A 144,179-nucleotide genomic window follows, 5' to 3' on the forward strand; every position below is an offset into this window, starting at 1 on the left:
TCAAAGAACAACAGTTATGGAAGGTTAGTAACTGTTTTTTCTTCTTCGAGTGCTTGCTCATGTCCATTCCAATTTAGTATCAGAGGGGTAGCCGTGTTAGTCTGGATCTGTAAAAAGCAACAAAGAGTCCTGTGGCACCTTAAAGACTAACAGATGTATTGGAGCATAAGCTTTCATGGGTGAATACCCACTTCGTCAGACGCATGACTTCCACCTACATTGGAATGGACATTAGCAAGCACTTGAAGAAGCAGAGTTTATGCTACTGTACAATTTGATTTTATGTTCAATGATGTATTTCCTGTGTTTTACAGATCAGACTAGACGATCACAATGGGGCCTCTTCTGGCTTTATAACCTATAAAAAAATCTGATCTAGTTGGTTACAAAATAACTTTTCCTACAATTTGTATGTTAAAGAAATGAAAATTATTAAAGTTTTAAAATATTTAAGGCAAAATATTGTAAATAAAAGGAATGCTCTGGTGTTAGTTATTAATGAGGAAAGACAGCATGCTCATCAACTTTACCAACCAACCATGATCTTACTATAGTGCAGAATGAGATCAGAAGCACAAGGCAAATTGTGAAGTTAAATAGTAAAGATTAAAGACCAGAACAGAGATGGGGAAGAGAAAAAAAACCCAGTATCAGTGGGAGAACAAAACGGGGGCGAGGACAATAGATAGAACTGGCACAACTAGAGCCCCGGCTTGGGGCAGGCAGCCAACTAGCTACATGATTAAGAAGTGGAGTGTTTTTACAATGGATAACAATGGTTAGCAGAAGAAGGTGCCTTTGTAGATCAAACATAGGTAAAAAAAAAAATTAATTTATATACATTTTAAACCAAGAATAATATAAGGTTTGTGCTTATCAGGGCCGGCTCTAGGATTTTTGCCGCCCAAAGCAAAAGCAATTTTGGCCGCCCCCCCCGTTTTTTAATTACCCCACCCCCGCCCCACCTCAACTCCGCCCCTTCCCCAAATCCCCAGCCCTGCCTCCTCACCCCAGGCTCTCAAGCCTAGGAGGGAGGGGGAGAAGCGGCGCCCGCGCCACGGCCGCTCGGGATCTCCCCCTCCCTCCCAGGTTTGAGAGCCTGGGAGGGAGGGGGAGACTCCGAGTGGCCATGGCGCGGGCGCCGCTTCTCCCCCTCCCTCCCAGGCTCTCAAGTCTGGGAGGGAGGGGGAACAGCGGCGCGCGAAACGGCCACTCGGGATCTCCCCCTCCCTCCCAGGTTTGAGAGCCTGGGAGGGAGGGGAAGACCCCGAGCGGCTGCGGTGCGCGAAACAGCTGATTCGCGCGCCGCTGCCCCCCCTCCCTCCCAGGCTTGAGAGCCTGGGAGGGAGAGCGAGTAGCGGCGCGCGAATCAGCTGTTTCGCGCGCCGTGGCAGCAGCAGCGGAGGTGAGCTAGGGCGGCCGGGGCACATTTTTAGGGGCGGCATTCTGGCGCCGGCCATGCTGCCCCTAAAAATGTGCCGCCCCAAGCACCAGCTTGTTTTGCTGGTGCCTAGAGCCGGCCCTGGTGCTTATAGCCTTTTAACGACACACTATTTTAGGGGCTTAAAGGAGTATGAAGATGTTGCTTATTATTACTGAACTATGTTTGTCTACAAGCTAACTGACTTAACAGGTGTTTTAGGCACCAAGTGGTTTTATGGCCAGTTACTTTACTGCTGTTTTATCAAACTGGCCCCAAGACATCTGGAAGCTGAGTAGACTTATTTTTAGATTATCATTTCTATTTTTAGGATTGTGGGTAAATGACACTTTTTTTTTGTATTTAAAAAATACAAATGGATCTTAAATTCTTCTTCTTTATTGTAAGTCCAAATTTCTCAGTGTAAAACCCAATTCTTGACAACCTGTTAAGTTCCCTTTTAATTAACTTTTCTATGATATAGTTTAGATTTCATTATTTTAAATTAATGTTTGATATACAATTGGTATAAAATGTAAATAAATGAGATGGAAAGGGGATTTAAGAGCTGGTCTACACTACTGCAGCAAGTTGACCCAAGTTACGCTAGTTCAGTTATGTGAATAACTTAACTGAAGTCGACGTAGCTTAGGTCAACTTACCCCGGTGTCTACACCGTGCTGGGTCGACAGGAGACGCTCTCCCGACTACTTCCTTCTCTTTTCTCAGGGAGGTGGAGTACTGGAATCGACTGGAGAGTGCTCTGCGATCGATTTAGCGGGTCTTCAACAGACCGCTAGATCGACACCGCTTTCGATTGCAGCAGAGTCCAATCTACTGATAAGTGTGGACATGGCCTAAGTATTTTCAGGAAATACTTTTCCCCTGCCCCCAATTGTTTTTTAAAGAGCTACTCAAATTGGGATCTTAAATCAGGTTGTTGTTTTTTTGAAGTCCTAAATCCATATACATATTCTTCTAGCAATGGGACTACAGTTTGGGCTCTCTTGTCACTGCTCTGATCAAAAAAGCATCCTCTCACAGCTTCGAGGCAAGCTCTTGGCGTATAAAATCCATGAGCACTTGATCACCCTTTCTGTATTTTACTTACATATTATGCTTCCAGTTCTCCCCGCCTGCCATTTCTTTCTCAAAGCACAAGCCTGTCACCATTACATCCTTAAATATACACAATAGTTAGGTTATTCTCAGGTGTTAGGATAATGTTAGATATTTTTTAAATGCTTCCAAACCCCATTAGCCTCTTGCACAGCAGCACTTTATATTACAAACCCGGCTATTACTAAGTGTTTTTCATTCTTTAAGCAACCCACGTATGTATTCTGTAGCTATCAATAATTCTAATGAAAATCTAGGACTAGCATGTGGGTTCCTAGTGAAATGGAAATTAATTTGAAAGCCTCTTTATTCAGGCAGGTATCAGGAAATCAAATCACACTCCTAACTGGACTTTTGCCCATTGCAGACATTTGGACATATTCGCTTTGAAAAACTGAACTTAATTTCAAACTAGCTCTTAAATTTCTCCTTTCTGTAATAAATCTCAGTGCACAATTATACTTGATTGTATTTTGTCTAGAGCTAAATGGAAACAAAGTGTTCCACCAATGCAAACAACAATATTAACTTGATAAGGTCATCTCTCCTCTTTGGTGAAAAATAATTTAATTCTAAATAAAGTTTAGCAATTACGCCTTTAGCTCACACATTTTAATAGGGTTTTTTAATGTTACTGTAACTATTAGACTCACCCACACACACATCCACGCTCCAATTTGCAAATTATCTTGACCTATTCATTCTGCAGACTAGAAACTGTTGGGTTACTGGATTTAAGACTAAAGAACGTATGCTCTATGCTCCCAACCTTAGGGTTCAGAACCATAAGCTAAAAGAGAATGAGGTGAGTGGCAATACGTCTTCCAGACTTGTGGGACTTCAGCATGTACGCTAATACCGACCTTGTCAGTGTTAAACTTTCAGCTGTCCCTCTCTGTACTCTGGAAATCTTCAAGGGGAGGTTTAGGCGACAGCAGCCCCTCTGCGTTGCCTCCTGGCTCCTGCCAGAGGTAAGGCCTTTGCAGATCTCAATCAATCTGCTATTGGGGAAAAAGGACTCCTCTCTCTACCACTTCCATGGAAGGAAGGCACAAACCCTACTCATCCACTAATGGAAACATTTGGGGAGGCAGCCCACATAGGGGACAATATAGTCCTATCAGTACAAACAAAACCAGTCAGAATGTAAAATTGTACCCTATTAGTATCTTTCAGTAGAGAGTAATGTAAGTACTTAGGAGCATATTCCATACTCCATCTTTTCAATAATGGAGAGGATATGACTAGAAGTGGTACACAATTCTAACAGATGTACTTAATGTCCTATTGACTGTACTGAATGTTTACCTTCACTCTGCTTATCTAGTTCAAGGATTTAGGTTTTCAACTGGGCTTATTTCAGTGATTCAGTATTAGTGTAATTCTCCACTGTTAATCTGTCAGTACGGTCATTAGTCCAATCAAATCCTTTTAATTATCATAGGTTTGTGCAAAATTGCATAAGGTCATTTCACATTTTCTAAGTACACACCTTCCTAATTTTCCAATCCATGTAATATTTATACTAAAACACTAGACTCTTATTACTTCCCAATAAGAAACTGTACTTACAACACCTACCCAGTTTTCATTAACATTTCTGGCTCAGCAGTAAACATTTTTATTAAATATTCAACTATTGTGATTTAGAAAAAATTACTATATTAAAACAAAAAACCCACCAGTGCCTTTATTTGAAATAACTAACAACGTCTTGATCGAGTATATTCCCCACGTTCTTTGTACCTCTTTTGCAGGAGGCTTGAAAATGTCAGGGAATTTCTCACTCCAAAAGGATAGGTTACAAGGAGAAAAACAAGATGGGGGAGCTGCCTCTTGAAATTCCTTTTACAAAGAAAGCAATGGAGTTGCTTCTGGATGTGGTCACCTGAAAAAACTGTTAGTAGCCTCGCATTTTGAAAACTTTATTCTACTACCCTTGATTAACTGCAACAAGTTCCATTCACTTTGACTGAAAGGCACTACTCCGTTACCACCAGTTCTTCAAATGATATAATTTTAAACAACAGCTCAAGTGCTGTCCGTGTAAAATTCATGACAGAGTGGGATTCTTCACTGTTCTGATTAATCCTCGAAGTAGGGCATAAATGGGTAGTATGACACCTTGAACATCAGTCTGACTAACTGAGGCAGTAAGCCTTGGGCATGCAGTCACCCATCTGATATTTTAAATATTGTCAGAGTCTAAAATCTCCATCCTACAAACACTAACTTTAAACTTATTTTCTTTATACTTTAAACATATTGAATAATGAGATATCAAGAGTTTATCCATTGTTCAAATGTGAACACCTGCTTTACATCTCAAAGCACATTTTCAGCACAGCAACAGAAGTGTGATATATTATTTACTATAATTAGGTTATTTTATAACTACAATCTTTTTCAAACAAACACCAAATTACTCTTTTAAAATAACCACAGCTAGCAGGACTAGGGTGACCAGATGTCCTGATTTTATAGGGACAGTCCCGATTTTTGGGTCTTTTTCTTATATAGGCTCCTATTACCCCCACCTCCATCCCGATTTTTCACATTTGCTGTCTGGTCACCCTAAGCAGGACACTGTGACAGCCACATGCATACAATTTAGGGAAAGATGTAAAGTATTACTAAAAAACCTTAAAGATAAAACTTGTGTTCTTAATCTGTGACATTTTGAAAAAGACCTTTTGATATTATATAATCGCATTACTATCAATACCTGCTCTAAAACAGAGTCAAGAAGTTATCTGTAGACATAACTTTCTCCCCTATGCCTTTTGGCCTCTTCTTTCTTTATTGTCATACAGAAGATTAAAACTCTCATTTCCAATACATTGCTAAACAAGTAAGATTTTGAGTGTGAAGAGGGCAGCTGTATAATGCAGAAAGATCATTGTAAGAATGCCACTATGAAGTAGAAGTAGTTTTGAAAATAGATTACGGATTTAATTTCTTTTTAAAAATCAGAAAAATAAAGTTAAGCTTTAAGCAGATTAAATGCCATGACGTGCTCTGCTTTTTTAGGATAAGATTTCTTCAAAAGAATGAGCAGATAATACAGAAATTAACAGCTAATTTTTTTCTGGTTATGATGACCGAAACTTAAGAGTTACACTAATTCAGATGCATTTGTTAATCTTCCTCATCAAAAAAGCACTTGAAACTTCAGCAAGCTATTACTTTGGAGGATGGGACTTCATTTTATGGACTTCAGGGATCCTTTCTTTTGCTAAAAAGAGTTTATACAGATTTCTTACAAAGCATACAAATTCCACAATAGTGCTGCTGAAATTGCAATGTACAAAAACTGCCTTTCAATTTACCAAAAACGTTACACATTTTATTTTAGAAGATCCAGATAGTAATCTGTTCAGAAAAAGTCTGATTATCACAATTTAATCACATATTTCCACTTTCACTTTGTCAGTATAAAATTTGACAAGTAACTTTTACACTCCATCACAGTTACATGGTCTAGTGCACTCCAGAAAATAATTTCTCTTTTATAGATTTGAAACGCAACAATGAAAATGGTTGAATCTTATTCTTTTCAAATACAAAGATTAAAAAACAAAATTTGAGTAAACTGCTGTTAAACGAACACTATTTAAAAACATTACCACCATTTCCCTTTCCTGCCCCCACTCCCAATACTAGCAGTAACTCATCAATTTATTATTGAAGACAAAGGCATTGTACAGTGACAGAAAACCTTAGTATTGTTCAACTATTATAAATGAAATTAAATCAAACTGTGTAGCAACGTTTAGAAGGCTTTCCCATTGTTATTTTTAAACTATGTGCAACAAAAAAAAGTAATAACTCATCTGCTTTTCTCTTTACAAAAAGGTATCATTCTGATATGCGCATCATGTGCCATATTTTAGTATAGTACATTTGGCTGGGAGTTTTCAGGGCAGAGTCTCTTGCCAGCAATGGACCCACTGTGAATAGCAGGTGCTCACAGATTAAATCAAATCCAAAGTGAAGTTGCGAATGACATCTAGAGCTCCTGTGTCAAAGCCACATATATCCAACATCCCTCTATCATCTGGGTCTGCTATGGTAAAGCCATTTGATGTCATTCCACAAACGATCAGTTTAGCTGGAATACCCATTTTCTAGAAGTAGGAAGGAAAGCAAATAAAGCATTTTCAGTACACCAGAAAATACACACAACAATTTATAAATCATCTAGGGCCTAATCCTGCAGTCCTTACTCAGGTACTCACTCCATAGTGTACTGATTCAGTGATGATGGCAGCAGGAGATTTCATGAGTAAGGATTGCAAAATCTAGCTGTTAATATTTTTTTAAACCATTTAAAAGTCTCAGTTTGATTTATGTGAAAATGAAATAAATGCAATCAGTTGCTTTTACACACCACCAAAGCCTATGGACAGGAATACACAGTTAACCCACTTTTCAGCACAGACTATTTCAAATGGAAACATTTAAATTTTCTATGGACTACATTTTATATGACTGTTGTCAGTAATGGCCATCCAATCATCTAATAGGAGGAACAGCTGCATTTATGGATAAAGCATAGCTCTTGCAGTCAGATCAGGTCTCAGCTCTGCCAGAGACTTCTTGGTGACCCTTGGCCTAGTCATTCAACATCTCTGCCTCAATTTTACCCAACTGCAGAACAGAGGTAACACTTACCTACCTCACAAGGGTGCTGTGGTGATTAACTAAGTCTTTAGTGTTTGTGAAGAACTCTGAGGTCCTCACATGAGTTATATAAAGTAAAAGGTATAATATGAATATAAATTAAATCTCTTTCCTACTGAGGATGTCAAAGATCTATTATGTTCAGAATTTGAACAACATTTTATTACAGTGGAACATGTTTATAGTGAAGTAATTTTTCTGCAGTTTGACATCATTATAAGTGAAGTTTCATTTCAAATCGACTTATAGGGAGAAAGCTTACAGAGCTTACAAGATCAACACAAGAAAAGCTACTGGAGGCTAGCAGCCTGCAGAGCTAATAACTTCAGTAGCTTTCCTCCTGAAAAGATAATAAGCAACATAAGCTCTGCTTTCAGTGGCTTTTTCACTCCTGTTGATCTGCCTTCTTTGCAGGCTCCCATAACCTCATACTGGCAGCTATTTCTATACAAGTTTTTACTTCATTACTGAAAACAACTCTATCACAAAGCACTGAGGAATATCAGAACTTCAGTGAAATTCTACTTGTACAAAAAAAAAAGTGATTTACCAATCATATATCCAATAGAAAAGTTCAAAAATTCACTAAGCATGTCAAATTTTGTTACAGAAACTTAAACACAGGATGTAAATATTGGGCCAATAATTAATGAGAAATTTTTATCTGAAAATTCCTGTTTTTCCCCCCCAAGATTTATCTGCAACGAATACCATTCATTTCTCCCTGAGTGTACAAAGATTCGAAGAATGAACCTTTTTTCTGTAATACAAAAGCATACATTTATTGCATTAAACCACAAATGCTTTCGTCTCTAAAAGAAATTTCTGAACAATTTAATTTTTTCCCACTATTGTATGAGAGAACAATGATACTGTATTATCAGAAGGTTATTTACCTCCCTGTACTCCTTCAGAGCAACTGCAGGATGAATATTTCCAGCAAAGGTCTCATTATCAGTGAACACAATAAAGACATCAGCAGCTGTGTGTGTTTTTTGAGCCCATATCATTGGAAGAGAACAATCAGTGCCACCCATTGGAATCTAAAAATACATAAGAATATTATTAAGAAACTGTATAGGGCTCTTCACCATAAAATTCTGAAAGTATTACAGTGATATCTTATAAATATTATCATTTCATATTAACAGCTACGATTAACTATCCAACACCAATGTGGCCCTGAATTGGATAGTACAAAGGAGGACATGAGAAAGTTAACAGCTTTCCTTCTTCTATCTACAATGTAGCATTCAATGGGTTACTCTTTCTTTGACATTAATTGCATTAGAAACATTGAACATAAAATGTATCAAAGTATATTTAAAAACAATGATGTTTATTTATAGAGCTGGTTGAAAATATTTCAGTGATACAGGGTTTTGTTAGAAAATGCAGATTTATCAACTTGAAGTGTTTTGTTGAAAGATATTGGGTTTGAGGAACTTTTGATGAACTACAGGTAGGATTCCAACAGTGAAACTAACCAGAATAATGTCAAGTTTAGTCAGTAGCTACTGGGACCCAAATAGCATATTTCCTCTTGGAATCACAATGTGTTGTTTCCAAAACAAATTTTTTTTTCCAGAATTTTCAGTTTGTGAGAAATTTCTAAAAATTGGGTTTCATTGCTACCCGAAATGAAACCAAATTTCAAAATACTGAAATTTCTATATACAAATTTCAAATGTCAAAATATTGAAAGTTCCCACAAACTGGAAATTTCAAGTTTCAGCCAGCTCTAGATATTTAGAAAGTAGTCAAAAAGAATTTGTGAGCAATTATGGATAAACTAAATGTAAATTTCTCTGAGGATGGTTCTTTTTAAGGGGGAGGGGGGGAAACTTAACCAAAATGATAAGGGACTCAAGTATAGCTTACAAGCAACTCAATACATTCAATTTAGCTTTAAAAAACTATGTTTAACTTAAGTGGGTTTGAGATGGATGTAGAGGAAATATGATACCTCAAGAATATGAAGCAGTCTTTACCCTTCAACAAAATTGGCCAGTGCCAACAAAATTGAAAACATACAGAAAAATAAGGAGTAGCAACATAAAGGGAAAATTAATAAGTTTAGTAATTAAGAAAAGTCTTTCTGATGGCAGACAGACAGTGAAGTTTTTTTCCTTACAACCTAGTTATGACGACTAACTCAGCAGGCCCCATCCTGCAATGCAACATGCATGTCCACTGAAATCAGTGGAGTTCCAAATGGGTGCACAAGTCTACCTGTGCTCATCAAATTGTAGGACTGGGCCCTGGATTTTGGCCTTTTTTACTCAATACTGTAATTGGAGGCTAACCTAATCACTGATGTCAACTGGAGTCTTATCCAACTGCAATGGGCTTTGGATACGTCACCAGAGGAGTTTATTTCCCAGAAACTGATACATTTTATGGCACGTGCTGTTGTAAAGCACAACTTAACAGCACTGAAAAATATGAATTAGAACATTGCAGTGACTATGCAGAATTGAAGATATAAAGATGACTGTTTATACAGTTGCTTTGAAAATGTAAAGTACTTTATGTACTATATGCAGAAGCTTTTTTGGTAATATTACAAAAAAAAATTACACCATTTTGCCTTACAGAATTTATTGTTATCCATTTTTTTAAGTTTATGAGATTATGTGCCAATACCACTTCTCTAAAATGAAGTGTAGAACTATTCAGATAATAAAGTAATATGATTTACTTGACATAGCTTTTCAGTAGCAATCAGATATATTAAGAAAGGAAAAACAAGAAGAGTATTTTACTAAAATGTAGAATAAATTCACTACTAGGATTAATTAGAAAGCACAAATTAGAATGCAAATACTAAATCACTCAAATTATGTCTTAATTTTTGGCAATAGATTTATCAGAATTATACAGTAACTACAGTACAACAAAACTAAAAGTGTTTGCATACTTCAGACATTTTCAGTAATACTTGAGGTAATGTCATGTCTTTTGTCACTGGACAGGAGACCATTTCATGCGAAAAGGCAACAATATTGGAATCTTTCTCTGTGCGTGCAACAACCTGGGAGAAAAACAAGGTTTTGGGGAATTAGGTCAAGTATTTTAATTATATCACTTTGTAATTATCTGCAGTTTGTTTGTTTTGTGATAATTCAACATATTTTCTACTAAAAACGCAAAGCACCAAATTAAAATAATACAGATATGACTGACCCCCAAAAAAGTGAAGTTAATGTTTCAACTCTACCCTTAATTTGCACTGATATCTTAGAGTGCCTAAATATTGCAGCAATCCAAGATGAACTGATGGACCTAATCACTATAACAAAAAAAAAAAACACCTTAATTTTTAGTTTCTAATTAGTTACAAAGTTAGAATTTTTTCTGTTCTCTCTCTCTTTCCTTTCTGTTATAGGAAACTGACTACATTTGAACATGGTACATTTCTATTTTTCTATATTCCTGAAATTTAAAAAAAGCACAAGTAATTTCATTTTAAAGTTTAAGTTTTAAAAACAAATTGACTGCTATTTGAAAAGTGCACTGGAGTATTTTTCTATATTACTAATCTCCAGCAAAGTAATTTTAAAACATAAAAAGGAAAAAAAGTATGTATTTTCCTCACCATTTAAAATATTATCATCCTTTCTAAATTAACATTCCATATGTGTGAATACATTCCTCAAAGCATGGCTTGATGAGATGGATTCATGCATAAACATTTTCCCAAATCACTTTCAATTCAGTCTGCATTGTGCTGCAAGGAAAGTGATTTTAAGACAAAAGCAGCCTGAAGACTCCTCTAATATATGCTGGGTACCAGCCTAGTTAGTATTTAGGGTGCTCTTATTGATTCTGGTTACCAACAGTCTTCAAGGGCCTTTCTAGCAACCATGCATAAGGGTGTCCTGGCCATATCTTCTATGCCAGAAGCCAGGAGGGGGTTGGCACAGAAGCTACTTTTGGTGGCCCTATGCCACTCACAGATTTCCACCATGCTTAAGGAATCCTCTAGTGGCATCTTGAAGACATCTTTGTGCCAGAAGAGCAGTACAATACTGACTCACTGTTCTAAATAATCAAGCCTAAAGAATTCTGGATGGCTACAAGAAGAGATCCATTTCTTACCATACACATTGCTGCAGCAACTGTACTAGCATTGAGCACACTGCCCAAAACTCTTTGTGTCATGGAAGCACTGACATCAACTGCAAGCAAGAAACGCTTCCCTGTTGGTTCCACTGTCTAAACAATGACAGAAAAAAACATATATATAAAAATCTCAAAATACTGATTTATTTTCAACTCTCCCCCTCTCTCCCTTTTCTATTCCAGGAGAGTACATTTTAAAGCAGCTAAACAAATCAAGTGAATGCCCCTTCTCTTTTGACACAATATTAAAATTACTAAACCTTTGCTACAAAAATTCAATACTATGTTACATGTTACATTTACATAATGCCTCTCATGCTAAAGATTTCTAAAATTATTTGCAGAACCTTTTATAAAAATAGATAACTTTATCTAGCTCTGAAATACAGAGCCAATCCTACACAAGTAAAAACTACACAATAAATTTTAAGAGGAAAAGAGCAACTTGAGCTGTTCAAAGTAAATGGGAATTTAGCTTGGCAGGAGGAAGTTACCCATGTTTAAATCTTGCCAAAAAGGAGATTAAATAATAACCCTGGCTCTGGTAAAAAAATGTCTTGAAATCTTCATTGATGACACGTGGTCAGGACCCCCATTTTTCATTTTATTTGAAAGAGTGCCCATGGAATCATGCTGGGGTATTGATTCATTACAGAAATTTGTCAGAAAAGTACCTCCCTCTAAATCACCAAATCCACATAAAGTTCTCTCAAGAAACAAATGAAACTAACCATACTACCAGCAGCTGAATTCAATTTAGCCAAACAATTATTTAGGATTGTTTAAATGCAAAAGTACTATGACTTCAAAATATTAGTGACAGAACTTACAACGCAATGTAACCTTTTAAGAATTACACCCAGCTTACTTCAACATTTACCAGCATTTTTTTCCATGAACAGTAGATTAGTAACTAGTGTAATTATAGAACTAATTAACTGGTGCATAATATCTGAAAGTCAATGGACATAAAAATGTGGCAATAAAATGCAGTCTTGACTTCATAATATTCTGTTTCCAGGAAAGGCCCTGACACCCAAGGGAAAAACCAACCAACCAAAACCAAAAACTAACTAGGTAACCGAGTGTTTTGGTTAACTCATCAAAGTTATCACTTTATAGCTTAGCTTCATTGTTCATATATTCCTCAACTGAAACTGTTGGTTATCTGAAAACATTATCATACTGTGTTTTACAAAGTGGAATGCTATCAGCTGATGAAAGAACTTTATTACATAATAATTTGATAACATGATTTAGTAATATATTTTTATTTTGTGCCAATGCTTTTGAACAAAGATGGATAGCTACAAAAGTTAAAAGGACACTATAGTTTAAGGTGCCTAAATAAATGTGGGGAAAATTCAATTATGGGGAGAATACTTCTCTCCTAAACACTTCAGATATTAATCATGCTTATCAGAAAGGCATATTTATATCACAGATCATAAAGTTCTTTAAAGCTGACTGCATCTCATGATCAGACATGGCTAACAAAATGACAGCAAAAAATCTGCCCCTCAATTTAAAATAAACAACCTCCCACACAACATTAAGCTATGCTTAAACAAAAAACAAAACCACCACCCATTTTGGGCCATCTAAGTTAAAAAAACCCACTAACAATGCACTGGATAGCTGGAAACAGATCCACTTGCACTATAAGAAAAAGAATTAAGGCAGGAGGCAAAATGTCCTTTAATAGTCTTGATGTAATGGGATCAGCACCCACCTCTCGCAAGTGCCCCTTTCTGGTTGGGGTGTCTGTGTCCCTTCAGTTTTGGTGACCCCTTTCAGGGTTCTTAGGTAGTTTTTCCAGTGACTCAGCCCTCTCACCGAGTCTCACACACTAACTGCATGTGAACCAGAACAAACCCCTTCCGGGGTATACAGTCCGCCAGGGTCTATCTCAATACCCCACTGGTGGTGTTTCTCTAGCCCTCTCTGGGCTCAGTCTTTAAGTAATCCCGGCCCTGATATGGGACCATATCCCCAGGGCTTCCTCCCTGGATCTTCCTGCAGCCCTCCCCAGGTTCACTCCCTACTCAGTAGCAGCCAGCCAAGAGCTCCTTCATTGCTCCCCCGGCCCCTGCTAGCAAACTGTCTTTGGCTCAGTCTTAGCAGCCAGCCAGAAGCCTCTCACTCCCCTGGTCCCTGCCAGCAGACTGTCTGTGGTCCTGCTGCTCTTCCCGCCAGGCATGCAGTCCTTTCTTCTCCAGCACCAAGTACCAACTAACTATTGCTTTGGTCTACAGTTCCTTTTTTATGGCCCTTCTGGCTCCTGATTGGCTGTTCCAGCAGCCTCTCTGATTGGCTGCTTCCTCGCAACCACTCTAGACCTCTTGGAGGACCTCTCTACTGCTCCTTTCCAGGAATGGGTATAGCAGAATCCTGAGGCCTCCAGTAGGGGGCCTTTGGGCCTAGTCCACCCCATCATACTTGGAGAGAATTTTAGGACCAATCTCAGTAAGTAAGAATACTTGTGTATCTTATTGCTTACTCTGCTTTAAAACACTCCAGATATTTGCAAAGCCAGGCTTATGACTTCTCTAGCAGGGATCTACAATATGATAGTTAAACAGACCATTACCTTGAATGTTTTGTAAAAAGAGACATCAAGAGCTTCTAAAATGTCTTTATCAGGAAGCCACCGAAGTTTTCCCCGGTTTCCATGTCCTGCTTTGTAGGTTTCTAATGCAACCAAAACATGGAATGGATGTATTCGAGCCTATAAACAAAACATTCTTTAAAAATATATTTAAAGTACAAAGTTCAATTATTGCAGAAAATATTAACTACAATTGCATTCTCTCTCTACAGCTGCAATTATCTGCCTTATTTTATTGTTTCTTCAAATTTTTAAAATACAATTATAGGCTCTCTCTGTGCACTTATTTCGTAAATTAAAAATCACAACAAAATAGAAACAAATGTGGCTATGCACAAATATATCCACTTTAGTCCTTACATCCCTTAAAACAATATACTTAAAGAGAGAAAAAAAGGTTATGCAGCTGCTTGCACCTCTGTCCCCTTTCTGGTCTCCTCAGCTGTTTGGCCTCATACCTTTACTTGACTCAGGGTGGAACTTTGCAATTCTCCCACTCTTAGACCTGGACCTGGACACAATTACCCTTCAAAAACCAGTGATATGCAGTGACCAACCACCTTCTTAAAAACAAAAGTATTTGTTATTTAGCAGTAGGAACAAAGCTTTAGAGAAAAATGATTTTAAAGCGAACAGTCTACACGCATGTCTATCTTAACTAAATTTCCATCATTTCACGATGGTGACCTATGTAAGCCTTCTCCAGACACCCCAGCAGGTTCCTGTGTCTGAGGCTAGTTTAAGTCTGGTTACTTGCTTAGGTCTCCTTTTTAAAACAGTCCTTTTAAAAACCTTCTAGAGTTCTTTGTTCTCCTGTGCTTGGAAAGTCTGAGCCATTCCTGTTAAAACCAGTTTCACAGGCTGGCCATAGGCCAGAGACAGAATAATTAAGTCCAATAGTTTTGGCATTGTCCCTTACCAACTCTTAAGTGTTTGCTGATAAATGGCTATACTGAGCGATTCTTCTCCTTCTGACCTATATTGCAAACTACTCAATTGAGTTAAACCAATTTTGTCATACAGCAAACACTATCCCAACAACCAGGCCAATACAGAACATAACTTATTACAGGGCACCCCCAGAAATTTCACAATGAGCTTTACAGTATGCCCAAAGGTTAACAAGTTTGGGCTCTGGCAAACCAGGGAGGAGGGTGAAGCAACTTAAAAAAAATTCAAATTACCACAGAAATTTTTTTCCCAGTAGCTCTCTCTCATTTATGTTGAGAGAACTCCAGATCCACTGCTTCTGCTAATCTCAACTGTGGCAGTATACCATGGCATGAATCACTCAGCTAATCAGGTACCCATACATTTAAGGCTTTATAGTTATAATCAACACTTTGAATTCCACCCAGAAGCTTACTGGAATCAGTGCAGATCACACAGCACTGGTCTAACGTGCTCCCAAAGTGCAACTCCACTTAATAAGCAGACTGCAGCATTCACACTACCTTCAGCTTCCAAACAGTCCTAATGTGTACCCTGTGCACAGTGCATTGCAGCAGTCTAATCTTGAGAGTTAACAAAAGCATGGATAATTGTGTCACCAAGGTCCTCTCTCTCACAAAACATACATAAAATTGCACTCTTTTGATCAGGCACAGATGGAAAATCTCCACTAAGGGACCCAGGCGCATCCCAGGATCTAACAATACCATCATATTGTGCACTGTTTTACAAACTGCAGTGACGCTCCCTCTGTGAGGGGCACGGGTATGAGGGTGCCCACCAACATAAACTCAATTTTCTCTGGATTGCTTTGCAGCCACCTAGCTCTCATCCATGCCCTAAGTTCATCAAGGCATTAGGCAAGTTGTTCCATTTCTCCAGCTAGGTCAGATGCAATGGAGATGTAGAGCTGTGTGTCATCAACCTACTGACTGAATTGCAGCCTGTCTCTTCACTAACCCTCCTAGTGATCATATACACCTTAATCAAAGAAGTGACAATATCAATCCCTGCAGCACCCTACATGAGTGCTTGGGACAGAGTTGAAGCTGCCCATAAACATCTTTTGAATTTGTTTTGAAAGAACAGAATCAAATAGCAGCAGCTCCACCCATTCAAACTTGTTCGCAAACAAGCCAACAAAAATCTCATGGTCAACTGAATGACAGATCAAAAAAAAAAAATCAACAGGCATACTTTTAGACCAATCTAGTATAAGATGAAAACATCAACAACAACAAAAACAAAAAACAAAAAAAAACCACCTGCGGGGCGGCCAGAGCGGCAGAGCAAAAAAAACCTGTGCAGGGCGGCCAGAGCGCGGGTGCTGGGGGGCTCCCGGCGCTGCAGACATGCCCTGGGCAGCAGGGGGGAGAGGGAGGGAGCAGGGGGGGGGAGAGAAGGGGGGCGGCCAGGGCTTCCTTCAGCGGGGCGCTCGCCACTGAGCCCCTCCCGCCGCGCCGCCTTCTGGGAGGGCTCCGCGCTGCTCCGGTCAGTGGGCAGGGAAGGACGTGGGCTGCCCTGCCAGGCTTGCTACAGACCTGGCACCAGCTGGGGCAGATGGAGCGCGCAGCCCGCTCCCAGTAGGGGGCTCCCCTCCTCCGCACTGCCGCCCCCTACAGGGCGGCCGGAGCGGCGAACCAAAAAGAAAAAAGAAAAAAACCTGCTGGGCAGCCGAAGCGGCGAAGCAAAAAAAAAATAAATAAATAAAAGGATTCGAGGGAATGCCACCCCTTAGAATCTGCCACCCCAAGCACGAGCTTGCTGGGCTGGTGCCTGGAGCTGGCCCTGCTGTGAATCTTCTAGCTTGGAAGATTTGAGGGACAGAATACAACCCTGTTAAGCATTCTCCATCTTAATAACTGAAAGAGATTTCTTTTAAGTTGATCTACTGTAGCACTTAAATAGGGTTTCATCTCAGAGCTAAGTGGAAAAAAAGAAATCCTTTTTCAAAATAGAAAAGTTGTCATTTTTATGTATTAAATATGAAAGTACGCTGCCAAATTCAGTTATTTGAAACTGACTTTTTTGGAAAAGTACTATGCTAGCCTATTGGAGTGGTCCCCAAACTTTTCAGGGTCATTCCCCTCCTTGTCCATGTCCATACCCATGCCTCCTGAAGCAACATTCAGGCTATGCGGACAGGGGTAAGGGGGCTGAGGCTGGGACCACAGCTGGGGGTAGGGTTGGGAGCAGAGCTGCGGCTGGGTTGCGGTACAGGCTGGCAGCTGGGTCTGCGGCTGGGTGTGGAGCTGTGGCTGAGAGCCAAGGCTGAGGATGGGAGCAGGGGCCATGGCTGGGGGCAGGGCCGGAGCAAAGCTGGGGCCAAAGCAGGGCTGGGTGGCGCTCCCTCCCTGCCCCCTGTGGGGGCTGGCCTGGGCCCCGATGTGCCTGCCTGAATGTTCCTCTGTGTCCCCCTACGGGTTACGCCCCACAGTTTGGGGACCAACCAGTCTATTGTCTCTTACGTATTTTAGCCACTGTTTTTTTATTTTGCTTTACTAATTTATTTTTTCCCTCATTTTGTTCTCCTTTAGTGGTGTTTATGTAGCTTGCTTGTGCCAGCAGGAAAATGTGAAGGTCCAACAGATCTAAACATGTACACACCTTCTCCCCTCTTTCGTAATAGCTACTCCCCTCTTTTGGTCACTCCTTTCCCTGCCAGTTCTGATGCTATAAGCTTTTTGGAGGGCTCTAGGAAAGAGGAGACCCTTTCTTCTGACAGGCTTCTGCTCTTCTGTGGGCCTCTTGGAGAGGATCCTGGAAAATGAAGATTTCCTGACTGCAGTCTTCTCTGCATCATCCCCAGTCCATGGAAGGCCCAGGGAAGGAGCCATGTCCTGAAGTCCAAGTGTCTCATCCATCACTGTCGCAAGGACCAACCCACTTTCTTCCTTCATTTTCTCACCAAGTGCCTCAAAAGGCTCAGATAGTAAAGGGGGGTGGGGGGAAGAGTGTCTCTCCCCCACTTATCATGCTTTGTCTTCCTGTCTTGGCTCTATGCACTTCTCCTCCACTTGCTTTCCTAGTTTCCTCAGGGATCCTTAGGAGTGAGGAGATACCCTCACAACCTCACTTCTGCTCCTTCTCCTTGTGCAGGGGCCTGAAAATGGAACGTATACCAGGCTGCTCTTCCACTCCATTCCCAGGCTTCTGCTAGACTTTTCCATTAACAATATTAAAATTTCAGAAATTCATAAATTTAAAGTATTTCTAATTATGTATTTCAAACTCTGAAATAGCAACTGCTGCACTTTTACCCCACTATTGGAGTAGCTTCAGAAGACCACGTACAATTGATTACTAAAGCAGTACATAAGAATGCTTAAGTTATAACATTAATGCATGAGACCAGCAAATGAAATTCTCCATGGCTCCAACTCAGAAAAACACTTAGTCAAATACTTAAAGTTAAGTACATGCTTAAGTGCTTTCCTGAATCCAGGTTCATAAGCAAAGTGAAGTCAACTGCAGACTAGTAAAAAAATAACAACTTTCACATAAAAAGGTTATCTTTGATTAGCAATTATTATATGTAATTGGATCTATGTCAAAACATACCTAAACATTTCCCATCAATACATACACTTCTGAAGTTTTTAAGAAATGCAATTTAGGAAGACAATCATACCAGAAGTAAAAGCACTGAGTAGTGAAAACAGTTCTTACCTTTTTTAACAGTTTCTCATTTCTCAGTCTTTCACACACTATTGCTACTTCTGGGCTTGCTGGTTCAAGTACTGAATTTGCAGTCATCTTTCCTAGATTCCTCAACATTGCTGTAATGGGCATCTCCTGCAACAATGCCTTCCACACCTGTTACAGTAATATACAGAAGAGAGGTGGAGGGGGGGAGACAACATTTTAATTTGATGAGAGACTCTGTCTGGTGTATACACAAAACATCAAGCAAAATATGCAATGTATTTTAAAATGTCAGAATTATACAAAGAGCTTCATCATGTTAAATTAACTTATTTTTTTTTTTAAAAAGCTTTAAGAGTTCCATTTGGATAAAAATATATTTTCAGCAATCCAAAATTGTCAAGATAAACAAGACAACAAATTTTAAAAGGGCACTAGTTATTTGATGCAAGATGTTAATATTTACATACACATACCCACCTCTTTAGATTTCAAATGGTTTGTCTGGAGATGCTCCCTAACTAACCTATACTCTTCTATCAAATGAGTAACTTCCAATTCATCTTTCGTATGTTTCACTTTCTCCACAGCCTCCAGATATTTTAACAATTTTTCAGTCTCAGAAGAAAATTCCTTGTCTTTATATGCCTCTTGGACTTCCTTCCACCCCTTGGTGATATACTTAGTAACTACAGCAAGTCCTATTGAAAGACAAAAATATTTTCCATTCAGGATTATGACCCAGATATCAGAGAGTTTAGTAAGTCTGGCAGGAGAGTTGGTTAGAAGGATGCTTTTAACTATGGTTGCATACCCAGAACTGCTAGCCAGCTATCAATAGAGTGGGTCTAAGTTAGAACACTACAGTCAAATACATTAGGATGCACAATTCAGAATACTTTCCAAGATTTATTTTATTTACTGTATCATCTCCCTTTGGAAGGATGAAACTTAATACAAGTCGTCTTCTTTACAATGTTTTGTCCCCTACCTTACGCCACAGCAAGCACAGTGTTGTGAAAAATAAGGGGATAAAACTAGTCAGAACATACAATGAAAAGATGACTGTCAATCTGCTATGTATAAATATTTCAGTTACCCCAACACACTACAAAGCATTAAAGCATTTTGAAGTAATCTGCATTTTTTAACATATAAAAATAAATTATATCTGAGGAGAAACATAAAACTGTGACCAAAGGTCAAAAATAAATAATGAGGAAACAACAGATCTGGTTGAATAATGAAAAAATAAATGTATATGCCAACTGATGGGGGGGAAAAATCAACTCAATGATTTGTAAGAATTATTCAGCCATCTCTTGACAGCAGTCACAAAAAATAATGAAAGACACATTTATTCTTAAAGAGTCAAGATAGCTAGAAAATATGGTCTGTTTATCAGCTTCTGTATTATTTCTAAAGTTTAACCTGAAGGATACATGGATGCTGAGAGACCACTATTCCATCAAGACCTTTAGACTTCTAGGACAGACATAGGCTAGAAATGAAAGGCTTAATGTAGTATCTGATATAGCATATTTTCTTAACTAATCCAGTCTCAAGGTCAATAAAACATTAGTTACCTTCACTGGCAGGTTTTAGGTGGGACAACCTCAGTAGATCTTTATGAGACCAACCATTTCTTTGTTTATATTTTGTAACCGCTAAAGCAACCGCCAGGCCATTCTTTCCATTGTACCAGTCTGCAACAGCTTTTCTCAGGGCACGGCCCCACATGCCACACTTCATGCCCTCCTTCAGATCCTTTTTAAACTGGATGAAAGTAAACAGATGAGTTGGTATGCGGCAGACTTCAGAAACAGCCTTAAATGCTGCTTGTTTTGTTTTTGCATCAGAGCACTGTGAACAAATTGCAAGAGCAAAAAGCATGGGCTCCTGTTTTGCTGCCCTGCCTTCCTGGCTGAATGTCTTTATTTCCTGTACCACATCACAACCTTTACCATCTTCAATCAGTCTTATTAAAACTTCAGCATTTTCAAAGCCCAGTTTCTGCTCCTTGATGTAGTATGTACCACCTTCTGAACCAAAACATAAGAAACGGTGGAGTCGATTTATATCGGTGACCTGCCATACATATCCACCTTCAGAGTTCGGCACCTGCTTGTCATTCAAGGGCTGCATTTGATTTGCGTCTTCATCCATTGCTTAGAGTTTCAGGAAGCCTGTTAAAAAAAGAGAGTACAACTTTACTACAAATAAACGTTGAACTATGTTGGATTTTTTGGCTCGTAACATTTCCTCCTCTTACATCTGTAGCCAAATGAGTACATCATATCTGTAATGCCTGCTCCCCTTGCCTCTTCTAGATTTATATTAAACATACTCCAGAACAGCAATAACATAGTCCAGTAAATGTGTAAGTTACTAAAGAGCATCTTCAAAGAATATATTTAAAAATTGGGTTTATGCCCTTTTTGGCTTTGTTATAACATATAAATAAGTTGTGAAAAGGGTTTGCTTTAAGCAGGGATATCAAGTTTGGTTTTAATTTCCCCTGAATTTTCTGGTGGTCTCAAAGGATTTTTATTGTTAGCTCTAACAGCTTAATTGAAGGGGTAGAGGTACTCAATATTTAAATACATCCTTTATCCAAAATGTTAGTCACTGAAGTTAAGTAAGTGTTGATTAAAAAAAAAAAAAAATAAAAAAAATAAAAAAAAAAAAAAAAAAGCAGTCGAACTAAAAATCCTTTTCTGAGTGATATCTAGTTCTCCAGGCAGGTAAGTCTTCCAGGGCAGTTAGGTCCTGAATTTCTGTGGGACAGATTGTACCTAAGACTAGCAAAATGATACTAAACTTTATGAAGGGGAATTTTTTAAATTCAAGCTAATTAAGAAGAGCCTTAATCCCAAAGATGAAAAAGTAAATTCCTTAGAACCAGCATACAGGCTAGTTAAAGGTGACCTGCCAAGGGAAGGATGGTGTTTGTGCTCTGTCTGATGTTATAAACATTATTATAAAGATTTTTTTTTTTAAATTAAAATTTATCAGATCTTGTCCCTCCCATTTTTTGCTGGAGGGCTGGATGACAACAATGCATTTGATAAAGGTAAGAGACCTGAGCAACTCAGAATGCAAGAGAGTCCTAGACTTAAAAACAAAAACCAAAACAAAACAAAAAAATTGTATTTTGTTTGTTTTGGTTATCATTTATTTAAATGAAACACCTGACAAATAACGAAGAAAAATGCCATCGTTAATAAAGATTCAAACACACTTGTCCTTTCAAATGAGAACTGAGAAAGCTCACAAGCAAAGAGAGAAAGAGAAACAAAATACATCCCAAACCTTTCAGGTCTTGTTTACACACTGCTAGACAGAGAACTAACATAATATCATCTGTAGGCATACCATATTTTATTCCTATCCAAAATAGGACGCAAGGCCACAAAATTTATATGATTAAAAGGTAAAAAGTTATTTTTTGAGAAGTAAAAATCCAGTTGTAGTGTAACCAAAAGAAAGAATCATACATCATAACAAATGAAACATAAGCTGGAAATTAGAAGGCCTAAGAGGAAATTTGAAGATATAGACCTTGCATGTTTTTATGTTTTGGGCTACTAAGTATCAGAAAGAACAATCCTTTGAGTGTCAGATGATCTTCTAGATTACTAGGGAGTAAAAGGAGCAACAGAAAATAATAAGTACATTAGCTTCTTTGCAAAGTACTTTGCTGCATCAATTTTAAGTACAGAAGATCACAGACCTATTCTTTTAGGAGTAAAAAAGATGAGGCACTGTCACATCCTGATCATGACTAGCTCACACATTTTTACAGGTGTTAAACTGTATTACTGTTTAAAAGCATTTTAATTAAAAACATAATCAACATTTTTATTTATTAATTCTATTCCTACTTTGGATACAGACATCTCACAGATTGAAGAGAGTCAGTATTCTACCCCCTACATGTGATGAGATATACACACCCTATCCAGGAATTACAAGGGAAAGAATTAAACATTAGTTGTCTCATTGTATCCCTACTCGGCTAGATTTTTTTTTTTTCTTGAAGCAGTGAGGTGCCAGCAACTGGATTCGGAATGCTAATTTTATTCATCTTTTATTTTCAAGTAAAATTTCCAAGAAGTATTTCTCACTGTGAGTTTTCAAAGCAAGTATGTGCAACTTTCTTTTAAAGGTCAACAGCTCTCCATTCAAAAACTGCTTGCAGCCAAACTCTAATTTTAAAACACACACTGACTTCTGAGACACGCCAGATACCCTGAAAATAACAAGTGTTAGCTAAAAGGGGTGCATCTAAGGTATATATGCAACAAAAAGTGTTTTGATATCTGAAACACATGATATTCCAACATGTATGAAGTCATATGCTTTGCCAAATTGCAGCTATAGTTACATCATACTTTCAAAATACTGAGCTAAATTAATCTTTAAAGTCAAGTGTTACACAAGAGATTAATTTAGTCAATTAACTAACTACAAAGATTTTCTTCCATATGTAGAAAAATGTTGGTATAGAACACTAACCTGAACATCTCAGTAATAATACAAGTGGGATGTGCAACTGATTGTGACTCTCAGGAATCAGAATTCTGTGTGTGAAATCTATGGAGTGATTTTACCCTGTAAGTACCTGCACTTCTGTAATTCTGTACTGTGACAGGTTGGACCCCTTGGGAAGCCACCTTATGTGCTGAGATACCACTGAGTCTACCTGTTCTGCAGCATAGGCCCCCTTGAACTTGTCTTGCTGAGCCAGGCTATTAAAGCCTTCTCTAACACACACAAAGACAGGGCCAAACCCAGCTGCAGATCAGCTCTGGGAAGACTCGGTTTAACGGACTTGCTCCAGCACTCAGATGTCCACCTCCCTTGGAGTGCAGACCTATAGCTATATTATGAAATTCGCCCCGTCCCTCAATGTGGAGAGAGGTGTGCATGCTTCTTGCCCCTCCCAGTTAGAAATTACAGAAACTGGGTTTAATAATAAACAAAACAAATGTTATTAACTATAAAAAGCAGATTTTAAGTGGTAACAGGGGTAACCAACACAACAAAGCAGATTACTAAGCAAATGAAATCAAACACGCAAACTAAGCTAGTTTCACCAAATAAATTGGTTATAAATAGTATTTTTCACCCTAGATATTGTTGCAGGCAGGTTGCAAAGTTTCTGTGGTTCAGAGTTCCAGTTATATTCCTTTTCAGACTGCACCCCCATCTCAGGCTGGACTCCACCCCCCCCCCCCACCTTCCCTTCAGGTGGCCTTTGCAGATTTTCTTCTTGGGCAGGTTTCAGAGGGGTAGCCCTGTTAGTCTGTATCAGCAAAGACAACGAGGAGTCCTTGTGGTACCTTGGAGACTAACAAATTTATTTAGGCATAAGCTTTTGTGGGCTAAAACCCACTTCATTTTTCACTCCATGCATCTGATGAAGTGGGTTTTAGCCCACGAAAGCTTATGCCCAAATAAATTTGTTAGTCTCTAAGGCCTGGTCCACACTAACCCCCCACTTCGGACTAAGGTACGCAAATTCAGCTACATTAATAACATAGCTGAATTCGAAGTACCTTAGTCTGAACTTACCGCGGGTCCAGACGCGGCAGGCAGGCTCCCCCGTCGATGCTGCGTACTCCTCTCGCCGAGCTGGAGTACCGGCGTCGACGGCGAGCACTTCCGGGATCGATCCCAGAAGATCGATTGCCTGCCGCCGAACCAGGAAGTAAGTGTAGACGTACCCTAAGGTGCCACAAGGACTCCTCCTTGTTTCTTCTTGGGCAGACAGCCATGGAGAGGAGGAGTCCTGTTTGCCTTCTTCCTCACGCTTAAACAGGATTTACATAAGGCAGGAATGCTTTGTTTCCCAACTTTGAACCCCCTTCCCTTCGGTGGAAAGTTACAAGACACCCCAGGTAATGTTTTAGTATCAGGTGACAAGACCACCTGACCCTGTAATATCACAGCATCCATGAGTCAGTGGCAGTATGGAGTGTCCACAGGAAGGCCAAGCTTTTCACAGTCCATTGTCCTCGCTGATGGGCCATCCGCTCTGTCTGGCTTTTCCATTGTTGTACCTGAAGTGTTAGCAGTGGGCGTCACCCAGAGTAGCATAGTTGAAATACAGATACATAGTCAATATTCCTTACTTCAGATACAGAAATGATACAGGCATACAAATTGGATAATCGCATTCACTAAATCATAACCTTTCCAATGATATCTCACAAGGCCCATCTTGCATAAAGTATACCTCAGTTATGTCATATTCATAGCATAAGCATATTTTCATAAGGAATATGGACATATGTGGCCCTCCCAGTGTGTGTATTAGAGGAGGCTTTAATAGCCTGGTTCAGCAAGACAGGTTTGTGATGGGTTGGATCACAGAAACCTCTTTGGGACTGCCACCTGATGTGCTGAGACTACCTCTGAGCCCATTTTCCCTGGCAGCTTGGGACCCTGCCTGGTTGTGCTAGACACACTAGCCTGCTACAAACACAGACCCGGGTCTGAACCACATCCCCCCCAAGCTGCAGGCTTAACTGAAAACAGCTTAAGAAGTGTTCCTGTCTCTAACACTCAGCTCCCAATGGGATCCAAATAAATCCATTTTACCCTGTATAAAGCTTACAAAGGGTAAACTCATAAATTGTTCGCCCTCTATAACACTGATAGAGAGGTATGCACAGCTGTCCTCCCCAGGTATTAATGCATACTCTGGGTTAATTAATAAGTAAAAAGTGATTTTATTAAATACAAAAAGTAGGATTTAAGCGGTTCCAAGTAATAACAGACAGAACAAAGTGAATTACTGAGCAAAATAAAATAAAATATGCAACTCTAAGCCTAATACAGGAAGAAAGCTGAATACAGATAAAATCTCACCCTCAGAGATGTTTCAATACGCTTCTTTTACAGACTGGACACCTTCCTAGTCCGGGCCCAATCCTTTCCCCTGGTACAGTCCTTGTTCCAGCTCAGGTGATAGCTAGGGGATTTCTCATGACTGCAGCCCCCTTTGTTCTGTTCCACCCCCTTATATATCTTTTGCACAAGGCGGGAATCCTTTGTCCCTCTCTGGGTTCCCACCCCTCCTTCTAAATGGAAAAGCACCAGGTTAAAGATGGATTCCAGTTCAGGTGACATGATCACATGGCACTGTAAGACTTCATTACCCACTTGCCAGCACACAGGTATACAGGAAGACTTACAAGTAAACAGAGCCATCTACAGTCAGTTGTCCTGGTTAATGGGGGCCATCAAAATTCCAAGCGACCATTAATGGCCCATGCTTTGCATAATTACAATAGGACCTCAGAGTTATATTTCTAGTTTCAGATACAAAAATGATACATTCATACAAATAGGATGAACACACTCAGTAGATTATAAGCTTTGTAATGATACCTTACAAGAGACCTTTTGCATGAAGCATATTCCAGTTTCATTATATTCACTCTCATTAGCATATTTTCATAAATCATATAGAGTGCAACGTCACAAGGTTAAAGGGGGCCTATGCTGCAGAACAGGTAGACTCTGGTATCTCAGCACATCAGGTGGCTTCCCAAGGGGTCCAACCCCTCACAACTATCACTGTCCAATTAGGCTGAGGGGAAAAAAATTCTTGTCACTTGTCCATGGACTGCTAAGATTTAAATTTTAATTGTCTGAGAAGAAAACATGGTCATCCAAATGTTCAGGCTATGGTCGCATTCTCTCAAATTAAGGAGAAATATTGTTACCGCTGTGATTATCTAGAGGCATTTCTACTATGTTCTGCTTTTTCTTGTTTCAACTACTATGCCAACTTCTTCTTTTAGTTCTCTTGTTTTCAGTGCACCTATTTCTCCTGGTCTTAAATGTTCTGTTTTGTTTTCACTTTAATATAAATTAAATGTCACAGCCCCCAACAGTTTGAGACCACAAGTCAGAATAGACTATTTAATCATTTATTTTAAATTCATTCCAATAGCTTAACAATATTATGGATAATGCCCATCTAGTCTGAAATGAAGATCTGGATTCTAGAGAATAGAATTACTGTAGTCTAAATCTCCACTAAAACAGCTTGCTGTTGCTAGTGAATACACTCTGCCTTTGTATTCACAAATGTGATTTATCCTACTCAAACCTTCATTTCAACAGAGAACAGCCTGGTGGTAATGGAAACTATCTATCCCTGAGCCATTCACTTGCACCTGCATCAAGTCCTTGGAGTCCGTGCTCTGCTGCATATACTTGCATGACTTGTTTTAATTAAATTTACAGTGGAAAACGTACATTCCATTACAACAGTGCTGTCCAACAAAAGCAATATATCTACCAAGAGCCATATATCCTGAAAGAAAAATAGCCTGGTGGTAAAAAGAGTTGTCATATGTCGTATGTAGGGTTCTGTGTCTGCCGCGGAAGTCACAGATTCTGTGACTTCCTGTAACCTCTGTGACTTCTGCAGCGACCAGTGTGGCTGACTCCAGGGTCACCCAAGCAGCTGACCCCGGAGGCAGCTGCCCAGGCAGCCCCGGGGACAGTCACACCAGCCGCTGCTAGAGCAGCTCTGCAGCCAGCCGCCTGGGCGGTCTCGCAGCCAGTGTCACCGGCTGCTGCTCTGGCGGCCCCGGGGACCACCCAAGCAGTTGCCGATACGGCTGGACCCAGGGCTCCCCCCTCCCGGCAGCGGGGACCCCCAGGGCTCCCCCTCCCAGCGGGGGCCAGAGCAGCAGCAGGCCCTCTGGGGTTCCTCCACCACAGCGGGTCCCGTCTCCCCTCCCCCCCATTCAATTTTGAGTATTTTTAGTAAAAGTCATGGACAGGCCATGGAGCCATGATTATTTGTTTTTTGCCCATGACCTGTCCATGACTTTTACTAAATATACTCATGATTAAATCGTAGCCTTAATCATATGCAGTGTCATTGTTATATTTTTATAGTAATAAGGTGTAATTTTAGAGGTACAACTGATGTAGGGCTCTCTCCCTCACTCCTTTTTACTCAATATCTCTATAAAGTGGTCTAGCACAGTGGTTCTCAATCAGTGGTCTGAGGTCTCCTGGGGGGCTGCAAGCAGGTTTCAAGGGGTCTGCCAAAATAAACCAGAGAGCAGGGCCAGTGTTAGACTCATTGGGGCCCAAAGCAGAAAGCTGAATCCCGAGCCCTTCCTCCCCAGGCTGAAGCCAAAGCCCAAGCAACTTAGCTTCACGGGACCCCCTGTGGTGTGAGGCCCTGGGCAATTGCTCTGCTTGCTACCCCCTAATGCCAGCCCTGGCTTTTAATCTACTGAAAAACAGTTGTTGTTGCACAGGTGGGCCGTGGAATTTTTATAGCATGTTGGGGGGCCCTTAGTAGGAAAAAGGTTGAGAATCCCGGTCTAGCAGATTGCTAATTTGTGCACTGCAATAATGGATTTTTTTTTTTTTTTTAAATCACTAGGCCACTATGGAGTCAAAGCATTGAAACCACATGTGTGTCAGTTACTGTAGGCTGATGAATCTGATATCTGTATGTTTAATGTCAGCTTCAAGCTTACAGATTTGATTTTTCTGCAGCTTTGGCTCTGAAGACCCAGACCTATTGACTTCTTCAAATCTGCCATAAAGATATATTTTTTCCATGTAACAACCAAGATTGTATTTCACTACTGCAAATTCTAGCTGTTGCAAAGCCTCAATCAACAAACTCCTAGAAAAGAGACTTCAATCAGATGGTAATTAACACCATCATGAAATACAACATGCCCACAAATTTGCTTATCTGATCTTCTTAAGAACGCCCTTAACTTGGGCAAGGTCAGCCCTGACTCAGTTTCTACAATATATTTCAAATAGGAATCGGCCAAATATTTTTTTTTATTGCCTTCACAGCTGTGGCTTGACTAGCAACCCAGTGGATACCTCGGAAATAGTTCACAGTTACCTCAACAGCTTGAAGTTGATGTAATCTTTTGGGCCTTAAATACAAAGGAAAAAGGTGGTTCAAAATAAATTCACACTTTTTAAGATAAGGATAATCTTTGAGATCAAGACTACCAAGCTCAAGGTAGCCACTCATGTACTGCACAACATGAGAAACATCTTCTATAAACTTCATCTTAGCGTATGTGCAACGTGCCTCAGGTGGCACGTGATGAGGATTCATCAGTGAATTTGGTCCGCAGATTGGATCATCAGCTGCCCTGGCCAGGCACTGACAGGGAGTGTGACATGAACACTGATCCATCACATCAGTTGAAAAGTTCATATTCACTGCTGTATCATATAAACCTGAGTCGATCATTTCTGACTTGAGCTCTTCTCTGTTGATCTCCCAACTCCTAAATCTGAATTCTCCCATGTGATATCTTCGGTCCTCCCAGATTCCAAGACTACTATGTTAGCAATGTTTTCTACTTAGCACCGATGAGATATATACCTTCTACTATCCAACGTTCAGCAGTACCAAACTCTGAACTTCAAATTAACTTGCTCTATTATGATCTGAAGTTCCTCTCTTTAGCAGCATAAGCAGCAGCAACAACAAAAGGGCAATAATCATTCTACTGGTTATTGTCAAGCTGTACAAATAATGTTACCCAGTAATATACTGGATTATTTTATATTAAAAAAAAAAAATAGGTATGTGTGTGTGTCTAAAGTGCAGAATGGAAAAAAACATCTCTTTTTATGTGACTACAAACTTTCATGGCTTTATGACACAGACAGTAGGTTTGTTTTTTCCTGAATGCAGAAAACTTGCAGAATTTGAGAAATACTTTAGAGCCAAAATTCTTGTGGGACTTGTTCCCTACATCCTCGCTATTTTGCACACTTTTTTTCTCCTTTATATATTTGATTATTTAAAAATAAAATATAAAATGGCTGGTCATAATTTAACTTGAGGACCTAAGGAAAAAAGCATACATCTTTGAATGCTGAAAATACTGACGTGAACACAAATTTTACCTGCTACCTGAACTGTTCCCTAAGAATGAGTATGCTCAATATACTCCTGGGGGAATTCTGCACCAATGCACACATGCAGAATTTATGTCCCCTGAAGGATTTCCCCCTCCCTTCCTCCCTCCCCTCCCAGAAAGTACATTCTGTTGGAGAGCTGCTGCAATTACACCTTTTCGACAGACTGGGGTGGGGGCACAAGAGCTAGTCCGGTGACAACATCGAACCAGGGGCTGAATGGAAGTCGGGATGCAGGGCCACATGGGGACAGGGGAATAAGGGTGGCTGAGTGGGGGTGCAGGGACACATGGGACGGGGGGAGGAGGGTGCCTGAGTGGGGAGGGAGGGACAAATGTGGACAAGGGGGTGCAAGAACACGTGGGGGTGGACGGGGGGGGGTGCAAGGGACACATAGGGAGAAGGGCAGATGTGCCTTACTGAATGGGAGAGACTAGGAGTCAGCCAGGGTCTGCATGAGGGATGCTCCTTAACAATCCCTCCCCACCCCAAAAAAACCTGTTCCATACTTTCCCCACCCATACCCAACAACCCTTCAAATTCATACCCAGGCTCCTTCCCAACAGTTACTTCCCTCTCCCTCAGCTCCTCCATTACTCCAACTTCTCCAACCCTTTGCACTGCTTCTGAAGGGTGCAGGAAATACATTTCTGTATTGTAGTTTAAATAATTATTACTCAAAGTTCTGTATTAATATGACTAGTAAGGAATCTACTTGTCAAAAAACATTTCCTGAATCTTTTTTGTTGCCTGCATTGTTACAGACATGCTTGCTGACAGGTATTTTGAAATAAATTGTCAAAATAATTGAAACCGGCATTATTACATTGTGTTATTTGACAAATGAAATATGCAGAATTTTAAAATACCATGTGGAGAATTTTTAAGTTTTTGGCACATAATTCCCCCAGGAACATCAATAACACCTTTCCCACTCAATTTATCTATTCCAAAACAATTAGATGCTAATAGAGCAGTGACTCTGTGGTCAAATTTAATAATATATGCTCAGCAACCGCTTGCACATAACCCTGGCCATCCAAATATCAATACAAAATAGATTGTCCATTATTTTTCATTTAAAAAAATAAAATTATCATAATCATGAATTTCCTCTTGGACAGCCAAAGATAACTGCAAGTGTCCATTTAATATTTAATTTTAAAGGACTTTACCTCTCTCTTTACTACTAGCACTGCATTTGAATCCAAGTCTTGGTGCAAGACTTAAAGCAATGACATTCTGGCTCGAGTCAAGAATTCTACCACCTGAGTTACTCTGAGACCAACAATAGGGTTACCATATTTCCACAATCAAAAAAGAGGACACGGGGGGGGGGGGGGGGGGAGCCCCGCCCCCATCCACTCCCTCCCACTTCCCACCCCGACTGCTCCCCTCAGAACTCCCAACCCCCCTGCTTCTTGTCCCCTGACTGCCCCCTGCTGAGAACCCCCCCACCCTAACTGCCCCCATAGGACCCTACCTGTCCCCTGACTGCCCCGACCCTTATCCACTCGCATGGGTGGCAGGGTTGTAGAAATTTTGGTGATGCCCAGAACCCACCTGCCTAAGGCTCTGGGAGGGGGGTTGAGTGGGGGGAGGAGGTCTGGGGTACAGGTCCTGGGCTGGGGATTAGGGTGCAGGAGGGGTGCAGGCTCTGGGATAGAGTTTGGGTGCTGGGTGCTGGCTCCGGGCTGGGGCAGGGGGTGGGTGTGCAGGAGGAGGTGAGGGGTGCAGGTTCTGGGATGGAGTTTGGGGGTGGGAGGCGGTGCAAAGGGAGGGGGTGCAAAGGGAGGGGGTGCAGGCTTTGGGAGGGAGTTTGAGGGCAGGAGGGGGTGTGTGGGAAGGGAGGAGGGGGTTTGGGAGGGAGTTTGGGGACAGGAGGGGATGCAGGGGTGAGGGCTGTGGGTCTGAGGATGGGGGTTCATGATGCAGGAGGGGGCTCAGGGATGGAGCAGAGGATTAGGGTGTGGGGGATGAGGGCTCGGGCTGGGGATGAGGGGTTCATGATGCAGAAGGGCTGGGGCAAAGGATTAGGGTGCGGGGGGATGAGAGCTGGGGCTGGGGGGTTCATTATGCAGGAGGAGGCTCAGGGCTGGGGCAAAGGATTAGGGTGCGGGGGGATGAGAGCTGGGGCTGGGGATGAGGGGTTCATGATGCAGGAGGGGGCTCAGGGCTGGGGCAGAGGACTAGGGTGCGGGGGGCTGAGGGCTGGGGCTGAGGGGTTTGGGGCGTTGGAGAGGCTCTGGGCTAGGGTGGAAGGGCAGGGTAAGGGCAGCCTGTCTTCCCATTAGTGGATGGGGGACGCTAGGACCCGGGGGCAGCAGACAGCAGTTGCTGCTGCCTCTGGCAGTACAAGCAGGCAAGGGAGAGGCAGGCGGGGGGGCACGGAGGGGGGGACGCGCGGGGGGGGGGGGATGGCAGGTGGAGGCCGGGGACCCATCCAACACTCCCCCGCTCCCTGACTGCCCCCCCCCCAGACTCCCCTTACCATTCTGGCTCCACGTGTAGGCAAAACACGCTGCCCGGTGAGTCGGTTTGTATGTTACACAGGGCTGAAGACAGAGGGAGGGGGGAGCAGGGGAGGGCTCTGGCTGCTGGAGGCCAATGGGAGCGGCTCAATCGGCCCAGCCGCCCAATCAGCAGCCGCACTCTGCATGGAAGGGAGGGAGGGAGGCGAGGGAGAAAAAAAACCCGGACATTTTAACCTTCTTACCAATTCCTCCCGGACGGCTATTTAGAGACGCAAAAGCCGGACATGTCCGGGGAAATATGGATGGATGGTAACCCTAACCAACAACATCAATGCAAGTCCTACTATGTTGGGATAGCTACTTTGTAACAAAAAACCCCGACACTTACTGAGCCAAATAATACTCACAGGTACTCATCTTGGCTACCAAGTGATTATTAGTATGACTTGTAGGCTCAAGAATGTATGGTTCCTGCTAACAGCAGAAAGATTAGGAATAGATGCTGATGATGCAAATTGAAAATATAAAGTTAAAACTTGATTTCAATTAAAATATTGATTCAAATTTTTAAAAACTAATTTAAATATATTTAAAATCATGATTTACACTGATCACATTACATTTTAATGATTTTTGCAATGTTATTGGTACATATTGTTATTTTTAGTCTTTTGTGTTTTTTTTTAAAACATGTACATGAACCTTCCTTATTTACAGAGCAGAATTTTATCCCCTGTGAAGACTTACAGGAATATAACAGTACCCTTCACACACAAAGTTCCTAAAGAAATTTATAAATCTCATTTTCAAACTACATACAATTTCATCCACCTATGAAATACAGCTCTTTCTGGGATGGAAGCCAGTAGCTATTAAACAGTGCATGGAGACACTACACAGCAGCTTAAGACACAAAGTGAAGAACAATACCCTATCCAACTGTAATTTAGGAAAGAAACATTTATTCTCTTAAATTTTTGTTTATTGGTATATAATTTCAATTACAGAATAAAAGCATTACAAAACATAAAACTCCAGTATACTTTCTATTCCTGATCATTGCATGGGCACCTATCATCACGTAACGTAAAAGCACACTAAAGAATTTTTAGTGCACTGTAGTATTGTAATGTCTATATGTGGGTCATGGCTATGCAACAAGCTACTGTGTTGTAGTCACACCCTGTCTTGCCCTGCAGTAATGTCCTGTGTAGTCAAATCCTTACAGCTGTATGCTTGGTTATTTTTACATTCTACAATTAAAAAATTAGAATGTATGTCCTGACCATCACCCATATAAGTTAATATTTCTAAAAAACTACCATGTGATTTTTGAAGAACCCAAATGATCAGCTGTAAGCCTCATTAGAAATACAGCCCCCTTCCAACAAAGAACTGTGCTCCCTAATGCCATAGGGGAGGAGTTCAGCATTGACTGAGAGTTACTCCTGGAGGAATTCTGCAGGACTGCATGCCTGCAGAAAACACTCCCTCCCTCCCCCCAGATAGATTTCCTCTGTTTCTCTATGGAAAACGGCAGGGAAGCAAAGGGAAGCTGTGCTGGGGGGAGGAAGGGACCATGGGTGCAGTTTTGGGGGGGGCTTCCCCCCTCCAGAGGCCAGACATGGGGGTGCACATGGGGTTACATGCCTCGCCTCCCCACCCCCCATTCTGCAAGCGCAGAGCTGCCCAACAGAAGGAGGCTGTCTGTGTCTCTGCTCTACTGACTCTGCAGCTCAACGTCGCCTCCTGGGTCCTAGTGTCAGTCATGCTCCCCTTCTGTGTGCTGGGAGCCTTCCTGTTTTCTATTCTACGCAACAGTGAGTGGGGCTGGGTAAAGGGGGTGGGGTGGGAAAAATGAGGAGGGTGGGAAGAGGCAGTGAGGCAGGAAGAGGGGTGGAATAGGGCAGGGGGAGGGGAATGTGGCAGAGAGTGGAGGGAGATGGAGAAGAAAAGGGGATAGCAGAATTGCAGGGGGAAGTGGGAGCCTGGCATGCGGCATCGCCTCGGGCTCTCCCGTTAAGGAGGCCCATCGAACCCTCACTCTGACACGCCATACCAGCCTACGCTGGACCCCTCCGACAAACCCCCCACATCCAGACCCCCCATCCCACTCATTCCCAACCAGCTGCACCTGGACCCCCACCCCATCAAGTCCCACTCTCCCAGCACCCGGACCCCTCCAAACTCCCCCCCCCAACCACCTTTACCAGCATCCCCTGTAGATTCCCATTGCCCCTGCACCTGGAACCCCCCAACGAGCCTGTGTGCATTCAGATCTCCCACTGAGCCGCCCAAACCCAGATTGCCCCACACAGAAACCTCTCACCCCACATCTGGATCCCCCCCCCCAAGCCCCTCCACACTTGGATCCTGCTGGGCTGAGCCTGCCCATGCACACCTGGTGCACCTGGCACAGAGGGGCAGGGCCCCAGAATGTTTTTGGGTCAGGCTCAGCCCTTGCAGTGTCAGGGTCAGCTGCAGCCTCACTGCCGAGTCTCTATACTAAGGAGGTGGGGGCTTCAGGGTGATCTCCCACCTCAATGCAGTCAGTGGCCTGTGCTCCCCACTGCCATGCTGGAGCCACAGTTATTTATTGACAAGTAAAATTTGCAGAATTTTAAAATATTGTGCGCATGATTTTTAGGCACAGAATTCCCTCAGGAGTACAGAGTGCAATGTTCTTGTCGGCCAAAACCCTAATGGGGAAAAATTGTCTTAAGTAAATTGTACTCTATTTTGTTTATTTTGCTTTATACTACATTTTGCTAGTTTTAAATTAGTAAAAAAAAAAAAAAAAAATTGTTCTAAGTTTATTCTTTGCTAATTGTATTAATAATTGTTCTTAAATGAATAAAAGTTTTGTGGCTATAATTATTGCCTTATTTACTGGTTGGTATGTAAGTAAAAAATGTATGGTAATTAATTAAAAAAAGACTGCTGGGCTAAATGGTGAAGAAGGGAGTGAAGGAGTCGAGGGGCACAAACTTTATCAGAATCACCCAGATGGCAAATTGACAACCCTAAAGCAAAGGCATACACCCTAAAAACAAAATGAAAAATAAAGCCAAAAAAAACAAAAAAAAACCCCCCAAAAAACACAGAGGCAAATAGTCCCAGTAACAACTCAAATAATGCTAATTAAAAGCAACCTTAACTACCTCATAATTAACAGCTCCTGTGTAACACAGCAAGGTCCAAACACTTGTATAAAAACTTCTTACTATAAAGAAAAGGGTGTATTGCCATGGGACTTTGGGTTTGTTCTGCATCAACATCAAAGCTTCGAACGCATTCCACAAAGGCCCAGCTCCCCTCCTTTGTGTGCAGTTTCAGCTGGCCACTGTAACTGACCAAGCAACACTAAAAACTGGTAACTATACAATCCAGCTGCAAAAGTAAGTACGTAAGTAAGAGTGTGAGTGTCAAAGCATATGCTGATTTTAATGCTTAAAAGTGTATTGCCTTATCCCCTTTTAAAAAACTTGTGTGCTTCTTATAACATCTTATAACATTCTGAATCGCCATTTTCCACATGACAACAGCGAATAACTGTCTCAGAATAACTACAGCTGTATCTGTTGCAACTACACCAAATTTGTTATTCATTTGTGCTCTATAAATACACAAAAGTGGTTTAAAAAGTAAAGTGTCACATAATTAATCCAAATTTTAAAGGTTTACATAAAAATCACATTTAAAGAAAAGCTGTAATAAAACTCAAAAAGCAACAGAGGGTCCTGTGGCACCTTTAAGCCTAACAGAAGTATTGGGAGCATAAGCTTTCGTGGGTAAGAACCTCACTTCTTCTTCTGATACTGTAATAAAACTATGGATTCCAACCTAATTTTAACAATTGCTATGTTTAAAAGGTATTTGAATTGCAAATGAAATACAGCACTTACGAATTAATTTGAAATTAAACTTTGGTTTTATTTTGGCTAAATTATAAAAACAATATACTGGAAATCTACAATGATTTGTAGTATTTATATTTGTAAGCCCTTTTGAGACTATCTTTTTCTGTTCTGTAAAGAACTCTATTCATTTGCAGTCTTTTTAAAAATACTAATACTAATATAGAGGCCAACAGCCTAGAAGGATTCAAAATTCCAAAAAGGATTAGATATTTATATAAATACTGAGAATATATTCACTGTCAAATTAGATGGGATTATTTTTTTTTAAAGTACTCAAAAAAACACAGCTTTAGAGCAATATAGACCTTTAATACATCAGGACATAAGCCTACCTCTAACTGAGGGGATTAATAAGAAATTTCCTGTTAACAATTTGTTTCATAGTTGCCCACTTTATAGTTCTTGCACATCTGCTAACAGCTGCTGTCACTTGGAGAACACTGGCCTACCTAAACCACTGGTTTGGTTAAATAAAGCAACTCCTAAATTCATACGGTCACTCTCTAAAGGAAGATTGGCACAGAACCTTCGATAAGGAAATGGGGTTTGATAATATTAATTTCTAGCTAATATATATCATTTTTCACTTGCAGACTCCCATTTCTATTTTAGAGATGTGATTTCATTTTCACCAGGAAACCATTCTTCAAAGGGCTATGCCGACCCCTTGCTTTCAACCCCTTGTATGACTTTTTGAGGCATCTTAACAAAAAAGGTTGCAAGAAACAAATACCAGTATCCCAGAACATCTGGAGCACGAACCCCGGTGCCCTGCGCGCTGTGTGTGCGCGCCTCACCCCTCTGTGTTTTTCCTACCCTTCCCTTATACAAGGGATCTCGGGCACCTGTCCTGGAGGTTTACTAGGCGCCCCTTCCCGCGGAGAGCTTCTCTGCCGACCCACTAACACTGGCCATTCACCCGCCCTCACCCTCCCCAATTGGGAATATCAGCAGCGGGCGAAACGCTCCACCCCAGCGCCTACTCCTGCTTCCCTCGCCAGCTCCCGGGCCTCTCCTCACCCAGGGAGTGGCGAAGGCAGAAGAGGCCTCCCCCCGCAGAAAGGCTCCACACGCAGCCTTAAGCAGACGGGCGGCTCTCCGTGCCTCCTGCTGAGGCGAGGCAAGGCCGCCGGGAGGGGCAATCCTTAAGCGGGTGTGAAAGGTGTATGGCTAGGCAGCTGCCCAGCGGCCCTCCCCAATTGAGGCCCTGCCTGCGGCGCGGAGCAGCGGCGCAGCACGGGACGCTCGGCGGAGACGGCGGCTGTTGTTGCTCAAGCGGGGCCTGGCCCTACCTGCGCGCGTGAGCCGGGGGCAGGGCCGGGTGCCTGGGCGTAGCAGGAGGTGCCGGCTCCGCCAAGGGTTCCGCAATCTGTCTGCGGCCGGCTCTGTTTCTTCTCGGGCAGCTGATTTCCCTCGAACTCAGCCCCTCCCTGGTAGGATTCCTGTCAGGACAGCATCGCTAAGACCCGGATGGAGCCGCTTTTCCTTCCCTTCCCACAGTGACCAGGCTCCGAGGCCCCGGATGGAACCGCCCCGCCTATCCTACCCCAGGGGCCAGCGACCGCGGATGTAGTTCCCCGCTTCAGCAGCCCTGACAGCGGCAGGGCAGGGAGGAATATTAGGACCCGGATAAAGTTCTCCGTCGCTCCTCCCATTAGTCCACTCTCCAAGCACCCGGATGGCGCGCTCCCCTCAGGCACAGCGGCGGAGGACCCGGATCCCCCTCCTCTTCCGTGACTGCTATTAGTATCCCGGATGTGATCTCTCTTCTCGTTTTCCGTCCGGGCTGAGCCCGCCCCCACTTCACCATAGAGATGACGGCGTGGGCCGCGGAGCCTGCTGGGAAGGAAGCGGCGGCGTGCGTGGGGGCCTGCAGAGAGCCTCAGCCGGCGGCTGGTGGCAGCGGCTGCTCCTTGGGAGCCTGTGAACCGCCACCATGTCGGGAGGAGGCAGCGCCGGGGAGTGGTGCCTGATGGAGAGCGACCCGGGTGTCTTCACTGAGCTCATCAAGGGCTTTGGTGAGGGGCCGAGCGGGGCCCGGGCAGGGGGCTGGGACCGGCGTCTGGGCAGGTGGCGGGCGGGCACTTTTGAGGCCTGCAGCTGCCCCTCCGCCTCTTGCGGGAGGGGGGTGGCTCGTCGCTTCGGGACCTTCCTGAACTTCGCCCCTAGCCTCTTCAGCGGCGTTGCTGGGGTGCGACACCCCCTCCCTCCAGCAGATGCAGATGAGACGAGGCGGGCTGAGGCGGCAGTTTTGCTCTAGTGGGATCAGACACAGAGATGCCCAAATCCCCGCGAGCCAGACATCCCTCTCCGCTGGGAGGGCGCAGTGCCCAGCACCTGCTCAGCTTCTGCAGGGCTAGCTCTTCGCAGGGGAAGCCACAGCCCGCTCTTCTGCTCCTACGCTTCAGCCTGCCTCGACACATCCCAGCCTGCAGTACGGTTCAGCTCCCCCGAAACCCAGTCGGGTCCCATTTGTGCTTGAAAATGGGACTACATGGTTGTTATGAGGCGGCTTCGGCCCTCAAGCACTGAACTGATGCTGTTTCTTTGAGGAAGACCTTGCCCTCATGCTCAGTAACTATAGTGACCCCTGCCCAGGGTATACGTATTAGCATTTTGAGAGTAACTTAAAAAAAAATCCTGAATGAATAAACTTGTACAGAGGTTTGCATGAGCATGTGCCTGCTGATCTGTGAGAGATTTCTTCTATCTCAGTATGTACAACATGTTGCATTTAAGATGTAATACTTACATAGCACACTTGCATCTTCCAAGCACTTTATAAATGGTAACTAGTACTCAGAAAACTTGTGTGAAGTAGGTAAATAATATCTTAATTTTACAAATTTGGATACTGAGTTACAGAGGACCAAGTTCTGTCTTGATTTACACCAAATACAATGCAATTGGAACTATTGGGATTTTATGGATTGTAAATCAACATAGAATTTGGCCCAAAGAAGCTAAATTGCGTATCCAGTTCCACAAAGTAGATTAGAGTCCTTTACTAGACTATCTTGACTTATAGTTCCAAGCATGTTTCTTACCTGCTCCATCTTTTTCCTCCTCACTTATCTGACCCATGAATAAGTCTGACTTTTTACACCAGGGGTTGCAAAAATGCCTTAGTAGTGACACTGGCGTGGGCACTTAAGCCATCCATTTTTGCAAGCCATACATTTTTTTCTTTTTTAAAAATAAAAAGTTTCCATCCTTCATGGCTGTGAAGATGAAATGTGAATTGTAAACTGTTGTAGTGTTCCTATGCTGGAGTCTTCAGACACAGGTCCAGTGTGTCTACTTTTACTTGCAGCTTTGTGAAGCAGCACAACCCAAATGAGTTTAACAAGTTTCTGGGCAGTAAAACTATTGCTGTTGAGAATCATTTGGGAAGCACTGAATTTGTCAAACCATATTAATTTCATGCTGCTGCTGTTTATGAAAGCTAAGGGACAGGCACTGTAATTATTCACAATTTTGGAGGGAGGCGGGCGAGGTGGGAGCATGGTAGAATAGCAGAGACTTTCCTGCAGTCCAGAAAGCCTAAGAGGGGTAAAATAGTGGAGATTTGATCCTACTCTTTAGGAGGCTGTATCTTCCAGAAAGAGGAAGAATTCTAGAGGGATGTGGAGCTAAGCTTTATCACATGAACTAGCCAGAAGTTGATATGAAGTTTCCCCTTTCCAAGATCCTCAGACACCTTTTTGGAAGAAATTTCAGCATACTTCCCAGCATGTGTTGATTGCAGGATGGGCTGAATTTCTCACCAAGGATTTGCCCCTGTACTTCACCAGCAAAGCCTGCCCCATTCCCATCCTTTGTATCTACATCTGGCTAGTAGATCTAATTTTCCAGCTCGTACATCTCTGGAAAACTTCTCAAACTCTGTTTTACATAGTCTGATTCAGTAAACTCGTGTGATGGCTAACTTAATTTCTTCTGTAGGTAATGAGGAAGGAATTAATATAATTTGACGATTGGATGATGCAAAGGACTGGTAATGGGATAAAAAGTGTTTTGTTTTTACATTTGTGTCAGTGTCAAATTTGATCAATTTAAATGATGATCAAATTTGAAAGCCATTCAGTTGCCTGTGTTGCGTGAATTGTACTGGCTGTGTGTCTGATATGGAGAGCAAGAGCATTATCAAACTGTGTATCTGCAACCTCCTCCCCTAGGGATAATTTGACAATTTGTTTTCTATGGAACCTGTTCCTTATTCACTCTTCCAGACTCCCACTGAAATAGGCTTAGATCCTCAGATGCTACAAACATCCATCAATAAACATTCTGTCAATTCTTGGAGGATTTTTTTTATGAGAGAGGAACCCAAAGCCTCACTGGAAGCCTGAGGATTGAAACAAAAGACTGAGATACATCTGAGGACTGGTCTTGATTGGTTGAATGTTGAACTATGTTATGAAAAAAAGATTGGTTCTCTCTTAAAGGGCCTGGTTAAAAGGCAACCTCTTAATTGGCACTGTTGGCAGTATTCTCAGTGAAGTGAAAGACTGAAAATGAACTATGAAGACTGAATCATCCTCATTCCTAGAGATGGTCCTACCAGGTCAAAGCTGAGGCATGTTGGCAAGCTGTGCAGGAAGCTTGTACTGATACTTGGTTTATGGGCAAATTGAGAACTTTAGTCTCCAGGATTGCCTAGTTTGCTCCCTTTCACGAGTACTGGCCTGATTTTTACAAAAACTATTTGTGTAGTACAGACGCTCCCCGACTTGCACAAAATTTGAGTTACGCAAGGCGTTCAGCAACGTATCTCCGACCAATCCTTCCCCCCCCCAAAAAAACCACCCCCCCCCCCAAAAAAACCTCCTATTTCTAGCTTACGGAACTTTTTCCATAAGCTCGGATTTTCATACGTTGGGTTTCCGTAACTCGGGGAGCGTCTGTAGTTAAATCTGAATGAATATTAATTCAAATTAATGTTTATGTAGTGTTTTACATGCTTTTACCTACATACAGTATCTTAAAATTGCTGTCAGTCACAAAGTGAAGATTAGTGGCATTATGAGATTCTTGTGGTTCTCCATTAAAATATTTGACTGTTTCTTAGTCAGTCAACAGTGATTTCTCTTATCTCTCTATAAAATTACGCAAACTGGACTAAACAATTTTTTCTCTAATCTTTCATCCATATCAGTCATAGGCTTTTTTTCTTCTTAAGTCTGGGCTTAGTTATAAGTAAGTTTCTTTAAGTGTGTGTTGTTGGTTTTTTGTTTTTGTTTTTTGTTTTGGTTTTTGTTGTTGTTTTATTTCCCCTCTCCAAGGTAGGATAATTAAAACTATATCTTTGCTTTTCCAGGTTGCAGGGGAGCACAAGTTGAAGAAATATGGAGTCTGGAGCCAGAGAACTTTGAAAAATTAAAGTAAGCTATTGGATCTACAAAAGCAGTCTCCTTAGATAAGATTTTTTTAATCTAGGTTCTTTGTAAAATCACCGAAGATGCATTGTATTGCTACTTGTCCAATATACTGTATTGCTTTTGGTTTCTATAGCAATTTGCCAGGACTTTAAGCCCTTGTTATACAATACATTCAAGTTGTGAACTTTCAGATGTGCCTTTTGTTGTTTAAACTAGCTTCCCTCTTTATGGGAAGTGACCTAGACCAGTGGCTAGAGCATAGGACTAGGAATTAATCAGCATTGCTATTGACTGACTTGCCCAATAGGAACACACAGTAAATTGCTCTATTCCTTGGGTTTTTGCAGTGATACTTTAAATATCTACCACCTTAAATTAATTTATTGCACTTGTGCACAACTACAGCCTCTTTCTTGTTAATCTCTCTCCTGTCAACACTAATTTTGTTGTCATTCTGCAGGTCTGATCAAGAGCATTGTATTTGTTCATGTATAGTACCTTAAAAGAAAAGTATCACCTAATCTTCTACTTCACTCCTGTGCAAATATCCTACTCTATAATCTTCTAGAAAATAGGACAAGAAGTACAGAATGTAGGGTCTCAACAGTTATCTGACTAAAGCTTCTTAGGTTAGCAATGTATTTGAACTAGAGGCCCTCAAACATAACTTGCCCTGTCTACAATAGGCATTTTTAAAACCTCTTGGTTATCACATTTTAAAAGCACTAGGAAAAAATTCTGTCAAACCTCTTAAAAAGCATCTTCTCTTATGTCTGAAGTAGTGAATATGACGCCAATGCATATGAGCATGCACTCTGACTGTGTTTCATTTCATAGAAGATTAGGGTTGAAAGAGACATCTAGTCCAGCCTCCTGCTCAAAGCAGGACCAACCTCAACTACATCATCCAAGCCAGGGCTTTGTCAAGCCAAGCCTTAAAAACCTCTAAGGATGAAGATTCCACCACCTCCCTACGTAACCCATTCCAGTGCTTCACCACCCTCCTAGTGAAATAGTTTTTCCTACTATTCAACCTAGACCTCCCCCACTGCAACTTGAGACCATTGCTTCTTGTTCTGACATCTCCCATCACTGAATAGCCTAGCTCCATCCTCTTTGGAACCCCCCTTCATATAGTTGAAGGCTGCTATAAAATCCCCCCTCACTCTTCTCTTCTGCAGACTAAATAAGTCCAGTTCCCTCAGCCTGTCCTCGTAAGTCATGTGTCCGAGCACCATAATCATTTTCATTGCCCTCTGCTGGATTCTCTCCAGTTTGTCCATATCCTTTCTGTAGTGGGAGGCCAAAAACAATGCAATGCTCCAGATGTGGCCTCACCAGTGCCAAATAGAGGGGAATAATCACTTCCCTCGATCTGCTGGCAATGTTCCTGCTAATGCATCCCAATATGCGGTTAGCCTTCTTGGCAACAAGGGCACATTGTTGACTCTCTAGTTGTTGTTGTGGCCTTTGTTTTATAGCTGACCCTAAATTCAGATTACTATGATGGGGAAAAATTTGTGCTAATGCATTTTAAAAAGATTTCCTAAAACATTTTTAGAAGGACTCTTTCCCTCTACAAATGTTATTTATCACTGTTACGGTAATACCTAGAGGCCGCAACTGAGATCAGTGTCCCATTGTGCTGGATAATTTATAAACATAGTAAGAGACAGTCCAACTTGTGAAAGACATAAAACCTAAATAGACAAAAAAAAGAATTACCTTCATTTTACAGATTGAGAACTCATATGAAATCTTCACGGGATCTTAGCTTTATGGATTTTTTCTTTTGAACCCAGCAGGATTACCAAACTTATAGTTTCAGTGCTTATCAATGCTTGGATAATGAATCTGATATTTAGTTTCCAAAGAAAGTGTTACTAATAGTGTTACTGATGAAATCGCCAGATGCATCATGCAGGGAACTATATAGTTCCTGTGTGGGTGGTGATGGTGTGGGGAGGAACAGGGTCTAAGGTTAATATGTACTGGATTTCTTTAACTTCTAAATGTGTATTAGAGCTGAAGCAAACTGGCACTTAAAGCCCAGTTTACCAAGTGATCAACGAGTCAAATTTTGATTTTCAACAGTGCTATTTGAGTACTAACTCCACTTGGAATTGTGGGTGACATCTCTGAAAATGTTTAATCATTCAAAGTTAGAGGTCACATCTGGGAGTCTGAGCCTAACTGACAATATTTAGAAAGGAAGAATTAACTGAGTTGCCTTATCAGATGATGATACACTTAGATTAAAAATAGTTTGCATAGTTCTTCATCACACTTTTTCTGCTTTGACATTTTATTTTATAGACCGGTTCATGGGCTGATCTTCCTCTTCAAGTGGCAGCCAGGAGAAGAGCCAGCAGGCTCTGTTGTTCAGGATTCCAGACTAGACACAATATTTTTTGCTAAACAGGTACAGTAATTTCAGTGACTTCCTTAGGTGCCCCATGTGTATGAGGTATGTTTAGTCAGACAGAATCTTGCCAAAAAAGTAAAAGTAAAATTCTGTTGGAAGAAGGAGCTGAAGAGTAAATGAAAATGATGCTTTTAAAACTTCCTTTCAGTGGCATAAAGGATTATTTTCAAGGTGTGTGTTTTTGTTTTTTTTTCTTTAAATCTTCATGAGTCAATGATATTTTGAAACCACTTTCAACAAAAGTTTATGGGGGAAATTTTTTTTTCACTCCATCAAAGTAGAGCTGCTATCACTATATTTCTCAAATACTCTTTGTTATAGGAAATGTTCACATTCTAGAGCCGTATTTACCTGTTTTCCGTACAAACTTACAAACTCTGAAAATATTCCTTCAATTATTTATATCTGAAATACATAAGGTTTGAAACAAGTGATTGTTTATGTTTATCTCATTAGATATAATGCACTAATACAGAATTCTTGTACACCTCTACCCCGCTATAATGCGGTCGTGGGGAGCCAAAAATCCCTACCACGCTATAGCTGAAACCCCGTTATATCGGGGTAGGGGTGGCAAGGCTCCGGCGGTGATTTAAAGGGCTCCAGCCACTGCGGGGAGCCCCAGGCCCTTTAAATCGCCAGTGGGGCCCCGCTGCTACAGCCCTGGGGTAGAGGCAGCAGGGCTCCAGCAGTGATTTAAAGGGCCCGGGGCTCCCTGCAGCAGCCGGAGCCCCGGACCCTTTAAAGCGCCGCCGGAGCCCCGCTGCTACCGCGCTATACGCGAACCCATGTTATATCGGGTCGCGTTATAGTGGGGTAGAGGTATATTTTTGCTTTGGCAGGCAGATCAATGTATATTACTAGTGACTTAGAAAAGCAAGGAAGAGTAACCAGATCAAATGTAAATTTTCTAACCAACAGAAGTTAGTTCAGTAGTAGGTTTTTTTGTTTGTTTTTGTTTTTAATGCATATAGGTATGTATGACAGGCTAGAGCTGGCCTTTGTGGCTTCTTACAGGAGGCCCTGTGTCTGCTGACACCCCACCCCAGGAAAGGGGCAGCAAAGGTGGGTCCTCCAGGCCTGCCTAAAGAGGCTCCACAGAAGCAGCCAATCAGACCAGGAGGCTCAAATAAAAGGAGCTGTATTGCCTTAGCAGATTAGTTTTTGGCTGGGACCAGAGGGGCAAAGAAGGGTGCTCCCTTCTCTCTGGCCAAAGGAGCTCAAGGGACAAGTAGAGCTTGGTTCTGGCTGCATTTGCTCAAGCTTGGGGAGAGAGGATCTGAGAACTTAACCCTAAGTAAGGGGCAAAGATAAAGGGGCCAGGTAGAAGGAGGCCCAGGGAAGTAGCAGCAATTAATCAAAGTGAGCAGTACATGGCAGATATTTATAGTGTTCCTGAGTTGAAACCAGGAGTGGGGGAGCTGGGATTCCTCCACTGGCAAAGTGGTGCAAACCCCAAGAATGGGACAAGGCTTGTTTGGAGGCCAAGCAAAGGGCTGAATTAAAGGGCCCAGGGCTGGGACTGAAGATCCTGGTGAGGGCAGATAGGCAGTTTTGGTTGGACTTCTGTTACCCTGGAAGGAGTTCGTTTTGATTGTATGACCTGGGCAGAGGGCTGAGCCACTGAAGATCAACCAAGCAGAGTTGACAACCTACAGGGGATGCCAGGAGTGGGAAAGGACTGCGGTAGCATACCCAGCTGCTAGGAGGCACTTGAGGTGAGTTTGCCCCTCCATCACAACTTGGTATCACAGGTTGGGGTTACAAGACTCCCTTCCCGTCAAGGAGCGATGTCAATGCAGTGATGCTTACTCCTGTCTCTAGTGCATGAGGTCTGATATCCCATCTGAAGCTTGAAAGGGAGCCCGGAAGCCATGACGTCATCCAAATAAACCTGGGTGTCGCAGGTGCCAAAAGGAAAGAAGGCAGATGGCCCACTAAGTAGATGCATTTACTGCGTGCTTGAAGGGAATGCAAGTTCAGTTTGCCCCTGGAGTAACAGAGACAAGATGGATTATTGGCAGGTACAGAGTAGTGAGATGCCAGGGAAGGTCAAAGTCACAAAGGATGCCTTCCCTCAGATGCCAGAGGCTGTGATGGCTGCTAAATAGACTGATAAAACATGGTTTGGGACCAAGAAAAGTGAAGGCCGAGGGGAAATGTGTTAAGTGTATCAGCAGCTCAGTGAGGCTCACAGAGAGTAGCGGAAGGTGTGATTTGAACTGCCACAACAACTAGACAGGCTAGAGGAGCAGCAGCAGTACCTGTTATAGATCCTGCAGGAAAGAAGCAGCAATATCTTCAAGCACTGGGTAGACAAGAGTGATCCAGTGGGCCTGAGACCTGTCTGAGGAGATGTTATGGTTGTGGACGCTGCTTGCCATTGAGTGAACTGGGGTGGGAAAAGACTGAGTTGCTGGGGTGAGCTGTGGGAAGAACCACAAACTCTGCTAGTGGCAGGGAGGTGGACAAGACTTAATTGTCTTTGGTTTGGAGAGATGGGCCACATAAAAAAGGTTTTGCCCTTTTGAAGATGGACTTGCTGCAGGAAGAGATGCAGGAGCCCCAAGAATAGGCAAGATAAGAAAAAGGTGTCTGATGGCACAAATGCCTCTGAGCTAGGTTCATCAGAACTGGACCTGGAAACAGTGTATACAACTGGTCGGCAAACCTATCCAGTGGAGGATGAAGGAGTGTGGAATGAAACAACTATGATCACTGATACACATCTTGCTGAGGTATCAGTGTACACAGACATGCCCCATGGGGGCTACGAGGTGACAGCGAACAGTCCACAAGGGCAACCTGGTGCCATGAGGCAGACTCTACTGGCAGTCCTAAGAAAACATGAGTTGTTGGATGTCTTTCTGAGGAGATGAGACCAAGGCTTCTGAAAAGGGCTCAGCCTTGAGAGGAGAGAATGTGAGAAGCCTTCTCTCCTTGCCAGAGAAGTATAGTAGGGAACTTGATGCTATGAAAGAAGCTAGATGGAAGGCTCTGGAGGAAAAGGAGCCTGAGTTGCAGAAGCTCTTCAGGCAGAGGTGCCTGAGAGAAGACCTTGACCAAGCAGGCCACCTGATTAATCAAGGCAAGGACCACAAAAGCTCTCCAGACAGAAGCCTGAGACAGAAGACTCTACCCAGGGCCGGCTCCAGGCACCAGCCCAGCAAGCAGGTGCTTGGGGCGGCCAAGGGGAAGGGGCGGCATGTCGGGCTGTTCGGCTGCAATTCGGCGGCGGCGGGTCCCTCTCGGAGGGAAGCACCTGTTGCCGAATTCCCGCCGAAGAAGAAAGCGGTGCGGTGGAGCTGCCGCCGATCGCAATTGCGATCGCGGCTTTTTTTTTTCCCCCTTCTCCCCCCCTCCCCCCCACTGCTTGGGGCGGCAAAAACCTTGGAGCTGGTCCTGACTCTACCAACCAGGGCAGGGACTAATAAAAGCTCTCTATAGAGAGGGGCCTGGGAGAGAATACCCTGAGGAAGAAGGGCAAAGACTGCATAGGAGAGAACACTGCCTTCAGACAGGACCACCACCCCAAATTCTTTCTGTGGGGGGAGGTATGTAATTGGGTATACCTGGCCTTCATGGCTCCATGCAGGAGGTCCAACAGTTCTTCTACACCCTGCTGCAGGAAAGGAGTGACAAAGGTGGATCTTCCTGGCTTGCCTAGAGAGGTTGCACAGAAGCAGCCAATTGGAGCCCAGCAGGCTCAGATAAAAATAATTGTAGGGCCTTAGCAGGTCAGTTCTTGGCTGGGGCCAGAGGACCTGAGAACTGCACCCCAAAGGTAAGCGGTGAAGATAAAGAGGCCAGGTAGGAGGCGGCCCAAGGTAGTAGCACCAATGAATTGAAGTGAGCAGTATATGGCTGCTGTTTATAGGGTTCCTGGGTTGGAACTTGGAGTAGTGGGTGGGCCCAGGTTCCCCCACTGGCCAAGTGATGTGAACCTCAAGAAGGAAACAAGGCATGTTTGGAGGCCTGAGCAAAGAACTGAGTTTAAAGTGCCCAAAGCTGGGACTGAAAACCCAGATGAGGACAGACGTAGTTTTGGTGGCACTTTTGTTACCCTAGAAGAGACTGTGCCACTGAAGACCCACCAAGCAAGGCTGACAAACCTACAGGTTACACCAAGACTAGGAAGAGGACTATGGTACTGCACCCAGCTGCTAGGATGTTCATAAGTGGTGAGCCCCACCCATCATACCTTGCCTCTCAAATATAGAGGTATAGCATTCAGTTTAAACCAAATATTCATCCTTTCCACAAAATTTATATTATGTTTCTATTTGTCCTTGTAAAGATCTGAAATCTTGCAAATCTTGAAACAGAACTTATAGAAATGTATCATAAGTAGAACACTGCTATTTTTGTTGTTTGTTTTGTATCTGTTATAAATTGAGACCATTATCACACATTTGCATTTTAGGAAGTTAAGAGGTATCCACATAGATTTATCCACAAATAGAAATGTGGGAGATAAAAAAGCATACTTAACCCCTCTAACTATCATGGCTCCTCTATATCTGTGCGTCTGTCATATGCCAATGAAAATTCATCAATGCTTTGTTCTTATCCCATTGTCTTCCTTTTTCACTCCTCTTTTGCCCTGCTCTAGAGGCCCTCATTCCTTGGCCTTTCCTAATCCTACTTTCTTCATTTTCTCTGCAGTCTCTTGAGTCTTATCAAACAAGAAGTCTAAGATCGAGTTGTATTCTTGTAATGCAGTGAGATAGCTGACAGTTCAGCTAGTGTCTGTATGAATGGTTGGTTGCATATTCATTATTCTGGGTTCTGCTTTCTACCATAATTAAATATTCTAGACCACTTGTGTGTTCCTCTGCTTTTCGCTTGCTCATGTCTTTTCTCTTTCTCCATTAGGCTCGTTTCTGAAGCATTGCACTTGGTGTTTAACAACTTGTTTTATTTTATTATGTTTAAAGGAGCCTATTAGAATTGACCTATAGAATGCAAATACAGAGACTAAGCTCAAATAACATTACATTTCTAAATGGAAAAAGTTAGGAAACCTCAAAGCAAATGGTGGAAGAGTGTTTAATTTCCAAGGCTCTTGGTAGTCTCTGAACCCTGAAAGTATAGCTTGTCTGTGTAATGGGAGAAAGGGAAATCATTCGGCTTTTTTGGACACCCTCTTACAGACAGTAATGACTGCTCTGAAGTGTCTGGCCTATTGTACAAATATATTTATTGTATTTCTTTTAAATGGTGAAGTAGCTAATGTGCACTTGTAACTGCTCTTAAAGTAGTAGTGCATGATTTTGCCACATGATGGCACCAAATATTTGAAAAATGACCTGCACAGGGTGAGGAGAGGGGAAGAGGAGGGTACCTTTTTGCTTCTTTGACCTTGTCCATATTAGACAAGTGCAGCAGCCTAACTAAACCAAAGCACTTGATGATATAAGGATGCCTAAAAGTGTTTTCTTGCTTGTTTTATACATTAGAAATTCACATTTGTCTATACTGAAGGATTTAGTGTGACTAGAGAACTAGTAAAATTATGGCTTACAGGAGCATGAAAGCTGGTCATTAAGAGGGGAAGAGTGTTGTGTTTTTTTTGTTGTTGTTGCTGTTTGTTTGTTTTTTTTAATGAGACTGTTAAATAGGTATTTGATGTTTTTAAACTTTTAGTGATTAAAATTTAGGGGAAAATAAACCTGTGTTAAAGAATCAGCCACATCAATCGTGGTCTGAGAGCTACCCAACAAGTCCTCCAGCAAAACAAGGGACGACCAGGGCTGTTTCTTACATTTCTAAGATGTAAGAAATGGGGGGCGGGGGGCAGTAAAACTTTCTTTATACATCATAAAGAAGCAAAAAGGGGCATGAGCCTAGTGGGTTTTTTTTTTTCTTTTCTTTTCTTTTCTTTTGCAGGTCATCTTCAGAACAGATTGCTATTTTATAAAGTCTTTCCACTGCTGCTTTTTTTGTAAAGAACAGATGAATAAAATATCTTTTTTTGTATGTAATCCACCATAGTGTAAGGGAGGGTGAGCAGATCTTCTGTCTGGGCAAGCAAACTTTCCTGGCAATTGTGTAAGACTGACGTAAGCCAATGAAGTAGTAAACATTGGGGATTGGTGGTCTGTCAGTTTGCATAGTCTCTTTTAAAAATAATAATACAGTGGGAGTTCCAAACATCTTGAGGATCCCCCAACTCTTTTGCTCTCAAAACCCAAATTTTTAGCCATCCTCCTTCCATATGTTCTTTCTCTAAAAAAAAATTTACAGTCTAGATCGAGATCTTGTACTCTGTTAACTTCTGTGCTGAAAACTTTTATAATGTAATGGTAAATCTTTATATTGATAAGACTAAGTGTGTATATATCCTTGTATGATAGTGCTATAATATGGGGACAAAATGAAGGTATTCTCAGTGCTACAATTCAATTTGTATCTAAGTTTCCATACATCTTAAAACTTTTTAAAAAAGAACGTAAACTTTACATGAAAAGATCATAACTCTGAAACAGTGTTTTATTATAAAATTTAAATACCTCGCATGACAATGGAACAATCTAAAAACAAGCTTTGAATGCATCTGAGCACTTTTAAAGCACATGAATATGTACCGTAGTTGTGGGTTAGTAACTGAAATCTAACAACTACTGTGTATTACAGGTTAGAGCTTGAGTATTTTGAAAAATAAATTGAATGATAGTATGTTTAATATGCATGCTTATTAACTTTTTATTATCTTGGTCAGTTTTATATGTACTCATGTTAAATTTGGCCTCCCTGTTATGCCTAGGTATGATATGGTCCTCTATTTGGGGCCTCAGAACTCTGGATGATCTTACATGCCATTTGAGCTAGGATACCTAGGCACAATGAGGTGAGTTAAGGATACGATTTCAGCCTTAACTCTGAATGTCTTAACGTCTGTGTGTTGTTAAACCAGACCCTTAATTTTATTTTCCACACACAGTGGTTACATGTGTTAATGCTGCCACTAAAGTATTCAATAATCATTAATGTTGTTGCAAACCACTGTTTGCCAAGGAACAATTGCTCATGGCTTAGCACAAGAAGTAGACCCATCTCTCCAAGAACAACATTTGCACAAGTTGCCACTGTGGGTTGACACATTTTATACTGGTTTTAATTTTTTTGTTTGGTCTCTTCAATATTTTACGAGCCAAGTATCAGGATGACATATGAATTTTTACTGAGTATTCATTCACTGTTTTGCAGTAGCATGATCGAACACTAACTAGGAACTAAGTACGTTGTACCTGGCGGGGGAGGAAAGGTCACATCCAAAGAATGGATTTTAGGCATAAGTGCATCCCAGTAATCTGGGGAGATTTGTTTTGTTCATGTAACACTCTCATTGATTTAAATTGGTTGAGGATCAAGCCTTCGTTTGCAGGTTTAGTAATGCTAAATTTGAGCATTGAGATTGGCCCAATTTGAGAATTAACCTGGTTAAATAAATAAATAATTTAATGGAGATATCCTATCTCCTAGAACTGGAAGGGACCTTGAGAGGTCATCAAGTCCAGCCCCCTGCCTTCACTAGCAGGACCAAGTACTGATTTTTGCCCCAGATCCCTAAGTGGCCCCCTCAAGGATTGAACTCGCAACCCTGTGTTTAGCAGGCCAATGCTCAAACCACTGAGCTATCCCTCCCCCGTAATAGATAAATTAATTACGAAACATTTGCACCTCCTGGCACATATAATACAGTCACGGTCATGGAGGGATTGTCTATAATGGAGTATAACTAATATAGAGAATTTACGTTTGTTCTGAAAGGTAAAATTGTGCATGTGTTGAAAATAACAAGTCTTAGAACCCAAATCTACCCTATAGTAACATGGTTGCGTTTGGCTGCAGATCTGGTAAAATAATCTATTTTGTGGCATGCAGAAGTTTAGAAGATGAATCTACAAGATTCACAGTGACACAAACCCATGTATTATAATGCGAGACCCTCCACCCTTATCCTCTTTGGTTCTCCAGAACTCTTTGAAAAAGAGAATAGCTGACCTACAAGACCAAGGTACTTCTCCCCCCATCCACAAGAAAGTGGATTGGAATACTGCATTGTAATGTATGTAGTGCTACACGTGACATCAACCAGGAACTCAAGTGATGCACAAGGCTGGTTCCCACTTATTAATGGTGAATATCACTGGGAGCATGTGACATGAGTGCTCTGGGATAGGCATTAACTGCATATTGGTTTCTGGGTGAACTTATGATGTTGGGTTTAAACGAGTAAAGCCAAAAGCTTTGTACTAGCTTATTTAAGATAGTTTTATGCCATACTGCAGCAGTATGGCATCAACACAGATGCTTAAGTAGAGGGCAAATACTTGGGGAGACACCAGTAGAACCAAAGAAAAGACAAGGTGGGAGTGGGGTTAGGTAACCTAATCTTCCTTTTTGTTTTTGCTCTTGTATGTCTGGCTCTCATCTGAAGTGCCCATCTTCATCTTCAGTTACCATGTTGATTTCCCATCCAACCCCTTAGCCTCCCACCTTCCTGTCCTCCTTTCCTTGTTTGACTTTCAGTCTTGGATCAGCTTTCCTAGTTACAAAAACAGCCATTTGATCAAGCTTGTCTTCACTGTTCCTTTTCACCCTCTTCACATCTTCAAGTCCTTCTGTAACTTATGTTTATGACTTATGTCCCCTCCTCTGATTTATCAACTCAGTCATTGACTCCTTTGCCCCTCATTCCTGGTGCAAAGCCCATTCCACCACTCATAACTCACTCCTAACATCCACATCCACTTGCTCAGCACCTCTGAAGAAAGGTCGATAATTATGGACCTTTCCTCCTGCAGTTCCTCTATCTTCCTGGTTAAGAAGAGCTACTTCTCCACTCTCAATTATCCTAGGCCTGCAATCCCATCTATATGCCACTATTTGGCTCTGTTGTAAAACCCTTCCATTGTTCTCCCACTACCTTGCCAACTTTTTCGAAAGAGATGTTCCCTTTTCCCCTACTTCTCCATAGTCTCTGAAGTTTCTCACCCACTTTCCAGTTGCCCCCATCACCTCCTGTTTTGTGATTCCCTATCCCCCCACTTTTGTTTTTCTCCTTAATCTCTTGCTCTTCCCTTCAGTTTTTCATCTGATAATATATCTGCTATGGTCTTCCCTCATTCTAAGGTCCTACTCTAGACTTCATCTGTCTCTCCTGCTAATCCCGTCTCCCTTCTCTCTGTCACCTAAAGTTCATATATATTCCATCTTCAGCTGTTACCTCAACTTCTCCCCTTCAGTCTGGCTTGTGACCTTTCCACTTTACTGCAACTGTTCTCACCAGTATCTACAAGTACCCTTCCCTGGTCATTTCTCAGAGCTTCTATTCCAACCTCATCATCCTCAACATTGAGTGCATTCTACACGTCATGCAGTTTTTTTAAATCTTGTCCTTTCTTATCTTTCACAGCTGTGTGCTGTTTTTCACTTTCTGCCAGTCTCTTGATGCTTCTATTTCCCTTTCCCACTTTCTTAATTGAGGGACATGATGGTGTTCCCATGTGCTCCATCCCTTGGCTTCACTGTATAACTATGCATCTAGATGCTCTGTGTAAACATGTGTTACTGTCATTATTGTGTCCTAATTCTACTATTGCTTCCCATTGTCGTACACCCACTTATTGCATCTTATTTCAAAATTGACTCTACTTTCTTTGAAGCAAAGTCTGTCTTACATGCTTAGAACATTGGGACACCAATCTTAACAGGTGGCTTCTGGGCATTATAAATCAATTAATTATATCTGGCATGGTGTACAACATTAGAACAGCTGAGTCTTCTCAAAAAAGGGGTGATGTTTAAGGTTCTTTCTAGGAGGTGAGGGGAGCAAGGAAAATGAGAAGAGGGTTGAGGGAATCCAATAATCTGTATTCAACAAGCTAAGAAATATCTGTCCATCTTGGCTTTGTCCTCCATACCAAGATGGCTGTATTTAATGTGTGTAACTTGTGAATTAGTCAAAATAACTTTTGTCTTCCCCTTCCCTCCGACATTTTGAGGCATGTTGTAACACTGCACCTTTGTTAGAAGAGCCGTAAAATTTCCAAGAGCATAATTCCATATTTTCCATTAAATAGCAGATCTAGGTTAACTTTATTTCCTACATGCAAAGCTATGCATGCGCTTGAAGAGGGAAAAGGCTAAATATGTATTCTAACTCAGTAGTATAGATGCAGTCCAGTTTTCCAGTGACACACTTAGTTTTGGACAACTGAATGCTAAAATCATATCATGGAGCAATGTACTGTTCACTACATAAAGTACAAATAGAGCACTTTCTAGCATCCTGGTATCTTGAGGATTTTGTTTTATTTTCCCCGATCTTGCCAAAGAAAAGGTGTCAGTCTGTTCTGACCTGCTTTGACTAGAAAACAGATGATGTCTGTTCACTTTTTTTGTTGGAAGTGGTTTCATGTTTACAGCCCTGAAGTATATTTCAAATGCTTGATATATAATTAACCTCTTACATTGTCTTCTTTTAAAATGTATGTAAACCTTTATACTGGATGCTACTCACACAGACTGGAAAGTCTCTTCCCCTTCTTCCCCCCCCCCCCCCCCCCCCCCGCCCCCGGCCTACAAACTTCCTGAGTGAAACAGCTAATAATCATCCCTCATGCTGCATGTAGCCCCAAACCAATACAAATTCCTTGTAATTCCTTGTCCAAATTCTGCCCTTAATTACACCCTTGTCAACTCCATTGACTTAAAAGGAGTCACATAAAGGTAACTAAAGGCAGAATATGGCCCCATATCTTTTATGATCACTTTTTTGAAAGGTAATATTCACTCTCCATCCTTCAACATATGTAGAGCCCATATTTCACTTCCCTTTAATAATAATAATAAATAATAATAAAAAAAAGGCTGTCAAATAATTGCAGTTAACTTGCGTGATTAACTAAAAAATTAATTGCAATTAATCGCACTGTTAAACAATAGAATATCAATTGAAATGTATTAAATATTTTTGGATGTTTTTCTACATATATTGATTGCACACAGAATACAAAGTGTACAGTGCTCACTTTATATTATTTTTGATTACAAATATTTGCACTATAAAAATGATAAATTAGTATGTTTCAGTTCATCTCATACAGGTACCATAATGTAATCTCTTTATCATGAAAGTGTAACTTACAAATGTAGATTTTTATTTATTTATTTATTTTGGTTACATAACTGCACTCGAAAACAAAACAATGTAAAACTTTAGAGCCTACAAGTCCACTCAGTCCTACTTCTTGTTCAGCCAATCGCTAAGACAAACAAGTTTGTTTACGTTTATGGGAGATGCTGCCTGCTGCTTATTTACAATGTCACCTGAAAGTGAGAACAGGTATTCACATGGCACTTTTGTAGCCAGCGTTGCAAGGTATTTACGTGCCGTATGCCCCTTCGTGCTTCAGCCACCATTCCAGAGGACATGCTTCCATGCTGATGATGCTCGTTTAAAAAGAAATGCATTAATTAAATTTGTGACTGAACTCCTTCGGGGAGAATTGTATGTCTTCTGTTCTGTTTGACCCGCATTTGGCCATATATTTCATGTTCTAGCAGTCTGGGATGATGACCCAGCACATGTTTTGTTTTAAGAACACTTTCACAGCAGATTTCACAAAACGCAAGGAAAACCAGTGTGAAATTTCTAAAGCTACAGCACTTGACCCAAGGTTTAAGAATCTGAAGTGCTGTACAAAATCTGAGAGGGACGAGGTGTGGCGCATGTGTTCAGAAGTCTTAAAAGAGCAACACTCTGCTGTGGAAACTACAGAACCTGAACCACCAAAAAAGAGAACCAACCTTCTGCTGGTGGCATCTGATTCAGATAATGAAAATGAACATGCATCGTCGGTCCGCTCTGCTTTGGATAGTTATAGAGGAGATCCTGTCATCAGCATGGATGCATGTTCTCTGGAATGGTGGTTGAAGTATGAAGAGACATATGAATCTTTAGTGCATGTGGCACATAAATATCTTGCAATACCAGCTACAACACTGCCATACAAATGCCTGTTTTCACTTTCAGGTGACATTGTAAACAAGAAGCGGGCAATGTTATCTCCTGCAAATTGTAACCAAACTTGTTTGTCTGAGTGATTGGCAAATAAGAAGGACTGAGTGGACTTGTAGGCTCTAAAGTTTTACATTGTTTTATTTTTGAATGCAGTTATTTTTTGTACCTAATTCTACATTTGTAAGTTCAATTTTCATGATAGAGATTGCATGACAGTACTTTAATTAGGTGAATTGAAAAATACTATTTTTTATAGTGCAAATGTTTGTAATAAAAAAATAAAGTGAGAACTGTATACTTTGTATTCTGTGTTGTAATTGAAATCCATATATTTAAAAATGTAGAAAACACCCAAAAATATTTAAATAAATGGTATTCTATTGTTTAACAGCGTGATTAACCGCGGTTAATTTTTTTAATTGCTTGACAGCCCTAAAAAAAATGTTTTAGGCTATGTATCTCTCTTTAATGTACAAAAGCTCTGACTAGCAGTAGGGTTTTGATTTACTTTTTCAAAAAGTAGAATATTTTACCAAAAAAAATATTCAGCAAGGTGAATTACGGCTGATACTCTATCTTCTTAACTGGCTTGAATTTTTTTGTGTACTAGTTTGTGCAACTGTCTCAGCTTTTAAAAATAAACTTGGATTGAAGGAAGACAAGTGTTCTATGAAATGAAAAGCAAAAACTTTCAAGAAGTTTATAAAACTTTTTAACACAGAACAGATCTGAATTTGAGACTAACAGTGTATTTGCTGAGGGTTTTTTTTTTTTTTTTTTTTTTTTTTTTTTTTTAACAGGACTATCTTAAGTCTAGGTTGCATGCGATGCCTTCTTTTAAAAATTTATATTTTGGTAGTCTTTTCCCCTGTTAATATAATTTGTAGTGTTCATTGAATGGTATCATTATATTTTAAAGGGGGAAATGGAAATAGCGATATGAACAGCCAGGTTCAGACACACTTTTTGTGTGTGTGTGTGTGTGTGTGTGTGTGTTGAGTAATACCTTACTCTGCCAGTAGTCCCATTGAAATCAAGCAAGGTAAGGTGCTAGTCAGCCTGAGTAAGGATGAAGCCCTGAATTACTAGTAGAATAAGGGTATACACTAAAAGTAACAAATGTGTCTTAAAAGTAAGCAAAAGATTCTTTGCTGTGCTTTAGCAATCGATGACATCACTACATCTTGGTCAGGTTGTTGCGTTCTTTACTCTGTTTTAACTGTTCTTTTAGAAGAAGTGAGGGCAGATTACAGGGTGTTTCTAATATATTTACTTAGAATAATTGCACTTTGTCTATTTTGCCAATTGCACCTGTACAACCAGCATCACTTCGTTTGTCTTGTACAGCAGAGGCTTTTATGGCTGTCCAGGCTAGATTTGCTACCTAGGTGGTAGTACATGTTTACCAAAAAATTGGTACTGCTTGCAGGCTGAAATTTTTGTAACCTAAATCAGAGCCATGTAATCCATGGAAAATAAGGATTTATAAAGGAAGAATTGGTCCAACTTTTAATTCTTTCTATGTCATCATCTGTAATGAACTGGTCCTCACTTTCCATTCCTCTTTCTAGGTAATAAACAATGCTTGTGCTACTCAAGCCATAGTAAGTGTGCTATTAAACTGTATCCATCAAGATATCCATCTAGGAGAGACACTAGCAGAATTTAAAGAATTTTCACAAAGTTTTGATGCTGCGGTAAGTGCAACTAACTTTTGTACCTGGTGTACGCTGATTTGAACCATTGGCTTTTGTTCTCTTTCTCTTATTTTATTTTTTATATATTTTTAGATGAAAGGTTTGGCACTAAGCAACTCTGAAGTGATTCGGCAGGTTCACAACAGTTTTGCCAGGTAACAAAAGTTGTGCGTGTTACAAATCATGCAAAATCCAGTAACCTTTTCTCTTTCACTTCAGCATTGTTTATTTTTAACCTTTTAGACAACAAATGTTTGAGTTTGATGCAAAGTCATCAGCAAAAGAAGAAGATGCATTTCACTTTGTAAGCTATGTTCCTGTTAATGGAAGGCTATATGAACTAGATGGACTAAGGGAAGGACCAATTGATTTAGGTAAGTTTAGTTCACTGTGGCTAATTTAAACATTGTACCTTTTTGCATTTTTAACAACAGTTTTTGGAGGCCATATGTGACCAAAACAATTGTCCTCTTGAAATAACAGCTGGTTCTTAATACTTTTTGATCTTTCACTGAGAGACTTATTTATACAGTGTATTGAAAAAGGTGATTAACTGGATTAGTCCCCTCCCCCACCTTTTCAGGTTTTTCCTTTCAACTAGTTTTTGTGATGTCAGAATCTTAAAATTTTATTATTCATTCCCTTAATATTTTAGTTCCAAGGCAAAATCAACTGGTACAAAGAAGTAGAGCCTGTTAATGCTAGGTCAAGGAGTTAAAATCTAATCTTTTCATTCCACTTAAAATTTCATCATCTATCAGATATCTCTTCTAATTTTTAAGATTTGCAAAGTCTTATTTGGTATTAAACTAGCTCAGTTTCACCTGGAACAGTTCTTGTTACCGTATCTTTTTTTCATGTTGCCTTCCACCGCCTTTTTATATTCCAGGGAGCATGTTAGTCATCTTTGTAATCCTAATGTTATGAGAGTAGAAATCTCACTACTTGGCACTAAATTGATACTTTATTTGTTCCTTGCAGTATTTATTATGGTAATGTAAAAACTAGTAAAGTAAATGCATCATCGAAAGGTGGATTTCTGTCACAGTTTCTCAAACATGAAGACAAATGTGAAAGATTATTAGTTTCAGTATAGTGAATCTTTCATTTTGAAAGATTCTGATCACTTAAAAACAAAAAAACCCACTTCCTACCAGACAATGGCCCTGATGTAGTCAGACCTGCATGTCATGTCATATTGACGTATATGGGCTTTCTGTGGACATAAGGATCTGTTGGCATGGAATCCATTTGCAGGATTGGGGAGTATGCATATAATTGTTGCTCAACTCACTACTATAGCAAAATACAGAATTTAAAAGCATGCTGTGCAACTGTTTAGGACTGGAAGTGAAGAATACAGATAAAACTACAGGGGGAATTTTAGGTCTCTTTGATCTAGTCCTCTTTTTGAAATGAGAGTAGATCAAAGTGCTATAAGGAACTGTTAATGCACATTAAATCTTCATTTAGACAAGCCCTTACTGTTTCATCTTCAAATGCTTTACAAGTGCTAAGTACTGTTTTAAAACATGAGGAGGAACCCTCCAAAATTTGGAGAACAGAATAGAAGAATAGATGATCCTAATAATATAAAGGTTTCTAAAGTCTCTCTAAATTTCTGGCAGAAATTACTGCATGAGGGAAAAAATCAAGAATTTCATATACTTGCTCCCTCCCCCACCCACCCACCCAATTTGGAAAACCAAATTTCTGCCTTTACACTCGTGCTTTTTTTCTTCTGTCAGTAATAGAGTGAAGGTTAGACCTTTTTTCCCCCTTTTAAAATCTAATCCACCTCCTGTTGCTTTTCTAAATATTGTCTAAATATTATTCAGTAGAATATTGAAAGGTATTAACAAGAACCAGTGATTAACTTCCTATTTCAAAAAGATCATTTTGAACAATCTAGTATTGTCATTCTCCAGAGAAGAGATCCACTAGTAGCCTTTGCAAATGAGTATTCAGAGCCTGAATTATCAGTGTCTTGAATTTGCAGCAAAGCTGGCTCTTTTTTTGTTTCCTATCTAGGTGCCTGTAATCAAGATGATTGGATCAGTGCTGTCAGGCCTGTCATAGAGAAACGAATACAAAAGTAAATGTCCAGTGCGTTTTTTTTTTTTTTTTTTTTTTTTTTTGTTTTTTTTTTTAAAGAACATACATGTATAACTTTTTACTGCAAAAGAACCAATTCCTAACTTTCTTTGATTAAAAGTAGTTTTCTTTTTTCTTGTTTAGCTTTCTAAAAATAAGCTACGGCCATCAGTTTTCCTAATTTCTTAACCTTCCTCCCCAAATCACAACTCCAAAACAGCTTGGGCTAGAAACACAACTTGTTTTGTGATTTCAGTTATGGAGAACAGTTACTAAAGGGAGTCTTCTCATACGCTTACGTTTTATATTTTGAAAAGCAGTTAACTAACAGTCAAATTATATAAACAGAAAGATTAACATTTAAGCTCAGGTGGGGAAAATAAACTTTTGTGCAGGTGCTGTAAAAGTTACTATTGGACTAATTGCCATATTTAGTGTTTGTAGTTCAGTGCAGTCATCTATGATGTGATTTTTGTTCCATGATAAGAGTGAAACAATATCCACAACTTTAATGTGAAATAAATAAATATTTATTTCCAATTAAGGAAACCATAGAGGATTTTTGTTTATTTATTTATTTGGAGCTGCTGTGCAAATTATTGTAATTTTGAAAACTATGTTCTCTTCTTTTAGATACAGCGAAGGGGAGATAAGATTTAACCTTATGGCCATTGTTTCTGACAGAAAAATGATATATGAGCAGAAGATAGCAGAGTTACAGCAGCAACTTTCAGAGGTAGGATATGATATTTAAATAATGCAATAGTTCCATGCCACTGTCACTTTTTGCTTAGAAGGGTTATAAAAAATAACTTTTTAGTTAGTATTTATTTTGCAACTAACTATTCTATTCCTGCCCCATAAAGGGGAGTGAGGGGGAAGAAGAAAAAAACCCGGGCAGTGTTTTTACTCCACAAAGGGAGATGTGCCAGAGACTATGAAGTCTGTTATGGACTTCATGTTGCTATTGATTTTTAAATGGAAGATGCTCAGATATTATCTTAATGGGCTGCGGTGTATAACACTAAGACAGAATTAACCAAATAGGTGTAGCATATTGCTACCACAGTCCTTAAAATATTAATTTAGGTAATAGCAGTAATAAACAATGTACAAACCAGACTTTTTATAAAAAGTCTGAACTTTATTGCATTCATTTTACTTTCTTTAAGGAAGAGCCAATGGATACAGACCAGAGTGGTAATATGTTAAGTTCTATTCAGTCGGAAGTTGCAAAATATCAGATGTTAATTGAAGAAGAGAACCAAAAACTAAAAAGATACAAGGTAAGTGTAGGGTGTTTTTTTTGTTTTGTTTGTTTTTTTTCTTTTTTTGTTTTTTTCTTTTCCATAGTAAAACTGTCAGGAAGATCGTAATGAAGAGCCAGCTTGATGTGGGGCCTGGAAATGAGGCCAATCTCATGCTCCTTCACATCAAGGCTGGAGGAATTAAAAGGGTATTAGCAAGGCACTGCACTACATTATTCACATGCGTCAACTTACTCCTGAGTTACTGGTTTGTTCACTCATCGTCTTTCTTTCTAGATACCTGGGAAACTAATATTTTTATATACTTTGCTTATACATTTTCTTATGTATATTCTCTGAAGCCTCGCCTATTCTGCCATCTCCTCCCATTCAAGTATGTGTATATATAAAAGTTCATCAGAAAGCTCTTGTAAATAGTGAAGTGTAGAACTCCTGGAAAGAAACAGTTGCATGTGCCTCAAGAAGTTACAACTATGGTCACCATCAATTCTGCTCTATAGTGGCATTCTTTTACTTCTCAGAATTTGTTCTTTTTTTGCTATAGTTTTGTGTTGTGTTGTGTTTTTTTCTTTTTGGTCATCCCTCTGAACTCCTTTTATAAGATTGATATTTCTAATGAACTTTTCCACCTTTCTTTGTTATAAGGGTATGTTTTAAGTTAATGAAGAACATTTTGATACTCAGCTTATCAGATGTGTGTACTGGATTGGCAATGAACTACAGAAAAATGAAAGTACACCTCTACCCCGATATAGCGCAACCCGATATAACGCGGTAAAGCAGTGCTCCGGGGGGGCGGGGCTGCGCACTCCGGCAGATCAAAGCAAGTTCGATATAACACAGTTTCACCTATAATGCGTTAAGATTTTTTTGCTCCCGAGGACAGCGTTATATCGAGGTAGAGGTGTACTTAGCTGTTTGCTGCTCTGTATCAGAACATATCTGTGATCCCTGAATATGGCACAGAAACAGCTTGCATTTTTTTTTGTCTTTACATTAGGTACGGATGTGAGATTGTACACTGTTTAGAAACTAGCAGAGCATATTTTTATTCTTTGCTTTTTGAAATCCAGCCCCTAGTTTTTGATGAATGGAATGAAGTGCAGAAGAAGTTGGCATGTTTAACAGAGATTCTGACTGATTATCTTAAATAAGGAATTAATCTGAACATATTTAATTGTATTCATAGAAATGGGGAAAGATTTGGGATATGTCTGCAGTGCAATTAGACCCCCACAGCAGTCTTGGGCTCAGGCTGTTTTAGTTGGTGATGCAGACATTTGGGATTGGGCTGCAGTCCAGTCTCTAGTATTCTGTAAAGTGGGAGGGCACCAGAGCTTAGGCCCAAGCCTGAAAATCTGCACCAGCAACTAAAACAGTCCCGTGAACCTGAGTCAGCTGGCACAGGCCAGCCATGTGCTTTTAATTGCAGTGTAGACATACCATTTTTGATCAACATTTGGAGCCGGTCACCAATGATTTCAGGGGATATAAAAGAAACAACAACTAGGCAACTTCAAAATTATTTGCTTTAGTTTCTCCAAAGTGATGGCCAGCTAGCGTGTGTGTGTGTCTGTGTTATACCTACAGAATACATGCTGTGGAATGTTTAGAGAAATAAGAGAATGAGTTAGGTAACCATATAGGTTTTTCCCCATCTTTAATATCTATGAATATCTCTCTGCCCCTTGTTGGGTAGGATAGAAAATAAATTTATTTTAAATTATGCAGGTCACCATCAAGGGAGATACTCCTAAAGCTTTTTACTAAAGTGCATATCTGTACAGGATACAGTAATTTCTTTTGGAGAACCTTACTTATTTTACTAGTTCCCTGAAGATAGAATTTTTTTTATTGAAACCTTTGCCACCTATAAGAACTTAAATTCTGTTTCTGTTCTGCATATTTAGGCCTTTGCTATATTACAAAGTGCTATGAGATCTATTAGGAGGATTTATCTCTGTAAACATCTTCCCTCTGATGTCAAAAATTGATAAATACTACTAATTACTTTTTGTATTGCAATTTTGTCTAAGGGAACCAGTCCTGGAGCAGAGCCCCATTGTGCTAGGGAGTGTGCAAATACATAATAAAAAGACAGTTCATGCTCTAAAGAGCTTATACAGTAGTTGAAGTATAAAACGAGAGATGAGGAGCACAATTAAGCAGTATTTGTCAGCATGTTAAGCAGGAGCTATGACATGCTAACTGTCTAATCATTTTCAGGTTGAGTGTTTTGGTAAGTGGCATGATATAAGGTGGCATGAGTCTTAAGGAGGGTTTATATTTATGCCATACAAACTTTGTGTAATGCATTGACTTGTCTGAAGTGCTCTAAACCTCACCATCTGAACTTGGTACCTGGCTCAAAAAGAGAATGTAACCTTTAGAGAACTCTTATAATGCGGGGGAGAGGTCCCTTTTGTCTGACACATAGCAATTCCATTAATGTTTGCAATTAATTTTCAGATTGAAAATATTAGAAGAAAACATAACTACCTGCCTTTCATCATGGAATTGTTAAAAACTTTAGCGGAACACCAACAGTTAATACCACTGGTAGAGAAGGTGAGCATTTCTTGTATGACTTTTTTTAAAGAAGCAAGATGTATTAATTCATGTATTTTGCATGTTTTCTACCTGAACAGAAATGTAGCTGCACTTCTAAAACTGGAATTCTTAAGTGGAAGAGGTTTATTTAGTTAAACTTGCTGTGTGCAGCTAAATGGCAAATATATATTTTCCCCCCGCCTCCAGCCCTGTGTTTTGAAGATGCAGAGTGCTCACCAAGATGGGGGTGCACACTCTGCTGAGCGAAAGCTCCAGGGAGGCTCTTCCCTGATAGCCCAAAGTCTCCTAATGTTGTAAAAGCAGGGGGCCTTTCAATAACGACTATATTAGTGAAGTGGTGGGCAAAAGGAATCACGATGTTGCATGAGGAAGTCTTACTAAGGGCTAGTCTACACTAAAAATGCGTGCAGCTGTGCCGCTGTAGCGCATCGGGTGAAGACACTGCCGACAGGAGAAAGCTCTCCCATTGTCATAATAAAACCATCTCCCCGGGGCAGTAGCTGTATCAGCGGCACTGACATAGCGCTGTCCACACTAGCACTTAAGTCAGTGTAACCTGTGTTGTTTAGTGGGTGGTTTATTCACACCTCTGAGAGACATATGATATACTCTGGTGTAGAGAAGCCCTATAACTTATCTCCCCAAGGGGAGCAGGGAAATCTAAAACTTATCCACACACAAGGCCTGTGTATCCTTTGTCTTATTAGATTCCAGGACCCAGTCTATACTATCTGTGAACACTAGATGGCAACCCATGTGTGGCTGTATTGCTGCATAAAGGGCCATCATGTTGTACATGTCTGCTTCTTTTGTTTGATCTTTCCTAACTTTATTGATTTGCTAACTTTTGCTGTTTCCTTTCTATGCTTCTTCCACTGATAGTTTTGATTTACTATCAATAAATAATAGCTATTTATTTAGCTTAACAAGCATCTTCATTTAATTGAACATTTTGGGTTGGGGGTAAAGGGGGAGTTTAGAAGCCCAGTTGCTTGGGCAGATCACTGCTTTACCAGTTGATGTTAGGACCACCATGTTTTGAGGTGAAGGCATTTTGGTCTCTGCCACTTCCTAGTGTTTTGTCTAATGTTTTTACCATGTGAAATGGACACAGAAAAAATCTTAAAGATCCTTAAGTAGTTGGCCTCACTTCTTTCTCTGTACACATGCAAATGTGAACGAACTTCCTTACAGTTAGTAGTTTAAATGTGACCCAGAGAAATTAAGCCAACTTTGAATTTTCTTGTTTTTGAATTAAACTATATATTTTTCAATCTTGTGTTACCAACAGTGTTGTATGATTTTTGTATTAAGTTACATATTACAAGTTTGTTTCTCACTACTGAACTTCAGGGGTGACTTGGTGACTTAGAGGATTCGTAACAGGGCACAAAGAATTTTACTTCAGGGTCCTTTAGTTAGAGCCAAACCAGTTCAGTAGCAAGCGGCAATCAGAACTAGGTGCATGCACACCTTTTATACAAAGAACCACAGTTACTATATGGACAGGTAAATAATCTTTCTCAATATCATTTTAGTCTTTAAAATCCTGTATATAAAGGGAAGAGGTCAAGTAATGTGACATCAAGTTAAATGCCACCAGGTGCTTATAAGATTTAATGTGAAAACCAGTGATGAGCTCCCAAAATCCTAATAACCGGTTCCCTACCGGGTCCTCGGCGGTGGGGGAGGGGACCTTCACTTGCTCCGGGTTTTCAGCGGCAGTTCCTTCACTCGGAGCGAGTGAAGACACTCCCACCCCCGCCGAAGTGCCGCCGAAGACCCGGTAGGGAACCGCGCGGTGAGTACAAGCCCCACGTGCCTGCCCCCCCCCCCCCCCATCCAACCCCTGCCCCAGACTGCCACCCCTCAGAACCCGCAACCCATCAACCCCCCGCTCCTTGTCCCCTGACCACCCCCCACCCTAACTGCCCCCCAGGACTCCACCCCCTACCCAACTCGCCCTGCTCCCTGTCCCCTGACTGCCCCAACCCCATCCACCCCCCCCCGACAGACCCTCAGAACTCCCACGCCTACCCAACCCCCCGTCCCCTGACCACCACCCCCAGAACCTCCGCTCCCTGCCCCTTATTCAACCCCTCCTCCCAGCCCCGGCCCCCTTACCATGCTGCTCAAAGCAGCAGGAACTGCAGAGCTGCCCAGAATGCTGGCGGTGCGGTGCGCTGCGTTGGAGCTCTGCGAGAGGGTGGGGGAAGCGGGGGAGGGGCTGGGGGAGCCTCCCCAGCTGGGAGCTCAGGCGGGCCAGAGTTTGCCCACCCGCCGGCCCCTTTACAACTGGTTCTACACTGGCTTCTAAATTTAACAACCAGTTCTTGCGAATCAGCTCCAGCTCACCACTGGTGAAAACTGCCTCAAACTTGAATGATTGAGATAAGTGAGAATTTCTTGATTGTATCTTTTTGGCATATTAGGGTGATCTGTGTGTAAAGAAAGTTTAGCTTGATTTAGAACTCAGTATATACACATCAAGAGAAAAGTCACCCCTCAGAATTCTGTTGCTGATCTTAGTTTAGTGTGCAGCTACCACAGCAAATATACGATGAATAACAAGATAGAAAATGAAGAGGGATTTCTATTTCAACAATGACAGATTTTTTTTTATTTTTTTTTTAATTTTTTTATTTTTGCATCCTAAGGGAAATGATTGCCTGTCTGATCTTCTCACATAACTATTCAACACAACATTTTCTAGTTGAATATTGGTAAAAACCAAAATTTGCATATTAGTATTTTACTAAATGGTATTATGAAAACGATGTACCAGGCTGCAAGTTTGTTGCAAAACAATTACGTTCATTTGTATGGAATGTAGACTTTTAACACGTGGAAAACTGAGCAAGAAATTCTATTTGCAAATAACCTCGCTCTTAGTTTCTGTATTTTTCTTCCTCTGTGCTTCTTGATGATGAAGCAAAATACCGGTAAAAAGATCTTTGTTGCTTCAGAGCTCATAAACTGATTATTCTTCACCTGAGCTCATTTTCTGTTTGATTTATATGATTCTTCCCACCGCTCCAATTGTGATATTCATACAGAGGATTATGATTGTCAGGTGGAGAATAAACTGCATGAGCAGATGATCTCCAGAATAATAAAAATCTTATTGTTAGATATCTCTCCTTAGTTATGTGAAAAAAGATAGAAACTTAAGACTAAACTGTTTTTTAAGTAAAGTGTTGTTGTTTTTTTTCAGATTTTTTCCACAAGGAGTCAAGAGGTCTTTAACCTGTTTTGTATTATATAAGCGTATGCCCAGAGATGATATTAAGGTTTAGTAACTGCATGTGCGGCATTCGACAAGCATCCAAATTATGTTTAAAAGTGGCTTTTGTTAGAACACAAATGATATTTTACTGTATGTTCCAGGAGGTAACAGACAGGCATGTATATTTTGAGTTGTAGACAAAAGTAGGCAGTATTCTCATCGTAGTATAACATGCTTTTTTTTTTTTTTTTGGTAAACCTTTTTAGGCAAAAGAAAAACAGAATGCCAAGAAAGCTCAGGAGGCCAAGTGAAGATAATTTTGGAGGAAAAATATATACAATAATGTGCTTCTGACCTTGTTTTCATGAAACAAGCCTACAAGACTTTTCCATAAACTTTAAATTTGTCCAGCGCACGTTTGACAATTGTAACAGTTTGTCTTGTATCGTATGTATGGGTCTATAAATCTCCTCCCCTTGCATCATGTGCATGTAGTATCTACTAAGTAATGTTTAGAGTCTCTTGATCAAATTCCATTATTTAACGGTTGTATCTGATCAATTCCTCATAGCTTATTGGGAAGTAGAACTGCCATTGTTGTAGATCTGAAAATGTGCAAATAATGTACCCATATATTTTAATCTCTTCCTAATGAAAATATTTACACCTTATCCCACGTTAAGGGACTTGGATTTCTAATGATGCAGAGAATGTCAGAATTTTAAAATAACGGTTGGGCTTTCTCTGTTCATCACCATTAACAGTTATTATAGTCTGACTCTCTTCACCAACTTCCCCCGTGTCTTTGTTTTTATGAACTTTGACTAATTTTTTACAGAGTTGAAAAGTATGAATTTAGCTGTAAACCACTTGCAAAGACCAATGTGTAATCTCAAAAGATCTGCATTGCTTTAGTAGAAAAGATAATAAATATTCCCATTTTTATTTTGGCAAACTTTCTTCAGGTGGTATTTTGTAGCCCTATCATTTGGTACTGTGACTGTTTTGGATAGGATAGTACTTGAAATCTTGGCTTCTTGGCCATATACATCAAACTTGCAACAAGGAAGCTCACCATTTGATTTCAGGAGATAATATTTTTGGAGATGTGTTTATTCCACAGTTTTAGTTGTAAACCTTTAAACATACACTTTGGTAGGTTTGTGGGGGGGTTTCTTGACCAGCAGGAGAGACCGATTTGGGAGGGGCAGGAGGTGACTTAACCATATAAGAGAACTAAATGCATGGGAAAACTTAAAATACCAGAGTTTAAAAACAAAATTTCAGTGATGACCTCAGTCCAGACCATGGGAAAAAAACTAGCATTGCAATTACTCTTACTCACTGATTTCACTAGCTCTGCTCTGCTAGTGAAATAAATCTGCTTTAAATCTCAAAGTGAGAGAGGAAGGTGTTTGTATTATAACATATGGTGATGCACTGTTAAAGTGGTTTGGTATTGTGGAACATATTTACAGGTCTTCTACTCTATTTGCCTACCTATACAGGATGGTTCCTGATAGTATAATCTGAACTGATTTGCTCAGTCTGGTTTTGAATAAGTCAGACAGTGATTCTGCCACTAACCTAGGGAGAATTTCTCTCTCTCCTCCCTCCCATTTCTTTTCCTCTTCAATCTCAAGTGTGTGTGTTTCATGACCAGGGCCGGCTCTGGCTTTTTTGCCGCTCCAAGCAAAAAAAAAAAAAAAAAAAAAAAACTGTGGGGTGGCCGGAGCGGCAAAGCGCGCGCACACACAAAACACCTGTGGGGCGGCCGGAGCGGCAAAGCAGAAGGGGGAAAAAAAAAAACCTGCAGGGCGGCTGGAGCCAGGGTACAGGGGGACTCCCTGTGCTGCAGACATGCAGCGGAGTGTGCGCCTGGTCTAGCGGGGGGAGGAGGAGGGAGCGGGGGGGAGAGAGAAGGGGGGCGGCCAGGGCTTCAGCGGGGCGCTTGCCTCGCGGCCCCTCCCACCACGCTGCCTACCAGTAGGGCTCTGCGCTGCTCCGATTGGCTGGGAGGGAAGGACACGGGCTGCCCTGCTGAGTTTGCTGCAGGGTGCTCCCCTCCTCCACGCCTCCGCCCCCTACAGGGCGGCCGGAGCGGAAAACCAAAAAGAAAAAGGGGGAGAAAAAAAAGGGCGGCCAGAATGCCACCCGTTGGAATCTGCTGCCCCAAGCACAAGCTTGCTCAGCTGGTGCCTGGAGCCGGCCCTGTTCGTGACATTCTTTTCTTTATTAATAGATTGTGCTTTATTCTGAAACTTTCCTCATTTTTTGGAGGAAGGCTGTGTGTTCAAAGCACATTGATTACAATGAATAAAATATTGTACTGTCTTTAAAAAGGCAGTATATAATGAAAGTATTAAATATGATTCAAAGGGGTAATACATGCTAATTTTATGTTCAGTCCACTTTTGGTCCCCACCCAGAAGTCCTATTTAAGAAATACAGTAAAATCAATTCAGAGAAAAGAGACAAATGACTTAGAAAAGGAAGGCAGCATGTTTAAAACTGGTAAAAGAAAATAGTTTTACATAACCTGCCTGCAGGCATACCTCCTTGGGCTGTAAGTTCCTCTGATTTCATATGCTTTGCAGGGCCAGGTCTGCTCTTTATTCAGGGAGATCTTTAAGGAAATATAGGAAATCATGCCTAAACTGCTACTGCAATGCTACTGGTCTCTGTGCCTCACAACTCCCTGTACGTGCAATGTCAGCAACACACACAAGTCCATGGGTTCCATGATATTTTTTTTCATCTTGGTTGTTCCTTTATTTCCATCCCTTTTTTAGATCCAAAGGCATTCTTATTACCAGGGCCAGAAGTTAACACTGTGTACTCCCTGTAGATGTTCATGTGGTATTTCTGCTACCTTAACCCATGGTGGTGGGGGAGAAGGGAAACCTGTGTATGGATTTTGCTAATTGCTTTGCTCCATCTGATGGAGGGAAGATTCTGCTGCTGCCTGCTTCCCTCATGCACGATGCTGAAGATTTATACCATTCCATTCCACTTAAAAGTGAATGCTCTCTTGAAGTATAATAGCATCTTTTCTCTCCTGGCAGTGAGGAAACCCAACTGAAATGAGGGAGGATGAGAGCTGGTGCCTCAGACTGGGACATGGGAGCCAATTTAATGTGTGTTCAATATACAGATGATCAAGTAAGCAACCAATGAGAACAACTAAGATGTCCAGAGTGCCCCGGGCATCACTGACTCGTTTGCATCCTTTGCTTGGGATGGGAAGAAAATTTTCTTCATAGTGACAAGCCTCACTGGGATCAGATTATGTTCGGAGCTCTATTTCTGCAGGGGAAAAAGTCTTTCTTTTTTTTTTTTTTTGCCCCTTCTCTTTTTTTGGATTGAGGGGAAGGGGGTTTGGGAAGGCTTTATTAAGGACTGGGTGGAGGAAGGATTGACTAGGGTGTGGCAAAAGTTATTCTTGAAACTGGAAAAACATTAGTGGGTGTTGTGAACCAGCACCCTTCTGTCCAAATCTGTCCAAATATTTTTTTCTATTCCTATCCAACTCTATCTTGTGGATCTGCAGGGTCGGGAGAGGGTGTCAAGCTCAAGCTTGTAACAGACTCAGTTGCAGCCTTACTGTATCACTCCATGATCAAATAACTAGGAACTGTGTCTACACTAACCTAACTTTTGTATGGGGAAAACCAATTCAATTAATGAAGTTGAGCATTTTTTTTTTAAGCTTAAGCCCATTGCCCTTTTATGTAGTGCTATATACACCTTTTCTCCTGAACAAAAGCCTATTCTGACTTTTTCAAAGGTTATTAGGGCCAATCAATAAAGTACTTTTCCTCAATGTGGACCTTAGTTTTAATTGCAGTACAAATAAGCTGCCTGCTTCAAGCCAAATGATAGACCACTGGCCATGGACGTGAATCACTTTTCCAGAGAGCAAGAACATAACAGCCATACTGCGTCAGAGCAGTGGTTCATCTAGCCATGTATCCTGTCTCTGATAGTGTCCAGAACCAGAGCTTCTTGGACAGATCCACCCCAGTCTTTCCCTTCTTCTAGTCAGAGGTTTAGGGTTACCTGGAGCATGGGGTTACATCCCAGATCATCTTGGCTAATAGCCAATAATAGACCTATCCTCCATGAACTTGTCTAGTTCTCTTCTGTACCTAGTATTTCCTTTGCAACATCCCATGGCAATGAATTCCACAGGTTAATTGTGCATTGTATGTTTAAAAAACACAAAACCCCTTCTTGTTTGTATTAAACCTGTTGCCTATTAATTTCATCTGACGACCTGTGGCTTTTGTACTGTGGGAAAAAATTGAAACTTTAAAAACTGTATTATAAGCTGATAAAACAAATGTGGCAAATTAGATTTTGCCTTCTTTAATTTAAAGGTGTGTTTTTTCCTTCCTTCTGTATCCAGGGCGGTGATGGCATTTCCGATTCTGGTTATGGAACAAGTGGTTTCATCCAGGAGCTGTGGTTTCTGCTGGCATAAACAAATGAAAATTTGTTGTAGGCTTCCACAACCTGATGTATGTTGTCTATACTTAATATAAGCCTCATACGTTTAGTTTCTGTGACGAATTCTGCCTGCTCTTGGTTTTTCCTGTCTCCATCAAAGAGCAGGCGCATTTTCAAAAATTCTGCTACTTGCTGAGAGGTGGTTGTTTTAAGCTCTCCTTGATCACACTGCATTGTGCTCTTGCTGCCCTTGTCAAATCTAATAATAACAAAGAATGTCAAATCTAATAATAACAAAGAATGCTTCCTTGTCTCTGTTAATGTCAAGGTTTCCTGACATTTGGCTCAGGTTTGGGTCATTTTTAATCCTGTTTCTTTCATTGTAATGTTCAAGTGAGTTATGCCAGTTAATGTGTTAGTGACAGTCACCACACTTTAAAAGAGAAGTTTTTTGTATACCACATCAAATTAGTCTGAGTAATTTAGACATTTAAAATGTTTACAGAAATACACGAACTTAACTACATGTGAAAATACCCTAAATCTTCATGTACTAGATGGTTGCATGATGCATCCCCAGAAACCTTACAATATTTCACAGGAGGCTTGAGGTCAGCATGAAGGCTGTCCCAGAACAAATCTTCTAATGCCATATTATAAAATGATGGTATCTTTTCTTCCCCAGGTGTTTAAATACTTCCTTACTGCTAAGAAGTGCATTGACCTGTATAATGAATTGAATGTAAGTGAGTGTTTTAAAAATGGAACAGTATTCAGTGAAAACAAAACTCCTTAATAAATTGAGAATTTGAACAGACATGTAACCTGGCCATTTCCTTCAGAGGTAGAACTTTTTATTGCTGTAGATGACTTTAAAAAATTCACAGTATGTATGTACAAAGGGACTGTGGGAGGGGGATGGGATTCCATTCATTGAAATCAAAATATGTTTGTGCCTCCTTACTTTGTGAATAAGTGATTGGCTGATAGATGCATCTAGTTAAAAATGCAGTAGCCTGTTTTTTTTTATAGGATGGGATAATGGGATGGAACTATCAGTCTTAAAACATATTGTTACCTTAGGGCAACATCCCAATTCTTATCCAATGGAGAACAGTAATATTCTTTCCCAGTTCTTTAATCCAGAGAAAGATATTGGTCACATGGGAGCCAGATGACTTCTGGACTTGCTCCAAGAGAACGGAGAAGAAAATATAATTTAATAATAAATAATTTAACACGAGCTTCCCCAGAATGGAAACAAAGTATTAGATGAAAGTCCTGACTCAGACAGTGAGGGCATTAGCAGCGCAAGCAATTGTGTTAGAAAAGTAGACAGAGATTTTAGAAAAGAAAAATTGGAAAACAAGTATAAAGCTAGTATTAAGTATGTTTAGAAGTTTATACTAATCTACATGTTAAAAAAACTGACCTCCCATTAGCAGTTGCCGAGTTCATATAACATCTTAAATCTCCATATAAACAAACCCTCACTGACTATGCAGATAGATAAGAGATCTAGCTAAACATATTTTTCTAAGGTTTCAGAGGGGTAGCCGTGTTAGTTTGTATCAGCAAAGATATTGAGGAGTCCTTGTGGCACCTTCGAGACTAACAAATTTATTTGGGCATAAGCTTTCGTGGGCTAAAACCCCCTTCGTCAGATGCATGGAGTGAAAAATACAGTAAGCAGTACATATATTACAGCACATGAAAAGATGGGAGTTGCATTACCAAGTGTGTGGGGGGGCTCAGTGCTAATGAGGCCAATTCAATTAAGGTGGAAGTGGCCTATTCTCAACAGTTGATAAGAAGGGGTGAATATCAAGAGAGGGAAAATTACTTTTGTAGTGCTAACGAGGCCAATGCAATCAAGGTGGATGTTGCCCATTTCCAACAGTTGACAAGAATGTGAGTATCAGCAGAGGGAAAATTACTTTTTGTAGTTACCAAGAAACTGCAGAACTGGAATTAGTTTGCAAACTGAACACCATCAAATTAAGCCTGAATAAAGACTGGGAGTGAATGGGTCACTACAAAAAGTAATTTTCCCTCTTCCAATGAAGTGGGTTTTAGCCCATGAAAGCTTATGCCTAAATAAATTTGTTAGTCTCTAAGGTGCCATGAGGACTCCTTGATTTTTTTTTTTTTTTTTTTTTTAAAAAGGTTCATTGGAGCCTCTTCAATAACGGAGTATTACTGTTAGAGTACTCTAACTCCTTTTAATGTCCATATCTGTTGTAGTATGTATAAACCAATTGCTTCATCAGCTATTTAAATGTATTAACCAATTTTATATATTTTAATTATGCAGTATATGTTTGGCTATTTAAAGGCTGTTTCACAGGATACAATCAAAGACAAGGTCAGTTCAGGGACTGAATGCTGAAAATCATTTAAAACCATTAATCATAGGTGTTTTTCCATTACTAACATTATTAGGTAATCTAATCTATTTTCCTGTCTGTATAGAATTCTTCTCTACAGCGTGTTCTCTGGTACTTTGTCAAATTTAGTTTTAATTTACTTGATTGGTGGGGATTTCATATATCGTTCTACGTGTCAGAAAGGGTTTCCTTATATTTAGGTCCCATTTTCATGAAATTCATGAAACCTCCTCCTTTAAAATCATTCTTAAAAAAAACCTACTATTTACAGGAATCTTTCCTGCCTTCCTTCCCACATTTCCTCACTCTCCCTTTTCTAAAAGTTTGTTCCACATCTTGTTTGGTTATTTGTCTTTTGCGGTGGGCGGGGAACACCTTTAGGCCCTAATCCTGCAAACATATCTGCATATGTGAACCCTTAATTCTCCTGCAGAGTTCTACTGAAATCCATGAGATTATGTATGGGAGTAAAGAACAGTGCATGTGGATCTATTTGCAGGATTAGGCTGTTAGACTGCAAGCTCTTTTAAGCATTTTTCTGTTAGTTAATCTTTAAGTACCACCCTGTTAATAATAATAATTAATAATAAATATTCCTTTGTTTAATTTCTCCCCATTTGTCAAGGCTGATTCCCAACTCTGGCACTTTGAGTGCAGAAGGTGGGGGCCTACAAGGATTCTAAAAATTAATACCAGCCTGGCAGGGCTAGTGTTAAACATCCAAGGTTACAGCTTCTCTCTTTAAAAAAAAAAAAAAAAAAAAACAAGGAGTCCAGTGGCACCTTAAAGACTAACAGATTTATTTGGTCATAAGTTTCGTGGGTAAAAAACTTCACTTCTCTGACCTGGGATGGGTAGATGCTGCCATCACCCAAGTGCAAAAAACCCCTTTTGACCCAGGAAGGTGCACTTGGGAATTCCTCCCTGTGGGGTACCCTCAAGCCCTTTCACATACACCCTCCTCCTCCGGGGAAGAGCAGAGAAAGAAAACAAAGGAAATCAGCTGTTGCCACCAGCTAATTAAACAACATATGCACAAACCTCTTAGGACACAAAAAACCCAATCCTGTTCTTAAATGTAAATTTTATTAAAAACAAAAAGAAAGAAAATACATCTGGAACTTAGGCTATGGCTAGATTTAAAAAGAGCAAATATAATAATTAAGCAGCAAGAATGGTTTTCTTGAGGTCTAGCTTAAAGATTACAAACAAAACTAAAGCACCTGGGGTTAGCACAGAGGTCGGGCGGCTCTATGTATTTTGTTGCCCCAAGCACAGCAGTAAGGCAGGCTTCGGCAGCATGCCTGCGGGAGGTCCGCTGGTAATGCGGATTTGGCGGCATGCCTGCGGGAGGTCCGGCAGTCCCGCACCTTCGGCGTACCCACCGCCAAAATGCTACCGAAGCTGTGAGACCGGCAGATCTCCCGCAGGCATGCTGCCGAAGGCAGCCTGATTGCTGCCCTCAGGGCGACCGGCACGCCACCCCGCGCGGCTTGCAGCCCCAGGCACGCCACCCCGCGCGGCTTGCAGCCCCAGGCACGCCCTTGGTGCGCTGGTGCCAGGAGCCGCCCTTGACAGAGGTGCTACAGAAGCCTTACAGAAATAAAAGAAACCTAGTCACATCTTTCTAGACATTTCCTGATCTACTTACATATCTGGGGTTTCAAATTGAGGAGTTTCTAGGTATGAGCTGATGATTTTTCATACCTGGTCTACAGCTTTTTACAGCATAGCTCAAGCCCTGTCTTTGCTCTGTCCCCCTCTCTCTTGAGAACGACAGACAGACAAGGGGAGTTTTTTCCTCAATTTTAAAAGTTCTAGCCCTCCCATTGGCTTTTTTGGTCAGGTGCCCACGCCCTTCCTTTTACCTATGGGCTTTTTTTTTTTTTTTAAACCCTTTACAGATAAAGCAAGTAGAGAACAGCTACTACCAGGGATTTTATAGCTAACTGGCTGGCTCTCCATAAAAGGGAGCTGCCCCACTCCCCTTCATTTATCACACCATTACTCCTAGTTATGGAGATAATACATATATATTTAAAAGGCATGATCTTTAGGCACTTCATTACAATATAATTAAATATAGAAAAGCAATATCACCGTAGAGTGCGTGCAGGGAAAAAAACATAGGACATATTTACCTCAAACCCTCAGGAGTTAATCTTCCATCCTTGATGTTTTGTAATGTTTTTTTGACACCCCAAACTTTTTTTGTTTGGGTATATGCTAGAGGACCACCTCTGCACTTAAGAAATACTTGTCAGAGAGACTCAGGTGGTGAACAGACTTTACAAGCGATTTTCTCGGCTTCTGAAAAGCTCTACCCTGCAATTGAAAATATAGTATTTCTTCCAAGATCTAATGGCCTCTACGTTCACTTAAACAAAACTGGTAAAACTCTCTTTAGTAGTACCATCTGGTGATTCCCAATAATATTACACCATTCCAGTTTGTAAAACTTAGGTGTTTGTAATTTCTAGGTTTATGCAACAGAAAAACAATTTAATGTAAAGATAAACAACTAATTGTCAGGGAAACATTACAGTAACAAATGCTTACGGAGAATGGACAATACTTTCCAATCCCTCCAACAACCTTTGTCATCTGGACACAAGTGTTTTATGCTCTGGGATGGATCTTGAAGGACTAAGCAACTTTAGCTCCCATTGCGATCAATATTCATATGAATCCAGAGTCTTCTGTTCTAGAAGAATTAAAAATAATACATATGCATGTATTGCTTCAGACTACAGAACTTTGTACAGGAGTAGTCCCTTTGCAATCAATGAGACTCTCTGTAAATAGTTAGCCATCAACAGCATTGAGAACCTAGTTACTTATTGAGTACAGTGCAAATGCCTTTGTTAGTTATTGGACCCTAGATTAACAGCTATGATTATTATTGTTAAAATTGCCTTGTTTCCATGCAGTCTTAACAATGTCAACGTGAAAAAGAATCCCAGAAGTGGTGTCAAATTTACAGTGAGTTGAAAAACATTGTCAACTTTGTGTAAATATCTGCTGCTGTCTCTATTTGAGTTCAAAGGCATTAAAAGTACCTTGTTGTACTAGATGCAACCTTTTACAGAAGCCATTCATAGAGTCCAGGAGAAATTGGAATAATTCATGTTACTTAACAAAAAAAAAATCGTTCTATTAAGGGTTAAAAATACCAATGAACAATACAATTTTTATAGTGGTGGAGCAAAGAAGGGTAATATTAAAAACATGCTGAGGAGGTGGATTTAGGAGACTTGGGTTCATTTCCTGGCTCTTCCTGTGTGGTCTTGGGCAAGGTATTAATCTCTTTGTGCTTCAGTTTCCCCATCTGTAACATAGGGGTGATAAAACTTATTTATCTTCTCTGTTTAGGTTGTAAGCTCTTTGGGGTAAGGTATGTCTCTTACTATGAGTTTGTACAGTGCTTAGCACAATGAGAGCCCTATCTTGGCTGGGGCTTCTTGTAATGTGTCACATAATTGTCAAATATTAATAAAATCAGCTGTAAAGAAAACAGTAAAGTTCTTATATTAGCTTATACTACTTTTATATACACCCGCAGGGGCTTTTAAATTGAGGTTGTTGGTAGGTAGTGTGATCTTTAATCCACTTTAGCGGGAATGGAGCAATGTAAGGAGCTCTGAATATGCTGTCTGGCATTTATTTTATCTTTTGATGTCAAGAAATAGTTTATTTACAAAAGTAGTGATAACACTGTGAAAGGCATTCATGAAGAATTACAATGACTGGCTTGTGTCCTTTCAATAGAGTCTGACACTGAAGTGGTGTTCTCTGTTATGTGCAATATCCACAACTACTGCAAAAAGCAATTCAACCATGGAGACTCTGTCTGTTCTGGATAATCTCACTTCCCTTTACTAACAACATCTAGTGGAGCTTATTCTATTGAAGATATTTTCCATGTGTACCGATGAAAATACAGTTACCTTGCCATGATAAGCAAGTGTTTCCCCCAATTTGTACAGTTTTGGGGGCCTTTAATTACACTAGTTGAAGGCAGTGTTAATGTTTTGATTGATTTTTAACACGCATTGCTAACTGCTTGGGTGACATCTCAGACAGTAACAGAGCACTTTCTGAAACTTTATCAGCACCAGATATTTACAGTTCAATAAATGAAAAATAAAGTCATCTTAAGCAAATATTTTTCTTAATTTGGCTAATGTTTAAATGAGTGGATACGGAACACCTGCAAACCATTACCTGAATACAAAGAATTATCTGTGCTTTTAACTGCAGGGAGTGCTTTTTTTTGAGGGGAATAATGACACTCTCCACATACACACATTTGGCTTGTTTCTCACAATAGATACCCAGTGAGGACCAAAGGATATTGTTTCCCCAACCAGTCAGATTCCCCTACGCTCTATAACGATTTTACCTTAATGGGTAATTTTTAACTAGCTACATGAATGAAAACAAGACCAAACCAGTTATAAAATAGAACAGATTTAATATGCCCCATAGGGTTTATTAAACTATCTCACTATACACTATTGATAGCTATTATGATGCCAAATGGTGAATAAAGATAGCAAGAAGTACAAAAGTGTGTATGTTGTTAGGCTAGTGGTATCCAAAGTGCCCTTCTAGACTACTAATGCACATGCTGGCTTGACATGTTTCTGTTAGAATGCATCTCACTAATTTTAAATCCCATTTTAATAAAATAAATCACTGTTATGGCTTATGGAAAATACCTTTCCACTAGAAAAAGCTGTGTCCAACAGAAGTGCAAGTCCTGTGCCCTGAAGTCCTATAGATAGGCTTGGCAGAATTTGATTTTAGGGTGGTTTATTTTTTATAATTTTGATGGATATCAATGATTATCTTTAAGCATTTTTAAATATTTTCATCAATTTAAATTCAGTTGCACAAAATTATGGGTTTTAAGAATTTTTTCCCCAATGTTTATCTATTTAAATTTTCACCGTTGCAGGAAATTATGGGGGCCTCAGGAAATGAGGGGGCAGGTCAATTATTTAATAACCGCAGACTTGGAGATTCAAAAAGTTAAAGCTTTATAACAGTTAAAACATGAACTGTCAACAGCATGTCAACATTTTAGCCTTAAATCAAACCAAGTTCTCAAGCAGAATTTTATTTTTACTTTACCTATCTGTACATTTAGATTATTATTGATGGAAATATTTGTTCATTGGTTTGTGTGTGTATGGCAAAATCAATGTTTACCAACATTTACCAATAAAAATATTATCCTTTCAAGCCTACCTATAGAGTAAGGAGCTGGTTATTGACATGCGTTGGTGAACAGGAAGAAGAGCAGTCCAGAGTTGCCTGAGAACTCCAGAGCGGGGCAGAGGCTCCATAGGGGAAGGAGCTCTTTACTGGCATCTGTTGGTGAGCAAGGGGAAGTGAGTGAATGGGTTAGTTCTTATCTGCACTTCAGTTCAGTTAGCATTTTGGCTAAAATACAGTTAAGTTTTTTGTGTTGGGGACCAATAAAATGCTATAGACCCTGGTGGGAAATGAAAGGACCAGAAGCTGCACCAGCTGTGCCTGAGGTGAAGGAGGAGGAGCTTCATCACTGTCCTTAACGCCAGAGGCGTAATGGGAAGATGATGATGATGATGAAAAAGTAGGTTCTCTCCCCCCCGCCCAAAGTATTTTAACAATAGTCCCAACCCCAGTCCTCCTCTTGCAGTTGTGAGTGACTAATGCATTCTACCTACTTCCCTTCTCCCCGGTTTGTTGTCCAGAGTCAGAAGAGTCCAGGAATTCTGTCAAGTTAGTCTCCAGCCTCCAAAGACTGGAGTAAGGCACAGTTGAGCCTGGATAGGGAGAGAGAAGAAAGATGTTCATATTTTCTATGGAGTCTGCCTCTCTGACAGTAAGGACTCTGTTAAGGGTCCTCTGTACTATTGATTCCTTTCCAAAGATTAAGCATAGAGGCAGGTTCAAGACAGTTGCAGCACGGAGATGACAGACAGAGCTGAGCTGAAGTGGTGTTGAGGTGGCAGATAGAGCTGAGTTGAGGCAGGTGATGGCTCTGAGGTAGCTTGGGTTTAAGCCAGGTCTGAGGGACCCTGGTGCAGACCCCTCTACCCACTAATGAAAGCTGAAGTCTGGTGGGAGAGCCTCTGGAACAGCCCAGGCAGCACTTTCTTGGGAGGCTGGAGACTAACTTGATAGAATTCCTGGACTCTTCTGACTTTGGACAACAAACCGGGGAGAAGGGAAGTAGGTAGAATGCATTAGTCACTCACAACTGCAAGAGGAGGACTGGGGTTGGGACTATTGTTAAAATACTTTGGGCGGGGGGAGAGAACCTACTTTTTCATCATCATCATCCTCTTCCCATTACGCCTCTGGCGTTTACGACAGTGATGAAGCTCCTCCACTCCTGTCTGTTTCTGGCAAGTCTTTCAATCGTTCCCCAGCTGTGCTCCAGGTTTTTCAGCTTGGCTTCCACAGCTCTTCGCCATGTTGTTTTTGGGCGGCTGCAGTTTTCGTTTGCCTTCAGGTGTCCATCTTATTGCTATTCTGGTGATGGAATCAGTTTCCATCCGAAGCACGTGGCCAATCCATCTTCAACGCCTCCTGGCAATGATGGTTCTTCATATCTTCTTGGCTGCACTGTGTCAATAGATCTTGATTTGAAATTGTTTTGGGCCAAAAGATGCGGAGGATTTTTCTGAGGCAGGTTGTATGGAATGAAGAGAGTTTGGGCATGTCATACTTTCTCATTCCCCAGCATTCTGCACTATAAAGTAATGTTGAAAGTATGCAGCTCTGATAAATCTTGAGTTTGGTTTTGGTGTTGTATTTTGATGATTTTCAGACTGCATTTAAGCTCCTGAAGGTGTTCCTGGCTTTACTGATTTTGTTCTGGATGTCCTGGCTTGTTCCACCATGCTGGCTGATGGTGCTGCCCAAATATGTGAATGTTTCTACATTGGTGAGAACATAATCCTCTATCCGTACTGGTGATGGTGAGGCATTATTAAAGGTCATATCATCAGTCTTATTGCAGTTGATTTTCAGTCCAGTTTGCTGACTGAATGCGTTGTCGAGTTTTTTCTCATATATGGTGTTGGGTATGTGATAGGAGAGTGAGATCAATTGCGAAGTCCAGGTCTTCAAGGGACGAGAAGAGTGTCCATTTAATGCCTCTTGGCATGTCTTCTGTTGTACTCTGCATTACCCAGTCGATGACAATGCTGAAGAGGATTGCAGACATGACACACCCCTGATGTACTCCTGTTTTGACTTCAAAACTGAGCTCACGGTGATCAACACTGCATGTAAAGTTGAAATAAAAGCTTTTGATTATGTTGATTATATGGAGAGGGATTCTATATGCCCGCAGAATGCGCCATAGGCTGGTCCTGTGAATGCTATCAAAAGCAAAAGAGATCTTTACTGGGCAAGAGGGAAAAGGGGTACAACAGAATAAACTTGGGAAAGCCAGCAATTAATAAATTATCTATTAAGTAGGATATAGATATTGTTAATTTATTAATTGCTGGCTTTCCCAAGTTTATTCAGTTGTACCCCTTTTCCCTCTCGCCCAGTAAAGCTCTTAGTGTTAAACTCCTGGACTCAGACAATACTTCCCCATGTACAAACACTATCAAGGGCACTCAGGGTGATAAATATAGTTTCCCAGGTTTCTAGGTGAGGGCTTGAGGTGGTATTATTATTTAAGTTTCCAGAAGGAACCCCTAGAAAACCAAACCTGGTCCTTTCTGCTGCCAACAACACCTGGCAGAAGGGTTACTGAAGGGTAAGAAAAATATGACTGTTGTCATCTAACTCCCCACCTTCCCCCAAAACACCCTTTTTTAGTGGCTCGCCCTGGATTATTTGGGTTACTTCTCTAATCCTCTAGAAGCCTAGATATCCTTTCAGCAAAAGTTGGGATTCAACAGTAATCGTAAACTCACTTTCTATGGTAAAAACTAAATTTGCAATACTGAACAATTCTCATTTTAGTTTTTAACATTAGAAAGTGATTAAAAGTGACTGGAGAGCCCCAAATTTCTGCTGAGACAGCAGCTTGTCCCTTGGAAAAGTTTAAACATGTAATTTCTCCTTTGGCCTCTTTCTTTTCCTCCTGCCCCAATTAAATTTCATCTTCCCTATTAACTCCACCCACACACTTAATATAAGGTGTGCAAGGATTTGTTCTTAAAGACAATAAGCTATCAGATGTACACTACTAGCAATTGGTACATGGGTGACATCATCAAAAAGTCCTAACTAGACAATCCAAATGTGTCATTATGCATTTTTTAGTCCTAGCAAGGCTCTAGTACTGGAGAGAAAGACGGGTCCTGCATAGTTCAGATAGTTCACCTCGGTCTGAAGTTGTAGTGAGGAAGGTAGTGGTGTTATGGGCCAGTTGTTAGCAGGGAACACTTCAACATACTCTTAAATTGCATGTGAATTTAATAAAATATATATATATTGTGACAAAGTTCTGTCCTTGACACCATGGGTCCTGCGTTTCCTGGCAGATTTTGCTAGCCTCAGAGGCTCACTGTGAACCTCCATGTAGCCCTTCTCTCTCTAGAGGCAAGGGTCACAGCCTACTGAGCCATTTTCATCATAAGCCAACAAGGGAGGTGAGGAAAAGCAACCTTCCCTCACACAGTCTCAGTGATTAATCAGGGAGGGGAGGGGGGAAGCCCAGGCCCACCCTCTACTCAAGGCTCCAGCCCAGGGACCCTAAAATTAGCAGCTATGGTAGCTGACTTTTTGAAATAGGACATGTACAATTCCCTGGGCCACTTCCCCAGAGCAGCCCCCACTCAATATCTCCTTCACCGTTACCTCAGGGCCTCCTTCCTTCCTTCCTTCCTTCCTTGCACCTGATATGGATTTGTACGCCTGCCTGCCCAGCACCCTCCTATAGCTCCTGCCACCCACATCTCACTGACTAACTGGGAGGCTTTTAACTAGTTCCAGCCAGCCCTTGATTGGCTTCAGGTGTCCCAATCAATCTAGCTAGCTCCACTGCCTTCTAGAAGGATCTTAATTGGCCCCAGGTGTCTTGATTAACCTGGAGCAACTGCCATTTGGTTACCATGGTACCAGGGATTTGTTTAGCCTGGGGCTAACACACCTGTTCCTCACTACTTTACTGTGGCCATCTGGCCTTGCCCCATCACAATATAAAATAAATAAATATATGCTGCTTGTAAGCAACCAGCAATAGGAGGCATATCACTTCCCCTTTTCTCTGACTTTTTCACCTCCCTTTTATCCTCCTACAGCTGTTCTCATACCTCACAAATGTTAACCCAGTGGTGAAGTACAAATAGATAGATAGATAGATGGAGTCAGAAAGAAGAGTTTCATCATCTCAGGTTTGTGGTTTTACCTGCTGGACTGACTGCATAGGTTGTTCTGCCTGGGCAGCGTAGAGGAGAAGAAGTAGAAGTGCCTTAATCTCGGTCTATGGGAGTGAGACAGACACCAATGGCCCATAGGAGGGACCTAGCAGAGACAACCCCTGCTGTTCCTGGCTCCTTTTTTCCACAGGACAGGGAAAGAAGAATCCCTGCTTGCTCCCCTGAAAGGTGACTAGGGAAGACTACACCTGCCAAGCTCTGTGCCAAGCTCTGTGACATTTCATGCAAACTGTCTAATGAGGTAACTTGTATAAAACCCATGAACTTTAGATTTAAAATAACTGTGTAGAGTTATTGTTGGTGGAAGGTGCTGGCTTGACCTTGGGAGTCAGTTGTGTATACCCTGGGCAGCAGCAGGGCAATCTTCCCACACATAGCCTTGCCAGCTATCTCAGTGGGGTGGTGGGTTTTCTCTAGGGCAGTGTTTCTCAACCAGTGGGCATTGAAAATTTTATTACAATCTAAAGTAAAGAAAACCCTGCTCTCTCCACCCCATGTATTCTCCGACAATCTCTCAAAACACACAAATTATATTAGCTTGTCACTGATACATTTTTTTTTTACAGTTTTATAATAAATATAGGAGGACCATGAACATTTTTTTCTTTACTTCAGACAATGGGTGGCTTGAAAAGGCTGAGAATCTCTGCTTTAGTAGTACCAGGAGTAGTTCACTATCTATTATCCATGCTTTTTCTGGTCTCTCCTCTGAGCCCGTCAACTAGTCTGAAGTGTGGTGGTAGGTTTTTGATGTAAAAAATGGATCTGAGTCCCTCTCCAAACCCATGTCATAGCAGGACTGCCACACATCCATTAACTAGGAGCAGCTTTGAATCCCTAGAGTGGGATTCCATCTAGTGACTTACAGAAGTAAGGTTGTATAGGCATGCCTTGAAGCATCCAGTTGCCCAATAAATCTTAAAAGGGGTCCCCTAGATATATCCTGCATTCTTGGTAAAAGAAAGCTTTTACTTGCAAAGTCAAGCACTCAAAAGTTAGAATTAAGGTTACTTGAGCAGCCTTAATTCAGCCCCTCTGGGTATATGCATTATGATTCAGACTTTAATGACATTATCCTACATTATTTTGCCTTGAGTGGGTTGGCAGCATAGTTTGAACCCTGGCCCTTCAAATCCACAGTATAGCTCACCTCCCCTTAAGCTAATAGGTAACTGGTAGTAGCGGCAGGCTGTCATTGGCTGTGTGGTCCAGCCACTAAAGTGGGACCTGACACTTATAGTGGGTTACTAGTGAACTTTTTGTGATACAGCAGTGGCATGCTGGGTATCAAGATTCCTGGGTCTGAGAGCGGAGTTTAGTCTAGTTCTAACAGACAACATAGCCAAGCACTTGAGAAGCAGTGTAGTTGAGTGTCTGAGACTGGGGTCTCTGATAGTAGACACTGGGTCTTTTTCCAGGTATGGGTACAAGGCCTTGCTCAGTAATGAAGACTGAACTGCTGGTATGTTAACAGCAGTGTGTGAAAGAAGTGATCCTAGCTCTCATGGTTTTCTGGCTTATAGCCTAGTGTATTCTACCCCAGGCCAGATAGTATATGAAAGCACATGTGTTTCGGGCAGTCTCTCTCTCTCTCTCTTTCTTTGCCCCATATTGTATTTTATATGTGGGCAAGTGCGATAGACAAAATGCATTAATGTTACCAAGATGTGACATTTCTTGGCTCTGGTGAAAGAGACAGCTGACTTGGGCTGAGGTGGAGAAGACAATACAGGTATAATGGTGGGGGAAGGAAGGGGAGTCAGAAAAACTGAGTAGGGGACAGGGAGAAAGTGATGGATGATTTCTAGGATGGGGAGAAGATTGGGTGAACATGACAGGCAGAGTTGGGATTGAGGAAAAAGGTACCTACTTTCCTCAGTAAACAGGATATGATCACTGTGAGTATTTGGTATTTGTGCTGTGGATGGCAAGCTAATCACATAATATAGTTTTTTCTTTTTCTTTTTTCCTCTTGGCAGATTGACCTTCCAAATAAATCCACAGAGATTTCTAGATAACTGCAGAGTCTTTTTGTCTCTGAATTTACATTTGCATGAGGTTTTGTGCTACTTTAACTGTTTGCAAATTTTTTTTTTTCAAACAAAAATTTGCTTGGACAAGTTTTTGCAGAAAGTGAATAAAGTATCTGCACAATGAATTTGTAGTTCTTTTATTTAAAAAAAATATTTGCAAATGCTGCTTTCCCCTGGATTCATTCATCTCTCCTGTGGAAAATGTGAATCTTGTATATGCATCTTGGGCAGAATTGGAACCATATTCTTGCTTTTTATGACATTTTGTTTCAGTAATTCCTCAAAATACACCACTTAGTAGAACAGGGGTCAGCAACGTTGGCACGCAGCTCGCCAGGGTAAGCACCCTGGCGGGCCGGGCCAGTTTTATTTACCTGCTAATGCGGCAGGTTCGGCCGATCGCGGCCCCCACTGGCCGCGGTTCGCCGTCCCGGGCCAATGGGGGCGGTGAGAAGCGGCGCGGGCGAGCGATGTGCTGGCCGCGGCTTCTCGCCGCCCCCATTGGCCCGGGACGGCGAACCGCGGCCAGTGGGGGCCGCGATCGGCCGAACCTGCCGCATTAGCAGGTAAATAAAACTGGCCCGGCCCGCCAGGGTGCTTACCCTGGCGAGCCGCGTGCCAACGTTGCTGACCCCTGTAGTAGAATTTGATGTATTTGTTTCTGAACCACAGAACATCTTGAACATCAGTTTTATTCCAAGAATATTTATTTGACAGGGAACATTTAATATGGCCTTTTACTTTGACACTTAAGACTGTTTAAAGAATGAAATTTTATGTAACAGGGCTCCTTTTATGGAGGGTACTGTTATATGATTCTGTGATTTATAGTTTGTTTTCAATAGTGTTAATTCTCTCGATGTTTGTTACGGTTTCCATTAAGTTTACGATGTTGGATAATAAAAGGACCAAACCTCTTAGGATGTTTATAACCTAGGAGAGTTAGAAGGACAATGAAAGCAATAGTGATTTCCATAAAACAGCGAGATTAGGTTGAGGAAGTGGCAATAGATGATGCTGTGCTATAGGTTGTGATTAATTTACTATTGAACTTGATTCACATCTCATGACTCATTGCGAACTACTAATTAGATATGAAGTGTTCTCTCTCATCACAAACAACACAGAGAGTTCAAATGAAAATAACAGGTTCTACACAGTGAATAGTAGAGGGAAGAGTAAGGGAATAGTTATTCCCTAAGGGTAGGTCTACACTTACCCGTTAGTTCGGCGGCAAGCAAATCGAACTTCTGGGTTCGACTTATTGTGTCTTGTCTGGACGCGATAAGTCGAACCCGGAAGTGCTCGCCGTCGACTGCGGTACTCCAGCTCGGCGAGAGGAGTACGCGAAGTCGACGGGGGAGTCTGCCTGCCGCGTCTGGACTGAGGTAAGTTTGAACTAAGGTACTTCGAACTTCAGCTACGTGAATAACGTAGCTGAAGTTGCGTACCTTAGTTCGAATTTGGGGGTTAGTGTAGACCTGCCCTTAATCAAGTAGAGATATTAAAACCTCCTGAAAACCATCTCCAGTGTTATGTTATGAATTTCTGTTTCATAATGAGCATGAAATACATCAACTAAAATACTAGAGAATGTCAATAAATCTGATCAGTCATGAAGACTGCATTTAAAGCAATAGGAAACACGAAAATAAACAAACAAGGGCAAGTAGAAGAAAAGTATTTACCGTATATACTCTATCATAAGCCGGTTTGTTTATAAGCTGACCCCCCCAAGATGGATAAGTAAAAATGTAAAATTTTTATAACCCGTTCATAAGCCGACCCTATAATTCAGGGGTCAGCAAACTTTGGCTCCATCAGGATAAGCCGCTGGGGGGCCGAGATGGTTTGTTTACCTCGAGCGTCCGCAGGCACGGAGGTAAACTTAAGTAAACAAAGTATCCTGGTGCTCCAGCTGCTTACCCTGATGGGCTGGGACAGCAACTGGTGGGGAATTTTTTTGGGGGGGAGAAGCTGGGAGTCAGGGGAGTAACCCCTGTGGCCACCCCCCACATGACCCCACCCCTAGCCCGGAACCCCCACACTCTCCCCATCCCATCTCTTCCCACCTTATCTGGGGAGGGCCAGGGGAGGATGTCTCTGATCAGGTTGGAGCTGCTCCGGCAGGCTGGGCAGCGCGGCCGCAGCCTGCTCCAGGGGGCCAGACTGGGCAGCGTGGTCACAGCCTGTTCCAGCAGGCTGGGCCAGGCGGCACGGTCGCAGCGTGCTCCGGCACCCGGGCAGCGCAGCCACAGCCTGCTCTGGGGGGTGGGGCCGAGCGTCGCGGCTGCAGCCTGCCAGCCCCAGAACTGCAGCTGCTTCGGAGTTTGGGGGGAGAGCAGCGTGGCCAGAAGCGGAGAGACTCTGGCCCCGCCTCTTCCCTTCTGGCTTTGCTGGCTGCGCTGCCTCTCCTCCCTCCCTCTGTTGGGGGGAGGGGCTGCGTCCCACCTCTCCCTCTCTATACCCGTTCATAAGCCGACCCCCTTCTCTGGTGCTTCCCTTTTTTACTAAAAAAATTCGGCTTATGAACGAGTATATACGGTAATTAGAAATGCTGGAAATTGAATTAATATAGTTTTAATGCAAAAACTATCTTTTTTCATTCACGCTTTTATGTTTGAATGGCAGTGTGCAGGACTGGTCCCAGGGAATGAAAAGTGAGAGAGAAGTGTATTTCTTCAACCTTAACTGTAAGTTTTCTGCCTTATGTTCTGTATAAAACAAGCCTAATATTCCACGTGCATCTAATTTCTTTCAACAGTTATTGTATGTGTGGATATCTGTATATATTTTAAGGGAATCCTCTAAGATGACTGATTTAATTAAATCCTTGCTATAATCAATCCTTGGAGGTTTAGATTTATATTGTGTGTGTAAAGCTACAAATCACTAACTTTATTTAGGTAGCTACATGGTGCTTAAGTAGCAAATTCTGGTATGACTTTGGAGAAATGCTGAAGAAGTTTGGAATCAGTGTAGGTGTCTTTCTTTTGAATATACAGAGCCATAAGAGTGCATAACAATTAACAGCAGAGACCCAGATGTAAATTGGTGTAGCTCCATGAAAGTAAATGAAGTTATGCTGATTTACATCAGCTGAGGTTCTGGCCCAGAATTTCTCCCCTAATCAAGAGTTCACAATCTCAGGCCTCAATCAAGGAAATCTCTTAAGCACATGCTTAACTTGAAGCATGTGAATTGTCCTGTTGAAGCCAAGGGGACTGGTCATATGTTTAAGTGGTTTGTGCTCAGAGGTGAAAGTAAGCCGGTACGGGCCTGTATGGAGGACCGGTAAGAAAAGGTGCAGTAGCATACGGGCAAGAAAATGGAGCATTCTCTCCCTCTCTGACTCCTCCTCCTGGCTCCAGCACTATTGAGGGTCCGGGGGCCTGGCTCCACGAATGTTCGGGGCTGGGTCTCCCCTCTGGCCCCACCTGCTGCCCCCCCGCGCCTCTCCTGAGTGTGGGCTGGCCCCCCTTTGCTGCCCCCCGTGCACCTCCCTGGGTCCCAGAGCAGAGCTTCCCTGTCTCTCCCCTGAAGCTCCATGCTGCCTGCCTGCATTAACTGCAGCCGCAGGGTCCTAGTGCCCCCCTCCACTCCTGCCAGGTCAGGCTGCCCTTCCCCCTCAGACCCTTTCATTTTCCGGTGGGACCCTCCACCAGTACAGCCGCCCCCCCTGCCCGCACTCACCGCTCTTGCCCCACGCTGAGCAAGGGGCAGCCCCATCCCCCACCCCCAGTGAGGCTACAGTTAGGGGGAGCAGCAGGGGAGGAGGCGCACATGTGATGGCAGCTTCCCCCCACCCCCCCCGGCACCCACTACAGGGGAGGTGAGGGGGATTCCTAGACCTGAGAGGGGCCCTAGGAGCACGTGCAGTGACAGTGGGGGGTGAGTGTGCTGCCGGGGGGGAGAAGGGAGTCCCTACCCCAGAGCATGCTGCTGCCAGCAGGGAGAGGGCTGGGGGGAGTCCTCCTCTCTGGCTCCAGTCCCAGGGCAGCCTGCCTGCTCCTCAAACTCATCCCCAGCCCTGCCCCACCCCAGAGCCCACACCCCCAGCCAGAGCCCTCATCCCCCCGCACCCCAACCCTCTGTCCTAGCCCTGAGCCTCTCCAACACCCCAAACCCCTCATCTCCAGCCCCAGCCAGAGCCTTCATCCCCATGCACCCTAGCTCTCTGCCTCAGCCCTCATTCCCAGCCACACCCCAAATCCACCCCCAGCCTCACCCCACAGCCCTCACCCCTGCACCCCCTCCCTCCACACCCCCTCTTATCCCCAAACTCCCTCCCAGAACCTGCATCCCCTCCCTCCGCACCCCCTCTTATCCCCAAACTCCCTCCCAGAGCCTGCACCCTGCACCCCCCCTGCACCCCAGTCTCCTGCCCCTGCCCAGGGCCTGCACCCCAGACCTCCTCCCCAACCCAAACTCCCTCCCAGAGCCTTGGGCAGGTGAGGGGTGGAGTTGGGGGGGGGGCAGAGTTTGGGCAGGGGTAGGTTCTGGGCACCACCAAAATTTCTACAAACCTGCCACCCCTGCCAGCAAGAGCTGGTGCACCATACCGGGGTGTACCAGCTTCCTGAGGCAGCAATTTAAAGGGCTGGAGCCCAGGGCCCTTTAAATTGCCACCACAGCCCCGCTGCCAGAGCCCTGGGGTAGCGGCGGCAGGGCTCGGGTGGCGATTTAAAGGGCCCAGGACTCCTGCCGCCGCTACCACCCCGGGCCCTTTAAATCGCCGCTGGAGCCCCACTGCCGCTACCTCAGGGCTCCGGGGACAATTTAAAGGTCCCGGGCCCTTTAAATAGCCCTCGGAGCCTGCCGGAGCCCTGGGGTAGCGGTGGCAGGGCTCTGGTGGCTATTGAAAGGGTTCGGGGCTCCTGCTGCCTCTACCACGCTGGGTCCTTTAAATCGCCGCTGGAGACCTGCCGCTGCTACCCCAGGGCTCCAGCAGCAGGGCTCCGGAGACGATTTAAAGGGCCCTGGAGGTTAGCAGCAGCCGGAGTCCCGGGGCTCCATCGTCAATTTAAAGGGCCCGGGGCTCCACTGCGGTAGCAGCAGCTAGAGCCCCGGGTCCTTTAAATCGCCCCCGAACCCCAGGGCTCCCAGACACCTCTGCAGCTGGGAGCTCAGAGGGTGATTTAAAGGGCTTGGGGCTCCCAGCTGCTGCTACCACAGCCCTAGCCCCGGGCCCTTTAAATCCTGATTTAAAGGGCCTGGGAATTTAAAGGCCCCGCCTCTTCCGGTGGAGGCCACGCCTCTTCCGGTGGAGGCCACGCTCCTCCTCAGGACTCCGGAGTACCGGCAAGTCCTTTAAGTTACTTTCACCCCTGTTTGTGCTGCATATCACAGATCCACAGGTCCGGTGCTCTCTCGCACAGCTCTGGAACAGTCCCTCGGAGGACCCCTTCAGTGTGCTACCCCCCCGCCCCCGGGTCACTCTCTTTCACTGGGGTAAGCCCCTTGGCTTCACCACCTCCTGAGACAGACCCTCTGAACCTTCAGCACCCCTGCTTCACTCCAAGTGCTCCCCTCAGTAAGTCCACTCAAATTGGACACCTGGGGAAGACTTGAACACCCAAGGGAGCAATGCACTTAGCTTCCTTAATCTGGAGTGACTCTCAGGCAGGGTTGTAAAAAGCAGATGGGTTTATTAGATGTTTGGTACACAGTGTAGAAAGTCCTTGGTTGACCTAGAGAGTTACAGCATAGTCCATCTGGGGTCAGTCCTGAGCCCCAAGCTCTTTCTTTCCCCAGCCCAGAAGAGTCCCACTCCAGAAGTGTGTCCTGCTTCCAACAGCCCACGCTATACAATCCCCTCTGCCCCTCCCCAGTCCTTTGTTCTTCTTCCCGAGCAAACCTCTCATCACCTGTCTATCCACCTTAGTTCTTTGTTCTCCAGGGGTCAAAACCGGCTGGCTTCCTGCAGAAGGGGTCAGCAGTTCCTGGTCGTTAGTTGCTAGGTACCAGATGTCTGTGCAATCAGAGTTATCTTTTGAGATTCTGCATGGGCATGGGGCCCAGGCCCCAGACAGCCAGGTGATAATCGCACCTGAATTTCTACAAAGAATAAACCACCTTTTCCCACTGCCCGGTTAATCATGCAGTACATAGGGGAAACTGAGGCACACAATATTCATCCAAAATATTATGAAAAATTCCCACTTCATCATACTGCATCATAACCTAACAGTATGTATGGGTACACTATTGCACAGAGCAAACTGGCTAGTGGTTAAACTTTGTGGAGTGGACAGACTCTGAGAAATCTTTCTGAAGAAGGAGACTAAGGGAGGATGTTTGGAGCTTATCTGAAGCAGAAGGAGAGGTATGGAAGAAGGCACGTAATAGAGTGTGGGAGAAGGAGACCAAAGAAGTAGTCACGGGGGAAGCCTGGGCTAAATCTAGGGAGCAGAAACTGTTTTCCCTTCCAAAAGATGCTCAGCAGTGCAGCCTCTTTCACGTCACGTGTAGAAGGACTGACATTTAAAAGCATTTCTTCCAGAAAAGATGTGGCAAGATCAGAAATGCTGAGTGGCTGGAACTGTGATGTCTGTACTTGAAGTGGGAGGAGAGACTTCCAGGACATTATTACTGTGTTTCATGAATCACTGTAAGCTATTGTTCTGCCTCCTGTTAATAGTTGGAAACTACAGACAGCTATTCATGTTACTGTGTGGGTTACTTATCAGCTTCTGACAAACTAGGCTTACAAATTTACATAGGCTCAAGACACCAAAAATGGTAATATCTCTAACCACCCAAAATAGAGCCAGGTACTCTTGTGCTGTCTTCGTGAACAGCAGAAGATGGATGGTGTCATGTGTTTTGGAGGGTTAAGCAATGCTTGTTTTCCAGATGTCTATGAAAGTGCAACTACATTAATAGTTTATGGAAAATTGTGAAAACAAACTGCTTCAAAACTGAGCTTAAGGCCGGCAAAGAGCCCTCAGATTGCCAAAACAAGCAGTACTCTAAATTGGACAGTGTAATCACCCAGACAACTCTGCTCTGCAGCACTTGCAAAGTGGACAGGACTTGGTGAGAAAATTGGCAAGTAAAGAAAAAATGGCTATTCTAAGTTTACAGCAATTTTTTTTGGTGATAAAAATTGATTGTTCTGGTCTAGTCCAACCAGGATTCATACAACAACTGTATTATACTAGCTATAAAAAAGTTCACCATATTGTTTCTCCCCAAATGAGGCTCAATATAATCAGACACGTAACAGAGTTAGCAAACTGACACTGTTTACTGAAGAAACATTTTCAGGTGATGTTGCTGCCTGGACTCTCTTTTGTGAGTTCCGGGTGAGATAGATTCTCATATACATTTGTATGTATGGTTAATAGATCATATACATGCAAATGATTGCAAAGTCCTTATATCAGGTTTCTAGCAGTACAAGATTTGTGCAATTGTATAACAGTGGTAGCAAGTGACACAAATGGTCATCTTTCTTCTACACAGCATTACAATAGTAGTGAATCTTACTGTGTGCATAAGCATGTAACTTGTATAAAAAGGGAAGAGCAATGCCTCCCCTGTTTGATGCAGTATTGCTAACCACACATATTCAAAAATCCCGAGTCAGACCCTTAAAAATCATGAGATTTGTAAGCTAAATAATAAAATTGAGTGCTTTTTGCTTGCCTTCTGATGCAATTCATGTATTCAATCTGCTCTTAGAAAACATGAGGGCTAGAATTTTTTTAACAAAAGCTGAAATTTTCACATAATGTGACTCCAATACATAATTTAAGAAAAACACCCCAGATATTGTGAGAATTATGAGAGTTAGTACTCACACACACATTCACATACATGCTTATCTTTAAGCTCTTCTTAAGACTTAATGGGACTGGTCATGGGAGAAAAGTTAAGTCTTTATGTGTTTGCAAGAGTGGGGCATAGGTGTGCGTATGGTAGCTTCATCACTTTCATTCTGTTCTTTCCTGAATGAATCACTGGAAGCTGTTGGTTTGGTATCTTGTTTGATGGCAGAATCCACACTGTACTAGGTGTTTTTTCAGATGTTCAAGAAGGGGTAGTCCCTGCCTTGAGGAGCTCATAGTCTAAGGAAGATCTGAGCTGGCTATGGGGGGTTGGTTTGTTTGATAATCTGATGCAGGTATTCTGGTAGTTGCAAAGAGGGCAAATAAAAGGAAGGGGGAGGAAAAAAAGACATGTACAGTATTAATAACATGTTCCACTCCTATAACACCTTCTATAGTGAGCTATAGCTGCATATATAGATAGATATTGTGTTTGTCAATGGGAATCAAACCCAGAATCTCCAGTGCAACCCTCTATTACTTGAATTAAGTCCTTTAGTTCTTAGTAAATGGCAAGACTCTTACCGTTGCTGGGCCAGCTGATAAAGTTGGATATGATCACCCGACACCCAAAGAGCTTAATGAATTAGGGATGTTGATTTATTATTATTAGTTCTTAGAGGCCCCAGTTTGTATCAGTCCCATTTTGTTAGATTTTGTATATAGACACATTGAGAGAGAGTCCATGAGTTGAAGAGCTTACAAATGAAATAGACAAAACAGAAAAAGAATGTGAGGAAAAGGAAGGCACAAAGTGGAGTGGCTTGCCGTGGTCATTACCCCTTAGTACCTCTGTGAGGTGAAGAAGTAGTATTATCCCCACCTTGCAAATGGAGAAGCTGAGCCAAAGGCAGGTTATGTGACTTGTTTGAGGTCACACTGGAAGTCTGTGTCACAATCAAGAATAGAACCTAACTATTCTAACTCTCAGGCCTGTGTCCTAACAATAAGTCCAGGTTTCTCCTCCTGGTAAGAATATTTCAATTATAGCAATTAAGATTTTTCAATATTCTAACTGTGTACAATTTAAATACATTATTCTCAGTACAGTACTTGAAAATTGAAAATTAGAAATGGGTTTTTCTGGATCTTTGAGGAAGCTTAGTTGTGAATCCAAACTTGTGGGTCACTCTCACCTCTACTCATGATCAACCATTGAAACCATTGAATGACTACTCATTCTTCTGTTAGAACAACGTGTCAGGAGAGCAAAGAAAACAATGAATCCTGTTTCTCAGGGGTGTGGGCAGTAAATATGGTTGCCAACCCTCAAGGATTGTCCTGGAGTCTCCAGGAATTAAAGATTAATCTTTAATTAAAGATTATGTCATGTGATGAAACCCCCAGGAATTCGTCCAGCCAGAATTGGCGACCCTAACAGTAAATGGGAAGAATGGCTTCCTGCCCTTAAGGCTCAGGTGCAATTTCAATTAACATTAATGACTCAATTATACATATTTTTGATGGAGACATATGGTTTTCAACAAAGATATAAATGATAATGTGGTTCTGATCCTATAGAATATGAATGTGTCAGCACAAAATAAAAAACGAATGCAATTCATTTACGTAATGAAACATGAACAAAACTTTTTGTTTCTGATATCAAAAACTTTTGATGAACTTCTGTTGACCACAAACATCTGGGTATTTAATTTCCTCTTCTACCTGTCCATTCACATCTACAGCATGTGGCTGAAAGAACACAGGAGTGTGCAAAACCATGGCAAATTATGTTTCAATGTAAACATGCAGTTACATAACCAGGTCTAATGCAATAACTTCCTACTCACCATATGGTGTATTGTACACACAGCCATAATATACAGCAAATAAAGTAAGAGCTAAGCATTATAGGTCAGAAGTGCTGTAAAATGTTAATGACTGTGCTATTGCAAAGGGAGTGGGGATCATGATATGCTTCAGTGTCTATTTTAGATAGTCCAAGTTTACAGTTTTCCAGATGTGGCAAATATTTTTCTCAAACCACACAGTGAAAACAGTGATATAAAACTACTCTTTCACCAAGACCAAACCAAAGTCCTTGTTCTTATTCTGACATAGTGTTTTACCAATTCAAAACCCTTCATATTCTTGCACTTTCAAATGGGGCAAAGACTCATCAGTGAAGTCTGAGCCAAACAGATATAAATGGTAGGAGAATAGGACAGCAGGCCAGATCCACCAGCAATACCACAAATGTAAAATGGGGCAGATGTGGGCTCACAGTTTTTAAAGAAAGGGACATTGAACAGTTATGGGGTTACTATGTTCCAAAGGGCTAGTTGAGAGACTTGAATCTCAAACGGCTATTGTGGGAGCTGAAGTGAATACCAGATAGATATGTGTGGTATTTTGCCTGTTGCTGCATATCCCCTTCTTGTTAATGGAAATGCCCTTTAGTGGCGTCACATCACGATTTTGGTCAGTGTTGTTGCAGCACTCTCAGAACTAGTTCTTGTAGTGATGTTAAAATTATTTTCTTTCCCCCTGCTTGGTAGGTGCCTGATCCTGCAAACGCTTATGCATGTGGCTTTACTCACACGAGGATTCCCTTTGAAGTCAGCGAAGGTACATCTACACTGCAGCTGGGAGCATGTCTCCAGCTCCGGTAGACAGACACGTGCTAGCTCTGCTTGAGCTTGTGTGCTAAGAATAGCAGTATGGGTGCTGTGGCATGGGCTAGCCACCTGAGTACAAGCCTGCCAACTCAGGTATCCAGACTGTGCCACAGTGTCTAGGTCTACTCGAGCTAGCTGGTGCCTTTCTACCTGGGTTGGGAGGCATGCTCCCAGTTGCAATGTAGCCATACCCTGAGTTCCCCACATGAGGAATCCTACTGAAATCAATGTGATTCCTCAGGTGAGTAAAGTTACTCATGTGTGCAAGTGTGTGTAGGAATGGGGCTATATATATATAAATCAAATATTTGGGCAAGGGGTACCCATGAGCAATTAGTTGCTGCACTTCTAGCTTCTCTGCCGTTACACTGGTCTACAATTTTTGAGAAGTCGTCTGCTTCAGAGATAAAATGTGCTATTTATTATATATTTTGATGTGCTGAATTCAAATATGACAATTAAAACAACTGATTGGCTACTATTTCTAAGATATTTAAGTTTTTGCATTTTATGTCTATGTATATTGTGTAGATAGTAGAGTTTTAATCATAAATTGTAAACCTAGGTCTTTTCATGTGTTTATGGTTGCTTTACATGATAATATTTCACCTGTCCTGTTTATGTAACACTTTAAAAATCAGCAAAAGGGTTATATAAATAAAATTTATTATGAAACAAAAGGCAAAAAACTATTCTGTACATAGTTTAGTCCTAGTCAGTGTCTACTCGGCGCTTCTTGGCTTGTCTCTTGTATTCATTAAATGGAGCATCTCTTGTCACTGTCCAGCAATAGTCTGCAAGCATTGATGGGCTCCATTTGCCCTGATAGCGTTTCTCCATTGTTGCAATGTCCTGGTGAAATTGCTCGCCGTGCTCGTCGCTCACTGCTCCGCAGTTGGGTGGAAAAAAATCTAGATGAGAGTGCAAAAAATGTATCTTTAGTGACATGTTGCAACCAAGGCTTTTGTATGCCTTGAAGAGGTTTTCCACCAACAACCTGTAGTTGTCTGCCTTGTTGTTTCCGAGAAAATGTATTGCCACTAACTGGAAGGCTTTCCATGCCGCCTTTTCCTTGCCACGCCGTGCATGGTCAAATGCATCATCTCGAAGAAGTTCACGAATCTGAGGACCAACAAAGACACCTTCCTTGGAAATTTTCCATGGAGGTACTTGAAAGCTGCTTGTGTTTTGTCAATGGCCTTGACAAAGTTCTTCTTCAGACCCAGCTTGATGTGTAAGGGTGGTAACAAAATCTTCCTTGATTCAACAAGTGGTGGATGCTGAACACTTTTCCTCCCAGGCTCCAATGACTGTCGGAGTGGCCAATCTTTCTTGATGGAGTGGGAATCTCTTGCACGACTCTCCCATTCGCAGAGAAAACAGCAGTACTTTGTGTATCCAGTCTGCAGACCAAGCAAGAGAGCAACAACCTTCAAATCGCCACAAAGCTGCCACTGATGTTGGTCATAGTTTATGCACCTCAAAAGTTGTTTCATGTTGTCATAGGTTTCCTTCATATGGACTGCATGACCAACTGGAATTGATGGCAAAACATTGCCATTATGCAGTAAAACAGCTTTAAGGCTCGTCTTCGATGAATCAATGAACAGTCTCCACTCATCTGGATCGTGAACGATGTTGAGGGCTGCCATCACACCATCGATGTTGTTGCAGGCTACAAGATCACCTTCCATGAAGAAGAATGGGACAAGATCCTTTTGACGGTCACGGAACATGGAAACCCTAACATCACCTGCCAGGAGATTCCACTGCTGTAGTCTGGAGCCCAACAGCTCTGCCTTACTCTTGGGTAGTTCCAAATCCCTGACAGGGTCATTCAGTTCACCTTGTGTTATGAGGTGTGGTTCAGAGGAGGAGGATGGGAGAAAATGTGGGTCCTGTGACATTGATGTTTCATCCTCTTCCTCTTCCTCGTCTGACTCAAGTGAGAATGATTCTGGTGCATCAGGAACTGGCAGTCCTTCTCCGTGGGGTACTGGGCGTATAGCTGATGGAATGTTTGGATAATGCACAGTCCACTTTTTCTTCTTTGACACACCTTTCCCAACTGGAGGCACCATGCAGAAGTAACAATTGCTGGTATGATCTGTTGGCTCTCTCCAAATCATTGGCACTGCAAAAGGCATAGATTTCCTTTTCCTGTTCAACCACTGGTAAAGATTTGTTGCACAAGTGTTGCAGCATATGTGTGGGGCCCACCTCTTGTCCTGATCTCCAATTTTGCAGCCAAAATAAAGGTGATAGGCTTTCTTAACCATAGTGGTTATACTGCGCTTTTGTAATGCAAAAGTCACTTCACCACAAACATAGCAGAAGTTATCTGCACTGTTCACACAAGTACGAGGCATCTCTGCTCACTTTGGCTAAACAGAAATGTGTCCCTTTGCAAAATCAAACACTGACAAATAAGAGAGCACGACACTGTATGATTTCTAGAGCTGATATAGGGCAATTTGTTCAGCAGAGTGATGTAAGCTTCATTATGATTGCATCATCCATGACTTCTAGGAATAACATGATGCAATTCATATCAGGTATGACGCAATACCAGCTTCAGATTGCATCATTAATTGTTTTGCCTAAAAAGCAAGTACTGTCCAAACCCAGTCATAGATTTATTCATAGATCCAGTCAAAGATGTATTTTAGTCATTTCTGGTTTAAATTGAGATCCCTTCCCTTTATAACTCACTTATCCTCCGCCATTCCCAAGTCAAGGGTCGTATATATGCATCCGAAGAAGTGGGTTGTAGCCCACGAAAGCTTATGCTCTAATAAATTTGTTAGTCTCTAAGGTGCCACAAGTACTCCTGTTATTTTTTTGGGTCGTATATACTGACCCAATAGCATATCTTGAAAACTAGAGCCAATCAACAATTTTAAGCATCATTTTCGTTCTCAGTGACCCAGAATTAGTAAAGTTTGACTACATTTATTTCAGAAGCATTTTGGCTGTAGAGCAGTGTTATGAGTCCCTGATGAGTAATTGCAGCGAAGGAGTAAAAATGAAGCCTAGTATTATGTAAACCAGGGATCTGCAACCTTTGGTTCGCGGCCCGCCAGGGTAAGCCCCCTGGCGGTCCGGGCCAGTTTGTTTACCTGCCGCGTCCGCAGGTTTGGCAGATCGCAGCTCCCACTGGCCGCCGTTCGCTGCTCCAGGCCAGTGGGGGCAGCGGGAAGCGGCTGCCAGCACATCCCTCGGCCCGCGCTGCTTCCCACAGCCTCCACTGGCCTGGAGCGGCAAACCACGGCCAGTGGGAGCTGCGATTGGCCGAACCTGCGGACACGGCAGGTAAACAAACTGGCCCAGCCTGCCAGGGGGTTTACCCTGGCGGGCCATGTGCCAAAAGCTGCTGATCCCTGATGTAAACCCAAATTGGGTAAGTAAACCCGAATTTAGAAGATTTCTAGGGGAGTTTTGAATTAAAAATGCAGTGTTTTAGTTTAGACTGGGCCTTAGTCCATAGTGTCCTTTCCCCATTGTTAATCACTGTGCTTTTACATATTTACAAACCTAGTAAGGAATTCAGTGCTTAACATTACCACTTCTTTTTCTTAAACCACATGCTGACCTCTTAAAATAAAGAAGTCCTGAATGTAATGTTCCCATTCTTCATTTTTACCTAATCTTATCTCCCCTCCCTTGTTTTGTCTCCTTGTCTGATTTTCTTTTCACAGTGTAGTTATGTGACGTGTATGTTTCAATGAATTCATAATAAGAGAAAAATGGAAAATGTGGTGATATTTATAGATGAACAGATTGGTTCAAAATAAAATAATGATAAATCATTCTGCTTTACTGGAAGTGCTAAGTATTTCATGCAGTCCCAATGCCTTGCTCTCATGTTGTTTATCTTTGCTAGTAAAACATAGAGTAATTGATTTATAATATTGAAATGCCCAGTCCTGCAACTACAGAACTGGACTAAGAGGCAAAGGTTACTATATCAGTTGGAACTGTTTGATTTGTGCATTTTGTGTTGTATACCTTTCCCCTAAATTGTGAGAGATACACTTGCAACACAATTTATTTGGATGGAGTTAATACAAGCAGAATAACAAGATTTGTGATTGTATTAAATTGGCTTCAAAAATGTACCAGAGTCCAATATTTGCTCTGAACAGCTGAGAATACAATTATGTTTATCACATATTTTTATTGATTTCCCCCCCCCTTTTATGCCAGGTCAGTGACTCCACATAAACAATGCCAGCCCTAGGTTCTCCTGGTTTAGGGTGACCAGACAGCAAGTGTGAAAAATCGGGACGGGGGTAGGGGGTAATAGGAGCCTATACAAGAAAAAGACCCAAATATCGGGACTGTCCCTATAAAATCGGGACATCTGGTCACCCTATCCTGGTTACACATCTCCTGGTTACACATGTACAGGACTTCAGAAAGACTCCAATAGCTTCCTGAGGGAAGCAACTGGTCAGGTATTTGTTGGCTTTCCAAGCATCAGTGATATACTGGCAGGAATCTGGAGAGGAGAGCTTATAATGGGAATGGGACTCTTCTCTGAGCTAGCCAAATGGGGGAGACCAGGCCCTTTGCTCTACCTCCACTCACTTCCAGAGATTGCGTCTTCAGACCAGCCAGTCCTAAGTTCCTGGAACCCAGAGCTCATAATAAGGGTCCTTCTGAGGCTGCACATTTTGCACGTTTTTTGCACTGGCCTGTAAACATGCTTTTACCACTATCTAGTAAAGCACTGCATTTAGAATAATTGCTCCAGCTAGCCAAGGGGGGCCGGTGACCCAGCCGTTGAGGCTACCTCCCTCCCCCTCCCCTTTCTGCCCCGCTCCCCTGCAGGAGCCCAGAGCACTCCCGCCGTGGCCTCGGCCCCAGTGCCGGGCGGTGCAGGCGCAGTGCCCCCAGCCCCCGTACACCGGGTGGCCAGGAGACGTGGCCGCAGTGCCCCCAGCCCCAGTGCACCGGGTGGCTGGGTGGTGTAGCCGCAGTGTCCCTAGTCCTGCCCCAGTATGCCGGGTGGCCGCCCACAGCCCTGGTTCACCAGGCAGCCAGCCCCAGAGCACCGGGTGGCTGGGCAGCATGGCTGCAGCATCCCCAGCCCCTAAATGCTGGGCAGGTAGAGCAGCCCCAGTGCCAGCCGCCCTGAGTCCCTGTGGGAGGCATGCCAGCCACCGCCAGCCCCAGCCGCAGCCAGCCTGGCCAGGGCAGAGTGCCAGGAACTGCAGGAGGGAGGCTGGGGGTGGAGTGTGGGCGGGGCCACGCCAGGCTCTTTGGGGAAGCATAGCCTCCCCCTGCCTACGATACCCACTGCCCATGCAGCTAGCTCAATTAGCCACGAAACAACAGTAGGGGGAGCCTAGTTTTATGATAAATGGCTTGTTGGTGGGATTTTCTAAGACACTTGGACACTTTTGAAACCCCATCTGTAAACCATTTATCATAACTTTAGGCTGCCCTTAGTGCCATTAGCAGACAATGAGACTTGTGCTCCGAAATCATTTTAGGTGCTTTTGTGAAAATACCACCCTAGAATCCATGAACAACTGCCTTCTACAAGTTGGGATGCCCCGTGTTCAAAAATTTATTTTCAGTCCACTATACTACTGGCTGAACTTATCCTTTGTGGTTAACAGCAGCCAGTGGAAGCTGTTTGCATTGTACAACACATTGGTTCGGTCCTACAAAATCTAGGAACTAAGCTACATTCTTGATTGCCATCTATTGGCACTTTATCTATTAACTATGTACATATACACATATAAAACACTCCTGTAATGCTTTGGAACTTCTCTACATTACACCCAGGCCCGCCAAGTGGGGTGGGGGAGCATTGCCCAGGGGCCTGGGTGATTTAAAAGGGCCGGGGGCCCCTGGCCTCTGCCGCTGGCAGCGCAGCAGAGCTAAGGCACGCTTTCTGTGTGCCCTCGCTTCGCACCGCTTCCGGAAGTGGTCAGCACACTGCACGTCCCTGCAGTCCCTGGGGAGGGGGTCTCCACACGCCCCTACCCCAAGTGCCAACTCTGCAGCTCCCATTGGCTGGGAACTGTGGCCAATGGGAGCTGCGGGGGTGGTGCCTGCGAGCAGTGGTGCGCGTGGAGACCCCCTGGGCCCCCACCTAGGAGCCGCTGCCAGAAGGGTGTGCTGAGCGCTTTTGGGAGCAGCCCAAGGTAAGCGCTGACCTCCTGACCCGCTCCTGCACCCCAACACCCTGCCCCAGCCTAGAGCCCGCACCCTGCACCCAAACTCCCTCCCAGAGCCTGTACCCCGCACCCCAACCCACTGCCCCAGCCTGGTGAAAGTGAGTGAGGGTGGGGGACAGCGAGCGACAGAGGGAGGGGTGGGGCTTCAGAGAAGGGGTGGGACAGGGGCGTGGTCTCAGGGAAGGGGCAGGGCTGGGCAAGGATCTTTAGGTTTGCGTGATTAGACAGTTGGCAACCTTACCTGGCGGGCATGTGGAAACCCTGGCTGTGCCGGACGAGCGCGCCCAGCAGCGCAGCTGGCAGCTTGCTGAGCACCAGCCAGCACAGGCGCAGCACCATCCAAATGTCAGGTGGACTGTGTCCGCGCAGGCACAGCTTGGGTGTGCGTGGGGGCCCATTGATTATTCTGCCCTGGGGCCCAGAATTACTGTCGGTGGGCCTGACTACACCCAGCGTGGTGGGGGATTATATCAGGTAGACATGACCAAACTGTGTTTATAATCGTGTTAAGGGGGCCAGGCTACAGTCGTGGTTTTTTTCAGGGTTCTGTCTATGCAGGCAAAAAACATTTTTATAACACATTGGGAGCAAAGCCATTGTAAATGAGTCCCCCAGCAAAGTCGTATTTGCCGTGTAGATAGACCTTAAACACGCTGAAAGACGCACCTTCAGCAAATTTCAGTGGATAGCAAATTAATCACAAGTTTCTAAAAACTGAAATGGAATCAATTAGAGTGAAATCTTGAATGCACTTCATTTTTTTAATGGCCTACCCAAGTAAGTTTGTGCTCAAGTCAATTCTTTTACATGCTGAATTATTTATTTTATTTGTATCTTCCCGCTCTTTCAGTAAGTCCTAGGCTGTAACTAATTATTAAAGGTCAGTTAACTTTGTAGTTTTAAAAGGGACTGAATTGTTGACAAGAAGGACTGAAATAGCTATCAAAATTTACCGTTTGCCTCAAGACTTTATGCAACTAGTAACTTCCAGAGGCTTTCCACAATTGTACAGTGTATATTCTGTGTTTAATGGATTATATGTTTGGCATATGAGTTGTAATTTAACATTTTATGTTCCTTAGTAATTATGTTGCCATACTTGCATAGATGCCTAGAAAGAAGCTGGTCAAAAATGATGCCAACAAACAAGATATACTGTAATAATGTAAATTAAAAAATCCTGTATAATACTTAAAAGGTCTTCAGTAGCAATATAGCTCAAAATCCCATATTGCAAATGCTGCTGTTTGACCTATCCTGAGTTCCCAGATGTCTTTTTTTTTCCCCCTTACAAAAGTCTGAGTAGATATTGCTGCCACATTAAGATCTCTAGGTACCCATCTCCCTAGTAAACATCCAGATCAGGATTTTGTCAGTCACGGCATCCAAGATGGCAACATTCACCATGCACTAGGCATGCAAATTCAGAATAAACTTGAAGAGCTCTCTGCTTCTTTAACTGATATTAGCTCAACTGGAAATAGTGAGGAATCCTTTCCCCACACATCAGAGACACTGAAGATGTATTTATTTTGTGTAATCTCAGGGCCCAATATCTGGCGTGGCCTGCTGCCTCCTAGCCAATGAGGTTATTGGAATTGTGCATAGCTTCTCACACCTGATGTAGATTCTCCTAAATATTTGGTGGGTTCTAAACTGATGTTTGAACCAGTGGGAATTGATTTGTAAAATTTCACCACTGCCTGGGAGATACATCTTTGACTTGAGTTTGTGCAAGGTTGCACACACACAAATCTGTCTATCCTAATGAACAATTAAGCCCCTTTTAATATTAAAATTGTCTTCTCCGCCAATTCTATAGTGAGATGCAAGTCAGAAAATTAGTGGCAGTTACAAAGTTAGTTTAAAAAAAAATCCATGCTAATTTATTCAACTCTGCTTTTAAAAACAACAAGCTACTTAAAAGCTTCTGTTCTATTTTGGGAAATTCTATCCCATTATATTTACTTCTTTGAAATGAATAGTTACACAGAATAACTTTCTGCATATACAGAAAATTCATTGTTTAGTTGACTTGTACTGAAAATAGAGAGAGATATTACATCACAAATCATAAGGATCTATCACACGTGTCAACATTTTAATGGTATTTATGAGTTTTCTGTTCTCTTTAAACTGTGCTTATTGTTGGCCCTTCTGATGTTCAGATTTATTTCATTTCAGGAGGGAAACACTGTGGTGGGCTAATTTTGTCTTAATAATGAGCCCATGTTCAATATTTCAATTGAAAGTACCACTAACCCCTGTTTGGATAAGATTCGAGTTTTTATTTTAAATCTAAATAGACACATTCAGAAGGAATCCTTGGAATCTTAGTGATGTCACTTTTGAGTTCATGGAAGAGAAGGGAAAAAATTGCACAAGGGCTAATACAGAGGGCCAGATCCTCAGCTGTAAGCTGGCTTAGCACCATTGCCATAATGATGCTACATCATTTTACCCCTACTGAGGATCTGACCCTTTATGTCATTTGTCAGGATTTTCTGCAATGAGCAAAGTTCATGAGCAGAAAATAATAACGTACAAAATGTACCAGTAAACTTATCAGTTTTATCTCATTACTACCTCACCGGATGAACTGGTTCAAACAGGTGACTAGGAGAAGCAGTTCTTACATGTGCCTATCTCATTCCTATCTATGTGCACATACGGTCATGATAGGCCATGTCATAAATTGTATTTTTCATGCACCTTTGACTGATCTGCCCTCTGCCCCAATCCCTGTCCAGTGTGATTTATGCTAACTTTCCCAACCTCTGAGGAGAGTCAAATGGACATCATCCCCACACCTCTCATCCCATCGCTTGTCTGAAAGCCCAGGACATCTCTAGGTAGAGGCATTGCCAAGTTCTCCTACTTTGAAAGGATTCTCAAGGCCAGGCTGATTGAACAAATTGCCAAGCAACTGGTTTCAGTTCCTCAGTTCATACAACAGCTGTGTTTTTGCTCTTTACACAACATGCATAACATGAAGAAACCACCTGGGCAAAGTGGGGTCCAAGTGACCATGTTGACTAAACACATATAACATGCAAGACCTAGCTACATGTATGGGTTCTAGTGGCTTCTGGAACAGAGTGAGGGCAACTATTTAAAGAGATACTACCCAATTCCTATACACTACAAACTGGCTTGTTTATGCACTCTTTAGATCAGAATGGGAAGCAGTCACACTGTTCTTCATTGCCTTCCTAGCAAGAAACTTCCTGTTACAAAAAGAGCTATATCCGACTTATCTATATAGTCCATTGTTTGTTGCCCTTTCAGAGCCTTCCGCAGCAGGATATGATTTTATCACTTCCTCATTTGCAAAAGGAAATGTCTTGTGTGGTATGCCTTGCATGTGACCCACTGTGCTAGGATCTGGAGCAAATGCATTTTGCATTTCGTAATATGAGCTGGCCTGTGGGAGAAAACAAATTAGTGCAAAGGGGGAAATGCATCTCTCTAAAAAACAACTAATGAACAATCCTCTCCTCCCTTGGTGTGGGATGGGGAGGGAACAAAACCCAGGAGAAATAGGGCAGGGGATGCAGGAGCTTCATAGCACATTCCTGTACCTCTCTAAGAGCTTGCAGAAATGTCTCTACACAGGCACAGCATGATATTGGGGGCCTTTAGAGGGGAAAGTGCCCTTAACTTTGTCACTCCCTCTGAAGTTCACTTTGCGGAATTTAAGCAATTTGTCCTTTCACTACTAGTACTATGGACTATGGGCTACGGAGTAAATGGGGCAAGACTTCCAACTCTGAGATGCAGGGGATGGGCACCACTGGATCCAGGGAGGCAGAAGCCATTCAGCATGGGCAGCTACCATAACCTTTCAGATGGCTGTGATGTCCCACCTGGAAGCATAACTACCACCAAGTAAAGTTGTAGTTGACTGAGGTTGTCCTTTGGCTGGTTAGCTGTGGCTATACAGGGAACCAGGTGGGTATTAATCCTGTTTTTAAGCAATAACAACGTGGACTCTAGTAGGCCCATACAGGACAATGCTGTTAAGAGCAGCTTGTCCCTGATTCCACTCTTCCTGGCTCCACTCCATTGTGCCAAAGAGCCATTTCACTGCTTCAGGGGTTTCACAAGGTCCCAGGTACACTGCTGTAGAGCTGGGGTTTCCACCATTCCAGAAGATGCCATGAGATGTCAGCTGCAGCTCTGTTTCTTGTGCTTGGAAAGGACAATCTAGTTAATCTTTTCAGTATATGTTCTTGCACAGCTCAAATGTACTCCAATGTATGTGAAACTTCACTCCTATCATCTCACTTATAGCAGGAAACAACTAAGCTAATTTTAGAATCAAATATAGGTAACAGAAGCAGCTGACATCCCTACCATCTGACCTCTTGTGAAACCTAATTGATGTTAAAGCATTTTACTATATCCTAGTGGAATACTTCCTCAGTAGCCAGGAAAACAAACCACTGAGAAATCTTTTACCAGGCTGACCTAAACGAACAGGGGCTCTTTAAGATTGGACCAATGTGAGATGAAACTGAGTGATGCAATAAACTTTTATCTCACAGAAACAGGCCAGATGACAACTTTCCGAGTATAACTTGGCATGTAATCTAGAAAGAGAAAAGAAATTGTGACACTTTTTTTTGCCTAGCATGAGCTAGGAGAAAACACTAGTGATTGGACATTCTGTACTTGAATCCAGGGCTGGCTTGCAATTTCAGGCATATCATGTATCATAGTTATTAAAACAGTACTTTTAATGACAACAGAAATCCCAATGTCCTTCAGAATTGCATGTAAGCTGTAACAGGACAAGTACTGACGCACCTTATGTCATGTTTCAGCGTATATTTTAGCAACTCTGTTTTATTGATCGTGTTCCCCATATCGTCAGTCTGAATGCAAGCACAGGCGTACAAAATTTAACAACACTTTTCTTGTTTGAAAGGGGAGAGGAAACCTGCTATTCAGCAGGCACTTGTATCTTTAAACCTTAGAGCAGCTGCTATGTGTGGGAGGCGGGGAGACCTCACTAAATGCGAAAGAGCGCATAAAATTAAAATTGTCTCTGCTTACACAAGCAGCTTTATTAATTACATTGATATGCAACAGGTGTTGCTGCTGTTGTAAATGTTATGTCCCTAACAGAATTAAAAATGAAATTAACAATCACTGTCAAATTAACTACACCTTTTTTAAGCAACAGATCTGCTTTCCGTGGGGAGCATTGTGCTGCTTCTTCCTTGCTCTGGTGAGGGGGAATAATTTGCTGCTGGCCTATACTGGCAGCAAACAGATGCCCTCTGCACTGGTGCATCTGGACTGGCTGAACACAGTCTATGGCTGAGGGTTGGATGTGGGGATGGGGACGGAGGCCTCAGAACCAAGTTTCTGTCCATTCCCCATCCACTCCCAGCCCGCTTGATTCAGGAGGCATTCCTGCATGCTGAGCCCAAGGTCCAGCTAGCCAATGCAGGAGTATAAAGGGGTTCTTATTCCCCAGTGTGGGCATCTAGACCAAAAGTAACGGCTGTTTGCTGTAGTCACACAAGATTTTACTGCTGCTTATTCCCATCACCCTGCAGAACCAATGCCTATGGGACAGTGAGCTGCATTCAGTTCTGATGTTCAGATCATCAAGGCTTAATAACAGGGCCAAATCTGCTGTTGGGCATTCTATTCTATTTAGGTTCTTATTGTGCTCATCACTGTGGTATCTAAGCATGGAGTTACCAAGCGTATACTAGCTTTTCCTGTCCTTCAGCTCTGCTCTGTCACTTCTCTTAGCCACTCTCGCCTCTAATCCTAAACAGATTTGTTGCCTTCCACTCTGTTTAAACCCCCTTCCTCATCCATTTCTATCCTCTCTTCTCTCTCTGTCTGGCCAAGATCATGCTAAATTTTAAAAAGTAAAATTGTTGGCATCTGACAGGAGTTGTCTTCCTCCCCCCCACTTCTTCATTTTGTTTTCCTTTAGCTCTGTGTTCAGTTCCAAGGTATCCACATCTTATCAGACCAACCCCCTCCTCTCATGCTTCCTGACCTCCTTTGCTATCTGTTTCATTCTTTTCCTATTTCTCATCAAACACCCTTTCTCCTCTGATCCTGTCCCCTCTAGATTCAGACATGCTGTTTCCCCTCTCTTAGAAGTGCAGTCAAGTTCTGCTAGAGTCCAACTGCCATGGCTCTCAACAGCTTACATGGGAAGGGAAAGATATAGGCCTTTCCGGGCTAGCTTACAATTTAACTAACAAATTTAACACTCTGGCCAGAGCTGACATCACTGCTGGAGGTGGCAAATAAAGCCCCAGTCCAACTCCCATTGAAGTCGATGGGAATTGACTTTTTGGTAAGAGTTGGATCAGGCCCTAAAAGTAGGGTTGCCAACTGTCTTATCACACAAACATCCTTGCCCCGCCCCTTCCCCGAGGCCCCGCACCGCTCACTCCATCTGTCGCTCGCTCTCCCCCACCCTCGCTCACTTTCACCAGGCTGGGGCAAGAGGTTGGGGTGAGGGAGGGGGTGTGGGCTCTGGGCTGAGGGTGTGGGGCTGAGGGGTTCGGAATGTAGGAGAGAGCTCTGGCCTGAGCCTGGGGCAGGGGGTTAGGGTGCAGGAGGGGATGTGGGGTGCAGGCTCTTGGAGGGAGTTTGGGTGTGGGATGGGGCTCAGGGCTGGGGAAGGAGGTTGGGGTGTGGGAGGGGTGCAGGCTCTAGGAAGGAGTTTGGGGGCTGGAGTAGGGGGTTGGGGTGCAGGATGGGGTGTGGGGTGCAGGCTTTGGCTAGGAGGCGCTTACCTCGGGCAGCTCCCGGGTGGCGGCGCAGCAGGGCTAAGGCAGCCTCCCTGCCTGTTCTGGGCCTGTGCCACTCCTAGAAGCGTCTGGCACATCCCTGCAGCCCTAGAAGGAGGCCTGGGGGCTCCACAAGTTGCTCGCACACACATTCGCTGCCCCTGCAGTTCCCATTGGCCACAGTTCCCGGCCAATGGGAGCTATGGAGTCGGTGCTGGGGGCAGGGGCAGTGCGCAGAGCCACCTCTCCCCACCAGGGGCCACAGGGACGTGCCAGCCCCTTTCAGGAGTAGTGCGGAGCTACGGCAGGTATGGAGCCTGCTTTAGCCCCGCTGCACTGCCGGACTTTCAGCACCTAAAATCTCCCGGTTTGGCTTCAGTAGCCTCTGGGAGATAGGGCCTGATTCCAGGAGACTCCCGGTTAAACCGGGAGGGTTGGCAACCCCAGCTAAAAGTCTGGCTGTTAGATTAATTAGAAACAGAGAGGGAAGGAATTAATGTTCATCTCTTGAAAAAGGGAAAATTATTATGGCTGTCAAGTGATAAAAAAAAATAATGATTAAAAAAATGAATCATAATTAATCGTGCGATAAATCATGCTCAAACAATAATAGAATACCATTTATTTAAATATTTTTGGTTGTTTTCTACATTTTCAAATATATTGATTTCAGTTACAACACAAAATACAAAGTGTGCAGTCCTCACTTTATATTTATTTTTATTACAAATATTTTCACAGTAAAAAACAAAAGAAATAGTATTTTTCAATTCACCTAATACAAGTATTGTAGTGCAATCTCTTTATCGTGAAAGTTGAACTTGCAAATGTAGAATTATGTACAAAAAAACCTGCATTCAGAAATAAAACAATGTAAAACTTTAGAGCCTACAAGTCCACTCAGTCCTACTTCAGCCAATCGTTCAGACAAACCAGTTTGGTTACAATTTGCAGGAGATTATGTTGCCCGCTTCTGGTTTACGAAAGTGAGAACAGGAGTTCACATGGCAGTGTTGTAGCTGGCATCACAAGATATTTACGTGCCAGCTGTACTAAAGATTCATATGTTCCTTCATGGTTCAACCACCATTCCAGAGGACGTGTGTCCATGCTGATGACAGGTTTTGCTCGATAACAATCCAAAGCAGAGCAGCCCCATATGTTCAATTTCATCATCTGAGTCAGATGCCTCCAGCAGGTTGATTTTCTTTTTTTTTGGTGGTTCAGGTTCTGTAGTTTCCTCATCAGAGTGTTGCTCTTCTGAAAGCATGCTTCACACCTTGTCCCTCTCAGATTTTGGAAGGCACTTCAGATTCTTAAACTTTGGGTTGTAGCTATTTTTAGAAATCTCACATTGGTACTTTTGTGTTTTGTCAAATCTGCTGTGAGAGTGTTATTAAAATGAACAACATGTGCTGGGACATCATCCGAGACTGCTATAACATGAAATATATGGCAGAATGTAGGTAAAACAGAACAGGAGAAATACAATTCTCCCCCAAGGAGTTCAGTCACAAATTTAATTAACGCACTATTTTTTTAACGAGCATCATCGGCATGGAAGCATGTCCTCTGGAATGGTGGCTGAAGCATGAAGGGACATATGAATGTTTACCATATCTGGCACGTAAATACCTTGTAACGCTGGCTACAAAAGTGCCATACGAACACCTGTTCTCAATTTCAGGTGATTTTGTAAAGAAGAAGCAGGCAGCAGTATCTCCCGTAAATGTAAACAAACTTGTTTGTCTTAGCGATTGGCTGAACAAGAAGTAGGACTGAATGGATTTGTAGGTTCTAAAGTTTTACATTGTTTTGTTTTTGTAACAAAAAAAATCTACATTTGTACGTTACACTTTCACAATAAAGAGATTGCACTACAGTACTTGTATGAGGTGAACTGAAAAATACTATTTCTTTTGTTTATCATTTTTACAGTGCAAATATTTGTAATAAAAAATAATAATATAAAGTGAGCACTGTACATTTTGAATTCTGTGTTGTAACAGAAATCAATATATTTGAAAATGTAGAAAAACACCCAAAAATATCTAATACATTTCAATTGGCATTCTATTATTTAACAGTGCAATACATTTTTTAATCGCAATTAATTTTTTTGAGTTAATTGCGTGAGTTAACTGCGTCTAATCGACAGCCCTAAAAATCCATATTTTTTTTTATTTTGGCTTTTAATAGTTATTTTTCATTATCCTGGAAGTTCAAATGATCTCTCTTCCTCTCCTATCCTATTGCAGGTTATATTTTAACATTTGTATGACGAAACATCAGTAATGAGGGTGCTTTGTGTTAGCTTCTAAACAATTATAAAATATAAAAGTTAAAACAAAAATACTTTTCTTTTAAGTAGATTTTTATCTGATATTAACAATTAGTTACTTTAATCCAATGCAGGAGGAAAGTCTTACCATTTTGTAGGAGAAACAAAACAAATACAGGCTATGCACTGATCTTTGCCTTGTTCCCAAGACCTTTGAGGGGAAAAAGCCTGAAATAATTCAGTAAACTAACAAGTTACAAACAACAATGCTGATCTCACAGTCCACCTGGATATGCACACTGCATGTGCAATGGGTCCCATTTGAGCTGATCACTGCACAGAATGAATGCCTGATTCATAAATATCACTAGGTTGGAAGGCATGAACCAACAGGCTTTGTCCTAACCGGGGATGTGCCCAAATCACAAATTTCATATCCAGGTTTGAACTTCCCCTGATTTTGAAGCATTCTAGGTGTCCTCTAGTCCCAGTAGAAAAAAACCCCAACTTAATAGTAACCGTAAATATGTTTGATCCCTGATTACTACATCAGGAGGAACTATATTTGCACAATACCTTACTGTTGTGCTTGCTAAAGGCATGTTTTTGTTCATTACATTTAATGGATAAAATGCCCATTGACTTTAATGGGGTTTAGAGCAGACCACAAAAATGTAAAGAGAGAAATAATCAGGAATGTAGGTATGTATTTATTGAGTTGCATTTTTCAAATAAAAATAGTGAATTGTTTCAGTGGATATATGACAAAATCTTAGTACATTTTTCTTAATTATGTTTTGTGAATGTTGATGGAGCCATATATAATTTTTGTTATGGCTGCTGAAAACCATTTCTAAAGTCAGATGATTACAACAACCACTTTAAAAAGTCCTGTACTGTTCAGATTGCTTAGCACTGGATGGTATAAATATGCTCCCAATTCAGCAAAGCACATATTTAAGTCCCTTTTGATTTCACTGGGGGTCTACTCATTCTTAAAGTTAATCACGTGCTTAAGGGCCTTGCTGAAGCAGGGTCAATCTGAGTTTAAATGGCTTTCCAGATCTGTTCTTGAAGAGCCATTTCAGAACAGGGGCAGTTCCACAGTGTAGATAGGGACTTTCACTAAACATTAATTTCATAGTCCTTGTTAATAGTCTGAACTTTAAGCAGTTCATAGAGTGCATAATTCATTCCAGCTGTAAACAGGGCTGGCCTTACCATGAGGTGGCCTCCTCAGGTGCCAGACAGTGGGGGGGCGCCACTGGGACCCAGGGTGTAGAAAATTGTGTCTGCTGCTGGTGCATATGTATTCTCTCTCTGCTCTAGATGCACAGAGATGGTGGAGTGCTGTGCTGGAGGAAGGAGGGCACAAGAGCCATAACAGGCAGGCAGGAGAAAAGGTGAGAGGGAATAACGGAAAGGAGCAGGAGCTGCAGGGGGAGGGAGAGGAGGAAGAGCCTCTTATAGCACCCTCTAGCACCCCCAGGAACCTGGACTGATTCACACCAGCTTCTCAGGGAGCTTCCTGTTTCCTGCTGCTTCCCTGAACCCACTTGAGGAGAACAGGCACTCAACTGAAGTAGTAGGAGCCAGTTAGGCCCTTAAGACGCTGATATCTTCCCTCACTCAGGCCCTGCTACCAGCCTGCTTATTTGTCCCCTTCAATTGAGTGTTGAGAGCCACTATAGCTGGCACAGAACAGCAGTCATGAGTGAAAGAAGAAAATGCCCCTCTGGGGCAGCATTCAGAAAAAGAAAGAAAGCAAAGGAAGCTTTTCTATCTAAGCAGGAAGGAGCTCTCCAGAGATACATAGACACAGATGTTCACGGTGAGCCTTCCGGCCCCAGTGAGGATGTGAGTGGTGAGGAGATGCCTGATCTTCCAGTTAGTCAGAGTGCAGGTGACCTGGCAGCTACTGCAGCATCCATATCTCCATCTCAAATGGCTGTAACCATGCACATTCCTGAAGAAAAGTGAAGATCAGAGAAGAATGTGGTGGAGGCGCAAGAAACAGCTGCTGCTGAGTTTAGTTCCTTAAGTCTAGATGATCCAGGACTGTGGATCCACTTGAGCAGTAGCCTGAGGGACTTCCTTGTACTGCATGAGCCACAGCAAGTGAAAAACTTCATGTTCCCCAAAGACAATGAAAATAGAAGTTTCCATTCAACACATTACTGGTGTGAAATCCCCAATGGTGACAAAGTGGCGAGGCCATGGCTTACGTACTCAAAAACCCAAAATGCTGCATACTGTTTTTGTTGCAAACTCTTCCAGTCTAATGTTTCAGCCACATTGGGTTCTACAGGAACAAAGGACTGGAAAAATCTGTCTAGAAATCTGGCATGCCATGAGAAGGCAGCAAATCACCAGAGAGCATTCCGTAGGTGGAAAGAGCTTCAGATGAGACTAAGGTTAAAGGCCACCATAGATGATCAGCATCAAGAGAAGATTGCATCAGAGTCTCTTTACTGGCAAAATGTTCTGAAAAGGCTCATTGCCATTATGAGAATGCTTGCTACCCAAAACCTAGCACTGCATGACACTTCAGATCAGCTGTATGTGCCAAACAATGGAAACTTCCTTAACATTCTGGAGCTGGTGGCTGAGTTTGATGCTGTACTCCAGAAGAATCTAAGAAGAGTCACCACCCAAGAAATGTACACACACCACTACCTTGGAAAAAATTCAAAATGAGATCATACAGTTACTAGCAACAAAAGTCAAACAGAAGATTGTAGTAGATCTGAAGTCAGCAAGATATTACTCTGTTATTCTGGACTGCACACCTGACATCAGCCATATGGAACAAATGACTTTAATGGTGCGTTTTGTAACAACAACAGAACCTAGTGAAAATGTCCCTGCAATGGTGACTGTCAGAGAGCATTTTCTAGAATTTATTGACATTGATGATACTACAGGAGCTGGTATGACAAATGTGCTTCTTAAAAAGCTGGAAGATACGGGAATTGCGATAGCTGACATGAGAGGTCAGGGCTATGATAATGGTGCCAACATGAGAGGAAAGAACAGAGGAATGCAGACACGGATCCGAGAGTTAAACCCTCGATCTTTTTTTGTCCCATGCAGTTCTCATTCATTGAACTTGGTGATCAGTGATGCAGCATCAGCTTCTAGTGAGGCTGCTGAATTTTTTAATGTAATTCAAAGCATCTATGTATTTTTCTCTGCATCAACTCATCGATGGCAAATTTTGAAGGAACATCTGAGAACATCCTCTCTGACACTGAAACCACTGAGTGCCACATGATGGGAAAGTCAAGTGGAGGCGATAAAGCCTATCAAACACCAAATTGGGAAGATAGATGATGCCATAGTTGCCATTATGGAGGATAATGCTATGACAGGAACTGTTCGTGGGAGAACAGTGGCAGAGGGAAATGGAATCACCAGAAACATACATAACTTCAAATTTCTGTGTGGCTTAGTGTTGTGGCATGACATACTGTTTGAAATAAATGTTGTAAGCAAGAGGCTCCAAGGTGTTGACCTTGATATATCTGGAGCAATGGAACAACTGGACAAAGCAAAGTCATAGCTACAATCTTACCGGTCAGATGAGGGATTTCAAAATGTTCTGAAGAATGCACAGAAGTTGGCAGAGGAACTTCACACTGAAGCTATTTTCCCACCCATTCAAGAATACAAGAGTCACCGAAGAAGACATTTTGATTACGAGGCATGGGATAATCCCATAAGAGACCCCAAACAACAATTCAAAGTTGAATTCTTTAACCAGGTACTAGATTGTGCAATACAGTCAGTTGAAAACCGTTTCATGCAGCTCAAGGAACACAGCAGTATATTTGGGATGTTGTATGATATTCCAAAACTCCTCACTATACCTGAAGAAGACCTACACCAGCAATGCAGGGCACTAGAGACAGTGTTGACACATGATGACATGCGTGATATTGATGCGAGTGATTTAGGTGATGAACTGAAAGCCCTTTCAAGATACATTTCAGCAGGATCAACTCCAAATGCTGTTCTGGAATATATGTGCACAAATAAGATGACCACCCTCTTTCCAAATGCTTTTGTTGCTGTGTGCATACTTCTAACACTTTCTGTAACAGTTGCCAGTGGAGAACGCAACTTCTCCAAGCTGAAGTTAATAAAAACACATCTACGCTCCACAATGACACAGAAGAGGCTGGTCAGCCTTGCAACCATCTCAATAGAGCATGAGTTGGCCCAGACTGTGGACCTTCAGGAAGCAGTTCAAATCTTTGCAACCAAGAAGGCACTTTGATTATTCAAACAGATAAAAATGCCAGTGTTTACTATGCAGACAAGAAAAGTTTCATTTGCTGTTCAGGTGTTTGAAACTTAAGTGTTACTTAAAATTTTTGAACAAGGCATTTTAAGTTGTTAGTTCTCCTTTATTGGGGTAGGTAGCAGAGCAGTACCATGAGAGGAGTAGAACAGGAAGAAGACAGAATTGAGACCTTTCAAAGTTTTGGCCCAAGTAAGGGGGTATGGGGGCGTCATTTGAATTTCCCACCTCAGGTGCCAAAATGTTGTGGGCCGGCTCTGGCTGTAAACGTCTCCAATTATCTCTGTAACACGGAACAGTGAAATCCCCTCCATCCCTGATCCTATTAATTATAGAAAGTTGGTGGATTAGTCATGTACACAAAATTGAAAACGCTGTGCTGTGTATGATACAAAGGCTTCTGTGACGGGTTGGATCACAGAAACCCCCTTGGGAGCTGCCACCCAATGTGCAAAGACTACCCCTGCTTCTGTTTTCCCTGCCAGCTCAGGACTCCAGCACCCCGTCTCGCTGAGTCAGACACTCCTGTCTGGCTCCAACACAGAACAATGGTCCGAATCAGTTGTCCTAAAGCTGCAAGTTTACCCAAAACAGCTCACAGGAGTGTGCTTGTCTTTAGCACTCAGATGCCCAACTCCCAATGGGGTCTAAACCCAGATAAATCCGTTTTACCCTGCATAAAGCTTATGCAGGGCAAACTCATAAATTGTTCGCCCTCTATAACACTGATAGAGAGATATGCACAGTTGTTTGCTCCCCCAGGTATTAATACATACTCTGAGTAAATTACTAAATAAAAAGTGATTTTATTAAATACAGACAGTAGGATTTAAGTGGTTCAAAGTAGTAACAGACAGAACAAAGTAAGTCACAAGCAAAATAAAATAAAATGCGCAAATCTATGCCTAATCAAACTAAATACAGATAAGTTCCTCACCAGTTCCAGAATGCTCCCTTTTACAGGCTACTCTCCCTTTAGCCTGGGTCCAGCAATCTCTCACAACCCCTGTAGTCTCTGTTCAAGTATCCTGGGGGGGTGGAGAGGCTCCTTCTTTAGCCAGCTGAAGACCAAATGGAGGGGTCTCCCCCAGGTATAAATAGGCTCTCTCTTGTGGGAGGAGACCCCCCTCCTCCCTCCTATGCAAAGTCCAGCTCCAAGATGGAGTTTTGGAGACACCTGGGCAAGTCACATGCCCCTGCATGACTCAGTCTTTACAGGCCGACGCCATTGTCCACATGGTATCTTGCATGTCTCCAGGAAGACTTCTTATGTGGATTGGAGCATTCCAAGATGCATTGTTCCCCAAGTGTGTCCTGATCAGGTACTTAACCTGGCGAATTCCTTCCTAAAGAAGCTGACCAAATGCCTCCCAAAGCTTACTTAGAAACCAAGCAGGCATACAGCCCATATTCTTAACCTCAAGTAGAAAATGATATATATATGTACAAATAGGATGAATAGATATAGTAGACCATAACCTTTACGGAGATATGTTACCTGGCACAGGCAGCACAAAACATATTCCAGTTATGTCATACATACATTTATAAGCACCCCCTCCCCATAAAGCCTTATGGGGTACACCGTCACAGCTTCCTTAAACAAAATGTTTCCATTTCATGATCTTTGCCATAATTTGACTGCATTTTTACTGTTGGGGGATGGTGCCTCTGGATGGTGTGGAAGAAATCTGTTGTGAGAGGGATATGAAGGGGGCAAGAGTGGGTGCTTGGGTAGGGTAGCGGGGGTGGCATGGAAGATGGCACAACAGAGAATAAGAGATAAAGGGATTAGTGAGGTGGGATAGGGTGAAGTATGGAGAAGTATGAAACAAGACCAGAAATGTAGGTGTGGGCAGCCACAACTGACTACCTGATTTGGCCTATAGTTTGTATTACAATAGAATCATAGAAGATTAAGGTTGGAAGAGAGCTCAGAAGGTCATCTAGTCCAACCCCCTGCTCAAAGCAGGACCAACACCAACTAAATTATCCCATCCAACTTCTCGTCCACTGTAATCTCCAGGTCCTTTTCTGCAGAACTGCAGCTTAGCCAGTTGGTCCCCAGCCTGTAGCGGTGCATGGAATTCTTCCGTCCTAAGTGCAGGACTTGTCCTTGTTGAAGCTCATCAGATTTCTTTTGGCCCAATCCTCCAATTTGTCTAGGTCACTGTGGACCCTATCCCTACCCTCCAGCATATCTTCCAGTTTAGTGTCATCCGCCAACTTTCTGAGGGTGCAATCCATCCCATCATCCAGATAATTAATGAAGATGTTGAACAAAACCAGCCCCAGGACCGACCCCATGGGCATTCCGCTTGATACCGGCTGCCAACTAGACATTGAGCCGTTGATCACTACCCGTTGAGCCTGACAATCTATCCACCTTATAGTCCATTCATCCAATCCATACTTCTTTATCTTGCTGGCAAGAATACTGTGGGACACCGTATCAAAAGCTTCAATAGTTCATACAGTCCTCAACAAAGATCGGGCATCCCTCTGAATTAGGCACAGTATAAATATAGTAAGAGACAAAGTGCTTACAATCTAAACACAGAAGACAGACTAAGGGCAGATGAGGTTGAAAACAGAGAGGTCAAGTGATGTGCCCAAAGTCATACAGCAGATTAGTAGTAGAAATGGGAACAGAACCCAAGTTTCCTGACTCTCAGTCTAGTGGTTATTCCACTGCATCTCTGCACTGACTACCAACAGTATGTGGCTAGACTCTCAATACTTGTAATATTTGTAAACTGACCCTAGCTGTTTCCAACAATTTCCATCTAATTTCCAGCAAGATGACTAGTTCCTGCTCTTCCTTGCAATTGCAACCAGTTTCTGAAGAGCCATTTTTTTAGCACAAAGAAAAGCTATCCTCTCACTTAGCTCAGCAGTGCACTTCTAATGGTTTTGTTATGCCTGTTGTATTGCAAAGAACCCTCAATAGATTTAAGTGTCATCTTTTATCAAGAACTTTTTATTTCTGGCCTAGTGGTACGTGCCAGAATGAGCATGGCTGGGCTATTGACTGGTGTGGCTGAAGGCCATGGAGAATATCTAATACATGCACCCTGACAGGACTTTTTTGAAAATCCTAACCTATAGTACAATCATTGACTTCAGTGGGAGCCGTTAGGCCAATCTGAATGCTTCTGAAAATCTTACCCATAGTATTTTTCAGAAACTGTAGCCCCTGTTTAAGCAGGTAGTTAAGCATATGGTAACCTTAAGCATTTGAGTAATCCCATTAAATTAAGGGTCTACTCGTGCTTAAAGTTATGTTGCCGCTTGAGCCACTTCCTGAACTAGTGGCCTTAAACTGTAATAAAATTAAACAACTTGTGAATGTCAAAGTAGTCCTTTTACTCGGAGAAAGTTTCTGAAATGGGATTTGTAAATCCTCCTTCATAACCACATATTTACCATTTGGTCCCATTCCAAACAAACTAGAAATACTACAATTTACCTAGCTCATTATTTTAATATTTTCCTGAAAAGCTTGCAAGCTACAGGCAATAGCAAATGCACCTTGACTGCACACTCAGAAGAGCATATCAACTAATGAGTCAATCTTATACTGTGGTGATCTGCCTGCATGGTTTTCAGACCTTCACAGCTGCATTCCTTCAAGGATATTAAAGCATTTCCACTAGAAAAGACATGATATAAATGTAACAACTTTTCATCCATCAAGTGTTAGAAATCTTGTGTCCTCCTTTAGCCAACAGTAAATCAGAAGCAGGGAATCTGAACACCTTGGCAAGCATAAACAAAAATCTACAATGTACCACTTTGGTAAAAGTTTCCTTTGAGAGCCAGTCAAAGGGAATTGTATATATTATGAAAATATAGCACAGAAAACCATAGCAAAAAGCAGGTGAAGGATCTTTCTCTACTAATTTCTCGAATCATCTCGGTGCCAACAGCTAGAGTGTCTGAGGTACTGTGTTTAGTCATGTTTTAGAAATGAATGCAAGGCTGCCAGATCTTTCAGATTACTCATTGGAATGAAGCCTGCACACTGCAAAGATTGATCACCAACAGACCAAATTCTGCTCCATTATATATGTGCAACCTTGTTGAAGCCTTGTTGAAGGTTGTACAAACACAAATGAGAGAAGAATCTGGACCCTTATATTAACCCATTGTTAGAATATGAGCAAGTCCCAAACCATACTATCTCTACAGCAATTTACCCTGCAACACTGTTGCTTTTCTGTCCAATCTGGGAACTATATAAGGCATGAACTTTTTTTTAAAAAGTACTTAATCTTCAAACAGGTAAAGTTTAAAAAAAAAAAATCTAAAAAGTCAGTACCTTAGCAGACATGAATTTCCTTGTCAATGTGAATGTTGTCTCCAAAGTGCAACTTTAAGAAGTTAAATACCATGGAACAGAATTTCATCCTTCCAATGCTGTATACATCTTAATATAATTTATATGTATCAAATAGATGTGCAATACAGTGGGTGCATTTGGGTATTTATGAGAGTATTTTTTTTAATTTTGTTTGGAGATTTATTTCTATTAAGATACATTTTCTACAAATCACAGTTGAAATAATAAACTAAGTGGCACGATTTGACATTGTCAGTATTTTCTTCAGCACCATTCTTGTCTGATGGAGAAAAGAGTAACACAAGTGCTAGGAACTGAACTGAACAAAAGAAGAATTACTGGAAGTGACTGAGACAGGTTGTTTGCAGGAATTCAGTATGTGTGTAAATATTTCAACCAGAATCACTTCTTTATACTCCTTTGCAACTGATTGGAGCGCAACTTGCAGTTCATGGTGTTGTGCTGACAGTTCCTTCAATTGTTGGTAATAAATGACTTATATGCCAGACTTTCAGCTGTGCTTCTAAATACACAGATGGATTTGCTTGCCTATGCCTACATCACATTTATGTGAATATGTAGATTGGGTAGTTACATACCCAGCTACTTGCTTTCTGCATGCAAATGTAGTTTTTGTTCGTGCAAATGGGTATATGTATGAACTTTGCATTCACAAACTGAGATCCAGCTGAAAACTTGGCCCCAGATACTGTACTTGATCAAGGCAAAGCTAAAGTGAAGCTGAAGTTTAATATCCTCCCACTTTCTGTTACTGGGTTCTCTTAATTAGCTTTGGGTTTTTTGCTGGAGGGAGGTGTATTCATTTATTTTTTTCAATCAGATTGGCTTCTATTTGTTGGCAACAGTCTTTTCTCAGATCTGCACTTCAATGTTCTGCTTTCCTAACATATAAATCTCTCATGCCTTTCAATCTGGAGCATATAGAGCAGAATACTATAAAAGCTGAAAGAGCTTTCTTTATTGCATCTGTATTTTTACTGTGTTTTTGCATTTCTACAAAAATTTATAACCAATGAATATGTATCTAAAGAAAGAAAATGGGGTATAAGTGGCATACTTCCATGTCACTGCATTGAAATGAGAGCTCTTTTAAATGAGGCGGATATATTATCAACCTTCTAGTGAGTAGTTAACGAGTCATGGAAAATGCCATGTGATGGCTTTCTTGTAAGTTTGTATTTGCAAACGATGACACCTTTGCAGCTGTGCACTGTATTCAAAATACTAGAAGGTTACAAAATAAAGACTACACACAAACGTATTCTTGTTTGACTGAAAATGTGGCTTTTACAAATCTTACATCCCAATCCTGCAATTGGACTGCTGTGGGGGGCCCGCTGAAACCATGCAGAGACTCACAAATACACCAAAATTCTCCTTATAGGTCTTGATCCTGCAATGTCTGGGCAAACTCGTGCGCTCAGGCCAGGATTGGGGTTGTATGCTAATAGTACTCAGCTTTGGTGTTCTGCTTTTGTATGCTCCCTGCTGATGGGAATAGGAGACTGATGCATGGAAGAAGGGCAGAATATTGAGTTTTGTACAGAAGCAGGTGGCCTTCTGTACTGATCAATTGCAGAACTGGAGATTTATTTTCCTAGATCTTTTTATAAGGTGATAAAGTCTAGGTTTTCCCACTCCACTCTATTATCTTCCATGTTTGAAAATGCTGATACACATACCTGCTTAATGTTAAGTAAGTGCAAGACTGTGTGGTGAATATTTGCTTTGAATTTCCTTAATAATATACCACTAGTTCCGCACAACATGCTTCAGGCTAAAGTGTGGGTCTCTCCTATTGTTCATTTTATTTACAGTAAGTACCAGACACTGCATGTTCCACATCTCTTCTAATGTAAATATGTCATCAGTATTATTTGTGGTTTTCAATATTTTAGTGCACAGAAATAGAATTTCCAGGCATATGAGCTTCACAATTTTCAATCACAAAGAAAACAAAGACTTTTCTTGTGCGGTGGTGTGTTTTTTTGTTTTTTTTTTAACCATTGGGGGGGAAAGGCATAACTAAAAATAGTAACAGCGCAATAAAGCAAAAGTTGAGTTTGTTGATCTTTCACAGGCACTCATCCAACTCAATCCTTTTCAGGGTCTGGCTGAAAAAACAGATTGGAATAGTTGAAGCAGAAAGCAAAATCTTATTTAAGAACAAGATTCAATCATGAACTCAGTAAGTCAGCCAGCGGCTTCTGTTGTTCCCTAAGGACTCAGTCCAGCACTCCATGATGTCATTAGGAGCTATTCCAAAGGTTCCTACCAGGGCCGGCTACAGGCACCAGCCGAGCAAGCTCGTGCTTGGGGCAGCAGATTCTAAGGGGCGGCATTCCGTCCAATCCTTTTTTTTTTTGCTTCGCCGCTCCGGCCGCCCCACCGGGTTTTTTTCTTTTTGGTTCGCTGCTCCAGCCACCCTGTAGGGGGCGGCGGCACGGAGGAGGGGAGCGCCCTGCTGGGAGCGGGCTGCACGCTCCGTCTGCCCCAGCCGGTGCCAGGTCTGCAGCAAGCCCGGCAGGGCAGCCCGCGTCCTTCCCTGCCCGCCGACCGGAGCGGCACGGAGCCCTCCCGGCGGGAGGGGCCGCGTGGCGAGCGCCCCACTGAAGGAAACCCTGTCCGCCCCCCTTCTCTCTCTCCCCCCGCTCCCTCTCCCTCCCCCCCGCTATCTGGGGCGCGCACTCTGCTGCCCGGGGCACATCTGCAGCGCAGGGAGTCCCCCTGCACCCTGGCTCCGGCTGCCCCGCATGGTTTATTTGGTTTTTTTTTTGCTTCGCCGCTCCGGCCTACCCACAGGTGTTTTTTTTTTTGCTTGGGGCGGCAAAAAAGCCAGAGCCGGCCCTGCTACTGACTTTAGTAGGAGCTGGGTCTAAGAGTTACTTAACTTATCTTAAAAGTAGGCACTGTGTTTATTTAACTCCCAGTGGATCAAATCTTGCTGTGTTTGCTCAGGCCAATGCCCCACTGCATGCAATGTGAATTTGGCCTGCATACAAAATGAGTAAGTTGAGAGGAAGTAGGGTCTTGTGAGTGAGGAACTGGACTGCGAGTCAGGAGGTCTGTATTCGATTCTCATTCCATAATAGATTTGCAGTGAGTCTGGGCAAGTCATTGCCCCTCTCTGTGCAGCTGTTTCATCAGGTGTAAAATGGAGGTAGTACTCCCCAAAGTTGATGATGATGGTGAGGCTCTCAGGTACGATAGTGATGCAGAAAATAAATAAGCACAGCAGGATTTGGTCTACTGTGATCAGGCTCTGCAGAAAGTTCACAAAACTCTTCAGTGTTACAATTAATGTTATTGTACAATACAATAAATGTACGAGAAGTACGTGTGGAGGCAAAATAAGTGAGTAGACAGAGCAGAAGATGTGGATTTGGAAGATTCTGTTTCTAATCCTGCCTTTAACAGTGACTCACATTAAATAAATTATTAACCTCTGTGTATCGGTTGCCTCATCATTAAAAAGGGGATAATAAATACATGTGTCTGAAAAGTGTTTTGAGGCTCTCCAATGGAAAATGCTGTGTAAGTACATTGGTTGTTTTTCCTCTATTTCCACAAAGCTATTGCGTTTTGCATTCTCGTCATGAAAGAGCCCCACTTCCCTTTTTTTTCTCCCCACGTTCCTTTTTCACTTGATTCAGGAGCTGAAACTGTGATATGATTGTGAAATTATCTGTCCCCCACACTTTCAACATCTCATGAACATCATGTACAGCAGCAATACTTTATAATCGTGCCCCCTTCTGTGTGGTAAAGAATACACTGGAAAGCAAACACACTGGATCACAAGGGTATCTTGTTCTTTGCCTTTGTATGATAGCTCTGTTTAGGGATGTAACTTCACCTTGTTTACTGTTTCCTTTCTCTGTTTTAAAGCTTAAACCTTTTTTTGATTCATTAAATAATGATCAGTCAGAAACCTACTTGCTCATTAGCCTGAGATGCATGAATAATCAGTTTAACAAACAATTTCCAGTGTTCATGAATAAGTATCTCTTTCTGGATCCTTGTAAAGGTTTGCTCCAGCAATTTGATGCAGTTATTTTTGGTCCCTCTGTAATTGTTCCTTGTCCTTCTGAAACCATGAGTGATGATTATATAAAGGAAATTCACCAGTGAGGATGGCTTTCCAGGGTGAGGACATAGCCTCCTATGCAGAAGTGGTGCTGGTGGCTTGGGGACTTGAGTCAGCCCTGAACTTATGTCCCTGCATGATGGTGTGGGAACAGCACTGTTCTGCTGGAGGTACTGTCTTTTGATGCTAGACATAAAATGGAGGACCAAATCCCTTTTGGTCAATGACATCCCATAGCTCTGTTTATAAGGGTAGGGGATTTAATGTCCTGGCTAACCTGCTTTCTACCAAAATTCCTCTAATGTCAATTGGAGAAGTTATTCCTCCTTTTCCTTAAGACACTGTAGTTGTAGTATCAGAGGGGTAGCCATGTTAGTCTGAATCTGTAAAAAGCAACAGAGGGTCCTGTGGCACCTTTAAGACTAACAGAAGTATTGGGAGCATAAGCTTTCGTGGGTAAGAACCTCACTTCTTCAGATGCAAGATGTAGTTGTAGTGTTTATTGCCAGCCAAAAGCTGATTTATGTTTGAGTGAAATTCTCCTTCTGCATGGAGCTAATAATTAAACAGGTTTAAGAGATACAGTGCATTAACAATATTTCATTTTGACAAACCAAGCAGGTTTTTATATGTTCCACGATACTCAGAAGAATATGGGTCTACAAAAAAATAAATAAATGCAGCATTTTTAAGAGGAGGAGTTATTTGTGATACAATATGTGGAAGCACTACAATAATAATGGAAACCTTGAGTGTGCATCAGCTGAGGTGTTAGGCTAACTTATTATCACAAAGCAAACCTACAGAAGAAGTCTGAGGGTCACAACAGGAAGCATCTGCCTTGCTGGAAGTTAGACCAAGGTGCAGTGATTTCCAGCTTATTTCAGCAACGATTCTGCAATGAGATCCCAGCTGCTCCCCGATTAGAGCATAAAACGACACTAAAAATGTCCCAGCTCGTCAATCTGAACATGGCTTTGGAAAATCTCAGGGTGGATACAAAATATAGATGCACAACTGCCTCTCACCATCAGAAGGATATTGTTATGTGCTTGCTCATTGCACCAGGTATTGATTCAAGTGCTGATAGCATGCTCTGGGCTGTACAAAACAAACAAACTACAGACTTTGTTCCAAATGCTTACAGTACTGTTGTTGGGTGAGCAAGTCCCAGGTTTTAAATTAGCCTTGTTCCCTCATTTCTACGTCTGCTATGAACTCTGATACCTATATCAATAGCAGTTTTAAAATCTATGTTGCTTCATTTGAAATGAGCACAGTATTAATTCTGAAAGAAAACACTGATAAAAGCAGTACCAGGTGTCAGATGTAATAAAGGTCTAGTTCTGTTTGTATGTATTGTTCGGGTTGTGTCTGTTAGAGCCTGCACTCTCTCTGACCTTCCTGTAGCTCTGTGATAGTACAGGCAGTTCCATTTTGGGCAGCCATGGATTACGTAGGGAATCACTTTAATATCTGTATTTTAATAAATATGTTCCTTTCATCACCTGATCTGCTGTGTGTCAACAGTGCTGGTGATGAAATGGAGAGTTCCCATGATGCAAAAGTAGCTAGGCTTTCCTTTTTCCTTTCTTCTCTCACTGCACACTGAACAAGTTGGCTGGAGAAAGGGGGGGCTTTTGACTTTGTGTGCGTGGCAGGTTATGAGCTGTTTAGCAACTACAAGGCAAGAAAGATTCAAGCAGGAACAGCTGGCAAAGATGATAAAGAGGGGCTGAAGAAACATGCCTTCTTTCTTGTAGGTGAAATGCATATGCCCTGCTTTGGGTTGTCAACAGCCAAAAAGGAATCCTTTGTTGGAATAGTTCCATGGGTACCATTTTCTGAAAGACAATGTGGAATTTCTGTTGGAATCTGTGGCCTCACTAGGAAAGGGTGTTAGCAGCCTTCTTGAAACTCTTTCCCATGAAACTCATAACTTCCAGGCTGCTACAGACATTATAGGTCAAGTGAGGGGGTAATCCCAGAAGCCAGGGGTAGATATCAATAGTTATCTCCTGGTAAACATGGTGCATAATAATTATCCCAACATCCAGAAGACTGAAGAGCCCTTTCTTACAGGGGGCCTGATTTGGCCATCTTTATTCACAAATGAGTAGAAAACAATTATTGTTGTCAGAAGGGAATGGAGCAGGGACAGTGGATGCGGTTGATTAGGGAAAACCGGGGTAGTGTCTGAGGCTTAGGTGTACTTTCCAGTGGACTATTGGTTGTAATGTTATATTAAATGCACAGACTGTGGGATGGAACTAGATTTGGTCCTGTGGCATTAATGAGGACAGCAATGTGGATATACCACAAGATCATCCACTAAGAAGTGGTCAGCCCTTCACTTGGGGACCTAAGGAGAGGTGCCCCCATATGCATGTCCTTGTGATGGAGGGGCAGAGTTAGACAGATGTCTCCATCTGGTTCCAAAGCAGTAGTGAATGTGACCTTTATACTGTACCTAGAGGCTTTCACAGAGGAGTTTAATAAAATATCAGGCAGGAACAAATCATTGCCAACAAATCGACAGTATTGGGAGCTAAATGAGAAGGCATGTGGGGAGGTATGCACAGCTTTCCCTCTGCTAAAAGGGCAAAGAAAGCTCCCTCTTCTTTCCCTTACTCAGGTAAGTAGAGCTCCCCCACTGCGCCCCTTCCTCCTCAACTGGCATGGTGAGACATTCCTCATCCTGTTTCTACCTTAACTACTGCCTGCTAAAGCTGATGTCCTTCAGAGTGAATGTCAGTAATGTAGACCAGATGTACAACAAAAATTACATGAAGGCCTGCAACCCTCCATTGCCACAAAATCCTATGTGTAGGCTCTGATCAGCCCCATCCCCCATCTAGTGTTATCTTCTGGCATGGAGGACACCTAGCCTCCTAGTTTTGTGTAGAGACATTAGGAAATGGCAGGCCAGTTTTCCCTTCACCTGCTTCAACCCAAGAACCATTCAGAGCTTGTCTGACTATGGCATCCCAGACAAGCATGGGAAAGCAAGGTATTTTGTACCAGCATACCTATTTTTTACTGAAATAGCTACACAGGTATGACTTCTAGTGTGAATGCAGCTATACCAGTATAAAAGTGTTTACAGCAATATAGCCAGTTACCTTCCCTGAATGGGAATAAGTTATACTGGCATAAGCTCATTTAGAGCAATATAACTGCATCGACAGTAGGGTTTTGTATCAGTGTAACTATAGCTATAAAGCAGTACATCTTTTATGTGTAGACAAGGCCAAAGTTATAATGGCATCTGTGGACCCTGCTGAGAACATGGTAGTAGGGACAGCCAAAGAGGGAACCTGAAGGAAAAATATTGGGTTTAACATATGGTGGAAATTACATCAAATGGAAACTCACAAGTGCCCCATGACAGTCTGCACTTACATTTGCACTGTCCTCCACGGAGGGAGAATAATATTGCATGCTGTGTTTCATTGTAATTTTTGTTACCATGAAAAATAGAACTAGAAATATTGTACTTTCATGGTGAACACCATGAATTTGAAAAAGCAGTGTGCTTTCAGTTCTGTAACTGACATTTTATCAGCTGTAGGAATGAGCCTTTTCAAGGGAGTTCAAATGGGCCTGGAGAGTCTGAATCTCTGGCCAGAAGATCTCACTTCAGCTCTTTATCAAAGCAATGCATGTACCCTTCACAGCACTTTTAGCTCCTATGCTTAGATCTTAAGGCCAGAAGGGACAACTACATTTAGTGTGACCTCCTGCATAAAACAGGCTGCAGAATTTCACCCAGTTGCTCCAGTATTGAGCCCATTAACCAGTGTTTTGGATAAAGCACATCTTCCAGCAGGCATCTGGTCTTGATTTGAAGACATCAAGAGACATAGAAGCCTCCACTTCCCTTGTTCCAAGGTTAATCAATCTCATTGTTAAAAATCTGAGCCTTATTTCTAATTTGAATTTGTCTAGTTTTAATATCTGCTCATCACTTCTTACAGGGGGACTGATTCTGTCATACTTATTCAGGATTCAGTGATAGCTTGTGTTTTGTACACTTGACACAATGGGACCTTTGTTCTGACTGGGACCTGTAGATATTACCCTAATGTAAATATTTAATGATAGCGCTATTGAAGAACTATTCAACATTCACAATATCAGCTCCCTCATTTCCTCCTTAAACAACAACTTTTGTTAAAAATTAGCCTAAAACAGTTTTCCAAGCACAGTTTTCTATGACCCAAACAAGGAAGAGTTCCAGAAATTGTATGAAGTCCACTAAGGGTATGTCTACACTACGAGAGTAGTTCGATTTTACTTAAATCGAATATGTGGAATCGATATTACAAAGTCGAACGTGTGTCCCCACACTAAGGACAGTAATTCGACTTTGTGAGTCCACACTAACGGGGCAAGCGTCGACATTGGAAGCGGTGCACTGTGGGCAGCTATCCCACAGTTCCCGCAGTCCCCGCTGCCCATTGGAATTCTGGGTTGAACCGCCAATGGCTTCTGGGTAAAAAAATGTGTCGAGCGTGCTTTTGGGTAACTGTCGTCATCCGACCGTCACTCCTGCCCTCCCTCCCTGAAAGCGCTGGCGGGAAATCAGTTCGCGCACTTTTCTGGTCAGTGACAGCGCGGACGCCACAGCACTGCGAGCAAGGAGCCCGCTGCGACCATCGCTGCAGTTATGGCCGTTGTCAACACCTCGCACCTTATCATCCACCTTTCCCAGAGGCAGATGCTGAGAAATCGGGCGAGGAGGCTACGGCAGCGCGGTGAGGACCTGAAGTCTGAGAGTGGCACAGACCTGTCAGAAAGCCCGGTACCCCGCGCCGAGGACATCATGGTGGCAATGGGTCATGTTGATGTTGTGGAACGGCGATTCTGGGCCCGGGAAACAAGCACGGACTGGTGGGACCGCATAGTGCTGCAGGTCTGGGATGAACCACAGTGGCTGCGAAACTTTCGCATGCGGAAGGGGACTTTCCTGGAACTTTGTGAGTTGCTGTCCCCTGCCCTGAAGCGCAATGACACCCGGATGCGAGCAGCCCTGAGTGTCCAGAAGCGAGTGGCCATAGCCCTCTGGAAGCTTGCAACGCCAGACAGCTACCGGTCAGTCGCGAACCACTTTGGCGTGGGCAAATCTACCGTGGGGGTTGTTGTCATGCAAGTAGCCAATGCAATCGTTGAGCTACTGCTCTCAAAGGTAGTGACCCTGGGAAACGCGCAGGTCATCATAGATGGCTTCGCCGCGATGGGATTCCCAAACTGCGGTGGGGCTATAGATGGAACTCACATCCCTATCCTGGGACCGGACCACCAGGCCAGCCAGTACATTAACCGAAAGGGCTACTTTTCAATGGTGCTGCAAGCACTGGTGGACCATAGGAGACGTTTTACAAACATCAACGTCGGATGGCCGGGCAAGGTTCATGATGCTCGTGTTTTCAGGAACTCTGGTCTGTTTAGACGGCTGCAGGAAGGTATTTACTTCCCGGACCACAAAATAACTCTTGGGGATGTGGAGATGCCTATAGTCATCCTCGGGGACCCAGCCTACCCGCTAATGCCCTGACTCATGAAGCCCTATACTGGCGCCCTGGACACTGAAAAAGAACTCTTCAACTACCGGCTGAGCAAGTGCAGAATGGTGGTGGAGTGTGCTTTTGGCCGTCTCAAGGGGAGATGGAGAACCTTACTGACTCGCTGTGATCTCAGCGAAACCAATATCCCCATTGTTATTGCAGCTTGCTGTGTGCTCCACAATCTCTGTGAGAGCAAGGGGGAGACCTTTATGGCAGGGTGGGAGGTTGAGGCAAATAGCCTGGCTGCTGATTACGCCCAGCCAGACAGCCGGGCGATTAGAAGAGCCCAGCGGGACGCGCTGTGCATCCGGGAGGCTTTGAAAGCTAGGTTCCTGAGTGAGCAGGGTAACCTGTGACTATTAAGTTTGTGTATAGAGAAGCTGAACCTGCCCCCGTTTCTTTACCAAGTAAATATTCACTATCCTCTCCAGTTACATACCCCGTTCCCCCCCTTCCAACACACGTTTAAAAATAAAATCACTTGAATTTTGTTAATGAACACCGTTTTCTTTATTACTGTTTTCTCGGTAAAGTGTTGAACCTGGGACGCAGACTGTGGTGGGGAGTGGGTGTAGTGTAGTGATGCAAAGGACGCTTCTAAACTCTGTGTGTGGGGGCTATGTGACTTTGTGGCAGGGGGAGGACGGTTACAGATCCCCTGCTGCGTGGCTCTGTGATCCAGGATAAGGACCGCTGCATAAGATCTCTAACTGCCCTCCCCCGCCACAAAGTCACAGAGCCCCCCCCACACACAGAACATGAAAACCACCTCCCAGACTGACCAGGGTAACTAGTGACTGCAATGTGTGTGTCCCCTGCTGCTGAACCTGCCCCCGCCTCTGTACCCTGGTAAAGGTGACTGTCCTGTCCAATTACCAACCCCCTTCCCCCCCTTCAGACAGACTCTCCTCTAAAAGAACATGATGGAAACAGTAATTAACAGAAACAAATTTTTTATTAGCAACTACACATGAAACTGGGGGATGAAACTTGGACGGGGGCTTGGGTGAGGCGGGAAGGAAAGGACTTATCAAATTTTGGGGAATGAGAGCCTTCTGGTACTTGAGCAGTCTGCAGGGGTGGAGTGAGAGTTTTCACGGACTCTGCCGCCCCTCCTTCTTTGGACTTTGGGTGAGCCACCGGTTACAGTTCTGTAAAGGAACAGGCAAGCAGTCCCAATACTAACATTCCCCTACCTAATTCAAAGCAGGTCACCATGAGCGACATCACTCTGATGAGGATTTCAGAGACGGAGAAAGAAAGGATGCTTCGGGAAAGCCTGCAAAGACCAGGGCCGTATGCCGCCATGCTCTGCAAGGCAATGATTCCCGAGTACTTGCTTGTCTCCTGGCGCGGAAACGTTTCCTACTACGGAGGACCCAATAAGGCCGCTCTCCCAAGGAACCTCATGCAAAGGCTTTCCAATTACCTCCAGGAGAGCTTCGTGGAGATGTCCCTGGAGGATTTCAGCTCTATCCCCGGACATATAGACCGCATTTTACTGTAGCTGCACTGGCAGGGACTAAACAGTAGAGCGGCTAGGGCAGAACAATCATGCTAAACCGGACATTGTTAGGTTTTTTTTCAGTAGTTGCACTGCCAAGGACTGAAACGTTAAGCGCCTAGGGCAAACTAATCATGAAAAACCCATTGTTATTATTGTTAATATTCCTGTTCTGTTAAAAATAAATGTTTACATGTTTAAAACACTTACTGACTGATCCTTCCCCTGATTCTGTGTCGGGGTTAACGCCTGGGGACGGTTGGTAGGGGATCTCTGTAAGGGTGATGAAGAGATCCTGGCTGTCGGGGAAATCAGCGTTGTAAGCGCTGTCGACTGCCTTGTCCTCCTCATCTCCTTCCTCATCTTCCCCGTCCGCTAACATGTCTGAGGAACCGGCCGTCGACAATATCTCATCCTCAGAGTCCACGGTCAGTGGTGGGGTAGTGGTGGCGGCCGCACCTAGGATGGAATGCAGTGCCTCGTAGAAACGGGATGTCTGGGGCTGGGATCCGGAGCGTCCGTTTGCCTCTTTGGTCTTCTGGTAGCCTTGTCTCAGCTCCTTGATTTTCACGCGGCACTGCGTTGCATCCCGGCTGTATCCTCTCTCTGCCATGGCTTTAGAGATCTTCTCGTAGATCTTTGCATTCCGTCTTTTCGATCGCAGCTCGGAAAGCACGGACTCATCGCCCCACACAGCGATCAGATCCAAGACTTCCCGATCAGTCCATGCTGGGGCCCTCTTTCTATTCTGGGATTGCACGGCCATCTCTGCTGGAGAGCTCTGCATCGTTGCCAGTGCTGCTGAGCTCGCCAGGATGTCCAAACAGGAAATGAGATTCAAACTGGCCAGACAGGAAAAGGAATTCAAATTTTCCCGGGGCTTTTCCTGTGTGGCTGGTCAGAGCATCCGAGCTCGGACTGCTGTCCAGAGCGTCCACAGAGTGGTGCACTGTGGGATAGCTCCCGGAGCTATTACCGTCGATTTCCATCCACACCTAGCCTAATTCGACATGGCCATATCGAATTTAGCGCTACTCCCCTCGTTGGGGAGGAGTACAGAAGTCGAATTTAAGAGACCTCAATGTCGAACTAAATAGCTTCGTGGTGTGGACGGGTGCATACTTAATTCGATGTAACGGCGCTAAATTCGACATAAACTCCTAGTGTAGACCAGGCCTAAGAATTTCATTTTTGTCAATCCAATTAATGTGGACAACACTCAGATACAATGTTGATAGGCAGCAATACAAAATCCTTAGACAGTGTCACAGACTCAGGCCCTGAATTGGCAAGATTAAAATTAGCAGAAAAGAGATTTTAGATCTACTTCTTAAATAAACCTGGAGAGTTAGTGGTGATTTCTGTGCTAAAGGTCTATTCTGGATGCTGGGCTAATTATTATGCAGCATGTTTACCAGGGGATTATAATAACTATTGATATCTGCACCTGGCTTCTGGGATTATCAGTTCACTTGACCTATAATGTCTTTAGCTTCCTTGCAGTTATGATTTTGGAAATGGAGGGGTCTGTTATTTTAAGGATTATCAACTAAAAATAAATGTATTTCTTAAGTCTGGGGCTGTTCTCTTCTCCTCTCTCTCCTCTTCTCCTTCTAGCTGATGTAAATATCATAAATTGGCATATGCCATTCCTCCCCCCCCCCTTTGCTCACATAACACACCATTTGATAATGATAAAAGATTAAGAAAAGGTCACAATCAAAAAGCTTTACAGTTGTCAGACCTTGCATTATTAGCATTAAGTCCAAATCAAGCCTGTGATCCATAGCACGATAGCAGTATCATCTTGCACACATTGCTACACTAACAAAATTTTGTTTGTTTTCCTTGTGACAGGGACCTCTTAAGATCAGATAAAAATAAGTTTCTCTCAGTCATTGGAGTCACAGTGGTGCAAAGAAGAGGGGAATCAGGCCCATTATCTGCAAATAGCTTTGTAAATATACATTGGATTATTAATGCTTGGGTCTGGCTACACTGCAATCAGTGCAAGACCCAAGGGGACTACAGGCATGGCTGTATGTCTCCTTTGTGCTCACCAGGGTTGCCAAGGGTCAGTTCTGTCTCCAGCATAAGGGGCCATTTTATTTTACGCCAGCTATTAATAATCCCAAAGGGGCCATTACACCTTTTGGGGATCTGCTAGAGCACAGCAGTGCTGTGACCACACCTCCAACACATTGAAGGGGCAAGAGGGATGTTGTAGAACTACCTACACTACGCTGCCTATATATCACGTGGGGATCCCCACCATGCTGGGACACTCCCCAGCTAATCAGTTAGTGCATCTTTACAAACCATGTGTACTCACCAGAGCAGTGCAAGGGGGCCAGTGCAGGGGCCAATATCTGGCCCTTTGCAGCCTTCATTATGTGTACAATGAGAATGTTAACACTCACTTACCTTGGAGGGGTATTGTGAAAGTTATTTAGATGATTGAAGATAGAAAGTTCTGGGTATTATTACAGAAATACTCTAAATGATTGCATCGGAAGTCATGTTTATATTTGTGTGCATTATCTGTCTTCCCCATGTATAGCATTTTATCTTTATTTAAAATTGAACATGGTTTAAAATATTTCTGTAATTGTAAAAATCCAGAGGAGACTGATTGCCAACTCTAGGTGAGCAAACAGATATGCATACCTCTGGCCAGATCTTCAGCTACTCTTAACCCGCATATGACTGGTGTACATTGGTGATTCATTGCAATGGAGCTATGCTGATTTACACCTGTCAAGGTTCCTTCCCCACTCTGAACTTTAGGGTACAGATGTGGTGATCTCCATGAAAACTTCTAAGCTTAACTACCAACTTAGATCTGGTTTTGCTGCCACCACTCCCAAGTGCTAACTCCCTTCCCTGGGTAGCCTTGAGAGACTCCTCCACCAATTCCCTGGTGAACACCGATCCAAACCCCCTTGGATCTTAAAACGAGGAAAAATCAATCAGGTTCTTAAAAAGAAGGCTTTTAATTAAAGAAAGAGAGGTAAAAATCATCTCTGTAAAATCAGAATGGAAAATAACTTTACAGGGTAATCAAATTCAAAGAGCCCAGAGGAACCCCCTCTAGCCTTAGGTTCAAAGTTACAGCAAACAGAGGTAAACACTCTAGCAAAAGGAACATTTACAAGTTGAGAAAACAATGATAAACCTAACACGCCTTGCCTGGCTGTTACTTACAAGTTTGAAATATGAGAGACTTCTTCAGAAGATTTGGAGAGCATGGATTGATGTCTGGTCCCTCTTAGTCCCGAGAGCGAACAACCCCCAAAACAAAGAGCACAAACAAAAGGCTTCCCCCCACCAAGATTTGAAAGTATCTTGTCCCCTTATTGGTCCTTTGGGTCAGGTGTCAGCCAGGTCACCTGAGCTTCTTAACCCTTTACAGGTAAAAGGATTTTGGTGTCTCTGGCCAGGAGGGATTTTATAGTATTGTACACAGGAGGGCTGTTACCCTTCCCTTTATAGTTATGACAACACCAGCGAATGGTCCGACCCCAAAAGATTCAAGAGAGGATTCATGAGCCTCAGTTTGTGTGTTAGCTATGTAACCATCTGATCTTGGTTTTGGTTACCTTTGTCCTCCCCACCCACCTGTTTGTCGCACTCACTTATTTGTGTTGTGCCCTTGTTTAGATTGCAAGCCCTATAGCGTGGCAATGTGCAGTACAGGAAGAGGCAGCTTAATATTAGTGAGCACTGTGCCTATGACGATGGAGCCCTGATCCTTGTTTAGGGTAATAGGTGCTACTATAATGCAAAACATTAATAGGTATGAATCATAAGAATGCTAATAATATCATTTGCTAGCAGAGTTTTAAGAAGCTAGATAAATAAATCTGCGTTTTCAATTCTGAAGCCTTTTTCCAAGCAGAGTATTTCAAGACCAGTTGATCATGGAATTTACCACCAGTCATGTCAAAACAAACTAAAGGCAGTTGGAGCTGTTGAAAGCAGCTGAAGTGATGGCTACTGAGGATACTGTTTCCACCCCAAGTGGCAACTCAGATTTGCATTGTACTTCCCTATCTCCCTCTGTGGCAGTCTACACCCCACCACCCATCACTCAAACAGGGGGTAGGGGGCAGAGGTGCACCGCCTACAAGTCCTCTCCCAGGCGTTCCAGATGACCAGGTCAGGATCTAAAGTCCAAAACAGGTGATGGTCTCTAGGATCAGGACAGCACAGCCTAGCAGCCGGAATTCAATAGAGCCACCCTTGGGATGCAGGGTAGCATGGCCTAGCAGCCAGAGTTCAATGGGGGGAGGAAAGAACCAAGGGGTGTGGCAGCCCAGGTAGGGGGCCCAGGCCCACCCAACTCCACCAGGCCCCAACCCAGGGCCCTAACAGTGGCAGAGCAATTTGCCACTGACTCAGCTGGTGGGTTCTACCGAAACACACTGAGGTTTCCCAGGTGGGAGGTAGAATCATAGAATCATAGAATATCAGGGTTGGAAGGGACCTCAGGAGGTCATCTAGTCCAACCTCCTGCTCAAAGCAGGACCAACCCCAACTAAATCATCCCACTCCGTCACCCTCCCTGGGTCTCTTCCTACCAGTATCTGCATTGAAGTCTCCCATAAGGTTTCAGATTCTCCGTGGTCTGTTGTGCCGGTTGCCTCCTGTGGCTACTCCAGTCGCAGGGGTTCAAGCGGGCCCAGGGCAGCTCTGGTTCCTGTCACAGACAGGGGCTGTGGTTGTTCCTCCACAGGATTTCCCAGACAGGTCTTCCCTCTGCAGCCTCCAGCCCAGAATGAGCTGGGCTTCCTCCCTTTATACTGCTAGAGCATTTGGAGCATGCCCAGTCCCGCCTGGGATGCGGGATTTCTGCTGTCAATAATATGGGCTTAACCCTGTCTGGGCTAGTGTGGGGTAAGTAACCTCGTCACATCCCCTTATTATCCTGTTCGTATTCTTCCCTACACCAACCATTCCTGGGGTACATTTCAGTGCTTCCTCAATTGCTCACCCTTTATAAAATACCTTACTCGTCTACCTTGATCCCTCCATACTATCCAGTCTGATATTCTCACTCTGTAGCTGCTTCCGGCAGCCCCATGGGTTGACAGCTACATCTCTGTTTTACCAATTATTGTCTTCACCAATTCACCCCATGAGAACCACCACTCTCTTTCCACCTCTCCACAGTACAAAAGACTGTATGGTCTCTCAAATATGCATGTTGATGACACAAAAAGCAGTGGCACATCTGCCATGAGAACTGGCCATGTCATAATTCTATAGCAAGAACCTCTCGGGGCTGCAAAGTATAACTTCTTTCCTTTCTTTCCCCACAAACTGCCCCAAGATGATGGCATTCATTGGTCCCTCTTCAATACCATTCTTATTCTTCTTTACCCTCCCAGTCGTTCCACAGCCAAGTGCAAGGAATTTTGCTTCCTCTTTTAGTCTAAGATTGCTCTAATGTGCAGCATCTCTTCTACCTCCTCTCTTGCCTCTTCATCCATTCTTTGTCCTTTCTGTCTTTGGTCCCTGATATGCAGTCTCAAAAAATATCTTTCTTAACCATTTTTCCCCTCTTGATATTTCCTTTTCTTTTTGGTATCCTTGCATTGCCATTGCCAATAACTCCCTTTCCTCTAGTAAGTTTCCTCAGCTCAGCTGCAGTCCAGAAACAAAACACTCAAAACTTCCTATTACCCTGATGTGCTCTCTGCTTCAGTGGCTAGAGCACTGGATTGGAAGACCATGGTTCTATTCCCAGCTCTGTGACTTGTTGTGTGCCCTTGGGCAAGTCACTTCATGTCTGTGCTTCTGTTTCTCTTCCCATACTTTGCCTGTCGTCTGTATTTAGACTGTAAACTCTTTGAGGCAAGAGCTATGTTTTACTATGTATTTGTATGGTAACTAGCCTTGACCTCGGATAGGGGTGCTACTCTAATAGCAGCAACTGGTGCCCCAACTCTAAGGCCCTAATCATGTCCCTCCATAATCATACCTGCAAAGAGGAGAGGAAACTCCACCACTCCCTACATGTTTCATCAGACTATTTGAGGTCTGTCAGAGTGCTGCTGGTGCCTAGCGGTAGGGTGGGTCTCAGTTATGGCTCACTCCCACTCTCAGATTGAAGCTGGCAAGCTTCAGATGCTGTAGCCAGGTTTTTTGTGTGTGTGAGCATAGGTACCGACTCCGTGGGTGCTCAGGGGCTCAAGCACCCACAGAAAAAAAATAGTGGGTGCTCAGCACCCACCAGCCACAGCTGTTTGGTGGGGCTGCCAATCAGCTGTTTGGCAGCTGGGAGATGCGCAGGGGGAGGGTGGATAGCAGCGAGCAGAGATGGGTGGGGATCCTTGGGGGAGGGGCTGGAGCAGGGCTGGGAAGAGGCAGAGTGAGGGTGGGGCCTCAGGGGAGAGGGTTGAGCGGGGGCAAGAAGAGGCGGAGCTAGAGCAGGGCCTTGGGGGAAGGGTGCAGTGGGGGTGGGGCCTCAGGGTAGAGCGGGAGGTGGAGCACCCCTGGGGAAAAAAAAAAGTCAGCGCCTATGTGTGTGAGTTCTTCTGTCTTCTTTACTTCTCTGTAGCGCAAACTCTAAGGAATTCTGATTCACAGATATATGCTAATTTTAAAAATCTGGCTTGACTTCACACGGGTTCTCACCTCTTATTTTTTGGTTTGTTTCAAGTTCAAATGAATCCAAAGCCCAAAGGCAGTCACATTTGCTGAGTTTCTCCTTGTTTGGTATTGAAAGTTATAGCCACATGAAACTAGAGTCTTATATGTTTTTCACCTGGAACTCTAAGCCTGCCAGGTTTGCTCAAATTTGTTTGCAAACCTTTCAAAGAACCTAGTCCAAATTTTGGGTTTGAAAGTGAGGTTTTGATATGAAAGTTTTGCCCATCTGAAATTTAAAGGGCCAGATTCTTAGCTGGTGTAAATTGGTGCAGCTCCATTGACTTCTGTATTGTGTGCTTCAGGACTTAGACTTGTGTTTTAGAGTTTATTAGAGATCAGGATGAGATTTATGGGGGCGGGGGCTAGATTATCCCACATATGTCTACTGTAGGGTTCTTACACCTTTCTCTGAAGCCACTGTCAGAGACAGGATGTTTGATCTACCTTGGATCTGATTCATTATGGCAATTCCTATTGTCCCTATTACTTTATTAGGTTACACCCATTTACAACAAATGTGGATATAGCTCTAAATAGTCCAAGCAAAACACAAAGAGAAAGGGTCAAAATCTCTACTGGTGTCAAATGACTGAGCACAATTGACTTCAATGTAGTTTCACCCATTTACTCTAGCAGAGTTTTGTCCTGTGACTTTAGTTGGAAAGATAAACACGAATGCAAAGGTACATGCACACCCTGAACGTAAGTAAATCAAGTTAGATAAGGAGAGGACAAGTAAATATAATCTTGTAGGATAGGACGCCAATTGACTTTGAGATTTGTGAGGTCATTTTCCATTATTCGCTCTGCTAAAAGGATGAGTTGGGTGTTTCTCATTTCTTTACGGTAATGTTTGTGAACTGATTCAGATATTAATTATTATACATTCATGCCAAGGCATTCAGCTGGGTATAACGAATGATTAATGTATGGTGTAAGCAATGTGATCATTCTGAGTGACATTCCAACTGCTCTAGCTGAAGCTCAATGATGAATGTAAAAGAAGAAAGGTTTTTATTATATGTACAGTAAAATGATCTGCCAGGGACTAAGGATGTTTACATAACTATAAAGAGAACAGCTGTGAGAGTGACTCAAAACAGAATCTGGCATCCTAGTTACCAAAGGAAATCTCTTGGCTTTTTATAGAATCTAGATATCCTTATTTCACATCTTTAAAAGAGTTAAATATGGAATAATGGTAATAGGCCCAATTTCAGGAAGCTGCTATGCCTGGATGGATATCCGAGGGGCTCTATTCAAGCATACATATCTGATTAAGCAGGTCAGCCTGCAGGATCAGGGATGCTGTTGGAGCTCATTACAGTAACTTCTCACTTACCATCCTCACGCTTAACGTTGTTTCGAAGTTACATCACTGCTCCATTAGGGAACATACTCGTTTAAAGTTGTGCAATGCTCCCTTATAACGTCGTTTGGCTGACTTTACAAGGGAGCATTGCACAAGTTCCTCTTCTCCATCTCCTCCCCCTCCTTTCCTCCTTCCCTCCCAGCACTTCCCCTGCCGCCAAACAGCTGTTTTGTGGCGCTTAGGACTTTCTGGGAGGGAGGGAGAGAGGGAAGGAGCGGGGAATCTGCCTCCCTCCCCCGGCAGGCAGGGCCACCCAGAACGCAGGGGCTTTAGGGGCTGCAGGGCCCTGGGCTAAGGGGGCCCCAGGGCCCTGGCCTGCAGCTCTAAAGCCCCTTTTGGAATGCGGCCCTGCAAGCACAGGCTGGAGGACTCAGGAGGAGCAGGGGCAGCCACTCAGCCAGCGGCCGGAGAGAAGCGGCGCTTTCCCCTTCAAAGCCGGCCGGAGAGAAGCAGCGCTTTGAAGGGGAAAGCGCCGCTTCTCTCCGACCGCTGGCTGCGCGGCTGCCCCTGCTCCTCCTGAGTCCTCCGGCACGTGCTCACAGGGCCGCATTCCGAAAGGGGTTTAGAGCTGCAGGCCAGGGCCCCGGGGCCCCCTTATCCCAGGGCCCTGCAGCCCCTAAAGCCTCTGCGTTCCGGGTGGCCCTGCCTGCCGGGGCGGGGGGGCAGCTCCCAGAATTGCGGCTCCCAGAATTACGGCCATGGGGGTGGTGCCGCGCTGCGCAGAGCCACCTGCACACCCCCTGCACCAAACAGGAGCTGTCCCAGGTAAGTGCTCTGCGCCTCCTGCCTGTCCCAGCCTTGAGCCTCCTCCCGCACCCCCACCCTGAGCGCCCTCCCGCACCCTAACTCCCTCCCAGTCCCCGCACCCCACCCTGAGCGCCCTCCCGCACCCTAACTCCCTCCCAGACCCCGCACCTGACCCTGAGCGTCCTCCTGCACCCTAACTCCCTCCCAGACCCCGCACCCCCACCTTGAGTGCCCTCCCACACCCTAACTCCCCCCCCAGACCCTGCACCCCCAGCCCTGAGCCCCAGGGGTAAGCCAGGGGCACCTCCCCACCACAGTACAGTACGGTACTGTACAGTATATAATGCCTTTTGTCTGCCCCCAAAAAATTTCCTTGGAACTTAACCCCCCGCATTTACATTAAATCTTATGGGAAAATTGGATTAGTTTAACATCGTTTCACTTAAAGTTGCATTTTTCAGAAACATAACTACAACGTTAAGTGAGGAGTTACTGTATTTTGATAGTTATGGTTGCAGGCTTGCTTCTGCTCCCACTGAAAGCAATGGCAAAACTCCCATTAGTCCACAGTGGGACCAGGAACTGGCCATGTTTTCTGACAATACTGGTATAGTTATGACATAAAAACTGTAATTTTACCAAGTCTTTTTTCCCCCTTTGGTAATTTCTTTTATAGCCTGAATTCGATGTAAATGGTCCCACACTGGTTTTGAAACTTTACTCTTTTAACTAAAATTAGTCTGGGGACAAATGCCATCCTGACATCAGAATTTCTCAGCGATATGATATTTTACCTGTATTTTAATTATCATGACAAAATTGGTACAATGTCTATATATGGAGGGCCAGATCTGCTACCCTTACTGACTTTCAGTAATACCTTGCTCCGTGAGTAGTCACACTGAAATTAATGTGGGTGAAATCCTCACCCCATTGAAGACTTTGGGAGTTCTGCCAATAACTTCTGTGGGGCCAGAATTTCATTCAATGAGACATTGGAGTAAGAAACTACTTTACATGAATAAAGTGGCAGAATCTGGTCCAGAATAAACACCAATTAATTAAAATTTTTACTGATCTACTCAATATTTAATATTTTTCTTTTAAAAGATTCAAAATGGGAAGATTTTATTCAAGGATGTTTAATGAAAAATAAAACTCCAAACTGCACACAAAGTAATCAATACATATTTTATCCTTGATAATCAAAGCCTTTGCGATTTATCCAAATGGACCTTGCTTTTCAGAGTACAGCGAAACCTCATTAATCCACACTCCCCATTGCCCATGCAAAAGACTAATAGCTGTTCTGTCCCACTTCTCAACAAAGACTTTATAGCAAAATTATGCAAGGAAGGGCTTATATTACTGAAGTTCATAACTTTTGGGAAAAAAAGTCTGAAGTGTAGTTCTACTCTGCAAAGTGACTGAAAAATGGCATTGTGAGGTTCTATTTTTGTTACCTGTCAGTGATATCCAGATCAAATATGCTCAGTTTAAAAACAAAAAGATGTGAACTGCTTTTTAGATAGATAGATTAGATGATGATGATAGAAGGCCAGCAAAATGCCTGGACTCTGAGAGTTCTTTCCATCTTTTACATAATCAACAACAATAACGGTTATGAAGGCCTAATTCTGGATTCAGCAAAAGCTGCATGACCCCCACCCAGGGCAAGATTTCCTCTTATATTCACTAGCTTGCCTTCATTATATTTAGCTGTTGTAATGCAAGAAACCTACAGGCCTGTATCCTGTCAGACATTAGCTGAAGCATAAGTTAGAATAAGCGTGGTTAAGTAGGCCCTAAACCTTGGCATAGATAAATGGCCTAATGGTTACCTTTAGGGGGAGTGCATAAGTGTATTTAGGAAACAATGCTATTGATGCACAAGATAGGATGAATCTGCGACTGCCTCTCTGACAGTTGTGTTCTCTCTACCAAACTAACAAAAATAAAAGCAGCAAAGCCTTTTGTCACTGAAGTATGAAGATATGACTGGATACACAGTTAACAACTCTATTGTGTGGGAAGATGCCACTTTCATAAGTCATTTTTCAGAGTGGGAAGCACACTTTAAAAGCATAGTATGAATTATACAAACTATTAAACACATAAAGTATATTTATGATGCTTTATTCTTGATTTTATGGATACGTTGTTCACTTGCTAAGTGTCATTCTTTCACAATGGGTATTTTAGTCATTTGTGTAAGTTAGTGATTTTACTATATAGCAATTATAAAGGACATCATATTTTCTATGATAAAATATTAATTCATAATCCTATTAATTTACTACTGAGTTTTTGGTACTATTATTTTCAGCACATTATGGATATAAAACTAAACAACTCCAAATCTGAGGTATTTTTTTAAAATAAATTTTACCCCTATAGTTTAAAGCCACTTGAAACTTATGTTAGCAAAATATAACTCCTGCCTGAACTCTGAAATCTCTGTTTGCAGTGAAAGTTTATTTACAGAGCACTGACAAAAATAATTTATGTATTTCATAGTATAGAAAATGCTAGAGGCCTTGTTATTTTTAGCTATGTAACCTTTAAGCATATATATATTGTGACAGGGTCGGACCAGATTGCTACAGGAGAGTGATCCTATTGGGATCCAGGAAGTGGGCGGGCCGCCCACTGCTAAAGGACCTCCCTCCAGCCTAAGGGGAGGATCCACAGGACCTGGAAGCCAAGTGATTCTGGGGGACAACCAGGGCCGGCTCTAACTTTTTTGCTGCCCCAAGCAGCAAAAAAAAAGCCCCCCCCCGCCGAGCGCCGCGCCGCGCCACCGGAACCCCCACCCAGCGCCGCGCCGCCCCCCCCGCCGAGTGCCGCGCCGCCGGAGCCCGCCCCCCCCGCCGAGCGCCGCCGGAACCCCCCACGAGCGCCGCGCCCCGCGCCCCCCCCCCCAGCGCCGCGCCGCCGGAGCCCGCCCCCCCCGCCGAGCACTGCGCCGCCGGAGCCTGCCCCCCCGCCGAGCGCCGCGCCGCCAGAGCCCGCAGAATGCCGCGCCGCCCCCCGCCACCCCAAGATTGGCCGCCCCTTACCAGGTGCCGCCCCAAGCTTGTGCTTGGTTGCCTGGTGCCTGGAGCCGGCCCTGGGGACAACTAATGAGAGAATAGGGATGGGAGTGAGGTCAAAGGGTCAAACGAAGGGAACCTGACGGGGACACCGAGCAGAGAACCCCGAACAGCGCCCACTGCTCCTCGACGGCGTCAAGGGAGCCAGTGGATGCCGCCCAGAGAAACTCTGCCTGGATGCGTGAACGGATGGAGGATCGGAAATAGGCCCCACAGTCACAAGAGACCCCGTCGGCCAACCTCTTCTCCCTGGTTTTATAGATGGCCATTTTAGCCAGGGCCAGGACGAGGTTGACTAGGAGGTCCCGTGACTTTTTGGGCCACGGATAGTGAGTGCGTAGATAAGAAGGTGAGGGGAAAAGTGCAACCAAAAATGTAACAGGATATTTAAGAGGAGTCGGAATAGGGGCTGCAACCTGGCGCACTCCAGGTAAACATGTGCCAGGGTCTCCCTCACGCCGCAGAAGAGGCAGGTGTCCGGGACGGAGGTGAACCGCGCCAAGTACACGCCTGTGCTCATGGCCCCGTGAAGGAACCGCCAACTGATATCCCCGGCGGGCCTCGGGACTAGGGTGGAATATAGGCTGGCCTACCAGGGCTCCTCACCCTCCAGAGGTGGCAGGAGGTCCCGCCACTTTGTGTCGGGGTGGGACGCGAGGGTGAGGAAGTGAAGGGTGTGGAGCATGAGTGTGTATAGATGTTTTCTCTGCGCGGTCTGGAAACGAACCGGCTGCAAATTGTGCTGCCGGCTCACGGTGAAGGGGCAAGGGGGAGGCCGGTCAAGTCCACGGGGCAGGGGCCTGATGAAAAGGTCCGGAGGGTCTAGGGTGGAGGGTGGGTGGGGCGTGCCCTCTCACAGGACCTGGTCGAGGTAGGCCCAAGCAGCGGGCGGTAAAGCGGCCCTCACTTCCTGAAGTACGCACCGGGGAGTACGAGGCCTGGAGAGCCCCATGCGCCGAGCGAGCGTCAGGGGATCCAGCCAGTCTCCCCGGTCGTAGTCTAGGAGGTCTCCGCCCCTGGTAACTTCTGCCAGGACTAACCTCTGGCGCACCGTGGGGGACTCCGTCACCTGCACACGGAGTTGGGGGTGTGTAGTAGGGGCTCCGAGAGGAGATCAGCCCCCACGGTGGCTGCCACGGACCTGGTCGCTGAGAACAGTTTCCAGGTCTGGAGGAGGTCCTGGTAGAAGATTGGCAGCCTGGAGATGTCTCGCGGAAGACCTCTTGGATGGAGATAAAGGAGCTGCCGGTAGTATCGGAGCCCTTGAAAGCGGCGCAGGAAGGCGTGTGCCAGTATTCTCCATGCCAGACTACCTGCACCATAAAGGAGCCTCTGCAGGGCCTGGAGGCGGAAGACATGGACCTGAGTGCATAGGCACTTCAGGCCCTGCCCTCCCTCCTCCAGGGGCAGGTGGAGGACCCCTGCAGAGACCTAGTGCACTCCTGGCCAAAAGAACTCCAGAATCGTCGTCCGGAGGTTGGCCAGGAAGCCCGGGGCCGGGACCAGGGTGTTGAGCATGGACAGGACTAGTTGGTTGAGCACCAGTGCCCTCCCTCGGAGGGAGAGGCAACGGAGTAGTCCTGTCCATTTCCGCAGCCGCTCTGTCACCCTGCCCTCTAAATCGTGCCAGTTCTCCGGCGGAGACGGATGCATGGCAGAAAGGTAAACGCCAAGATAGAGCAGCGGACCCACGCTCCACTGGATGGCTTGAAGCGCGGGTGGGAGGGAGCTCTCCTGCCACCCATCCCTGACCACTAGGCCAGAGTTCTTGACCCAGTTGACCCGGGCAGAGGAGGCTGCTGAGTAGATGGCTTGGCAAGCCTCCACCCGTGCCAAGTCGCCCGGGTCCTGGACCACGAGGAGCACGTCGGCGGCGTACGCTACAGGAGAGTGATAGAAGGCAGATATATCAGCCCCAGGTTAAGCAGGTCCCTTTTCCCTGG

General features: G+C 42.9%; 2 protein-coding genes across 2 annotated transcripts; one reads left to right on the top strand and one right to left on the bottom strand.

Annotated features, from left to right (window-relative positions):
• Positions 1-5,516: 5,516 nt before the first annotated feature.
• RO60 (Ro60, Y RNA binding protein) lies at positions 5,517-37,415 on the bottom strand. Its single transcript, XM_065409148.1, has 9 exons — positions 37,182-37,415; positions 20,138-20,737; positions 19,032-19,252; positions 18,576-18,722; positions 13,938-14,075; positions 11,324-11,440; positions 10,143-10,256; positions 8,119-8,265; positions 5,517-6,666 (listed from the first exon to the last, which is right to left on the bottom strand). The coding sequence occupies exons 2-9, from the start codon at positions 20,715-20,717 to the stop codon at positions 6,514-6,516; spliced, it is 1,617 nt and encodes a 538-aa protein (XP_065265220.1). The 5' UTR covers positions 20,718-20,737; positions 37,182-37,415; the 3' UTR covers positions 5,517-6,513.
• Positions 37,416-37,759: 344 nt separating this feature from the next.
• UCHL5 (ubiquitin C-terminal hydrolase L5) lies at positions 37,760-67,676 on the top strand. Its single transcript, XM_065408999.1, has 11 exons — positions 37,760-37,907; positions 41,210-41,273; positions 43,587-43,692; positions 57,298-57,423; positions 57,517-57,578; positions 57,667-57,797; positions 59,455-59,518; positions 60,151-60,253; positions 60,690-60,803; positions 63,255-63,353; positions 66,849-67,676. The coding sequence occupies exons 1-11, from the start codon at positions 37,826-37,828 to the stop codon at positions 66,891-66,893; spliced, it is 996 nt and encodes a 331-aa protein (XP_065265071.1). The 5' UTR covers positions 37,760-37,825; the 3' UTR covers positions 66,894-67,676.
• Positions 67,677-144,179: the final 76,503 nt, after the last annotated feature.

This window comes from Emys orbicularis, chromosome 8, assembly GCF_028017835.1.
Source record: "Emys orbicularis isolate rEmyOrb1 chromosome 8, rEmyOrb1.hap1, whole genome shotgun sequence".
NCBI classification, from domain to species: Eukaryota; Metazoa; Chordata; order Testudines; family Emydidae; genus Emys; species Emys orbicularis.

Coding starts and splice junctions, on each gene's coding strand:
- RO60 (XM_065409148.1), bottom strand. CDS start 20,717: ATGGATGAAGACGCAAATCAAATGCAGCCCTTGAATGACAAGCAGGTG. Junction 14,076..18,575: donor ATGAGAAACTGTTAAAAAAG/GTAAGAACTGTT, acceptor TTTTGTTTATAG/GCTCGAATACATCCATTCCA. Junction 11,441..13,937: donor CTTTTTACAAAACATTCAAG/GTAATGGTCTGT, acceptor GTCATTGTTTAG/ACAGTGGAACCAACAGGGAA.
- UCHL5 (XM_065408999.1), top strand. CDS start 37,826: ATGTCGGGAGGAGGCAGCGCCGGGGAGTGGTGCCTGATGGAGAGCGAC. Junction 37,908..41,209: donor TGAGCTCATCAAGGGCTTTG/GTGAGGGGCCGA, acceptor TTGCTTTTCCAG/GTTGCAGGGGAGCACAAGTT. Junction 57,798..59,454: donor GGAAGGACCAATTGATTTAG/GTAAGTTTAGTT, acceptor TTTCCTATCTAG/GTGCCTGTAATCAAGATGAT.